Source organism: Anabrus simplex, chromosome 3 (genome assembly GCF_040414725.1).
Source record: "Anabrus simplex isolate iqAnaSimp1 chromosome 3, ASM4041472v1, whole genome shotgun sequence".
Taxonomy (NCBI): domain Eukaryota; kingdom Metazoa; phylum Arthropoda; class Insecta; order Orthoptera; family Tettigoniidae; genus Anabrus; species Anabrus simplex.
In genome coordinates, this window is record NC_090267.1 from 322,258,204 (window position 1) to 322,402,382 (window position 144,179).

Genomic DNA, 144,179 nt, shown 5'->3' on the forward strand with positions numbered 1-144,179 from the left:
TCCATATCGGTAGGTATTCTTGTGCTGTCTGCTTTAAGTGTTCACTTCGTATTCCATCTACTCCTGGTACTCTGTTATTCCTCATTTTCCGTGGTGAAGATCTCATCAGCTTGTGGAGTCATAGGAATCATGGGTCTTGCTTCTTTTGAGCAAATTACTATTCTTATATGATCTATCCATGTTTCCATAGGTATGTTGGGCTGTATTTTCTGCCCTTTTGGCCTCAGAACTCGGTGGGGGTCTTCTTCTGCCTCCTCTACCATTTTCTTATGTTCTTCTTCCAGGTGTTGTTTTTTCTTTTTTATTAGGTCCTTGTATTTTTTTCGTTCTCGTTGCTATTCTTCGGTGGTTGGGTTTGCCATTTGTGTTCTAGTTTTATGTAGTGTTTTCAGTGTCAGTTTTCTTTGTTCATAACATTCTCTGTCGAACCACGGCCTCGCCTTCCTATTTGAATCTTGTGTGGTGGCCCCACTTATTATAGTTGATTTCAGCCATGTAGCGGCCTCATCAATATTTCCTGCTCTTATTGCTCTTTCAACCTTATCTTTTTCTTTCATTTTCTCTTTAATTTTTTCCATGTCCAGGATCTTGCCAAATGTTATATTTCGTCTTTCATCTAATTTGCTACTTCTACCGTTTTCTATATTTAATTGTACTGGAATGTGTTGACGGATGACTGCTGCCTCTTTTTTCACTGTGGTGGCAAGGTGTTTTGATCTAAAGCCCTTTGTGATTATTAGGTCTATTGTGCTAGCTCCGTTATGCCCTATGTATGTCCAGTCCTCCTGTCTGTATGGCATGTTCTACGATAAACTTGGTTTTAGGGTAATAACGTCATCTGCATAGTGTATGGTGTTTATTTGCTTCCCGTCGATCTTGATTCCTTTATCGACTTCGTCGAGGACAATTCGAAAACTGGCTTCAGAGTATCTATGAAAATAAAATCGTAACGACCGTGTGTCTGTACATTGACTATTCGTGTGTCTCTACATTGACTATTCGTGTGTCTGTACATTGACTATTTTGGCGAAATTTCCCTACAGTTATCTGTTTCAGGTGTAATAATGACCATGTGCATATTTTTAGCTTGGGTGTCTGTTTGTCGGTTTGTCTGAGTTCTTATAACTTGAAAACTACTTGCATATATTTCTACCAAACTTGATATTTAGAATCCACCTGTCGTTGGATAGGTTTTAGGGGCCAATACTATTTCTGAATACCTAAATTTACTGGGGGTTATCCGAAAACTAAACCATGATTTTGCAGTCCCGCAAAATATGCGCATCCAAAATTAATGGAAATCTATCATCCTTAATGGAAATAAATTTCTAAAACCTTTTTCTGAAATGCATCATTTCCATAGTTTCGATAGGAAGATTAATAAGGGAGATATCATGAACGGTTGGTTTTGCAGGCTACGTCCAGCGAACATAGCCCAAAAGGTGTTGTACGTGGAGCAGTTTCCTTATCTATCTATACAAATAAAATCGTAACGACCGTGTGTCTGTACATTGACTATTTTGGCAAATTTTTCGTACAGCTATCCTTTTAAGGGGTAATAATGACCATCTGCATATTTTTTAGCTTTAGTTTCCTGAAAGTCGTAATTTTAACCTCCCTCTCTCATAATCAAGATTGTGGCACAATCTGCCAGACGAGCTAGAAAATTGAAATTAGGAAAAATGATACGTTTTAGCCTGTAACTGACGGAAAACTTTCAAGATCTTTAAATTTTTCACATTTTATCCCCGAAGAATATCTAAACATGGAGGCAATTTTAATCACGCTGAAGACCTTCGTTTCGAGGTATTTCGTGGCTAATCGGTAAGTCTATCAGAAAACGGGTGGCACAATTTCAGTTCAAATTGGAGTGATGTAATCTTTGGTCCTATGGCATTTTGTCGTATCTCTATCCCTTGTATGTTCAAGGGGAGTGTGTATGCGAGGTTCTTCAAAAGGCAGAAGTATTCAGTCAGCAGTATGTAAAGATTGTTGGTTACAAGATAAGACCAGATAGAAGAGGTGACTGATGCTAAAGAAGTATTAAAATTTGCGTATGACAACAATGACATTTACAGTAAGCTACACAAGTTGAAAACTAGAAAAGCAGCTGGAACTGTTAAGGTTTCGGGGGATATACTAAAGACAATGGGTTGGGATATAGTACCATATCTGAAGTACTTTTTTGATTATTATTTGGTTGAAGGAGCTATACCAAATGAATGGAGAGCAGCTATAGTTAGCCCCTGTGTATAAAAGCAAAGGGTGATAGACATAAAGCTGAAAATTAGAGGCCAGTCAGATTGACATGCATTACATGTAAGCTTTGAGAAAGCATTCTCTCTGGTTGTATTAGACATGTTTGCTAAATTAATAACTGGTTTGATAGAAGGCAGTTTGTGTTTAGGAAAGGTCGTTCCACTGAAGCTCAACTTGTAGGATTCCAGCAAGATATCGCAGATATCCTGGATTCAGGAGGTCAAATGGACGGTATCGCGATTGACCTATCTAAGGCATTTGTTAGGGTAGATCGTGGGAGACAGGTGGTGGTGATTATTGTTTTAAGAGGAAGTACAACTGGGCAACCATCCTCTATATAACACTAATCAGAGAGAAAAAATGGAAGGGGTCCGACACTTTGAAAAATGAAGGTATCAGCCAGAGGAAGATAAGGGCCACGAAGGGCATAAAAATGAAAGACTCTCTAGCCCTCGCAAACCTAATAGCGTCGGGGTCGGAAAAGAACAAGAGTTGACCAAGAGAGGTCGGATAGGATAGATGAAAGTGAGGAGCCTGGCACAAGTAAGTGAAAGCAATGGCAGGACTCTAGGGTCCCGTGGTCGCCAACCCACGCTCCAAAATTCAGAGCCCTGGGGCCCCTTTTAGTCACCTCTTACGACAGGCAGGGGATGCCGTGGGTGCGTGGGAGACTATTGGAAAAAATGAATGCAATTGGACTTGACAAAAGAGTGACTGATTGGGTGGCTAAGTTTCTAGAAAATATAACTCTGGGAATTAGAGTAGGCGAAGCTTTATCTGTCCGTGTAATAATTAAGAGGGGAATTCCTCAAGGCAGTATTATTGGACCTTTATGTTTTCATATATATATATATCAATGCTCTGTGTAAAGAAGTGGAATCATTGATGAGGCTTTTTTTCAGATGATGTTATTCTGTACAGAGTAATAAATAAGTTACAAGATTGTGACAAACTGCAAAATGACCTCGATAATATTGTAAGATGGACAGTAGGCAATGGTATGATGATAAACGGGGTTAAAAGTCAGGTTGTGAGTTTCACAAATAGGAAAAGTCCTCTCAGTTTTAATTACTGCGTTGATGGGGTGAAAGTTCCATTTAGGGACCATTGTAAGTACATAGGTCTTAATATAAGGAAAGATCTTCATTGGGGTAATCACATAAATATGATTGTAAATAAAGGGTACAGATCTTTGCACATGTTATGAGGGTATTTAGGGGTTGTAGTAAGCATGTAAAGGAGAGGGCATATACGTCTCTGGTAAGAGCCCACTAGAGTATGGTACCAGTGTATGGGACCTTCACTAGTATTACTTGATTCAGTAACTGGAAAAAATCCAAAGAAAAGCAGTTCGATTTGTTCTGGGTGATTTCCGACAAAAGAGTAGCGTTACAAAAATGTTGCAAAGTTTGGGCTGGGAAGACTTGGGGGAAAAGAGACGAGCTGCTCGAGTAAGTGGTATGTTCCGAGCTGTCAGTGGAGAGATGTCGTGGAATGACATCAGTAGACGAATAATTTTGAGTGGTGTCTTTAAAAGTAGGAAAGAACACAATATGAAGATAAAGTTGGAATTCAAGAGGACAAATTGGGGCAAATATTCGTTTATAGGAAGGGGAGCTAGGGATTGGAATAACTTACCAAGGGAGTTGTTCAATAAATTTCCAATTTCTTTGCAATAATTTAAGAAAAGTCTAGGAAAACAATAGATAGGGAATCTGCCACCTGGGCGACTGCCCTAAATGCAGATCAGTAGTGATTGATTGATTGATTGATTGATTGATTGATTGATTGATTGATTGATTGATTGATTGATTGATTGATTGATTGATTGATTGATTGATTGATTGATTATCAATCTGTTTAACGATGTGACGTACCGTTTAGCAGCAGTTAATGTGTAAATGAAGGTCTGCAATATTTTAAACATGCATATACTTTTGTATGTCGATCTATATATTCATTGATATCGATTTGTAGGGGTGTGTCTGCCATTGTAATCAGTACTCCCCATATCGACTCCAACTCCTGTGTAAGAGACATTATTAAGGAGACCCCACCATTGTAATGAATAATTCCTTTCTCGATTTCACTTGCAGAAGGCAAGGGAGCATGCAGTTTTGTTCAAAACCCCATTGTGTTTGGCTGTAGGCAAGGGTGCCCGCCGTTACGAACAAATGTATCCATCTAAAATGTGACTGGCATTTGGCATAGTGGCCTGCTATTTTAATGGAAACTCATCAACTCGGCGTGACTGGCAGTAAGCTGGCTTGCATTAGGAAAAGGGACCTGTAAGTAAAATGGTGACAGCACAACTCAATTTTTACTGGCAGTGAGGAAGTTGCCTGCCATTATAATAATAACTCATCCACTGCAATCTGTCTGGGTGTAGGAAAGGGGGCCTGTGATTTTAACGAAAACTTCCCAAATCGATTGTGACTCCACATTAGGCAATGGGCCCTGCCATTATAATGTAAACTTCCCAACTCGATTGTGAATGACAGTAGACAAGTGAGCCTGCCGTTATCATCATCACACTCCGAAACTCACACTTTACATTGTAAATAGCGTATGGGGACCTCTCTATGCTGTTTCTCGGATAACGCTAAGAGACACGCAGTTTTAAAAAATCTTATGCACTGCATGTGCAGTACAGTCATTTACTTCGATATCCATATAGAATGTAATAATGACTGGAGAAAGAATACAACCTTAACTCACACATTTTAGTACCTTGGAATTCTGAATGAATATTTTTTATTCTGAGAAATTCTTGAATTGATTAAAGGGAACATTCATTTCTCTACCCAGAATTAAGCGAAGAAAGAAGAAAACGAGAGAAATAAATAAAGTACAATTAAGAATACTGTCAACAACAGCGCAGTAATCTTTAACATTCTCGTTCCGATATGCCAGAATACACTAGTTTTTTCTCTCGGGAAAGAACCCAGCTGAATGTTTTGTGACGATCCGAGCTCATTCCACAGCAGTGTTATTCATAGGATCACGACAAAATATTTATTCCCTCGGAGGAAATGAAGTCACGCAACAGGGATTCTCCTCTGACTTTGTATTCATTCAAAGGAAATGTCTATGCGCTGAAGCCATAAAGCGAGGTTTTGTATCGCATATTGCACAATATTAATATTGTGTTCTTTCTCGCGAGACATTTACAGTCGAAATTCTCATTTGAAACATGAAAATGTTTTCTGTACAATAGAAAGAACCACAATTGTTTGTGTACAATACACATTTTTTACTCATACGCCGTTTTTATATCAGATGAGTTATATACAAATTTCGTAAATAGGTTCCGTTCAAATTGTGTCTGAGTGTGTGTGTCTATCTGTTTGTTACATCACGGGAAAATATGTTAACAGAATTTCTGGAAACTCGGTATTTAAGTTCACAGAAAGGCAGGTTGTGCACTAGTTGGCTTTTTAATTAATAGAATACACTGAATTTGGGAGACATACCGGTGGCAAAGCCTTCTTGTAATAGCACAGTAAGGAAATTACTCGCAAATTTAACATTTATGGCTAAGTTTTAATTAATTTTGTCGGATAAACACCGACATGTAACTAGAGGTATTTTTAATGCCAACATCATTCGACATGTCGAATGGACGTTCTTTTAACCTTCAAAAATCCGTCTACGTCCGCCGAGTTTGAACCAGCGATCTCCAGATTCGGAGGCCGACACACTACTACTGATATTCTTCCTTAGTGTAGTGGTTAGCACTATTAGCTGCCGTTCTCGAAGGCCCGACTTAGATTCCTGGTACTGCAATAAATTTCAGATCGACAGGAGAGCTGGTATGTGGTTAAAAAAACGCATACAACTCACATTCCTCGTAGTTGTGCCTGAAAAGAGCTGCACCACCTCTGTATAATAACACAAGTATACCTAAGACGAAACGCTGGTTAATAGAGCAAATATCTGAAAAGACTTACATCTGATATGCTTTTGACATTTTGGACATGCTTTATTGGTGAAAAATATCTAATTCCCTCCATGCGAATTTAGATTTTTCCATTCGGAATTGCTAGGCGGGAAATAATTCCATTGTGGAGATTTGTCTCCCGTATGCAGTTATCAGACTGAGCCTCTTATAAGGGCTTCTGATAAGTTCACCCGCATACACCCCAGCGTCAGTGGGTAGGGTCTGACACATCCCACTCTGATGAGTCTAGTGTTAGACCCAAGACGAAACGCTGGTTAATAGAGCAAATGCCTGAAAAGACTTACACCTGATATGCTTTTGACATTAATAATAATAATGAAAACAATAATAATACCAATCTATACTCGTATATAAAGAGAGACTGTGCGTTTGTGTCTATGTAACAGGTAATCGCACAAAACCTTTTTACCGATTTTGATTTTTTTCACCATCTGAAAGGTAATACCCTTCCAGGTAACATAGGCTATGTGTCATCATGGAATATAAAAGGGTTCCATGATTTAAGGAAAAATGGCAGCAATAATAAAACTCAAAATTTGTATATTTGCTCTCTGTGTTTTTTCACGAAAAATCTGCTTCACTGATGGAGCTCAAATTTGGCAGACTTGTAGCTGATACCTTTGGTTAACACATAGGCTACTTAATATCAAACTGTCTTTTAAGTGGGCTATGTGGTGAAACAAAATGAGGAGCAACCAATCAAAACATATAATGTCCACCTCTGGACAAAACTGAGTTTGATGCAGTTTCACGCAGTATTTTTGGTGCTCTATATGTTCCCGCATTCAGATTTCATCTGTCTGTATACTGTAACATTAAAATGATATCTTGAAACTGAGGGGTTGAAACAAATCGTATATTGTCCACGTGGGTGATAGAATCAGAACGTATAATATCCACCAATGCCATATTTTCATTTTACTGTCCTTTCATAAATTGCATAACATGTAATAAATGTAGCCTATTCTAGACATTAATATTCTGCCTATTAAAAATATTGTACTGAACCAGTTTTTACAAAGTAATTTTAGTCTTTGTAGAATTCCTTCAGGCAGATATTCCTTTTATGCTTTTCTAAGTAGATTCTGTAAATTTGAAGTGAAAGTATAATTTTGTAAGTTATAATTTTAAGGTATGAAAATTAATGTGAACTAATGATGATACAACTAGAGTAAACTCATCAAACATATAATTTGGCAACATGACATCTAATGCAGTATCCTAATAAGAAACTACCCGGTTTAAAAAGCCAAGAATAACGCGGCCGAGAGGATTCGTCGTGCTGACTACACGACACCTCGTAATCTGCAGACCTTCGGGCTGAGCAGCGGTCGCTTGGTAGGTGTTACGATTTGTGGGTGTACATGGAATCAAACATGTTTCAATATGCTGCAATTCGTAGAAGGTACCAATCCACATGACGTAATCTATATAAATAAAATTGTTTCTGTTTGTCTGTTTGTTTGTCTGTTCCACCATCACGTCGAAACGGCTGGATAGATCTCAACCAAACTTCATATTTAGAGTATACTGACCCCGGGGAAGGTTTCGATATGCATATCATTTTAAAATCTTTGAAAAGACGGGGGTTTTATAGGAAAAACGGTTTTCCTCCATTTTCTCTTATACTATTATAGGCAAAATATCGAATTTGTCGTATAAGGACGAGACAAAGCTCAATTTAATCCTCTTGACGCAAAGAACAAAACTCGGTAAGCCCTACGGGCCCGAAAACCATGTTTTAAGGCCCTAAAACCAACCGTTACGGAGATATTGGCACCACACTACCCCTGCTCTAGGAATCGGATAAAGAAATGAACTGCCGTAACCATGGCAACGTCAGCTCCAGGATTCTAGAGCAGTGAGATTATGCATGTACGTTTGGGCATAGCTGTCAACCAAAATAGGTACAAATAAGACTTAATATCTGGGAAAAAAATATACTGTTGTGTAAGGCACTCATAGGACTCCTTTGGGCGGGGATGGAAAGGGGGTGAAGAACGAGTGTAAAAATCTATATAAATAAAATTGTTTCTGTTTGTCTGTCTGTTTGTCTGTTCCACCATCACGTCGAAACGGCTGGATAGATCTCAACCAAACTTCATATTTAGGGTATACTCATCCCGGAGAAGGTTTTGATATGCATATCATTTTAAAATCCTTGAATAGACAGGGGGTTTATAGGAAAACCAGAATGGTTTTTCCACCATCACGTCGAAACGGCTGGATAGATCTCAACCAAACTTCATATTTAGAGGATACTCATCGCGGGGAAGTTTTCCATATGCATATCATTTTAAAATATTTGAATATATGGGGGTTTATAGGAAAATCAGAATGGTTTTTCCACCATCACGTCGAAACGGCTGGATGGATCTCAACCAAACATTGTATTTAGAGTATACTAATCCCGGGGAAGGTTTAGATATGCATATCATTTTAAAATCCTTGAATAGACGGGGGGTTTATAGGAAAACCAGAGTGGTTTTCCCACCATCACGTCGAAACGGCTGGATAGATCTCAGCCAAACTTCATATTTAGAGTATACTCATCCCAGGAAAGGTTCCGATATGCATATAATTTTAAAATCTTTGAATAGACGGGGTGTTTATAGGAAAACCACAGTGGTTTTCCTCTATTTTCTCTTATACTATTGATTTTCTGTAAACTTCGTTTACCGTACGTGAAACGTCTCTTCATTATAAACAACTTTCGTTATGTTCATAATTTACCTTACTCTTCACATGAAGGAGAAATTTACAATTTTCTGCTGGTATCATGCTCTGCATTTAGTGACCGACAGACCGACAACGAACCTACAGGTTACCATGGCAACGTCTCTGACTGCATGCCAGTAGGGAAGTAACGTATTGCCATTTTCCTCATCATGCTTTTAAATTCGTGGTTGTTCCTTGGGTAGATGGCAAGAGAGGCATCAATCGGCTCATCTGCGGGATATTGGCGGAATATCGTTTGAGGTTATAACCGCCCTCGAATAGATTAAGTAATAACACCATTAGTCATCTTCATATTTGTTTACCTAAGAATCACTGAACCTAAATTTCTCCTCTGTTAGCGCTTTATTATATCCATAACTCACGGCATTTATTTATTTGTCGTTATCCGGCTGTCCTCAGTTATAATCCATTTTCTATTAGTTTCAACATTCTTAACTGTATTATTTTCTTCCTTAATTACGCCGTATGTACGTGAATGCTAGAAACTACTGGATGCATTTCCACCAAGATTCGTATTTAGAATACACCTGTCCTTGATAGGTTTCAGGGCAAATATTGTTTCTAAATCCCTGAACTAACTGGGGGTTTATACGAAACCGAAACAGTGATTTTGCACTTCCAAAAAATATACACAACAAAAGTTTATGGAAGTCTACCTACCTTGGTAGAAATTAATGTCTAAACCTTTTTTTCTCATGTGCATCATTTCGATACGAGGATCAATAAGGGAGATATCATTAAAGGACCGTTTTTCTGTACAAGTCCCATCGGACTTAACTCACGAGCGGGTGCGTGTAAAGCGTATTCCTTACAACTTGAAAACTACTGAAGACATTCGAAACAAAATTTATATTTAGCATCCACCTGTCCAAAGGTAGGTTTTAAACGTAAATAACATTTCATGTTCCGGAATGGACTGGCGGTTTATAAGGAACCGAAATGGTGATTTTACTCTTCCACAATATATACAGAACAAGACCAACCTGACTGGAAATCGACCAAACCTGATGGAATTCCACCTCTAAACCTTTTTTTTCATGTGCATTTTTTCGTCAGGAGGATTAATAAGGGAGATATCATGAATGGTCACTTTTGCAGGTTAAGTCCAGCGGGCATAGCCCAAAAGGTGTTTTACATGGAGCAGATTCCTTATCTATATAAATCAAATCGTAACGACTGTGTACCTCTACACTGACTATTTTGGCGAAATTTTCGTACAGCTTTCCGTTTAAGGGGTAATAATAACAATCTCCATAATTTTTGATTTCCTGAAAGTCCTAATTTTTACCCGCCTCGCCCAAAATCCACATTGTGGCATAATCTGCCAGAAGAATAAGAAGATAATTGAAATTTGACAAAATTATACGTTTTAGCCTGTAACGAATGAAAAATCCTATATCATTAAATTTTTCACTTTTTATCCCCGAAGAATATCGAAATATGCAGGCAATTTTAATGATGGTGCAGACCTTCGGAAATTCCTATCACGTAACGGATTGCACAATCTCCGTTCAATATGGAATGATCTACAACCTTGGTCTTATGACTTTATGCCGTATCTGTATCCCTTTTACGTTTGATTTTTCTCTATTAATCGATGTTAAGTCAATTTGGAATTTTCACATGCATTATTCATACTTTCAATTACTTATATGAAATACAGAATCATCAAACTCTTCACGAAAATTGGCCCACTCAGTAGCCATATGTGAGCCAAATGCTACGTATGTAGCTGTCACATTATTATCCGAAAAGTAATGTAATGTGAGATGATCTTACAAAACCTTTACCCTGTTCCACGTTTCTAAATCTGACCCAAGAATAGATGACATATCATTGGACCAGCCATTTAGGCCACTAAATCCGGCGTGTCTTATGGTATAATCCTTTGTCGATATGACGTACGTTTAGTAGCAGTTAATCTGTAAATGAAGGTCTTCAATATTGTAAACACGCATATACTTTCGTATGTCGATCTATATATATACTGATGTCGATTTAGCGATCGAGAAAGGGTCGGTCTGCTATTGTAATCAGTACTCCCCACACCGACTTTGACTGGCAGTAGGAAAGGGTTCCTTCTCCAACTCCTGTGTAACTGTCATTAGTAAGGAAGGCCTACAATTGTAATGAATAGTTCCCTTCTCGATTTGACTTGCAGAAGGTAAGTGAGCATGCAGTTTTGTTTAAAACTCCCCTACCCGATTGTGTTTGGCAGTAGGCAAGGGTGCCCGCCATTATAAAGAAATGTACTCATCTAAAATGTGACTGGCATTAGGCATAGTGGCCTGCTATTTTGATGGAAACTCACCAACTTGGTGTGACTGGCAGTACGCTGGCTGGCAGTAGGAAAAGGGGCCTGTCATTATAATGATAACTGCACAACTCAATTTCGAGTGATAGTAGGGTAATTGCCTGCCATTATAATAAAAACTGTAATCTGTCTGGAGGTAGGAAAGGGGGGCTGCCATTTTAACGAAAACTCCCCAAATCGATTCTGTCCGCATAGTAGGCAATGGGGCCTGCAATTATAATGTAAACTTCCCAACCTGATTGTGAATGCCAGTAGGCAAGTGAGCCTGCCGTTATATCACAAATCCGTAACAAACACTTTACATTGGAAACGTACGGGGACCTCCCCATGCTCTTTCTCGGATAACGCTAAGAGACATGCAATCTTATTTACTGCATGTACACTATTTACTTCGATATTCGAATACAATGTAGAATACCGTAGCGAAGCACGGGTACATTCGCTAGTAATTATTTAAAGATGTATTGGCAACCTATCCGATAACAAACAGGCTGGGACCAATGAGAGGCCAGTGGAAGGAATAAGAATAATAATAATAGAGTTTGACCAAGACTATATAATCTTTCTACTTGAAAGATAACCAGAACAAAACTCAACATTCCCTTATATGGTACAGTACAAGAACAATATTTTGAATAGAAATAATATATTTACAAGAAACCCCTAGACCATTTAAAAAATGTTATATTAGTTGAGGCAATTCAAAAGGACGTAGCAAACTGCAAGCCTCAGCGGAACGAGATAAATGAACACAGTTTCAGAATAAACAAGAAGAAAAGGAGGGCAACGGGGAAGGTCGAGGACAGGATCGCAACAGTGGGAGACGCCCAAGCACGTAAAGATGCAGAGTACAAAGTCAGTTCAGAGTAAGGTTGCTGAGTTCAGGCCTCGTATTCAGTCATTCAAACCTCTTGAGTCTATTCATTATTTCGATGCCATTATTTTGTTAAAAAGAAACACTCATGTAAACTGAAACTAGCCATGGAGACGAAGGTAAATTTAGGCCCTGATCGGAAAAATCCACTAGGCAAAGAATAATAATAATAATAATAATAATAATAATAATAATAATAATAATAATAATAATAATAATAATAATAATAAAGCACTCTGTTGCTCACCCAATGTAGCAGAAAATAAAACAGAGTTTCCCAGCGGAATACTGGTAACCCATTGGGCGACCCTCCAATCTCATTCGGTATCGGCGCTGGACTGAAGACCGAGGGATCGGGGGACGGATTTATAGCACCACAGAAAGTTCGCGAAGGAAGCGCACATGGCTTCGAGAAACAGCAGATAGTGACGCTGCGAGTGACGTAACCCAGCGATAGTTCAGTATACAGTGAGATGTCCAACATGTCGGGCGCTAAGCGAAGCCGCAGCGAATGTACAAGGCCGATTACATAAGTGTTGGTGGCGGCGAGTAGAGCGAGACAAGTGGAATTGATGATAACAGCAGCCGTAATTAGGTGAATGGCTGTTACATAGGCCATGGCCCTTCGGGGCTGTTGCGCCATGGGGGTTTGGTTATAATGAGAAACTAACTATGAACAATGTATTGCATTTTATTGAATACTTTAGGAGCTATCAGTTTTACGCTTTTCCTAAAAAAAAAAAAAAAAAAAAAATCTGGGTTAATGGACTTTAAACCTTTTTATTGGTTGCTTCTCAAATGTGAAGCTATTCTTAGGGAAACTTACTGCCATTGAGACTCTCACCAATCAGCCTTGAGACCCCAGACACAGTGGATTCAACACTAATCTCGGTCATTTTATACTATTCACTACAAAATCCCTTTCAGTGTACCGTCCCAATGGAGGCTGAACGTCGACTTAAACGATATTCAGGGAGTCACAACAATGAATTCGACATTAATATCGGTTATTTTCTATTATTTTTAAATTTTTGACGGTTATTTTTACATTCATTTTCACCCCTTCTCAACCTCCATACCAACTGCGGTGAAGTGTGACTTATCCACCCAGAGTGTCACAGTTCAACAGTTAAATTAAATGCACTGCACAAACGGTTGGTCCTATTGAACAATGGAGTGCACAAAGTGTACACGAAATTTGATTTCTCAAAAAAAAAAAAAAAAATCTTATATGAATTTTATTCGTATCTCTGAAAATTTTTGAGAAAAGATGTTTTGCTGCATTTTGGCGCATAACTGATCTCTTTGTCTTGATTTACGTTATGTAAAATCTACTTGACGGAGCGTGCTCAAATTTAGTAGGCATACAGCTGATACAGCTGGAACCTTTGGTTAACATATCGGCTACTTACTATTACAGTGCATCTAAAGGGAGCTCTACAGACAAGTAAGATGTGAAGCAAGTCATAGGAAAGCCGGGCTGAGTGGCTCAGACGGTTAAGGCGCTGGCCTTCTAACCCCAACTTGGCAGGTTCGATCCTGGCTCAGTCCGGTGGTATTTGAAGGTGCTCAAATACGGCAGCCCCGTGTCGGTAGATTTACTGGCACGTAAAAGAACTCCTGCGGGACTAAATTCCGGCACCTCGGCGTCTCCGAAGACCGTAAAATAGTAGTTAGTGGGACGTAAAGCAAATAACATTATTATTATTATTATTATTATTAGTCATAGGAAAATATACACCTGTGACCCTTAAAAGTGAATTCTCTGTCTAAGCGATTAGTCCTATTAAATAATGGAGTCAACAAGTGCACTTAGAGTTCCATTTCCCAGATAGAAGTTTGTAAGCATTTCCTTCGTAATTCTAACAGTGTTCCAGAAAGAAAAATGGTTTTCTTCGTTTTACCATCATACTATCTGTTAAGTGGGCCTTGTAGCGAAAGAAAATGTGAAGCAAGTCAGAGTAAAACGTACACCTGGGAGCCTTAAGCGTTGCTTGAACAGTTAGTCCTGTTAAACATTGGATCAGAGCAGGTGCATTTATGATTCAATTTGTCAGAGAGAAGTTTATATGAATTTTCTTCGTAACTCTAATAATTTCCAATGAAATAATATTTCTGTTTTGGCGTATACTTTCGAGGCTTGGAGTGCGATGGCCTTACTTTGAACGAATAAAATATGCCACAAAATGGTGAAAGCTGTGCCATTTAACTCGAGAACTGCTACACATATTCGTGCATGATTCACGGCGCCCACTCACCTTTTCTTTGCTTTCCACAGTAACCAAGGACAAACTACAGGTATATACAACTGACTACTAGCACCACATGTTAGTCTTATTTTGAATCCTCTTGATTGGCAAGGAACTTGAATAGATTAAACAAATTACGAAAAAAGAAGAAAAAACAGAAACACCCTCGGTCAGACATTACGGCATGGAGGTTCACTGCAAGATACTGCACTAATATAACGTAGATCGTCTTAACTCTCACTCAGTTAAAAGTTTCCTGATTCTTAACTTTCTCCAAGTTGTTATGACAAATTCTAGCGATATGTCTTGAAGCATACTGTTCTTTAGGGAACCGTTTTACACTGTATCAATACGCAGGCCAATTATACCATTATATTTTAATAATAAAACAATAATATTAATCATTATGTATTTTTCCTTTAAATTCATACTTACGGAGGCACGTATTTAAAACCACTTTATTGCGTTAATATTGCTGTCACGGCGGTTTTATGTCCATTGGCCGATCCTTTAAAACAGGGCCTCTGAAACGCCCAAAATCTCACGCGTGCAAACTGAGGCGCAGAGTTCCCGTGCACAGTGCATCGATCCCACTCGGCTCGGCTCGGGCCAACGCTTCGTTTCTGGACTACTCGGCTAAGCTCGGCTCAACTCGGCTCGGATTTGGAGCGATACGGAGCAAGTGTGGAAAAGGGAGACAGGCGTGGGAAAAGAGAGACACAGCGTTAGTGCTCCAAATCGAGGAGTGGGGATCTGCACTCTGGTGAACCAAGCGAAGTCGTCTTTTGCACCGTGCACAGTGCGATGTATTGGTGCATGCACTCTGAGAGGCCCTGCTTTAGAACTTCGGGAAAACCACAGAGACAGTCTTTCTGAGGATATAAAAATGCAGGTTGAGAGTGAGTGTTAGCCTTTAATATAAAAACTGCTCAACTCGATTGTGACTAGGACTGCTTAAGGCTTAGTCTCTAATCCGACGGAGGAATCACCATGAAGAGCCTAATATGCCTTCACTACATATGAACACCATGGAGAGGTTTTGTAATTGAACCTAGGCTTCTGACATACAATGTAGTGATTAGAAATTGTTTACCACCAGCTCTTCTACCCTTCCGACCAACATTCTGATGATTTTTTTTTCCAGCAACGGGACTAGAACGAGCTCACCACGGTGTCAGATCACAAAGATTTGATACCTTAACGATCATAGTAATGATGAACAAAGACATCTGCACACACTAATTTGTTTCGGTAAGTGGATATCAATATTGTGAAAGTAACTCCGGAACTTCGAATGTGTACTGATAAGTGGACGGTTATAATATCCAAGAATATGTGAAGCCTGTAATATGTATTGAATAGTGGATAGTAGTGACTATTCTTCAGCCGTCTAGGCACACGTAATTGGCAACATTAATACACTCGGAAGTCAATTTTGTACTCGCTAGCGGGTAGATAATGTTGATGATGATTATGAATAGTAATGATGTTTAGAGGTATCTCAATCCTAATAAGTGTGCAGTAACTGTGTCCACCGAGATGAGTGACTGAAAGGGTAGAGCGCTGACTTCCTGATCCCAAGTAGACAGGTTCTTTCCGGCTCAGTCCGGTGGTATACCAAGGTGCTGAAATATCCAAACCTCCGTGTCGATAGATTTACTAGAAAGTAAGAGAACTCCGGCAAGAAACATTCCGGCACCTTGCCGTCTCCACAAATCGTAAAAGTAGTCTGTGGGACGTAAACACCGAAATTAATTAGAACGGTTGTCCAAAAATATTTTAAGCTTCTAATGTGCACATGTACAGTACAAGTGGACAGTAGCGATAGATTCTTCAACCGAGAATCCATCATGGACAACACCGCCTGCATTTGTTTTCCTATTATGATGAAAATGATGATACCGGGCGAGTTGGCCGTGCGCGTAGAGGCGCGCGGCTGTGAGCTTGCATCCGGGAGATAGTAGGTTCGAATCCCACTATCGGCAGCCCTGAAGATGGTTTTCCGTAGTTTCCCATTTTCACACCAGACAAATGCTGGGGCTGTACCTTAATTAAGGCCACGGCCGCTTCCTTCCAACTCCTAGGCCTTTCCTATCCCATCGTCGCCATAAGACCTATCTGTGTCGGTGCGACGTAAAGCCCGTAGCAAGAAGAAGAGAAAATGATGATGGTGATGACTATGACGACGATACCCCTGTGGGTGATAGAATACATCCAAAGTATCCCCTACTTGTCGCGAAAAGTGACTTGAGGGGGAGCAGGGGCTCTAAGCTTGCGGGCGTGGCCTGGTGACTACGGTTCCCCTAGCTGAGTCTTGCAATGCTTCCACTTACGGGTGTCAGGCTCATCACTGGGTCAACTAGGACCTCGAGAGCTTTAGGTTTGTGAGGCCCAGGGAGTCTTTCATTTCCTCGGCTTTCCCTCTCTTTTGTCGATACTTTTGTTTTCAAACGTAGATCCATCTCCACTTTCATTTGTGATTAGTGTCAAGAGAGGATGGCTGCGCAGTTGTACTTTCTATTAAATCCACCGCCGCCGCCACCACCACCGCAACCGCCACTACTATTGGGGGCGTGATAGTCGAGTAGCATTTTGACCGGCTTCTCACCAGCGTCGACGTGGTTCGAATTTCTGACAATGCATATGCGAAATTTGAAATTAAAATTAAAATCTTTATGGCTCAGATCCCATGTAAATCTGGAGCTTCCATGGCTATCACAATATCAACTGTCACTAAAACTGCGAGCTTGCTGCAAGAATGGACATAAATGAAGTCTAAAGGTATCTGAAGCCCCTATTCGGTTCTGATAAGTAGACAGTAGTCATGTTTAAAGATATCTCTATTTCCAATAACTTATGTGCTACCGGAAGGACCGAGCTCGATAGATCCAGTCGCTGCCTGCGGCCTGTATCCAGTATTCGGGAGATAGTGGGTTCGAACCCCACTGTCGGCATCCCTGAAGATTGTTTTCTGTGGTTTCCTACTTTTACACCAAGAAAATGCTGGGGCTGTACCTTAATTAAGGCCACGGCCGATTCCTTCCCACTTCTAACCCTTTCCTATCCCATCGTCGCCATAAGACCTATCTGTGTCAGTGCGACGTAAAGTTAATTGTAAAAAGAAAAAGCTACCGGAAGGACGCATAACGTAAGTTGTTTAGTGCTTTACGTTTAAGATGGCAATAAACACTTAGTATGAAGTGTTCTGTAAAGCGAAGTATGAGTAAAGAGTGCTCTCGGAGAGCGGGCTTTTAGGCTAAAGGGTAAATGAACCTTCGGTTTCCCGAGAAGTATCATGTAATATTTATACCAAAAGTGCTTTTGCTGTTCGGGAGGAAGCTAGTCACAAGGTATTAAATAAACCAACAGATAGAAATATAAAAATGATCTAAGATAGGAGCAGACAGGGAGCTGTCTGGCTGTCTAACCTGACATCCAGCCATGATATTTCTTCTGCCATAAACGTGGGTAATACATTCGAGTTGGAGTAATGAGAAACATTTGTGACTTTCACCCACGGTGTACTTAGTGGAATTGCACAGATCCGTCACACCGCACCACACATTACTTGTCCATATTATTCACATACCGCACCTCAACAGAAAAAGTGCCCTGAATTGTCTTGGAGGGTGAGCTATCCATTATTATCTTTCTCTAATGCTTGGAAATTCTTAGATCATAAGTTCATATGTAACTATAGGCTCAGTTTGCTTTGTCTGGCTCCTTGGCTAAATGGTCAGCGTAGTGGGCTTTGGTTCAGAGAGCCCCGGCTTCGATCCCCACCCTTTTATGGTTAACTCCTCTGGCTTGCGGGCTGGTGGTTTGTGTTCGACTCAATACATATCTTCATCTACACACACCACACCACACCACACCACACTACGAACTACCACATAAACGCGCAGTAGTGAAAACATCCCTACACATACGGTTGGCACAGGGAAGGGCATCCGACCGCGAAACGGAGTCAGACCTCCACAAATTGTCGACACCAAGAAACTGGGAGACCGAGCTCGATAGCTGTAGTCGCTTAAGTGCGGCCAGTATCCAGTATTCGGGAGATAGTAGGTTCGAACCCCACTGTCGGCAGCCCTGAAAATGGTTTTCCGTGATTTCCCATTTTCACACCAGGCAAATGCTGGGGCTGTACCTTAATTAAGGCCACGGCCGCTTCCTTCCCACTCCTAGCCCCTCCCTGTCCCATCGTCGCCAAAAAACCACTGGGAGAAGACCAGACGAAGAAGACAGGCTCAGTTTATTTCGTGGAGACATAGACGGAATACGTACCATGCACGGTTTTACTATCTGGTACGGGAAGAACTGGAGAGCAAATGAGTCAAAACGATACATTTGGCGCCATATCAATACGAACTATCAAAATTCATACTGATGGACTTTGCATCGACGGCAGCCTTGAAGAAGCTTACAGCAAATTGTAGCTTCCACCGGCTGTGACGATATCGAAGCTGGTGGGATATGGGTGAAGAGTCCATTCTCCTTTCACGTCTACGTTTCCGGAGCACGAGCAGTGCGTCTGGACGTTAAGGCGCTAATGATTGGGCCATTCGTGCTGCAATGAAAATGACCGGGTCAAGGTTGGGATGATTGAAGCCCCCTACTTGCGGCGAGGATAGGAATTGTGCTGGGTGCCGAGGCCTGTCGCACTCCTCTGGGGCAAAGGTTAATGACTGACAGATGAAATTAAATGACAGTGGAGAGTGTTGCTGGAATGAAAGGTGACAAGTAAAACCGGAGTACCCGGAGAAAAACCTGTCCCGCCTCCGCTTTGTCCACAAATCTCACATGGCGTGACCGGGATTTGAACCACGGTATCCAGCGGTGAGAGGCCGGCGCGCTGCCGTCTGAGCCACGGGGGCTTTCGTGCTGCAATATCACTTTCTAATACATTGAAGAAAGCAATGGTAAACTACCTCACTCTTCATCTTGCCTAGTACACCTCATTTGGCGCCACCATAGGCTTTTGCGATTTCCCTCTAACCGCATTGCCTACTTGAGGTACTAGTTGGGGATTCAACCAGCCTCTGTTTCGATCACCTAACAGACAGAATGATGAAGTAATGACGACAGTGCTGTTCTGTCCAATGCTATTGCACCATACGAGTGTATTTTGGCTGATTTCATCACATCACTGGCAAGTTTTTCGTCTCCTAGTGCACTCTGCCCACAGAAAGTGTAATTATTTCTGATTTGCTCTTTCAAAATCGGTGTTGCTGTATTTTGAGTGTCGAAACATTCGACGTAGGTTCCGCACCTAGGATAATCTTCTCCTCCCACGTCCACGCTTCACTTCTATCTTGTCTGGATGTTGTTTTCTTTCGAATGGGCCTACTTGGAACCACACTTGTTCAGGTACGTGTTTTGATCTTTGCTTAGTATTGCAGCACTTTCTTCCAGTATAGCTTCTTTTTTTTTTTCATTTGACCAAGTGGTACCCTCCTTTTTCAGAGGCTATGGAAGTTCTTCCTTCAGGATCTATCTCACAGTCTGCATGTTTTGTAAGCCTGTCATCCCCAGTTCTATTATGCCCTTCTCAGTCTATATCGTCAAGGTGAAACTGACTTTTTTTGTTTCGCCAGAAAGTGAGTTGGGCCCGAGGTCTGGCAGACTTGATTAAAGTGAGCTACGGATAGTCAATGAAACATAGCAGCAAGAAATCTTATACTGTTGTTATACCACCTACACTGGTGTGTAGAAAGGACAAAACAATTTTTCTCCTATAATGCCTTATAGTAAGCGTGAATTTCTGAGAGATTAACACCGAATATATTTTATAGGTTGCATAATGAATGTACAATAAATATAAACGTTTACAATAGTCTTATATTCATAAATAGATAGTACTGACCGACAGAATGCAGATGTATCTAAGCCACAAATGTAAAGAAAGGAACTTGTGGTCACCAGTTGGGGATATGGCCACTTTTAACGGCTAAGCATGCATTGCATTGCATCTTATATCCATATTTGGACGAGGTTGTTCGTATGTTGTTCTGAGAGAATAGCCAATTCCTCTTTCAACGTTACCGAGCTCGATAGCTGCAGTCGCCTAAGTGCGGCCAGTATCCAGTATTCGGGAGATAGTAGGTTCGAACCCCACTATCGGCAGCCCTGAAGATGGTTTTCCGTGGTTTCCCATGTTCACACCAGGCGAATGCTGGGGCTGTACCGTAATTAAGGCCACGGCCGCTTCCTTCCCACTCCTAGCCCTTTCCTGTCCCATCGTCGCCATAAGACCTATCTGTGTCGGTGCGACGTAAAGCAACTAGCAAAAAAAAAAAAACTTCCAACGTTATCTTCGGCTATTGTAAATTTTCCAGTAGATTTTCACGCGCTGCTGAGCGTCTTCCCACAACCGACCACGAACTAAAACTTGGGACCAATAGCATTTTCGGAAAGACAAAAATGGAGAAGAATGCTTTTATTGGAGTAGTTTTCGCCAGTTACGGTACTGCGTTGCAGTATCTGAAACTCTGTAAGTCCCAACATAATGCCTTCCCAGACAAGAACACCTGCGCTACCATATCTATCCTTTTCAGTATTGTTTGCTGGCAATACCATGTTCCAACTCCTCGGCAGATTAACTTGTATCCAGAGTCACTGCTTAGGATACATCTGCTCCCGTCGTAAAGAGAGTTTTACCACCACTATTCCGCTGTTCAGTCCTTGTGTTCCCTGCACTACTGTAAACAGCGTCTCCGAAGGCAGGTGGTTAATGTGACACGTCATTTGGGCAAACAGTCCATATCTGATTAGTCTTCTGGCTACGGTAGACGTCGATCCTCCGAGTTTCTTTCCAATTATTGCACAGTTTTACTCACTGTCTGACGTGTAATCCTCTTCCCTGCTTGGTCTATATAACAGTCCTTATTCAGTGTGGTTTTCCATGGACTACCTCCACCGGTCCACGCTGCATCTGTCGTTATGAAGGCTTTCCATATTTGCGATACGATACCAAACTTCTGAGTCATACATGTCGCACTCCACCTTTCCTCGAGCTTCCAAATCATTCTGCCTTGAGTCAAATCATCCAGGTGTTCTCTGTGGAGCAATTATGGACCAATTAGTCATTTTTAGTGCACGATGAAATGAGGTGAAATACTTTTAAAGACAATGAACTCCCTCCGAATACTTCCATGCATTTGAATTGTATCCAGACATGTAGCTCTTACCAATTCTCTCATTGACATCACGAAGTCACTGCTAATCCTTTAACTGGCAATGGTCCATATGATCTTTAGTTCGGTTGTAACATTCACCCACGACGTTAGTTTACAGTTCGTCCTTAAATTTTGCACGCCGGTGTATAGAGCTCAGTAGGAAATGGTACAGCATTACTACTGCACTGAATAAATTTCCAGTTTATGCTTGTACTGCTGTTCCTTGTCTTAAACTGGTGGAAGTAGAGGATATACGGATAGAGAATTATAGAATACGTATCTAAACGAGGTCAAAACCAGCCACGTCAGCAGTTAATTAAACTTGACGAGCCAATAGCCTTGAGTATCGATCTGTTCTCCAAAATATTGTAATGTGAAGACGGGTAGGTAAATAAGCACACGACTGGTAGTGTTTAATATAGGATTGATTGACCAACTAATAATGGCTCACCGGGCTAGTTGGGCATGCGGTTAGGAGCGCGCAGCTGTGAGCTCGCATCCGGGAGATAGTGGGTTCGAACCCCACTGTTGGCAGCCAGAAGATGGTTTTCCGTAGTTTCCCCCAGTTTCAAACCAGGCAAATGCTGGGACTGTACCTTAATTAAAGCCACGGCCACTTCCTTCCCATTCCTCGGCCTTTCCTGTCCCATCGTCGCCATAAGACCTATCTGTGTCGGTGCGACGTAAAGCAACTAGCAAAAAAATGGCTCGCACAACTACACAGGCATACAATTACATCAACTCGCCCTCCTCTCTCTCTCACTCTCTCTTCTCGCCGCTCAGTCACACTAGCTATTCACTCCATTACTTACACACTAAACAATCACAATACACACTCTTACAGAATTAATTGTCACTTAGATCCTAGGGCAGGTCATTATGCTCGTTGTACACTATCACGATCACGCAATCCATAGCTTGCACTCGCGAAACCTAGTCTTATAGTGCTGTACATGATACGCAGTCCATACACTCAGACGCGTTCACTTTTTACCGCTCGGTTGCATTGTCCCGCATTCGCCCAAAGGTCACACACACAGCACTAACACCATTCAGACGTCACTGTTCACTGGCACATCTAGTGCTGCACAGCTGTACTCAGCTGAACCATTGACAGAAGTGAACCGTCTAAATCGCTAGTGGAACTGCGTCGCTGAAGCTCGTCCCATCTCCCTTAAATAGGGTGGCTGGCCCTTTGAGATAGTTTTCGAAGGAAGAAGCCTCCAGAGTTCTCCGGAATCAGAAAGCTCTAGGTTAAACGTCTAACCGTTTATCACGCCTCGGTTCGTTCCTGACTAGTTGCTGCTGCGGCGAGTGGGCGGGCCCTAAATCGGTGATGTCACACGCGGCTGGAGCGAGGCAAACTTGCTCTTCCCGAGGCCTCACAATAAAATGGCGAACACCATCCAGTATGTTAATTTTTCCTCTTAGGATACAAACTGGTGATAATTTTCTTTTAAAAATATAAACAATTCGACACTGATTACTACGACAGATATCACGATTATAGCCTAAGTTACCACTGTCCACAGAAACTTTCTTGAACGTAAAATCAGGCCAGTTGGTTAACTATGAAAAATGAGCTACTAGCTATTACGAAGTCTTATCATTACTTACCTACTAAATTCGTATCTAATTTTACATTTTAATCGCCGGGGTGAGTGGTTCAGATGGTGTAGGCGCTGGCCTTCTAATCCCAACTTGGCAGGTTCGATCCTGGCTTAGTCCGGTGGCATTTGAAGGTGCTCAAATACGCCAGCCTCGTGCCGATAGATTTAATGGCACATAAATGAACTCCTGCGGGACTGAATTCCGGCACATCGGCGTCTCCTAAAACCCTAAAAGTAGTTACTGGGACGTAAAATCAATAATATTATTAAATTTTAATTGATAACTTGGATAGTTATTTTGGGTGCTTACACCCGCAGGTTGAAATCCTTGACACCCTTCTTATAATGTGCGTAAATCTTCTATATATTACAGTACATGTTTCGCGGATTTAAAAATTTCACGTTGGATAACACACTAAAAAAATGGGATGTGTTTACAAACGCCCCAACTACTACAGTCAGATCGTGTTCCTTTGAGTGAGTGGGAGGGATTGTTTCTCGGTTAGTCACTGGTAGTTTCCTTTGTTTACCTTCGAGTCGTTAAACTAACAGGAATATTCACTCAATTACTGATCATTGTTTACGTTTATTTACCTTTACTGGATCCAATGTTTCAATAATGATAAATCCTTAGTCATACCTCGTCCAATATTGGTTATGCGCGATATTATTTTAAATTATTGCAACTAAAAGGACAATCTTACATTCTGCAATGCATGGGTCGGAAACACTACGTATTCAAAATCTTCATTCTGCATAAATTCCGGTTCTACTTATTTATATTGGCATATATAATTACAACAATAAATGTAATGTATTGCTCGCCCGACCCGTTTGCTTAACAGTTAGCGTAGTCGCCTTCGATTTAAAGGGTCTCGGGTTCGATTTCCGGTCGTACTGGGATTATAGCCGCGTCTGATTAATTCCTCTGACTCGGCACAGAGACACGAAACAGTGAATACATACATCCGCAGAGAACTGGAGTCAAGTCAGGAGAGGCATTCAACTGTAAAACTAGACCAAATCCACGTGTAAATGCCGACATCGAGTAATTGAGAAAAGCCAGGAAGAGAAAGGAAAAGAATAAGTTGCATGCTGTATTGTTCACTATATCCTTAAAGAAACAAACTGCGATAAAGGACACACAATCAGTGAAATGAACTTTGTTTGCTCCACGTAGAAAGGTAAACGAAACAGTACACTGAAAAGTACATAGGCTATCACATTTAAGTTATAGTGTAAAGGGCCAAACCAATCACATCATTGAGTCAATTGAAATGTCCACAGCTATTCACAGCGAAATTACTGTCTAAAGGGCCAAACCAATCACATTAGTGACACAGCCAATGATACCGAGGAAGTACTTAACCGGCGTTTGAACGGCCAGCGTTCTATTCAGTTGATCTGTTCTCGGAAGCGAAATTTATATGCAGCTTGCATTCCACGTGGTATAAAAATGGTATATACAGAAGGAATGCCCCTCTTGTGAAGTACAAGGTAATTGTGTGCGAGCAACGGAAATCGAAAATATCGGGCTTTGAGTAACTACACCAGTACAAGAAGATTCCTCGCCGTCTACGCTATTCAATTCGTCGTAAGAGTCCTAAAATTTTACTTACAAAGTGCTTGTTGCTACACAACGAAACTTATATACATTTCCTGACACGGAAATCGAGCAGTCTCTTCTACGGAAGAATCAGCGTCAAACTCAGTATACCTCACCCCTCATAAAATATTTCTTACCTTACTCGTTGATGAAATTGTGTCCAATACACACTTCGTCAGGAAACTTGCGTACTTCCATCATATCAGGAAATGACAAGCAGCGTTTTGGGAAATTTGTCGTGCATATCATCATTTAAACTTTTTCTAAGGACATAGGAATACATCCTTTAACTGGAAAAATGTAAAATAACTGAAATCTAACTAGAAGATCTGTCTCGTTAAAAACTTTGTATTCACTATCATCTCACTTGGCAATGAGAGTTGGGCCGTAAAGGTTTATGACAGAAACACATCGCTGTGTTTGAAATATGGTGCTGAAATAGAATGCTACGTGTGCCTTAGACTGTAAGAAGAATCAATGCAACATTTATTCAGGAGATGCAGATTTTAAAGCATCTTCCTTCTCGCATCAGTGAAAGAGTACTCCTGTTCTCTGGACACATTGCGAGCCGACCTGGAAGAAAACCTAGAAAAGTTCATAATGGAGGAGAATGTTGATGGCAGTAGATCATAGGAAAGGACTGCAAGCAGATGCATGGGACAAGTGAATGACAACTATTCACCGGCTTTTCTTTCCAGTGAGCACTGAAGAAAGCCATGGACTATCCAGGATGGCTACGTAACGGCAGAGATGTGACAAGCAGAGACAAAACCAATGTCGTCACAGCGTTCCAACATGACTAAGTAGATTAGTGATGATGACGATATTATTATTATTAAGTCATTCATATCATTTTTGCCCTTATGGGCAGTGTTTGAACTTGAATATCTCATGATGACACAATTTTCACTTCTTTCCCTTCTTCCTCTTCTCTTTCCAAAATCTCTTCATCCTTTGGCTGTGCTCCTGTTTCCTTTGTTCTATTCACAATGTTCCTGTCTTCTTCTTCTTCTTCTTCTTCTTCTTCTTCTTCTTCTTCTTCTCATTTACCAAATGTTGTATTCCTAATATTGTTTCTGAATTCTTTTCTGTCCCCTATCATTTGCCTGTTGATCCCCACCTGCATTAAGTCTTCCTCTATTTCATGATACCAATTTGTTTCCTTGCTTGAACTATTTACTACATCAAAGATTTTCTTTGTAAGTCTGTTGCTGTCCATTCTCTGTATGTGCCCATAGAAAGTTAGTCTGTGTTTCCTGATCATGTCCGTGAGTCTGTCAGTGTGCTGGTACAGCTCTTCGGTAGGTCGTTTCATCCATATGCCATCTCTGTGTATTGGCGCAAATATTTTTCTGAGAATTTTACGTTCTATTTTTTTTTTTGGGGGGGGGGGCTCTATGATGCCTGATCCTCCAATTGTGGTCGTTACTAACGCATACAATGCTTCTCGTAATACGACTGTTTTGTAGTGTCTAAGTTCGGTCTGTCCTGATATGCTTGTCTTATTATAATGTGACCATGTGAGTTTGCATGCTTTCTGGAGTTTTTCCGTCGTTCTATGTTAAATGCCTTGTTTGATCCTCCTATTTGTATGTATTCCCCTAAATATTTAAATTTTTCAACTCTTTTTACGGATCCATATATAGTACTAGCGAATGTACCCGTGCTTCGCTACGGTATTCTACATTGTATTCGAATATCGAAGTAAATAGTGTACATGCAGTAAATAAGATAGTTTTAAAATTGCATGTCTCTTAGCGTTATCCGAGAAAGAGCATGGGGAGGTCCCCGTACGTTTCCAATGTAAAGTGTTTGTTACGGATTTGTGATATAACGGCAGGCTCACTTGCCTACTGGCATTCACAATCAGGTTGGGAAGTTTACATTATAATTGCAGGCCCCATTGCCTACTATGCGGACAGAATCGATTTGGGGAGTTTCCGTTAAAATGGCAGCCCCCCTTTCCTACCTCCAGACAGATTACAGTTTTTATTATAATGGCAGGCAATTACCCTACTATCACTCGAAATTGAGTTGTGCAGTTATCATTATAATGACAGGCCCCTTTTCCTACTGCCAGCCAGCGTACTGCCAGTCACACCAAGTTGGTGAGTTTCCATCAAAATAGCAGGCCACTATGCCTAATGCCAGTCACATTTTAGATGAGTACATTTCTTTATAATGGCGGGCACCCTTGCCTACTGCCAAACACAATCGGGTAGGGGAGTTTTAAACAAAACTGCATGCTCACTTACCTTCTGCAAGTCAAATCGAGAAGGGAACTATTCATTACAATTGTAGGCCTTCCTTACTAATGACAGTTACACAGGAGTTGGAGAAGGAACCCTTTCCTACTGCCAGTCAAAGTCGGTGTGGGGAGTACTGATTACAATAGCAGACCGACCCTTTCTCGATCGCTAAATCGACATCAGTGAATATATATAGATCGACATACGAAAGTATATGCGTGTTTACAATATTGAAGACCTTCATTTACAGATTAACTGCTACTAAACGTACGTCATATCGACAAAGGATTATACCATAAGACACGCCGGATTTAGTGGCCTAAATGGCTGGTCCAATGATATGTCATCTATTCTTGGGTCAGGTTTAGAAACGTGGAACAGGGTAAAGGTTTTGTAAGATCATCTCACATTACATTACTTTTCGGATAATAATGTGACAGCTACATACGTAGCATTTGGCTCACATATGGCTACTGAGTGGGCCAATTTTCGTGAAGAGTTTGATGATTCTGTATTTCATATAAGTAATTGAAAGTATGAATAATGCATGTGAAAATTCCAAATTGACTTAACATCGATTAATAGAGAAAAATCAAACGTAAAAGGGATACAGATACGGCATAAAGTCATAAGACCAAGGTTGTAGATCATTCCAAATTGAACGGAGATTGTGCAATCCGTTACGTGATAGGAATTTCCGAAGGTCTGCACCATCATTAAAATTGCCTGCATATTTCGATATTCTTCGGGGATAAAAAATGAAAAATTTAATGATATAGGATTTTTCATTCGTTACAGACTAAAACGTATAATTTTGTCAAATTTCAATTATCTTCTTATTCTTCTGGCAGATTATGCCACAATGTGGATTTTGGGCGAGGCGGGTAAAAATTAGGACTTTCAGGAAATCAAAAATTATGGAGATTGTTATTATTACCCCTTAAACGGAAAGCTGTACGAAAATTTCGCCAAAATAGTCAGTGTAGAGGTACACAGTCGTTACGATTTGATTTATATAGATAAGGAATCTGCTCCATGTAAAACACCTTTTGGGCTATGTCCGCTGGACTTAACCTGCAAAAGTGACCATTCATGATATCTCCCTTATTAATCCTCCTGACGAAAAAATGCACATGAAAAAAAAGGTTTAGAGGTGGAATTCCATCAGGTTTGGTCGATTTCCAGTCAGGTTGGTCTTGTTCTGTATATATTGTGGAAGAGTAAAATCACCATTTCGGTTCCTTATAAACCGCCAGTCCATTCCGGAACATGAAATGTTATTTACGTTTAAAACCTACCTTTGGACAGGTGGATGCTAAATATAAATTTTGTTTCGAATGTCTTCAGTAGTTTTCAAGTTGTAAGGAATACGCTTTACACGCACCCGCTCGTGAGTTAAGTCCGATGGGACTTGTACAGAAAAACGGTCCTTTAATGATATCTCCCTTATTGATCCTCGTATCGAAATGATGCACATGAGAAAAAAAGGTTTAGACATTAATTTCTACCAAGGTAGGTAGACTTCCATAAACTTTTGTTGTGTATATTTTTTGGAAGTGCAAAATCACTGTTTCGGTTTCGTATAAACCCCCAGTTAGTTCAGGGATTTAGAAACAATATTTGCCCTGAAACCTATCAAGGACAGGTGTATTCTAAATACGAATCTTGGTGGAAATGCATCCAGTAGTTTCTAGCATTCACGTACATACGGCGTAATTAAGGAAGAAAATAATACAGTTAAGAATGTTGAAACTAATAGAAAATGGATTATAACTGAGGACAGCCGGATAACGACAAATAAATAAATGCCGTGAGTTATGGATATAATAAAGCGCTAACAGAGGAGAAATTTAGGTTCAGTGATTCTTAGGTAAACAAATATGAAGATGACTAATGGTGTTATTACTTAATCTATTCGAGGGCGGTTATAACCTCCAACGATATTCCGCCAATATCCCGCAGATGAGCCGATTGATGCCTCTCTTGCCATCTACCCAAGGAACAACCACGAATTTAAAAGCATGATGAGGAAAATGGCAATACGTTACTTCCCTACTGGCATGCAGTCAGAGACGTTGCCATGGTAACCTGTAGGTTCGTTGTCGGTCTGTCGGTCACTAAATGCAGAGCATGATACCAGCAGAAAATTGTAAATTTCTCCGTCATGTGAAGAGTAAGGTAAATTATGAACATATCGAAAGTTGTTTATAATGAAGAGACGTTTCACGTACGGTAAACGAAGTTTACAGAAAATCAATAGTATAAGAGAAAATAGAGGAAAACCACTGTGGTTTTCCTATAAACACCCCGTCTATTCAAAGATTTTAAAATTATATGCATATCGGAACCTTTCCTGGGATGAGTATACTCTAAATATGAAGTTTGGCTGAGATCTATCCAGCCGTTTCGACGTGATGGTGGGAAAACCACTCTGGTTTTCCTATAAACCCCCCGTCTATTCAAGGATTTTAAAATGATATGCATATCTAAACCTTCCCCGGGATTAGTATACTCTAAATACAATGTTTGGTTGAGATCCATCCAGCCGTTTCGACGTGATGGTGGAAAAACCATTCTGATTTTCCTATAAACCCCCCATATATTCAAATATTTTAAAATGATATGCATATGGAAAACTTCCCCGCGATGAGTATCCTCTAAATATGAAGTTTGGTTGAGATCTATCCAGCCGTTTCGACGTGATGGTGGGAAAACCACTCTGGTTTTCCTATAAACCCCCCGTCTATTCAAGGATTTTAAAATGATATGCATATCTAAACCTTCCCCGGGATTAGTATACTCTAAATACAATGTTTGGTTGAGATCCATCCAGCCGTTTCAACGTGATGGTGGAAAAACCATTCTGATTTTCCTATAAACCCCCCATATATTCAAATATTTTAAAATGATATGCATATGGAAAACTTCCCCGCGATGAGCATCCTCTAAATATGAAGTTTGGTTGAGATCTATCCAGCCGTTTCGACGTGATGGTGGAAAAACCATTCTGGTTTTCCTATAAACCCCCTGTTTATTCAAGGATTTTAAAATGATATGCATATCAAAACCTTCTCCGGGATGAGTATACCCTAAATATGAAGTTTGGTTGAGATCTATCCAGCCGTTTCGACGTGATGGTGGAACAGACAAACAGACAGACAAACAGAAACAATTTTATTTATATAGATTTTTACACTCGTTCTTCACCCCCTTTCCATCCCCGCCCAAAGGAGTCCTATGAGTGCCTTACACAACAGTATAATTTTTTTCCCAGATATTAAGTCTTATTTGTACCTATTTTGGTTGACAGCTATGCCCAAACGTACATGCATAATCTCACTGCTCTAGAATCCTGGAGCTGACGTTGCCATGGTTACGGCAGTTCATTTCTTTATCCGATTCCTAGAGCAGGGGTAGTGTGGTGCCAATATCTCCGTAACGGTTGGTTTTAGGACCTTAAAACATGGTTTTCGGGCCCGTAGGTCTTACCGAGTTTTGTTCTTTGCGTCAAGAGGATTAAATTGAGCTTTGTCTCGTCCTTATACGACAAATTCGATATTTTGCCTATAATAGTATAAGAGAAAATGGAGGAAAACCGTTTTTCCTATAAAACCCCCGTATTTTCAAAGATTTTAAAATGATATGCATATCGAAACCTTCCCCGGGGTCAGTATACTCTAAATATGAAGTTTGGTTGAGATCTATCCAGCCGTTTCGACGTGATGGTGGAACAGACAAACAGACAGACAAACAGACAAACAGACAAACAGAAACAATTTTATTTATATAGATGACGGATAAGCATGAGCACGTTGAAAAGTGCAGACTTCCACTTCGAGATTCATATCTCCTAAACGGTTTATGATATTAAGAAACGGTTTGCGCCATCAGACGTCTCATTTATCGCTCTACATATTTGTTTCTAAACCATTTCCTCGTATCTCCCATATTAAGGGGGTAAATTGAGATCAAATTTTGAATACGGTGAAATTTGGGTGCATTTTTTAACATTTTACATTACGTTTTGCCTACTAATGTATAAGCTAGAATCATGAATTTTGGTACACACATGTCCCTTAATCGTGCCAACGTGCGCACACAACGTGATGATCCTATCATTCTTATAAGTGTGTCAAACAATGAAATATACTTGTAAAAATCACCAAATTTACGAACAATCCAGAAATACGGCCAAATTTAACGTATAAGGGAGAGAGATACGACAAAATGTCACAGGACCAAAGTTGTAGATCACTCCAAATTGAAGGGACATTGTGCCATCCGTTTTGTGATACGACTTACCGTTTAGCCAAAAAATAGCTCAAAAGGAATGTCTGCACAGTCATTAAAAATGCCTCCATATTTCGATATCTTTGGGGGGTAAAAAGTGAAAAATTTGAACATCTTGGAATTTTCCCGTCGGTTAGGGACCAAAAGCTATAATTTCACCAAATTTCAATTGTCTACTTCGTCTGGCAGGTTGTGCCGCCATTTTGATTTGGGGGGATAGGGGATAAAAATGAGGAAATTCTCGAAAATTTTTAAGCCCACGAAACCTATAGGTTATCGTTTTGGATATACTATACGACTGTGTTCTTATGCTGAGCCCAAAATTTGAGCCCCCCCCGCGTGCCCCCTTCAGGGAATTTTGAGAATTTCCGATTTTTCTAGGGATCCTGGGGTCATCAGTTTCCTCCGTACAAAGTTTCAAATTTCTGAGATTTCTGGAAGTGCCTCATTAATTCACGTCTTTTTTCATTTTTAAATATTTATATATACATCGCTCCAGCCCGACTTGCTTTTATATATATAGATGACGGATAAGCATGAGCACGTTGAAAAGTGCAGACTTCCACTTCGAGATTCATATCTCCTAAACGGTTTATGATATTAAGAAACGGTTTGCGCCATCAGACGTCTCATTTATCGCTCTACATATTTGTTTCTAAACCATTTCCTCGTATCTCCCATATTAAGGGGGTAAATTGAGATCAAATTTTGAATACGGTGAAATTTGGGTGCATTTTTTAACATTTTACATTACGTTTTGCCTACTAATGTATAAGCTAGAATCATGAATTTTGGTACACACATGTCCCTTAATCGTGCCAACGTGCGCACACAACGTGATGATCCTATCATTCTTATAAGTGTGTCAAACAATGAAATATACTTGTAAAAATCACCAAATTTACGAACAATCCAGAAATACGGCCAAATTTAACGTATAAGGGAGAGAGATACGACAAAATGTCACAGGACCAAAGTTGTAGATCACTCCAAATTGAAGGGACATTGTGCCATCCGTTTTGTGATACGACTTACCGTTTAGCCAAAAAATAGCTCAAAAGGAATGTCTGCACAGTCATTAAAAATGCCTCCATATTTCGATATCTTTGGGGGGTAAAAAGTGAAAAATTTGAACATCTTGGAATTTTCCCGTCGGTTAGGGACCAAAAGCTATAATTTCACCAAATTTCAATTGTCTACTTCGTCTGGCAGGTTGTGCCGCCATTTTGATTTGGGGGGATAGGGGATAAAAATGAGGAAATTCTCGAAAATTTTTAAGCCCACGAAACCTATAGGTTATCGTTTTGGATATACTATACGACTGTGTTCTTATGCTGAGCCCAAAATTTGAGCCCCCCCCGCGTGCCCCCTTCAGGGAATTTTGAGAATTTCCGATTTTTCTAGGGATCCTGGGGTCATCAGTTTCCTCCGTACAAAGTTTCAAATTTCTGAGATTTCTGGAAGTGCCTCATTAATTCACGTCTTTTTTCATTTTTAAATATTTATATATACATCGCTCCAGCCCGACTTGCTTTTATATATATAGATGACGGATAAGCATGAGCACGTTGAAAAGTGCAGACTTCCACTTCGAGATTCATATCTCCTAAACGGTTTATGATATTAAGAAACGGTTTGCGCCATCAGACGCCTCATTTATCGCTCTACATATTTGTTTCTAAACCATTTCCTCGTATCTCCCATATTAAGGGGGTAAATTGAGATCAAATTTTGAATACGGTGAAATTTGGGTGCATTTTTAACATTTTACATTACGTTTTGCCTACTTATGTATAAGCTAGAATCATGGAATTTGGTACACACATGTCCCTTAATCGTGCCAACGTGCGCACACAACGTGATGATCCTATCATTCTTATAAGTGTGTCAAACAATGAAATATACTTGTAAAAATCACCAAATTTACGAACAATCCAGAAATACGGCCAAATTTAACGTATAAGGGAGAGAGATACGACAAAATGTCACAGGACCAAAGTTGTAGATCACTCCGAATTGAAGGGACATTGTGCCATCCGTTTTGTGATACGACTTACCGTTTAGCCAAAAAATAGCTCAAAAGGAATGTCTGCACAGTCATTAAAATTGCCTCCATATTTCGATATCTTTGGGGGGTAAAAAGTGAAAAATTTGAACATCTTGGAATTTTCCCGTCGGTTAGGGACCAAAAGCTATAATTTCACCAAATTTCAATTGTCTACTTCGTCTGGCAGGTTGTGCCGCCATTTTGATTTGGGGGGATAGGGGATAAAAATGAGGAAATTCTCGAAAATTTTTAAGAACACGAAACCTATAGGTTATCGTTTTGGATATACTATACGACTGTGTTCTTATGCTGAGCCCAAAATTTAGCCCCCCCAGCGTGCCCCCTTCAGGGAATTTTGAGAATTTCCGATTTTTCTAGGGATCCTGGGGTCATCAGTTTCCTCCGTACAAAGTTTCAAATTTCTGAGATTTCTGGAAGTGCCTCATTAATTCACGTCTTTTTTCATTTTTAAATATTTATATATACATCGCTCCAGCCCGACTTGCTTTTATATATATAGATGACGGATAAGCATGAGCACGTTGAAAAGTGCAGACTTCCACTTCGAGATTCATATCTCCTAAACGGTTTATGATATTAAGAAACGGTTTGCGCCATCAGATGTCTCATTTATCGCTCTACATATTTGTTTCTAAACCATTTCCTCGTATCTCCCATATTAAGGGGGTAAATTGAGATCAAATTTTGAATACGGTGAAATTTGGGTGCATTTTTAACATTTTACATTACGTTTTGCCTACTTATGTATAAGCTAGAATCATGAAATTTGGTACACACATGTCCCTTAATCGTGCCAACGTACGCACACAACGTGATGATCCTATCATTCTTATAAGTGTGTCAAACAATGAAATATACTTGTAAAAATCACCAAATTTACGAACAATCCAGAAATACGGCCAAATTTAACGTATAAGGGAGAGAGATACGACAAAATGTCACAGGACCAAAGTTGTAGATCACTCCGAATTGAAGGGACATTGTGCCATCCGTTTTGTGATACGACTTACCGTTTAGCCAAAAAATAGCTCAAAAGGAATGTCTGCACAGTCATTAAAATTGCCTCCATATTTCGATATAATTGGGGGGTAAAAAGTGAAAAATTTGAACATCTTGGAATTTTACCGTCGGTTAGGGACCAAAAGCTATAATTTCACCAAATTTCAATTGTCTACTTCGTCTGGCAGGTTGTGCCGCCATTTTGATTTGGGGGGATAGGGGATAAAAATGAGGAAATTCTCGAAAATTTTTAAGAACACGAAACCTATAGGTTATCGTTTTGGATATACTATACGACTGTGTTCTTATGCTGAGCCCAAAATTTGAGCCCCCCCCCCGCGTGCCCCCTTCAGGGAATTTTGAGAATTTCCGATTTTTCTAGGGATCCTGGGGTCATCAGTTTCCTCCGTACAAAGTTTCAAATTTCTGAGATTTCTGGAAGTGCCTCATTAATTCACGTCTTTTTTCATTTTTAAATATTTATATATACATCGCTCCAGCCCGACTTGCTTTTATATATATAGATGACGGATAAGCATGAGCACGTTGAAAAGTGCAGACTTCCACTTCGAGATTCATATCTCCTAAACGGTTTATGATATTAAGAAACGGTTTGCGCCATCAGACGTCTCATTTATCGCTCTACATATTTGTTTCTAAACCATTTCCTCGTATCCCCATATTAAGGGGGTAAATTGAGATCAAATTTTGAATACGGTGAAATTTGGGTGCATTTTTAACATTTTACATTACGTTTTGCCTACTTATGTATAAGCTAGAATCATGAAATTTGGTACACACATGTCCCTTAATCGTGCCAACGTGCGCACACAACGTGATGATCCTATCATTCTTATAAGTGTGTCAAACAATGAAATATACTTGTAAAAATCACCAAATTTACGAACAATCCAGAAATACGGCCAAATTTAACGTATAAGGGAGAGAGATACGACAAAATGTCACAGGACCAAAGTTGTAGATCACTCCGAATTGAAGGGACATTGTGCCATCCGTTTTGTGATACGACTTACCGTTTAGCCAAAAAATAGCTCAAAAGGAATGTCTGCACAGTCATTAAAATTACCTCCATATTTCGATATCTTTGGGGGGTAAAAAGTGAAAAATTTGAACATCTTGGAATTTTACCGTCGGTTAGGGACCAAAAGCTATAATTTCACCAAATTTCAATTGTCTACTTCGTCTGGCAGGTTGTGCCGCCATTTTGATTTGGGGGGATAGGGGATAAAAATGAGGAAATTCTCGAAAATTTTTAAGAACACGAAACCTATAGGTTATCGTTTTGGATATACTATACGACTGTGTTCTTATGCTGAGCCCAAAATTTGAGCCCCCCCCCCGCGTGCCCCCTTCAGGGAATTTTGAGAATTTCCGATTTTTCTAGGGATCCTGGGGTCATCAGTTTCCTCCGTACAAAGTTTCAAATTTCTGAGATTTCTGGAAGTGCCTCATTAATTCACGTCTTTTTTCATTTTTAAATATTTATATATACATCGCTCCAGCCCGACTTGCTTTTATATATATAGATGACGGATAAGCATGAGCACGTTGAAAAGTGCAGACTTCCACTTCGAGATTCATATCTCCTAAACGGTTTATGATATTAAGAAACGGTTTGCGCCATCAGACGTCTCATTTATCGCTCTACATATTTGTTTCTAAACCATTTCCTCGTATCTCCCATATTAAGGGGGTAAATTGAGATCAAATTTTATACGGTGAAATTTGGGTGCATTTTTAACATTTTACATTACGTTTTGCCTACTTATGTATAAGCTAGAATCATGGAATTTGGTACACACATGTCCCTTAATCGTGCCAACGTGCGCACACAACGTGATGATCCTATCATTCTTATAAGTGTGTCAAACAATGAAATATACTTGTAAAAATCACCAAATTTACGAACAATCCAGAAATACGGCCAAATTTAACGTATAAGGGAGAGAGATACGACAAAATGTCACAGGACCAAAGTTGTAGATCACTCCGAATTGAAGGGACATTGTGCCATCCGTTTTGTGATACGACTTACCGTTTAGCCAAAAAATAGCTCAAAAGGAATGTCTGCACAGTCATTAAAAATGCCTCCATATTTCGATATCTTTGGGGGGTAAAAAGTGAAAAATTTGAACATCTTGGAATTTTCCCGTCGGTTAGGGACCAAAAGCTATAATTTCACCAAATTTCAATTGTCTACTTCGTCTGGCAGGTTGTGCCGCCATTTTGATTTGGGGGGATAGGGGATAAAAATGAGGAAATTCTCGAAAATTTTTAAGCCCACGAAACCTATAGGTTATCGTTTTGGATATACTATACGACTGTGTTCTTATGCTGAGCCCAAAATTTGAGCCCCCCCCGCGTGCCCCCTTCAGGGAATTTTGAGAATTTCCGATTTTTCTAGGGATCCTGGGGTCATCAGTTTCCTCCGTACAAAGTTTCAAATTTCTGAGATTTCTGGAAGTGCCTCATTAATTCACGTCTTTTTTCATTTTTAAATATTTATATATACATCGCTCCAGCCCGACTTGCTTTTATATATATAGATGACGGATAAGCATGAGCACGTTGAAAAGTGCAGACTTCCACTTCGAGATTCATATCTCCTAAACGGTTTATGATATTAAGAAACGGTGTGCGCCATCAGACGCCTCATTTATCGCTCTACATATTTGTTTCTAAACCATTTCCTCGTATCTCCCATATTAAGGGGGTAAATTGAGATCAAATTTTGAATACGGTGAAATTTGGGTGCATTTTTAACATTTTACATTACGTTTTGCCTACTTATGTATAAGCTAGAATCATGGAATTTGGTACACACATGTCCCTTAATCGTGCCAACGTGCGCACACAACGTGATGATCCTATCATTCTTATAAGTGTGTCAAACAATGAAATATACTTGTAAAAATCACCAAATTTACGAACAATCCAGAAATACGGCCAAATTTAACGTATAAGGGAGAGAGATACGACAAAATGTCACAGGACCAAAGTTGTAGATCACTCCGAATTGAAGGGACATTGTGCCATCCGTTTTGTGATACGACTTACCGTTTAGCCAAAAAATAGCTCAAAAGGAATGTCTGCACAGTCATTAAAATTGCCTCCATATTTCGATATCTTTGGGGGGTAAAAAGTGAAAAATTTGAACATCTTGGAATTTTCCCGTCGGTTAGGGACCAAAAGCTATAATTTCACCAAATTTCAATTGTCTACTTCGTCTGGCAGGTTGTGCCGCCATTTTGATTTGGGGGGATAGGGGATAAAAATGAGGAAATTCTCGAAAATTTTTAAGAACACGAAACCTATAGGTTATCGTTTTGGATATACTATACGACTGTGTTCTTATGCTGAGCCCAAAATTTAGCCCCCCCAGCGTGCCCCCTTCAGGGAATTTTGAGAATTTCCGATTTTTCTAGGGATCCTGGGGTCATCAGTTTCCTCCGTACAAAGTTTCAAATTTCTGAGATTTCTGGAAGTGCCTCATTAATTCACGTCTTTTTTCATTTTTAAATATTTATATATACATCGCTCCAGCCCGACTTGCTTTTATATATATAGATGACGGATAAGCATGAGCACGTTGAAAAGTGCAGACTTCCACTTCGAGATTCATATCTCCTAAACGGTTTATGATATTAAGAAACGGTTTGCGCCATCAGATGTCTCATTTATCGCTCTACATATTTGTTTCTAAACCATTTCCTCGTATCTCCCATATTAAGGGGGTAAATTGAGATCAAATTTTGAATACGGTGAAATTTGGGTGCATTTTTAACATTTTACATTACGTTTTGCCTACTTATGTATAAGCTAGAATCATGAAATTTGGTACACACATGTCCCTTAATCGTGCCAACGTACGCACACAACGTGATGATCCTATCATTCTTATAAGTGTGTCAAACAATGAAATATACTTGTAAAAATCACCAAATTTACGAACAATCCAGAAATACGGCCAAATTTAACGTATAAGGGAGAGAGATACGACAAAATGTCACAGGACCAAAGTTGTAGATCACTCCGAATTGAAGGGACATTGTGCCATCCGTTTTGTGATACGACTTACCGTTTAGCCAAAAAATAGCTCAAAAGGAATGTCTGCACAGTCATTAAAATTGCCTCCATATTTCGATATAATTGGGGGGTAAAAAGTGAAAAATTTGAACATCTTGGAATTTTACCGTCGGTTAGGGACCAAAAGCTATAATTTCACCAAATTTCAATTGTCTACTTCGTCTGGCAGGTTGTGCCGCCATTTTGATTTGGGGGGATAGGGGATAAAAATGAGGAAATTCTCGAAAATTTTTAAGAACACGAAACCTATAGGTTATCGTTTTGGATATACTATACGACTGTGTTCTTATGCTGAGCCCAAAATTTAGCCCCCCCAGCGTGCCCCCTTCAGGGAATTTTGAGAATTTCCGATTTTTCTAGGGATCCTGGGGTCATCAGTTTCCTCCGTACAAAGTTTCAAATTTCTGAGATTTCTGGAAGTGCCTCATTAATTCACGTCTTTTTTCATTTTTAAATATTTATATATACATCGCTCCAGCCCGACTTGCTTTTATATATATAGATGACGGATAAGCATGAGCACGTTGAAAAGTGCAGACTTCCACTTCGAGATTCATATCTCCTAAACGGTTTATGATATTAAGAAACGGTTTGCGCCATCAGACGTCTCATTTATCGCTCTACATATTTGTTTCTAAACCATTTCCTCGTATCCCCATATTAAGGGGGTAAATTGAGATCAAATTTTGAATACGGTGAAATTTGGGTGCATTTTTAACATTTTACATTACGTTTTGCCTACTTATGTATAAGCTAGAATCATGAAATTTGGTACACACATGTCCCTTAATCGTGCCAACGTGCGCACACAACGTGATGATCCTATCATTCTTATAAGTGTGTCAAACAATGAAATATACTTGTAAAAATCACCAAATTTACGAACAATCCAGAAATACGGCCAAATTTAACGTATAAGGGAGAGAGATACGACAAAATGTCACAGGACCAAAGTTGTAGATCACTCCGAATTGAAGCGACATTGTGCCATCCGTTTTGTGATACGACTTACCGTTTAGCCAAAAAATAGCTCAAAAGGAATGTCTGCACAGTCATTAAAATTACCTCCATATTTCGATATCTTTGGGGGGTAAAAAGTGAAAAATTTGAACATCTTGGAATTTTCCCGTCGGTTAGGGACCAAAAGCTATAATTTCACCAAATTTCAATTGTCTACTTCGTCTGGCAGGTTGTGCCGCCATTTTGATTTGGGGGGATAGGGGATAAAAATGAGGAAATTCTCGAAAATTTTTAAGAACACGAAACCTATAGGTTATCGTTTTGGATATACTATACGACTGTGTTCTTATGCTGAGCCCAAAATTTGAGCCCCCCCCCGCGTGCCCCCTTCAGGGAATTTTGAGAATTTCCGATTTTTCTAGGGATCCTGGGGTCATCAGTTTCCTCCGTACAAAGTTTCAAATTTCTGAGATTTCTGGAAGTGCCTCATTAATTCACGTCTTTTTTCATTTTTAAATATTTATATATACATCGCTCCAGCCCGACTTGCTTTTATATATATAGATGACGGATAAGCATGAGCACGTTGAAAAGTGCAGACTTCCACTTCGAGATTCATATCTCCTAAACGGTTTATGATATTAAGAAACGGTTTGCGCCATCAGACGTCTCATTTATCGCTCTACATATTTGTTTCTAAACCATTTCCTCGTATCTCCCATATTAAGGGGGTAAATTGAGATCAAATTTTGAATACGGTGAAATTTGGGTGCATTTTTAACATTTTACATTACGTTTTGCCTACTTATGTATAAGCTAGAATCATGGAATTTGGTACACACATGTCCCTTAATCGTGCCAACGTGCGCACACAACGTGATGATCCTATCATTCTTATAAGTGTGTCAAACAATGAAATATACTTGTAAAAATCACCAAATTTACGAACAATCCAGAAATACGGCCAAATTTAACGTATAAGGGAGAGAGATACGACAAAATGTCACAGGACCAAAGTTGTAGATCACTCCAAATTGAAGGGACATTGTGCCATCCGTTTTGTGATACGACTTACCGTTTAGCCAAAAAATAGCTCAAAAGGAATGTCTGCACAGTCATTAAAAATGCCTCCATATTTCGATATCTTTGGGGGGTAAAAAGTGAAAAATTTGAACATCTTGGAATTTTCCCGTCGGTTAGGGACCAAAAGCTATAATTTCACCAAATTTCAATTGTCTACTTCGTCTGGCAGCTTGTGCCGCCATTTTGATTTGGGGGGATAGGGGATAAAAATGAGGAAATTCTCGAAAATTTTTAAGCCCACGAAACCTATAGGTTATCGTTTTGGATATACTATACGACTGTGTTCTTATGCTGAGCCCAAAATTTGAGCCCCCTCCGCGTGCCCCCTTCAGGGAATTTTGAGAATTTCCGATTTTTCTAGGGATCCTGGGGTCATCAGTTTCCTCCGTACAAAGTTTCAAATTTCTGAGATTTCTGGAAGTGCCTCATTAATTCACGTCTTTTTTCATTTTTAAATATTTATATATACATCGCTCCAGCCCGACTTGCTTTTATATATATAGATGACGGATAAGCATGAGCACGTTGAAAAGTGCAGACTTCCACTTCGAGATTCATATCTCCTAAACGGTTTATGATATTAAGAAACGGTTTGCGCCATCAGACGCCTCATTTATCGCTCTACATATTTGTTTCTAAACCATTTCCTCGTATCTCCCATATTAAGGGGGTAAATTGAGATCAAATTTTGAATACGGTGAAATTTGGGTGCATTTTTAACATTTTACATTACGTTTTGCCTACTTATGTATAAGCTAGAATCATGGAATTTGGTACACACATGTCCCTTAATCGTGCCAACGTGCGCACACAACGTGATGATCCTATCATTCTTATAAGTGTGTCAAACAATGAAATATACTTGTAAAAATCACCAAATTTACGAACAATCCAGAAATACGGCCAAATTTAACGTATAAGGGAGAGAGATACGACAAAATGTCACAGGACCAAAGTTGTAGATCACTCCGAATTGAAGGGACATTGTGCCATCCGTTTTGTGATACGACTTACCGTTTAGCCAAAAAATAGCTCAAAAGGAATGTCTGCACAGTCATTAAAATTGCCTCCATATTTCGATATCTTTGGGGGGTAAAAAGTGAAAAATTTGAACATCTTGGAATTTTCCCGTCGGTTAGGGACCAAAAGCTATAATTTCACCAAATTTCAATTGTCTACTTCGTCTGGCAGGTTGTGCCGCCATTTTGATTTGGGGGGATAGGGGATAAAAATGAGGAAATTCTCGAAAATTTTTAAGAACACGAAACCTATAGGTTATCGTTTTGGATATACTATACGACTGTGTTCTTATGCTGAGCCCAAAATTTGAGCCCCCCCCCCCGCGTGCCCCCTTCAGGGAATTTTGAGAATTTCCGATTTTTCTAGGGATCCTGGGGTCATCAGTTTCCTCCGTACAAAGTTTCAAATTTCTGAGATTTCTGGAAGTGCCTCATTAATTCACGTCTTTTTTCATTTTTAAATATTTATATATACATCGCTCCAGCCCGACTTGCTTTTATATATATAGATGACGGATAAGCATGAGCACGTTGAAAAGTGCAGACTTCCACTTCGAGATTCATATCTCCTAAACGGTTTATGATATTAAGAAACGGTTTGCGCCATCAGACGTCTCATTTATCGCTCTACATATTTGTTTCTAAACCATTTCCTCGTATCTCCCATATTAAGGGGGTAAATTGAGATCAAATTTTGAATACGGTGAAATTTGGGTGCATTTTTAACATTTTACATTACGTTTTGCCTACTTATGTATAAGCTAGAATCATGGAATTTGGTACACACATGTCCCTTAATCGTGCCAACGTGCGCACACAACGTGATGATCCTATCATTCTTATAAGTGTGTCAAACAATGAAATATACTTGTAAAAATCACCAAATTTACGAACAATCCAGAAATACGGCCAAATTTAACGTATAAGGGAGAGAGATACGACAAAATGTCACAGGACCAAAGTTGTAGATCACTCCAAATTGAAGGGACATTGTGCCATCCGTTTTGTGATACGACTTACCGTTTAGCCAAAAAATAGCTCAAAAGGAATGTCTGCACAGTCATTAAAAATGCCTCCATATTTCGATATCTTTGGGGGGTAAAAAGTGAAAAATTTGAACATCTTGGAATTTTCCCGTCGGTTAGGGACCAAAAGCTATAATTTCACCAAATTTCAATTGTCTACTTCGTCTGGCAGCTTGTGCCGCCATTTTGATTTGGGGGGATAGGGGATAAAAATGAGGAAATTCTCGAAAATTTTTAAGCCCACGAAACCTATAGGTTATCGTTTTGGATATACTATACGACTGTGTTCTTATGCTGAGCCCAAAATTTGAGCCCCCCCCGCGTGCCCCCTTCAGGGAATTTTGAGAATTTCCGATTTTTCTAGGGATCCTGGGGTCATCAGTTTCCTCCGTACAAAGTTTCAAATTTCTGAGATTTCTGGAAGTGCCTCATTAATTCACGTCTTTTTTCATTTTTAAATATTTATATATACATCGCTCCAGCCCGACTTGCTTTTATATATATAGATGACGGATAAGCATGAGCACGTTGAAAAGTGCAGACTTCCACTTCGAGATTCATATCTCCTAAACGGTTTATGATATTAAGAAACGGTTTGCGCCATCAGACGCCTCATTTATCGCTCTACATATTTGTTTCTAAACCATTTCCTCGTATCTCCCATATTAAGGGGGTAAATTGAGATCAAATTTTGAATACGGTGAAATTTGGGTGCATTTTTAACATTTTACATTACGTTTTGCCTACTTATGTATAAGCTAGAATCATGGAATTTGGTACACACATGTCCCTTAATCGTGCCAACGTGCGCACACAACGTGATGATCCTATCATTCTTATAAGTGTGTCAAACAATGAAATATACTTGTAAAAATCACCAAATTTACGAACAATCCAGAAATACGGCCAAATTTAACGTATAAGGGAGAGAGATACGACAAAATGTCACAGGACCAAAGTTGTAGATCACTCCGAATTGAAGGGACATTGTGCCATCCGTTTTGTGATACGACTTACCGTTTAGCCAAAAAATAGCTCAAAAGGAATGTCTGCACAGTCATTAAAATTGCCTCCATATTTCGATATCTTTGGGGGGTAAAAAGTGAAAAATTTGAACATCTTGGAATTTTCCCGTCGGTTAGGGACCAAAAGCTATAATTTCACCAAATTTCAATTGTCTACTTCGTCTGGCAGGTTGTGCCGCCATTTTGATTTGGGGGGATAGGGGATAAAAATGAGGAAATTCTCGAAAATTTTTAAGAACACGAAACCTATAGGTTATCGTTTTGGATATACTATACGACTGTGTTCTTATGCTGAGCCCAAAATTTGAGCCCCCCCCCCGCGTGCCCCCTTCAGGGAATTTTGAGAATTTCCGATTTTTCTAGGGATCCTGGGGTCATCAGTTTCCTCCGTACAAAGTTTCAAATTTCTGAGATTTCTGGAAGTGCCTCATTAATTCACGTCTTTTTTCATTTTTAAATATTTATATATACATCGCTCCAGCCCGACTTGCTTTTATATATATAGATGACGGATAAGCATGAGCACGTTGAAAAGTGCAGACTTCCACTTCGAGATTCATATCTCCTAAACGGTTTATGATATTAAGAAACGGTTTGCGCCATCAGACGTCTCATTTATCGCTCTACATATTTGTTTCTAAACCATTTCCTCGTATCTCCCATATTAAGGGGGTAAATTGAGATCAAATTTTGAATACGGTGAAATTTGGGTGCATTTTTAACATTTTACATTACGTTTTGCCTACTTATGTATAAGCTAGAATCATGGAATTTGGTACACACATGTCCCTTAATCGTGCCAACGTGCGCACACAACGTGATGATCCTATCATTCTTATAAGTGTGTCAAACAATGAAATATACTTGTAAAAATCACCAAATTTACGAACAATCCAGAAATACGGCCAAATTTAACGTATAAGGGAGAGAGATACGACAAAATGTCACAGGACCAAAGTTGTAGATCACTCCAAATTGAAGGGACATTGTGCCATCCGTTTTGTGATACGACTTACCGTTTAGCCAAAAAATAGCTCAAAAGGAATGTCTGCACAGTCATTAAAAATGCCTCCATATTTCGATATCTTTGGGGGGTAAAAAGTGAAAAATTTGAACATCTTGGAATTTTCCCGTCGGTTAGGGACCAAAAGCTATAATTTCACCAAATTTCAATTGTCTACTTCGTCTGGCAGGTTGTGCCGCCATTTTGATTTGGGGGGATAGGGGATAAAAATGAGGAAATTCTCGAAAATTTTTAAGCCCACGAAACCTATAGGTTATCGTTTTGGATATACTATACGACTGTGTTCTTATGCTGAGCCCAAAATTTGAGCCCCCCCCGCGTGCCCCCTTCAGGGAATTTTGAGAATTTCCGATTTTTCTAGGGATCCTGGGGTCATCAGTTTCCTCCGTACAAAGTTTCAAATTTCTGAGATTTCTGGAAGTGCCTCATTAATTCACGTCTTTTTTCATTTTTAAATATTTATATATACATCGCTCCAGCCCGACTTGCTTTTATATATATAGATGACGGATAAGCATGAGCACGTTGAAAAGTGCAGACTTCCACTTCGAGATTCATATCTCCTAAACGGTTTATGATATTAAGAAACGGTTTGCGCCATCAGACGCCTCATTTATCGCTCTACATATTTGTTTCTAAACCATTTCCTCGTATCTCCCATATTAAGGGGGTAAATTGAGATCAAATTTTGAATACGGTGAAATTTGGGTGCATTTTTAACATTTTACATTACGTTTTGCCTACTTATGTATAAGCTAGAATCATGGAATTTGGTACACACATGTCCCTTAATCGTGCCAACGTGCGCACACAACGTGATGATCCTATCATTCTTATAAGTGTGTCAAACAATGAAATATACTTGTAAAAATCACCAAATTTACGAACAATCCAGAAATACGGCCAAATTTAACGTATAAGGGAGAGAGATACGACAAAATGTCACAGGACCAAAGTTGTAGATCACTCCGAATTGAAGGGACATTGTGCCATCCGTTTTGTGATACGACTTACCGTTTAGCCAAAAAATAGCTCAAAAGGAATGTCTGCACAGTCATTAAAATTGCCTCCATATTTCGATATCTTTGGGGGGTAAAAAGTGAAAAATTTGAACATCTTGGAATTTTCCCGTCGGTTAGGGACCAAAAGCTATAATTTCACCAAATTTCAATTGTCTACTTCGTCTGGCAGGTTGTGCCGCCATTTTGATTTGGGGGGATAGGGGATAAAAATGAGGAAATTCTCGAAAATTTTTAAGAACACGAAACCTATAGGTTATCGTTTTGGATATACTATACGACTGTGTTCTTATGCTGAGCCCAAAATTTGAGCCCCCCCCCCCGCGTGCCCCCTTCAGGGAATTTTGAGAATTTCCGATTTTTCTAGGGATCCTGGGGTCATCAGTTTCCTCCGTACAAAGTTTCAAATTTCTGAGATTTCTGGAAGTGCCTCATTAATTCACGTCTTTTTTCATTTTTAAATATTTATATATACATCGCTCCAGCCCGACTTGCTTTTATATATATAGATGACGGATAAGCATGAGCACGTTGAAAAGTGCAGACTTCCACTTCGAGATTCATATCTCCTAAACGGTTTATGATATTAAGAAACGGTTTGCGCCATCAGACGTCTCATTTATCGCTCTACATATTTGTTTCTAAACCATTTCCTCGTATCTCCCATATTAAGGGGGTAAATTGAGATCAAATTTTGAATACGGTGAAATTTGGGTGCATTTTTAACATTTTACATTACGTTTTGCCTACTTATGTATAAGCTAGAATCATGGAATTTGGTACACACATGTCCCTTAATCGTGCCAACGTGCGCACACAACGTGATGATCCTATCATTCTTATAAGTGTGTCAAACAATGAAATATACTTGTAAAAATCACCAAATTTACGAACAATCCAGAAATACGGCCAAATTTAACGTATAAGGGAGAGAGATACGACAAAATGTCACAGGACCAAAGTTGTAGATCACTCCAAATTGAAGGGACATTGTGCCATCCGTTTTGTGATACGACTTACCGTTTAGCCAAAAAATAGCTCAAAGGGAATGTCTGCACAGTCATTAAAAATGCCTCCATATTTCGATATCTTTGGGGGGTAAAAAGTGAAAAATTTGAACATCTTGGAATTTTCCCGTCGGTTAGGGACCAAAAGCTATAATTTCACCAAATTTCAATTGTCTACTTCGTCTGGCAGGTTGTGCCGCCATTTTGATTTGGGGGGATAGGGGATAAAAATGAGGAAATTCTCGAAAATTTTTAAGCCCACGAAACCTATAGGTTATCGTTTTGGATATACTATACGACTGTGTTCTTATGCTGAGCCCAAAATTTGAGCCCCCCCCGCGTGCCCCCTTCAGGGAATTTTGAGAATTTCCGATTTTTCTAGGGATCCTGGGGTCATCAGTTTCCTCCGTACAAAGTTTCAAATTTCTGAGATTTCTGGAAGTGCCTCATTAATTCACGTCTTTTTTCATTTTTAAATATTTATATATACATCGCTCCAGCCCGACTTGCTTTTATATATATAGATGACGGATAAGCATGAGCACGTTGAAAAGTGCAGACTTCCACTTCGAGATTCATATCTCCTAAACGGTTTATGATATTAAGAAACGGTTTGCGCCATCAGATGTCTCATTTATCGCTCTACATATTTGTTTCTAAACCATTTCCTCGTATCTCCCATATTAAGGGGGTAAATTGAGATCAAATTTTGAATACGGTGAAATTTGGGTGCATTTTTAACATTTTACATTACGTTTTGCCTACTTATGTATAAGCTAGAATCATGAAATTTGGTACACACATGTCCCTTAATCGTGCCAACGTACGCACACAACGTGATGATCCTATCATTCTTATAAGTGTGTCAAACAATGAAATATACTTGTAAAAATCACCAAATTTACGAACAATCCAGAAATACGGCCAAATTTAACGTATAAGGGAGAGAGATACGACAAAATGTCACAGGACCAAAGTTGTAGATCACTCCGAATTGAAGGGACATTGTGCCATCCGTTTTGTGATACGACTTACCGTTTAGCCAAAAAATAGCTCAAAAGGAATGTCTGCACAGTCATTAAAATTGCCTCCATATTTCGATATAATTGGGGGGTAAAAAGTGAAAAATTTGAACATCTTGGAATTTTCCCGTCGGTTAGGGACCAAAAGCTATAATTTCACCAAATTTCAATTGTCTACTTCGTCTGGCAGGTTGTGCCGCCATTTTGATTTGGGGGGATAGGGGATAAAAATGAGGAAATTCTCGAAAATTTTTAAGAACACGAAACCTATAGGTTATCGTTTTGGATATACTATACGACTGTGTTCTTATGCTGAGCCCAAAATTTGAGCCCCCCCCCGCGTGCCCCCTTCAGGGAATTTTGAGAATTTCCGATTTTTCTAGGGATCCTGGGGTCATCAGTTTCCTCCGTACAAAGTTTCAAATTTCTGAGATTTCTGGAAGTGCCTCATTAATTCACGTCTTTTTTCATTTTTAAATATTTATATATACATCGCTCCAGCCCGACTTGCTTTTATATATATAGATGACGGATAAGCATGAGCACGTTGAAAAGTGCAGACTTCCACTTCGAGATTCATATCTCCTAAACGGTTTATGATATTAAGAAACGGTTTGCGCCATCAGACGTCTCATTTATCGCTCTACATATTTGTTTCTAAACCATTTCCTCGTATCCCCATATTAAGGGGGTAAATTGAGATCAAATTTTGAATACGGTGAAATTTGGGTGCATTTTTAACATTTTACATTACGTTTTGCCTACTTATGTATAAGCTAGAATCATGAAATTTGGTACACACATGTCCCTTAATCGTGCCAACGTGCGCACACAACGTGATGATCCTATCATTCTTATAAGTGTGTCAAACAATGAAATATACTTGTAAAAATCACCAAATTTACGAACAATCCAGAAATACGGCCAAATTTAACGTATAAGGGAGAGAGATACGACAAAATGTCACAGGACCAAAGTTGTAGATCACTCCGAATTGAAGGGACATTGTGCCATCCGTTTTGTGATACGACTTACCGTTTAGCCAAAAAATAGCTCAAAAGGAATGTCTGCACAGTCATTAAAATTACCTCCATATTTCGATATCTTTGGGGGGTAAAAAGTGAAAAATTTGAACATCTTGGAATTTTACCGTCGGTTAGGGACCAAAAGCTATAATTTCACCAAATTTCAATTGTCTACTTCGTCTGGCAGGTTGTGCCGCCATTTTGATTTGGGGGGATAGGGGATAAAAATGAGGAAATTCTCGAAAATTTTTAAGAACACGAAACCTATAGGTTATCGTTTTGGATATACTATACGACTGTGTTCTTATGCTGAGCCCAAAATTTGAGCCCCCCCCCCGCGTGCCCCCTTCAGGGAATTTTGAGAATTTCCGATTTTTCTAGGGATCCTGGGGTCATCAGTTTCCTCCGTACAAAGTTTCAAATTTCTGAGATTTCTGGAAGTGCCTCATTAATTCACGTCTTTTTTCATTTTTAAATATTTATATATACATCGCTCCAGCCCGACTTGCTTTTATATATATAGATGCATGGTGTGCACATTTTTGTTCTGTCGTTCCATGTATTGGGTCTTCTCGTAAGATATCTGTAGAGCTGTTTTGGCAGCTATTTCATGCAAGCATTCCAGTGCTTCCTTTGCCTCCTCTGTATTATTGCTGGGTATGGCTGTGTCGTCCGCAAATGCCAGATATTTTATGATGGTTTTTATTTCGCGTGTTCTTCCCAACTGTATTCCTTTAACTTGTTCCTCCCACTACTTGATAATTTTGTCTAACACCATATTAAACAAGAATGGTGAGAGCCCGTCTCCTTGTCGGACACCTGTGTGTATCTGGAAAGGTTACGAAATCTCTCCCATGAACTTGATCTTGTAGGTAGCGTCTATAAGCGTCTGTTGTATAAGTGCTCCAGTTTTTCGGTCAATGCCAAATTCTTAATAATAATAATAATAATAATGTTATTTGCTTTACGTCCCACTAACTACTTTTACGGTCTTCGGAGACACCGAGGTGCCGGAATTTTGTTCTGCAGGAGTTCTTTTACGTGCCAGTAAATCTACCGACACGAGGCTGTCGTATTTGAGCACCTTCAAATACCACCGGACTGAGCCAGGATCGAACCTGCCAAGTTGGGGTTAGAAGGCCAGCGCCTTAACCGTCTGAGCCACTCAGCCCGGCGCCAAATTCTTCCAGTACGTCAAAGAGCGTCTGTCTGTCTATGGAGTCGTACGCTTTTTTAAAGTCCACAGAGGAAACTACAGTGTTTCTTGTATGTCTGACCTTCAAAAGTGTTCTCAAGTTACAGATCCGTTCGATACATTATTATTATTATTATTATTATTATTATTATTATTATTATTATTATTATTATTATTATTATTATCATCGTTTACGGCCATTTGAGACCACGTTAAGCCTGGAAGCCTTCTTTGCAGCCCAACATCTTTGCATTCTTTCTCTGGCAACCTGTCTTCTTTCATCTGTCCATCTCCTATTCACTTCCTGTTAGTCATGGAACCCGCTGAAGTTGTCGATCACGGACATAGACTTTGTTTGGTTTAGGATATCCTCCCGATTTAATCCAGACTGCTCAATATCCTTTCTTACCTCCCTGAACCATTTGTCGGAAATTTTAGGTCTACTGTTAAGGGTTTTAAAAACCTGGTTTGTCAGTCTCTTCTCGACCATTCTAAACAGATGCCCATACAATTGGAGTCTTCTTCATTCACTCAATCAATCACTTTCTTGGTATACTTTTCGCCTTACTCGTAATCTATTATTATTATTATTATTATTATTATTATTATTATTATTATTATACATACATACATTATCATTATAGACTGTTATGCCTTCCAGCGTTCAGTCTGCAAGCCTCTGAGAATTTACTAAACGTGGCCACAATCCTCGATTTGCATCTAGTGTCTTTAGTCTTTAAATCGTTAGAAACCGAGTCTAACCATCGTCGTCTTGGTCTCCCTCTACTTCTCTTACACTCCACAACAGAGTCCATTATTCTCATAGATAACTTATCCTCCTCCATTCGCCTCACATGACCCCAACACCGAAGCCGGTTTATATGTACAGCTTCATCCATCGAGTTCATTCCTAAATTAGCCTTTATCTCCTCATTCCGAGTACCCTCCTGCCATTGTTCCACAATCATTCTTGCTACTTTCATGTCTGTTACTTCTAACTTATGAATAAGATATCCTGAGTCCACCCAACTTTCGCTCCCATAAAGCAAAGTTGGCCTGAAAACAGACCGATGTAAAGATAGTTTCGTCTGGGACCTGACTTCCTTCTTACAGAATACTGCTGATCGCAACTGCGAGCTCACTGCATTAGCTTTACTACACCTTGATTCAATCTCACTTACTATATTACCATTCTGGGAGAACACACAACCTACAGTAAATACTGAAATTATCGACCTGTTCTAGCTTTGTATCACCAATCTGACATTCAATTCTGTTGAATTTCTTACCTACTGACATCAATTTAGTCTTCGAGAGGCTAATTTTCATACCATACTCATTGCACCTATTTTCAAGTTCCAAGATATTACACTGCAGGGTTTCGGCACAATCTGCCATTAAGACCAAGTCGTCAGCATAGGCCAAACTGCTTACTACATTTCCACCTAACTGAATCCCTCCCTGCCATTTTATACCTTTCAGCAGACGATCCATGTAAACTGCGAACAGCAAAGGTGAAAGATTACAGCCTTGTCTAACTCCTGCAAGTACCCTGAACCAAGAACTCATTCTACCATCGATTCTCACTGAAGCCCAGTTGTCACATAAATGCCTTTGATTGATTTTAATAATCTACCTTTAATTCCATAGTCCCCCTGTATAGTACCCTGTCATATGATTTCTCTAGATGTACGAAACATAAACACAACTGCCTATTCCTCTCGTAGCATTTTTCAATTACCTGGCGCATACTGAAAATCTGATCCTGACAGCCTCTCTGTGGTCTGAAACCACACTGGTTTTCATCCAACTTCCTCTCAACGACTTATCGCACCCTCCCTTCCAAGATGCCAGTGAATACTTTGCCTGGTATACTAATCAATGAGATACCTCGATAGTTGTTGCAATCCTTCCTGTTCCCTTGCTTATAGATAGGTGCAATTACTGCTTTTGTCCAATCTGAAGGTACCTTACCAACACTCCACGCTAATTTTACTACTCTATGAAGCCATTTCATCCCTGCCTTCCCACTAAACTTCACCATTTCAGGTCTAATTTCATCTATTCTTGCTGCCTTATGACAATGGAGTTTATTTACCAACCTTTCCACTTCCTCAAGCGTAATTTCACCAACATCATTTTCCTCCTCCCCATGAGATTGGCTGTTTGCAACACCACCAGGATAATTTCCTTTAACATTGAGAAGATGTTCAAAATATTCCCTCCACCTCTCCAGTGATTCCCTGGGATCTATTATGAGTTCACCTGAATTACTCAAAACACTGTTCATTTCCTTTTTCCCTCCCTTCCTAAGATTCTTTATTACTGTCCAGAAAGGTTTCCCTGCTGCTTGACGTAGCCTTTCCAGGTTATTACCAAAATCTTCCCGTGACTTCTTCTTGGATTCAACAACTATTTGTTTCGCTCTGTTTCTTTCATCTACGTACAAATCCCTGTCTGCCTCGGCTCTTGTTTGGAGCCATTTCTGATAAGCCTTCTTTTTACGTTTACAGGCTGCTCTCACTTCATCATTCCACCAAGATGTTCGCCTTTTCCCGTCTTTACACACAGTTGTTCCTAGGCATTCCCTTGCTGTTTCTACTACAGCATCCCTGTATGCCGCCCATTCACTTTCTATATCCTGAACGTGCTTACTGTCTACTGTTCGAAACTTCTCACTAATCATATCCATGTACTTCTGACTAATTTCCTCGTCCTGGAGATGTTCTACCCTTATTCGTTTGCAGACAGATTTCACTTTCTCTACCCTAGGTCTAGAGATACTTAGTTCACTGCAGATCAGATAGTGGTCTGTATCATCGAAAAATCCGCGAAAAACTCGTACATTCCTAACAGATTTCCTGAATTCAAAGTCTGTTAAGATATAATCGATTATGGATCTGGTACCCCTAGCCTCCTATGTGTAGCGGTGAATAGCCTTATGCTTGAAGAATGTATTCGTAAGAGCTAAACCCATACTAGCACAGAAGTCCAGCAAACGCTTCCCATTCCCATTAGCTTCCATATCTTCCCCACATGTACCAATCACCCTTTCGTATCCTTCAGTTCTATTCCCAACTCTCGCATTGAAATCGCCCATTAGCACTATTCTATCCTTGCTGTTGACCCTGACCACGATGTCACTCAATGCTTCATAAAACTTGTCAACTTCATCCTCATCTGCACCCTCACATGGTGAATACAGGGACACAATTCTTGTCCTGATTCCTCCAACTGACAAATCTACCCACATCATTTGCTCATTTACGTGCCTAACAGAAACTATGTTGCGTGAAATGGTATTCCTGATAAAGAGCCCTACCCCAGACTCTGCCCTTCCCTTTCTAACACCCGTCAAGTACACTTTATAATATCCTATCTCTTCCTCGTTATCTCCCCTTGCTCGAATATCACTTACTCCTAGCACATCCAGATGCATCCTCTTTGCTGACTCATCCAGTTCTACCTTCTTTCTTCCATAAGCCCCATTAATATTGATAGCTCCCCATCGAATTCCATTTCGTTCGCCAAGTTGTTTCCAAGGAGTCCCTCACCTGTCAAATAGGAGTGGGACTCCATTACTCCCATAGGTCCGAGGCTTGCTTAAAATGTTCTGAGATCAGTAAATTCATGAAGCAGGATGCTACCCTACTTGCACATAGTCCAAGTGGGGATCTCTCCTCTAACGGGTTATGGACCACCGGTGAATTGTATAGTCCTAGCCGCCTGAGCACAAGGAGGGCCATGACTCAGAATATGTCCGAGATGCCCACTCCCATTCCATAGCAACTGGTATCCCGACTCTCAGGACTACTTACTAGGCCACTCAGCCGTTGCCCATGGTTCACGAACTAGGACGTGACTACAGTAACCCACAAACATGAACCGTTATTATTATTATTATTATTATTATTATTATTATTATTATTATTATTATTATTATTATTATTATTATTATTATTATTATTAACTAGCCGGTAAATCTCTCTAGTATTCCTTTCGGTGGTGCTTGTACTCGGGGATTTAATACTTTAAACCTGATCACTCTTTGCTTTCTGCTTGTCCAAGGCGACAGTTCGCAGTTTTATCAATCAATCAATCAATCAATCAATCAATCAATCAATCAATCAATCAATCAATCAATCAATACTGATCTGCATTTAGGGCGGTCGCCCAGGTGGCAGATTTCCTATCTGTTGTTTTCCTAGCCTTTTCTTAAATCATTGCAAATTGGAAATTTACTGAACATCTCCCTTGGTACGTGATTCCAATCCCTAACTCCCCTTCCTACAAATAAATATTTGCCCCAATTAGTCCTCTTGAATTCCAACTTTATCTTCATATGGTGATCTACCGAGCTTGATAGCTGCAGTCGCTTAAGTGCGGCCAGTATCCAGTATTCGGGAGATAGTAGTTTCGAACCCCACTGTCGGCAGCCCTGAAAATGGTTTTCCGTGGTTTCCCATTTTCACACCAGGCAAATGCTGGGGCTGTACCTTAATTAAGGCCACGGCCGCTTCCTTCCCACTCCTAGGCCTTTCCTGTCCCTTCGTCGCCATAAGACCTATCTGTGTCGGTGCGACGTACAGGAAGTAGCATATTGTGATCTTTCCTATTTTAAAGCTTATTCGTCTACTAATGTCATTCCACGCCATCTCTCCACTGACAGCTCGGAATATACCGCTTAGTCGAACAGCTCGCCTCCTTTCTCCCAAGTCTTCCGAGCCCAAACTTGGCCACATTTTTGTAACGCTACTCTTTTGTCGGAAATCACCCTGAACAAATCGAACTGCTTTTTTTTAGTGCTTAAATTAAGTAATCCTGGTGAGGGTCCCATACACTGGAACCATACTCTAGTTGGGTGTCTTACCAGAGACATATGTACCCTCTCCTTTACATCCTTACTGCAACCCCTCAACACCCTCAAAACCATGTGCAGAGAAATGTACCCTTTATTTAAAATCCCATTTATGTGACTACCCCTATAAAGATCTTTCCTTATATTAACACCTAGGTACTTACAGTGATCCACACAAGGAACTTTCACCCCATCAACGCAGTAATTAAAACTGAGAGGACTTTCCCTATTTGTAAAACTCACAGCGTGGCTTTTAATCCCGTTCATCATCATACCATGACCTGCTGTTCATTTCACAACATTATCCAGGTCATTTTACAGTTTCTCACAATCTTGTACCTTATTTATTACCTTATACAGAATAACATCATCCGCAAAATGCCTTACTCCCGATTCCTCTTATTTACTCATACTATTTATATATATAAGAAAACATAAAGTTGGGCCGATGACCTACATGTTAGGGCCCTTTAAACAACAAGCATCAAAACATAAACTTCCAGTAATACTGCCTTGAGGAATTCTCCTCTTAATTATTACAGGGTCAGATAATGCTTCGCCTGCTCCAATTCTCTGAGATCTGTTTTCTAGAAATATAGCCACCCATTCAGTTACACTCATTTTTGCCAGTAGTCTCCCATGATCTACCCTATCAAATGCCTCCGATAGGTCAATCACGATACAGTCCGTTTGACCCCATGAATCAAATATATCTGTTATATCTTGCTGGAATCCTGCAAGTTGATCTTCAGTCTCACATACTCTATACTCAAATAACCTCTTATCTAGCAATTTCTTTCTCTTTCCCTGCTTGAAAGCAAAGGTACAGTATGTGGCTGTCCATTTCAGTCAGCAAAGAAGATCGACAAAGCTGCAGAGGAAGCCATATTGAAACTTCTTGCCAATATCTCTCAGCAGTGTTTTCCAGCAACTGTATCAACCTAGTTTAGAGCTGCATATCGGTGAATGACGACAGTTTTGGTTCTGAGGTAGGACAGTGATATCTAAAAATCTAGGAGAATATTAGCAACGACAGATCACAATCTAGGAATTTATTTACTGTAATATACGGGTATACAACATATCAGTTGAATTTAATTTGGGGGTCGGGGTCCTTTAGTTTCACACTTCACGGCTGACTGCTATTCTATATAAAGCTTAAAATAAGGTGTCATTCTACCTTTCGGCAATGCATAAATACATTGTCCATACTAGCATTTGTATTTTAATGTATTTTAATTTTAAATGAAATGAAATGGCTTATGACTTTTGGTTCTGGGAGTGTCCGAGGGCATGTTCGGCTCGCCAGATGCAGGTCTTTTGATTTGACTCCTGTAGGCGACCTGCGCGTCGTGATGAGGATAAGATGATGATGAAGACGACATATACACCCAGCCCTCGTGCCAGCTAAATTAACCAATGATGGTTAAAGTCCCGACCCTGTCGAGAATCGAACCCGGTATCCCTGTGACAAAGGCCAGCACGCTAACCATTTAGCCATGGAGCCGAACTTTTAATTATAAAAATATGTTTATTCCGAAGTGGAGATAGGAAAATTCGACAGCCTTTTAACCTTAGAGAACTGCATCCAGCGAGGACCTAAATGGCAACACGGAGATGTAGATGTCATTAGTGATACTACCAATATTATGCATTCTGCGTTCATTAATTCAACTAACATTGAGATTACACAATATCTTTCTTTTTATTTCACCAGTCACTACAGAAATTTTCATCTTCTTTCCCAAGTATGCAATTGACTTACTGGAGGTGTGTTAGCCGAGTGAGCCGATGGCCTCATATCAAGGAAGCCATGGTCCAAATGTCATTCAGTGCATGTAAGATTTCTGAAATACACTTATTTTTAAAAAAAAGCACGATATGACGGAGCCATCGCAAGCGTACGTAAACAAGTACAGGCACAGGATATGATAATATAAAGGAAACGTCAAAATATTGTAGCACAACAAGCACTTATTGTATGATAGCAAGCACTTGTAGAATACACTTAATACGATGTTGGACTAACCGTAGCACGGACACAGGTGGCGATAGGGTCGAGCATGGTGGCGACAGATGTTGGATGTTCTCCTGAAGAAAATCGTACCACAGCAGGCGCAGCTGAGCCTCCAAACCGGCCGCAGTTGCCATTGGCCAATGTTGCTGTCCAATCTGGTCCTGAATGTTCTCAACTGGCGAGAGGTCTGGATAACTTGCTGTCCAAAGAAGCATATTCATATCGCGATGGCAGGCCATATATACCCTGGTATGTAAGGCCTGGCATTATTCTGCTGGAAAAATTGAGTTGTTGAGATGCACTGTGAGGGGAAGCACACTCGGTAGCAGATTTTCCTGAAGCATCGCTGCTTCGTCAGGGTTCCTTCAGTCACAATCAGTGGAGAGCGGTCACTGTAAGGAATGGCACCCTACACCCTAATACCTGGGGAAGAAGTGTGGTGAGCCCCCTACAATGAAGTATGGGATATTGCGCTGGTGATGACATCTCCTGAGTCAAAGTCGGTGGTCCTCTGTGCAGATAGACCGTGATTCGTTTCTGAACATCTCTCATCGCTAGTCTGCAAGCTGACATGCTGCCCCTTCCTGGCAGGAGTTCAAACGTGCTCGGCGATGCTCTCAGGTCATAAATGTAGACGACTTATGGGACGCCATGACGGCAGATCTTGCTCTGTTGGTGGCCTGGATATGGTATTGGTGGACACAAGCGTTTACCCAGCTGCCGTGTTAAGTCTCCGGATGGTGCACAGCGACGCCCATGAATTGCTTATAGCTTGTCGCACGATGAAACGATCGATCCTGCTGGTAGTCCGCCGGGGTTGACTCGAGCTTTCTTGATGCATGTGTATACCCTCATGTTCCCACTGCGTCCAACACGGATGGAATGTGTAGTTAGTACGGTTCAAGTGGAGAACAACGTGCCTTAACTTCCAACCTGCCACGACGCTCCTCTCTCAGACTCATATCGCTGGTCAAAGGCTTGTCGAATGTGCAGTCGGGACACTCACGTTCGCTCTGTGGTCCACACTACTCACACTGCTGCTAATGCCCTCATTCGGTGTCTTGCATGTAAGAATAAAGTAGGGATATGTACGCGACCTAATGGTACTTCCGCGCAAGCAATAGGCATCAGACGCAAATAGTACACACACAGTCTATGACGATACTGTGTGGCAACCTTCGTTGTACTCGCGCGGTATACTCGTGGTGCGGCAAGGGTAGGACACACACAGTGTGTAAAGTCACGTTCCTGTAGTTCAAATTCCACGTAAAAATGAAGATCCGATGGCTATGATGGCTGTATCAATTATCACTTACTTCCCCAACGGACGTTTTATTAATTAATTGGTGTATTTGATATTTTATTATCTTCACTGGCATTCCCTTCTGTGTGGAGAGTAGATTAAATTCATAGTATCTCCTACTTGGCATTCGAAGTGAATAAAAGGGGCTGACAGACTGAGAGGGTGGGGTGCCAGCCACAGGTTCCCTAACTGAGTTTAGCGTTGCTGCCACTTGTATGTACCAGCTACTTGGTTTCATCACTCCTATACGACATGCCTTGGTCAAATCCTGTTCTTTTCGGATACTGAGGGTGTTAGTTTCACGAGGCCTAGGGAGTCTTTTATTTTCAAGGCATTTTGTTGCCATTCCCCTTCTTTTTCCGATACCTTAATTATTTGAGGGGGTGGAACTCTTTCAATTTGCCCTCCCATTAGTAATAAGAAGGAATTCCTGTAATAATAATAATAATAATAATAATAATAATAATAATAATAATAATAATAATAATAATAATAATAATGAAATGGCGTATGGCTTTTAGTACCGGGAGTGTCCGAGGACAAGTTCGGCTCGCCAAATGCAGGTCTTTCTGAATTGACTCCCGTAGGCAACCTGCACGTCGTGATGAGGATGAAATGAAGATGAAGTCACATGCACCCAGCCCCCGTGCCAGCGAAATTAACCAATTATGGTTAACATTCCCGACCCTGCCGGGAAGCTGCAAGTTACTCTGGGAGAGGATAGTGTTATATGATGGTATGCAAGTTGCAGGAATGTTGGGGTAGCCATAACATCTAGTATCCGAGCTGAGAAAATGAACCATTTACGATTTAAATATCACGGACCGGCTGGGAATCGAACCCGGAGCCTTGAACATCGAAATCCAAGACATTGATCACTTAAGGTATTGCGCCAGACTTATGATCGGATGGTTGCCTAGTTGAAAAACAATAATCACCACCATCGTCTCATCACTTAATTATCGTCATGCTTTCAGTGCATATAACCGAGTTTTCAGAGCCAAACTCTCAAACTCCTGGAGTTCATGAACTCTCCCGTAAGTGAGTATGCTCTTTTGGAAGCCTTCCACTCCCTCCCGAATGTCATATTTAATTCCCCCCAGATGAAATGTCTCGGCTAGAGGCAATATTGTTTCAAAGTGGCACTAGAAGTAAATGTCTCATTTCCCCGCCGCTCTATTGATCCTGCCCCTCTTTATGTCTTAATTACGCTGAGCTCTTCACCTCCCTCATCTCATTTCTCTGCTCTGGATTGACATCTCCGAGCTGTATCTCTGGGGGCAATTCATAACGATGTAATTATTCTAATATTGGAAGTTAATCCAGAAAATTCGAAATTACCAGTTATTACATTGCTGGGAGGGTTGTCTAGCCGAAGCGGTGAAGAGGTGCTCGGTTCAGTACGTGGGTTCAGTTCCCCGTCAGGAAGTCGAACGAAGTTATTTAGAGACGAGCCTTCTTCATCTGACCTTCGAGGGCAATCATTCTACACCAGAGATGGACACCAGGTTAATTCTATGAGCCGAAAGCGGTCGAGCCAATCACGCGTGTTAAAATCATTTTTTCGGTTATCTTTGTAGTTCTTCTCCGTGGCTGCCCCAATTAAGTTGTGGTGGTGGTAGTGGTGGTGGTGATTGTTGTTTCATTGAAAAAAATGTCAGGATTATCAGTGTAACTTAACTGTAATAAAGAAAAAGACTTCAGTTTGTTCGTGCGGGATGGGTTGTATAACTGCAGGCTTGAATATGGTATTCCGGGGTTTTTACTGCTACACCAGGAGAACATTGAGACTGTATCACAATAATGGCTCATACCTTCTTCGTACTGATACCACTCCTTTCAAAATGTCTCCGAAAAACCTAAGAAGTTTGTGTAACATTAAACAACTAGCAAAGAAATAAGTTATTTGCTTTTTCTGTGACTGGAAATATATATAGGTAAGGTAAGGGTTATTCTGCCAGAAGGCAGGTCCGAACTTCCGCAGAGGAGTTTACGTGCGTTAGGGTGGCCAGTTCCTTTCCGCTCCTCCATTCCCTTACCCCCCACCAACAGCGCGTGGCAACCCATCCAACTCCTGACCACGCCCAATGTTGCTTAACTTCGGAGATCTCACGGGATCCGGTGTTTCAACACGGCTACGGCCGTTGGCAAATATATATAAAGGTTAATTATTCGTATTAACTGTCTGACTTCTTGGTTGAATGATAAGCGTAGAGCCCTTCGGCTCCGAGAATCCTGGGTTCGATTCTAGGCTGAGACTGGGATTTTAACAGCATTTGGTTAATTTCTATGGCTGTGGGATTGGATATCTATGCTTGTCTCTGTACACAACCAGAATACATCGCACTACCAACCAACACAGAAAACGCATTAGTGAATACATCTGTTCGCATAAGTCTGGCGTCAGGAAGTACATCCGACCGTAGAACAGAGACAAGTCCACTCGTTCGACAACTTTCACACCCACGATTCCACCAGGGGTGTGGGAAATATGGCCTAATAATAATAATAATAATAATAATAATAATAATAATAATAATAATAATAATAACAACATCATTTGATAAAACGAAGTTCATGACAAACTTCAGTGATCCCCCGTAAAATATTACAATTCATGACAACACAATATGTAAAACAAATTGCTTTTAAATACTTAGGAGAGTGGATAATGTATGACACAAAAGAACCCTGGAACACAAAGTTGAGATACTACCAAACAGTAGTCAGACCTGAAAATTTATATGCGGCAGAAACTAAACTAACAAGAACTGGAGATTTCTAAAAACTAGAGAAGGTTGAAAGAAGAATTTTGAGAAAAATACTGGGAGCTAAACGAATTAATAATGCAAAATAGAGGTTAAGACCCAACAGAGAGATATATTTAAAAATGAAAAACTAACTGACGTAATGAGGAAAAGAAGACTGCAATTTTTTGGACACGTTTACAGAATGGATGACAACAATTTTGTTCCCGTTAGACAAGAGATTAACCAAGCGCATCTTCAACCTTCTGAATAGTTACAAATCTAAACGCACATGGTTCAATGAAATTGAGAAGACATGAAAAATGCTGGAATTAAAACAGGTACAATAAAAAACGGAACACTTTTTAGAGAAGAAGTTCAAAAGGCAGCGTTTCAGGAGCGGAAGAAACCAACAACTAGAAGAAAGCGGACTCAAGAAGAGAAGGAACGACACTCTCGAAAGACGAAGGAAATTTGGAAGCAAAGGAAATCGAACACAATGAAAAGTAACCAATGTTGACTCATCGTACACTCTAAATGGATTATTCGAAAGAAGAAGAAGAAGAAGATAATTAAGTGACTAAAGTATTGATACTTGCATTCACATTTAAAAGATGTCAACACTTCTTTTGCTTTCATCATGGCATATTTTGGAAGACATTAAAGGAAGCTAATTATTTTCAACGCTTCATACATATTTGGTAGCATATACTGTATGTAGACCTATCGAAATATTTCCAGCAAATATCGACGAGTGATTCCTGGTATCAAAATAAGAAAAATTATCCCTAGGAACGTATGTCCTACAATGTTTTGTTACTGGGTTACATGTGACGGAGTTACGGGATGTAACTGGCCACATCACAGGAGATGCTCAAATGTTCCGCCATGGGCAGCCTCAACATGGACTAGCAAAGCCGCCCGTAGATACCTGGATGCTGTCACACAGCTGCACAGACGGTATTGACACTACACACATTTTTCATGAGTCTCTACAGTTACAAGTACAGTGGATTAAGGTCAGGAGATTGGCCAGGCAAGTGCTCTAGACCTCGCACCCGATCCATAGTCGTGGTAAGATGTTATCCAAAATCCGGCATACATGAATACTGAAGTACGCTGCAGCCCCATAATTCATAAACCACATGGCGAGCTCTTAGGGCACATGTTTGATTAGCACAGATAGCGTATCCCTCAAGAAGGTCACATACACTGGTCCATTCGGTCGTCGGGGTAGCATATATGGGGCGGTCAATTGATCATGGATAATACTAACATCACACTTTGCAAGCAAAGCGCTGTTGATGATTAGTAACAACCGTACCTTGGGGATTTTCAACTGTGTGTGTGTTATGAAATTTATAATGTCATCTCTTCCAAATGTGACCTCGTCGATGAACTAAACGGACGACGGACGACAAAGACTTCAGTATGGTAGTGGCCAAGTGCAACGGCTGTACATCAACACCAGCGCATGGTAGGACATACGTTAATAGGGACATTTTTCTTATTTTGAACCAAACAACCACGTTTGTTATATCCCGTATAAATTATAACCTTTCAACGAGAAGAGTATCATATAAGGAAGGGAATGGCTATGGAAGTAGAAAAATGAAAAATTGATAAAACAAGAACAAGTGCTGACTAAGAAAAGTCGCTGAGGGTCTCCAATTCAGCTCCAGACAAATGACGGAACGGTATTTAACACAATGGCAAGCACTGAATACTTCCCTTCCGTCTAAGTGTAAATAAATACAGCAGTACAACAGAGCAGTTTCACATTCGTCCAGATCAGTACTCTATAGCACTAAAAAATAAGTACACGTGGCTCCCCATCAGGATGTAATAACTGAAGCAGAAGACATCAACAACAATAATACCGAATAGGATCGAGCCCTCCATCAAGGTAGTGTAAATATAATACGGTAATAATAATAATAATAATAATAATAATAATAATAATAATAATAATAATAATAATAATAATAATAATAATAATAATAATTGTTACGGACTTTTCCGTGGTAGGTAGAGGTGAAAGAAGGTGCGGGTGTGAATGGGTTTCAAGCTACGAAATTATAGAGCAATGTAAAATTAATTTAAAATTTAACAAGGTTATATTTTCTTTTCGAAAACAAAGAAATAACAATCATGGCAGGTACAAAGTAGCAATTCAAAAGGGGTTAGTTACAATATTTACAGAATTTGGGCTTCGCGCCCTGATTTCACAATGCTTGGGCAATCCGCTCAGTTTTACCTCAAACACAAGTTTTAACAGAGGGGGAGAAAACCCCATTTATACCTAGGAGCCCTTGCTCCAAATTACACTGAAAAACCTCCATGAGGCATACAACCCAGAATTTTCAAAAGAGCCACTCGCTCTCAAAATTTAAGCCTCTCCCAGGCCACACCAAACTCCACCTTCAAGTTGTCCTCAACGGACATAAACACAGGGGTAAAATACCCAATCTACTGAGGTCTATTAAAAGAAAAGCAGGTTAATTAAATGACCTCTAAAATAACAATTTGAGAGGAGGCGAATTTGCACTCCTAATACACTTTGATTAAGACCTACTTGGCACTAGGCCGTTAATACAAGGGCTAATCCCATGCTAAAGAGGTGACTTAAGAAAAGAACAATTTGTTTTACATTAACGAAGAATGGGTTGAGAAAATAAGTTCACCTCAAGACAATGTGAGTGGGAGCTCGAGAGGGTTAGCACTCTCTATCCCAATATGTCGTTTTACAAGAGAATAGATGAAAAGAGAAGTTACATTTTAGGAAAAGGTTACATGGTTGAACGCTTAGAACCCGCCCCGAAAGTTAAACTGCTGAGCTAGCAAAGAAAGAAGTTATTAATCGGCCATTACCTTGTGTTGAACGGCTGGAGAAGAAAGAGGCGCTTCCCGCCCCCTGCTATGTACTTAACACACTGAAAGATGGAACAGAAGTGGCCTAGAGACCCAAAAATCAGCAGTTTAAATACTCTCGCGGAAGTTTCTAGGCGTTAGGGGAAAGAAAACACCCTCCCACAAACTCTTTATTGGATAGGACCCCGCAACAGATTCAAGTTGGGGGAAGATACATCTGATTGGATAGAAATTAATTGAAGAAATTCGGGATTGGATACATTCATAACAAGGGGAAGAAAGGGGTAAATATTGCCAACTTAAACAATGATAGAAAGAAATTTAACAAAGAACAAACTCTTGAAATTAAATTTTCTCCAAAAAAAATAGTTCTTTGACTCCGCACTAGGTTGCACTATTGTAGATCTTCAGTAGTGTCCTCTAGAAGAGAAAGTTCACACTTCTTACTTCAAGCGAAACAAAAACACATCAAAAATGACACAGTTCAAAAACTCAAAATTTTCCACGTGGTGACATCTTCTGAGACGGTAGAAAATTAATACTGTCAATAAAGTTCAGACTTCCTCCAGCAGAGGAGTTTCAACAGGCGCACATTTTAAATTAGCGGAGTGGAGGTGTACCGCCCGGTACAGACCTCCCCCCCCAAAAGTTCCTCCAGGGATGACACATGAAATCAGTTTGAAACAAGGTCCAAGTTATGCTGTGGGTATGAAGATTGATTGCAGAAGCATTTATAAGATTTTTTAATTTGGTTTGATAGAGTTTCAAAATTTTGTTGTTGCAGATGAAGTAAAGTCTTTATATTTGTAGAAGTTGAATTTCTGAAGATAACTTTTTATACTTGAAAGTGAAGAAAAAATTTTTTTCAAAGTCCGCCAAATATTGCAGTTGAATTCCCAAGTGTAGTCATTACTTATAGTATCTGTTCATGTAGTAGATGGTGATGAAGTGGGATGGCCAGACCGGCCGTTGCGGCTTGCGTCCAAAGGAGGCCGCTCGGACCCCTCAAGTACCCTGAGATACCGCTCTCCCGCACTATGAGGGGAGCAGAGGTGTTGAAGCACGCCGCGCCCGCGGTGAACATAAACAGGCTGCGGGCAAGTAGCAGGTTGTGCGCCGCACATCAGCCTTGGCCGGGAGGAGAGCTCCGGCTCGCCGTGCACACGTCGTCCTCGCTGGGGCCGAGGGGGCCCGTCCTCTGCTCCAGTAGCTGCACGGCGCCGCGCGGCTGCGGGGGCACTGAAACATTAAAGCTTGGCGGCAGAATTGTGTTGGACCATCATCTTTTTTGAGGGTACAGGGTGTGGAGAGGTTGAGGGGCCAGCGGCGTGCAAATATCCATGGCCTAAGTTAAGCCACAGTGTGTGTTGGAGCAGGAGACGGGAGCGTGGTAATGGCCGTGGCAAGGACAGGATGGCAGTTTAACAATCGGGGAGGTTTACAAGAAATGCTTACATATAAAATAAAATAGAAGGGGCAGAATGCCTTAAAAGTTGAACTCAAAAAAAAAAATATAACCTTCATCTTCCTATCAAATTATATGAAGCAAGTTGACACAAAATTTACACCGGTTTCACCTGGGACAGGTGAACCCTAAATATCCTCTCGGTGGCTGGATTGCTTACTAACAAGGTAACCGGCGTAAGAAAATCGAGAATGATGCATGGCCCATGAAATCTGGGGGCAAGCTTGCCCGCGGGAACAAAATTTTTGACCATAACCTGGTCACCTACCTTCAAAGTGGTGGGTCTCCGTCCACGATCATACCTTTCCCTAACCTTTTCATGAGACACTTTAAGATTGGCTTTAGCCTTCTTCCAAAGATCTTTAATGTTATCCGGATCTATTGTCTCGGGTAGAATGTCATTCAGAGACCAGAGGTTAGAGAGCGGCGAGTTGGGAACAAACTTGAACATCAAAGAAGCTGGAGTAAACTTGTGAGATTCATGAACCGCCGAATTCAAAGCAAAAGCTATCCAATGCAGGGACGTGTCCCACCTGGAATGATCTTCATGATGATAGGCAATAAGTGCTGACCTGAGATTACGGTTAACCCGTTCAGCCAGAGATGGTTGAGGGTAATAAGCAGAAGTAGTTACATGAGAGATTGATAAGTCAAAACAGAATTTACGAAATAAATTAGATGTAAAAGCCTTAGCATTATCAGATACAATATATTGACATGGACCAAAAGAAGCAAAAATAGAATTTAAGCAGGTAATGGTAGACTGAGCGGTAGCCAGCTTAGTCGGAAATAACCAAGAAAATCTGGTAAAACCATCTACGCACACAAAGATGAACTTGTTAGCATTACCCTTTGACTGGGGGAAGGGTCCTACATAATCGATATACAGACGTTCCATGGGGCGCGACGCTTGATGCGAAGACAAAAGGCCTACCTTGGTGGACATGGTGGGTTTACTGAGCAAACAAGATTTACAAGCTTTTACAAGTTCCCGGATTTCACCGTCCATACCTTTCCAGATGAACATTTCACGAATCTTCTCACGAGTTTTAAAGATTCCAAGATGCCCTCCTAGTGGGGTCTCATGATAATACTTGAAGATCATAGGTACCAGAACAGCTGGAACGACAACTTTCATCATCTTATCATGCCTCGATGGGCAACATAGAACACCATTCCTCAGAACATAAGGGACAACATGTTCCCCAGAAGAAAGGGTTTCCATTATCGGAGCCAGCGTCGGATCTTCACGTTGGTATTTCTCAATATCCCTAAAAAGCATGGGAGCATCTGTTAAGATGGCATTAACACCAGATAGTATGGACTCGGGAGGTGATGAACTGTCGACCGGTTCGTGGGTCTCGACGTCGTTATGAAACATACGGCTGAGTCCATCAGCAACAACATTTTCGGTACCTCTGATATGTCTAACCTCAAACTGGAAGGCGGAAATACGAATAGCCCAGCGGGCTATACGACCAGTACGACGTGGCCTACCTAAGACCCAGCTTAATGCTTGATTATCTGTCTCCAGGTCGAATTTGACGTGTTCCAAATAGAGACGGAACTTTTCTAAGGCGAATAAGACTGCCAAACCTTCGAGCTCATAGATGGAATACTTGGCTTCTTGAGCCAACAAGGTCCTAGAGGCATAGGCGATAGGTCGCCTCCCTAGTTCAGTCTCTTGAAGAAGGACTGCAGCTACTGCTGACGACGACGCGTCGGTTTGGACGATGAATTTCTTCGAGAAATCAGGCATAGCAAGTACAGGGGCATTACAAAGTGCTAATTTAAGATCTTCAAAAGCGGCTTGTTGAGAAGGTCCCCACTCGAATTTGATACCTTTCCTACGAAGGAGGTTTAAGGGCGCCGCTCTATTAGCAAAGTTAGGAATGAACATCCTGAAGAAATTCACCATACCAATGAACCTGGCGATACCTTTAATGTCCTTGGGAGGTTTAAAATCACGGATGGCCTGTGTTCTAGAATGATCGACTGCTACCCCATCGGGTGACACAATATGCCCTAGGAAAGACATAGAGGGCTTAGCAAAGGCAACCTTGGACAACTTAACAGTTAACCCAGCCTTACGAAGGCGATCGAGAACTTCTCGCAAATGATCTAGATGTTCTTCAAAAGTCTCTGAAAATACGACGACATCATCCAAGTAGTGATATAAGTACTCAAATTTGATGTCGGAGAAGACCCTATCTAGTAGCCTAGTGAGTACAGCTGCTCCCGTGGGGAGCCCGAAAGGCACGCGGTTGTATTCATATAAATTCCAGTCCGTGGCAAACGCTGTAAGGTGTTTAGACTCTTCGGCAAGGGGAATTTGATTATAGGCCTGATTCAAGTCCAAGATAGTGAAGAACTTGGCCTTACGAAACCATGAAAAACAAGAATGAAGGTCAGGAAGGGGCACAGATTGCAACACCACCTTCCGATTGAGAGCCCTGTAATCAATGACAGGCCTGAAGCCTCCTTGGGGTTTCGGGACTAGAAAAATAGGCGATGAATACGCCGACTTAGAGGGCCTAATAATACCATCCTTCAACATCTGATCGATAATTTCTTTCAGAGCCTTCATTTTAGGTGGAGATAGCCTATAAGGTGGAAAACGGACAGGAATCGAATCCGTGACCTCAATTTTGTATTCAATAAGGTCAGTAACACCAAGAGTATCAGAGAACACCTCTGGAAATGACTGACATAATTTACGAATACTATCAGCCTGCTCCTCAGGTAGATGTCTAAGGTCTAACAACATCTCATCTTGGGTAGGCGAAATAGAAGAACATGACACAGAATTACACTTTAATAGTGGTATTTTACAACTAGAAGCAAATTTGAATGTGCACGACCTAGACTGGAGATCGAGCACAAGACCAGTGTGAGAAATAAAGTCAGCTCCCAATATAATGGGGCAAGACAGGTGCTTAGCCACAAACAATTTAATTTTCCAAGTAAACTTAAAAATACGAATTTTGACCAGTACGGAACCTAGAATTTCTAATGGAGATGAATTAGCCGAAACATATTGAATAGAAGATGAGACATAGTCAGGAAGTTTACAAACCGATTTCAATTTAGAATACCATTCAGCCGAAATAATCGAACAAACACTGCCTGAATCTAAGAGAGCTGTTATAGGCTCGTTATTTAACTCAATCTTAAGAAAAGGAACAGGTGCGGGGGTATCCGCCGCAATCCTAAGACACTCTTTGGGGCATTCAAAAGATGTATTCGAAGACTTATCGTTCCCTGAATTCTCGACCTTTTTGCCAGGGGCTGAGCCTTGGGAAGCAGAATTGGTTGACTCAGCCGCAGCCACTAGTCACTTTTGATTGTTGTTGGAAGTTACACCATAAGTTGAGCAGGAGGGGGTGCTATTCGAATTGGGACAATTCTTTGCGATATGTGAGAAAGCCCCACATTTAAAACAGCCTTGTGATGAACCAGCTCCATTATTTGCCCTACTAGTTTTGATCAGAGGACACTTATTGCGCAGATGGTCAGGCGACCCGCAAGCATAACATTTACGGGGGGTGACTGATCGGCGAGGTGGAGGCCGAGTATTACTAATGGAAGGCGGGGGTTCTTTCGCGACACGCAAAGAATCGGCGTATCTAACTCCTTCCACTGAGACGGCCAATGCTTCAAGTTCCGAGAAAGTTTGCGGGCACGCCGCGAAACACAAATATGACCTATAGGGAGGTGAAATTCCCTCTACAATAGCCTGTACAATCTGATCTTCAGGAAAATGAAGGGCAAACACCCTAGTATAAAACTTAATGTCCTGTATGAAATCAGCCAAGTTTTCATCCAAGCGCTGTACACGATAATAGTACTTCTGAATAAGGGAGGACCTGGCCCTAGCAGGGATGAAGTTAGCTAGCAAATGGGCATGGAAATCCTCAATAGATGATTGCTCGGCAATGGCTCTTACGATTTTATCAGAGAGAATACCAATAGCATACGGTTAGATAATTTGCAAGATTTGACATGGAGAAAGAGAAAAAACGAGGGCATGATCCTGAAATTCCACTAGAAATCTTAAAAATGAAATTACGTCACTGGTGGTATTAACGGAAAACTTAGATATACCTCTGAGCAACATTGCCAATGGATGAGGCAAGCTACTAAACCCGGGTGACATAGTAGGTAAAGGTTTCAATGGCAAGGAAGTTAATTCAGAACGGATGTTACTCAGCGATGCACGGCGTTCAGACTCGTTGTCCAATGGGGCAGGGATAGTTTGAGCAGCAACGGTTATTCTATTAACTTCTCCCTTGGGAGGCGCTTCCTCACTACCTGCATTTACTATGGTGGGTTGATCAGATTTGGGAGGAACTTCCCCAGTTAACAATTGAGTGACCTTACTAGATAATTCGGAAATATTTTCCAGGAGCGTACTAGCTTCCTTCCTCTGAACATCATTCAGTTTTAGAGACAACAGATCGTTAACCCTATTCGAAAAATGATATAGCCTGCCTTGCACACGCTTAATTTGATTAGGAGACGGATCATTTTCATCAAAAAAACTAACTACAGAAGCTAGCCCAGTAATATTCTCCGTGATCGTGGAAAGAGAGTCGTCAATTTCTTTCTCTCCCAAATTGGGGATGGAAATGGGCAAATCAAGGGACTCTCTCAGTTTGTTAGTGTCTATTGCAACCGTGCCTCCAGATTGCACATTTCTGATAGTTAATTCATAGATCAACTCCTCCTTACGCAAATAGTTAAGAAGGAGAACATCGCGAGGGCCGGGCATGATGACAGACCAATTTTGAAAAACTCAAAAAATTCCAGCAACTGGGAAAATAGTTAGAGTTCGGAACAAACAATATTTAGCCGTCAAAAGGGGCTAAATTGAGACCCATTCAACCACGCTCTGCTACCACTTGTTACGGACTTTTCCGTGGTAGGTAGAGGTGAAAGAAGGTGCGGGTGTGAATGGGTTTCAAGCTACGAAATTATAGAGCAATGTAAAATTAATTTAAAATTTAACAAGGTTATATTTTCTTTTCGAAAACAAAGAAATAACAATCATGACAGGTACAAAGTAGCAATTCAAAAGGGGTTAGTTACAATATTTACAGAATTTGGGCTTCGCGCCCTGATTTCACAATGCTTGGGCAATCCGCTCAGTTTTACCTCAAACACAAGTTTTAACAGAGGGGGAGAAAACCCCATTTATACCTAGGAGCCCTTGCTCCAAATTACACTGAAAAACCTCCATGAGGCATACAACCCAGAATTTTCAAAAGAGCCACTCGCTCTCAAAATTTAAGCCTCTCCCAGGCCACACCAAACTCCACCTTCAAGTTGTCCTCAACGGACATAAACACAGGGGTAAAATACCCAATCTACTGAGGTCTATTAAAAGAAAAGCAGGTTAATTAAATGACCTCTAAAATAACAATTTGAGAGGAGGCGAACTTGCACTCCTAATACACTTTGATTAAGACCTACTTGGCACTAGGCCGTTAATACAAGGGCTAATCCCATGCTAAAGAGGTGACTTAAGAAAAGAACAATTTGTTTTACATTAACGAAGAATGGGTTGAGAAAATAAGTTCACCTCAAGACAATGTGAGTGGGAGCTCGAGAGGGTTAGCACTCTCTATCCCAATATGTCGTTTTACAAGAGAATAGATGAAAAGAGAAGTTACATTTTAGGAAAAGGTTACATGGTTGAACGCTTAGAACCCGCCCCGAAAGTTAAACTGCTGAGCTAGCAAAGAAAGAAGTTATTAATCGGCCATTACCTTGTGTTGAACGGCTGGAGAAGAAAGAGGCGCCTCCCGCCCCCTGCTATGTACTTAACACACTGAAAGATGGAACAGAAGTGGCCTAGAGACCCAAAAATCAGCAGTTTAAATACTCTCGCGGAAGTTTCTAGGCGTTAGGGGAAAGAAAACACCCTCCCACAAACTCTTTATTGGATAGGACCCCGCAACAGATTCAAGTTGGGGGAAGATACATCTGATTGGATAGAAATTAATTGAAGAAATTCGGGATTGGATACATTCATAACAAGGGGAAGAAAGGGGTAAATATTGCCAACTTAAACAATGATAGAAAGAAATTTAACAAAGAACAAACTCTTGAAATTAAATTTTCTCCAAAAAAAATAGTTCTTTGACTCCGCACTAGGTTGCACTATTGTAGATCTTCAGTAGTGTCCTCTAGAAGAGAAAGTTCACACTTCTTACTTCAAGCGAAACAAAAACACATCAAAAATGACACAGTTCAAAAACTCAAAATTTTCCACGTGGTGACATCTTCTGAGACGGTAGAAAATTAATACTGTCAATAAAGTTCAGACTTCCTCCAGCAGAGGAGTTTCAACAGGCGCACATTTTAAATTAGCGGAGTGGAGGTGTACCGCCCGGTACAATAATAATAATAATAATTGTTCCGGGGTATCTGTGGAACGCAGAGGTGAAAGAAGGTGCCCGGGTGAATGGGTCTAACTACAAAATCAAAGTTAATTTAAAACTGTAACAAAGGTTATTTTTTTCTCTTTTAAAACAAAACCAACAAGTAACAATGTCACAGGTACCGGTAGCAAAAACAAGTCTAGTAAAGACAAGATTGGTGGTATAAACAGAACTTGGGCTTCAAGTCCTCACTTAACAATTCCTGAGCTACACACTTTGCTTTACAAAGATCACCATTTTATGCAAGGGCAGAACATCCCTCAATACATGGAGCACTTGCTCCCAATTTTAAACATCAAGCCTCGCAGAGGCACTTTTACAACACTAGAAAAGAGCTGACACGCTCTCAGTTCTTCAAGCCTATTCAAGGCAATATCAGAACCTTACAATTACTTGCCATCAAGGCACAACTTACAACTTACAACCTACAGGGCCTTCGTGTAAAAGAAATAACAGTTCAATAAATGGCCCGAACACAAAAGAAAAGAGGCAAATGCTTGCACTCCTCGATGTGACTTCTTAAAACCTAAAAGGCACTACGCTGGTGAAACAGGGGCTATTCCCGAACTATGGAGGTGACTCGTATAATAATAATTTAAGGCATTACAGAAAGGAAGAAAACCAGTTACAAAACGTAGTCACCTCAAACCAATACGAAGGGGAGCTCGAGAGGGTAAATCACTCTCTTTCCCCGAATTACAGTTGCAGATTTTATGAAATTTTCACAATAGCCGCCAGAATTTACATTTTAGAGAAGAAGGTTACATATTAAAGTTTAGGACCTATCCCTTGGGTTGAACTGCTGAGCTAGCAAGAAATAAGGATGTTAAACGGCCATTACCTTACTGAAGAACTGCTGCCTGATGAAAGAGGCATCTCCCGCCCCCTGCTTCACATACACACACTCAGATGTTGATCAAATGGCCAAGAGCCGTGAAAATCCGCAGTTTATAAACCCTCGGGGAAAGTTCGAGATCTTTCATGAATAATCAAGCCATACCCTCTTACTTTTAATGGCTAGCGTAAAGTTACACACCAAATCGAAGAAAAAGCCTGTGATAGGCCGAAAATTAATTAAAGAAATTAGGGATTGGCTGAATTCAAAACTGGCAGAAAGGAAAGATCAATATTGCCAACCCAAAAATGAATGAACATAATTTAGTAAAGAACATACTTATGAATACAATATTTCTTCAAATAAAGTTCCTTCACTTCGCACCAGGGTGCATGATCATAGTTTTTGTAGTGACATCTGTTGCAGAAAGTCTAAACTTCTTGATAAATGGTAAACAAAACGCGTAGAATTTTATACAGTACTGGAAACTTCACAATCGCAAAATTAAGGTGGTGACATCTTCTGAGTAAAAGTTTAAGTAGGTCTAGTTTCGAGTTCAATGCTTCTCCTGTAGAGGTGGTTTTATTGGCGCAAGATTTAAATGTGCGGCGTAGAGGTGTACCGCCCGGTACAATAATAATAATAATAATAATAATAATAATAATAATAATAATAATAATAATAATAATAAACAAGAGAATTAATCAAACAAACATTAACTGGCACAACTTCAAAAGTTAAATTCCTAGGCGAAATATCTGAGCCTTTTCCTGTTAACACCGGGGTCCGTCAAGGGGATGGTTTTTCGCCGTTACTGTTTAACTTGGTACTTGAGAAAGTAATAAGGACCTGGGAAAAGGAAACTAAAGGAATAACCCTTGGAAGACTACGTAAAGACAGAATTCACGTGCAATGTCTGGCCTTTGCTGATGACATAGCAATCCTTTCCAATAATAGGCATGAAGCAATTCATTCCATTGAAAAACTGCATGAAATTGCCATCAAAACGGGACTTCAAATTTCATATGAGAAAACTCAGTACATGGAAGGAGCCTCACGATACTTAGATGGACAACCTATGATAACTAAATTTGGAAAAATTGTTCAAGTGAACCAATTTAAATATTTGGGAGAAATTATTCAGCCCTCTGGTTTAAACCGCGAAGCAAATAAAGAAAGAATTTCCAAATTACAGAAAGCATACAGGATCACTTGGAACAGGTATAATAAAAATCAATATCTCGGAATGCAAAACTTAGACACTATAATTCAGTGATCAAATCTGAAGCGTTATATGCCTCAGAAACCTTAATCATTGGTGGTGGATCTTTAACCAAAGACATTGAGAAACAAGAAAGGAAAATTTTACGAAAATTTTTTGGCCCAGTTTGTATAGATGGAATATGGAGAAAAACATCATCCCAGGAGATATATTGTCATTCTGAAAAAAATTCTCACACTTTTCGGAAAAGACGATTGAAATTTTATGGACACATTATCAGAATGAACATCAACAGGTTAACTAACAGAATTTTCAACCTGGCCCTTTCGTCTAAAACCAAGAACAGCTGGCTTCGTGAAAATGAAACAGATCTCCAGGAAATCAACATCTCAGAAGACATTGTACAGGACAGATGTAAATTCAGAACCAAAATCGACAATCACCACTTTGAAGACAAACCCAACACCAGAGAACTTCGACAGAAGAACGAAGGAAGAAGCTCAGCGAGAGGATGAAGAGATTTTGGGAGGAAAAGAAGGCCAACACATCAGCTAAGCAAGTTCAACCGTGCTCCTGAGTAGGGCATAACGATGTAAATAATAATAATAATAATAATAATAATAATAATAATAATAATAATAATAATAATAATAATAATAATAATACATACATACATACATACATACATACATACATACATACTTACATACCTGGCGAGTTGGCCATGCGGTTAGGGTCACGCAGCCGTGAGCTTGCATCCGTAAATGTACAAATGATGCTGGACCACGAATGGTAATTAGAAGCAACCATAAATAAAAGCATTCAGCGTTCGGATGAACAGTGTATTTTCTTCCTAAAGCACTTGACGAAAATACTCCAGGTTGTCCAACTACTGCATTGCCTCTCTTTCTTCTTTCAAAATTCCTTCGTGTTGCGTTCCAAGTGTAAAAAATCGGAATGTCTGCATACATCAAAGTTTTTGTGGTCAAACGGGTTATCGGATGCGTTACTGGCGTCACTGCTGGTTTAGGGTAAGCAACATAATAAAATCATTGGCTTGCTTGGGAAGATATTAAAACACTTTAAATTATTTTATTAAATCAGATCGAATATAGAATGAGGCGCGAGGTAACCATTAACACGGATGGAAATTGAATTAACATAAACGTAGAACAAAGGGTATTGTTAATATAGATCAATTGCTTGCGGTTACAGTCGATAATGGATGAGTTCGTAAATGTTATAACAATGATGTCTGCACATGTATGAATTCCACAGCCCGTTAACATCAATGAATATTCTGAAAAACAAAACAAACGTTATCGAACCAGACAAAACAATCCTACAAATGAGTTTGAACCATAACAAAGTTAAGTTAGAAAATAAATGCTGTCGTGCAATTCAATTTTCGTAGTCCGATATTCATTAGCGGTAATCCTACTTCTTTACTTTCCTCTGGAAAAAAAGATTCCACTGCTCAAGAAGATGTATTTAACATCATTATTTCAAGTAATGAATATTAGTGCCGAAACAAACTAGCTAAACTTGAGAGGAGGATGTCCAAATATATAACAACACTGTCAGATAACCTGAAAAAGTAAACAATAATACGGGAACAAAAATAAATATTCAACGCTGGCTCTTCGTGCACGGTGATGAAGAAATAATAACGGTTAATATCAGGCACTCACAAAATAAGTTAAAAATGCATATGCAACAAACATAAAAGTCATATGAAGACAGTGCCTGAAAAATAAAACACACAATGTGGTCCACGAGATGTATTAGAGCTTTAATTTACTTCGTCTGATGTTACGTCCTTGATTATTATTTTAATATTAGGGGCCGATGACCTAAATGTTAGGCCCCTTAAAACAACAAGCATCATCATCATTATTTTAATATTATTATCATGCTACACATAAAATATTGGAAATCCCAACAACTGCAGATTACTTACACATATCGCGATTAGAATTTAATATTAAAAAAATACATCGCAATTGGGAAGTACCCCGCTGGCAATGGTCACTTACAGTAGTCTATAATTATAAAAGGAAGTGTTTGTCTGTCTATGCGCGGTGACCAGCAAAATCTACAGCACTCAGATATCTGAAATTTTGAACACAGGTAGATGGAAAGGGGTCCGAATGCACCTCGGAGCCGAAATTTTCATTTTCGCTTTCGTTGGTGAGTTATGAACGAAAAACAATCGGAAAACGTTCATTGGGATATGACAATCCAACGTGCTGTCACCAAGATTAAATGCATCGAGACGCTGTCGCTAGGCAACGTACATAAGATAGGTAGAGAACACAATATTCAAGGAGCCATTTTACGTCCAGGGCGTAGGAAACCGTTTTTGGTCTTATATGGTGTGAGGGCATATGACGCTGTTGATGCTCTGCAATGAACACGGCTCTGAACTGATGACGAATATTATTGAAGCCACCATCAAGACTGAGCATGCCGCGGGCGAAGTAGTATTCCTCGGTCTGTAAGTCCATTGAGTAGGAAGCCATTTTCGGTCCGCGACACGAGGAGCCATCAGCCCGCGTAATATTCGGAAGTGTTTGGGTGTATGTGTGCGAAGCCCAGTCAAATCTACGGCACACAGAGATCTGAAATTTTGACATAGGACAATCGCTTAAAGTTGTAGGACTCCATCTTCGAAAACGGTGCTTTTGCCATTGTCAACTGTACGTGGACTGTTCAAGAGTTCGAAAGGCAAACCTCCAAATAGAAGGATATTAATATAGTTTATTCCGAGGCTCTATAAGGAAACAGTATATTTTGTATCATATGACATGGTCTTTTACATGGTTTTAATATTATTTGTACCATCCATCAACCCGGTATCTTAAGCATTGAAAGTAACAATAGGTAATAAAAATAAAACAACGTATTTCATGCAATTTAAGTCAAAACGATGTGAGTTAAAAATGTAATGTTTTAATTTCCTTTTAAATAAATACTTTAGAAACATCTAACGGTTCAATTAATAAACGCGGGCAAAGCTACGGGCACGTGCTTGTGTGATAATAAAGTAAAAACATAGTTACCTAGCAACAACAACAATTACAAAAACAAGAGTACAAAAAAGCAATTCCATGGAAAGAAATTATTACAAGAAATACTAATAGTTTAATATTCTAAATCCAGCATAATCATATACAAATTCACACGAACTTAATTATGTACAGTGCTTAACACTACGCGTTACAAAACTACAGATTGAGCTTACTACTAGGTTAACATTACAACACGTCATATACAAATTCACACGTACCTTAAGGGGGGAGACCCAGCTTAACAAAGGAAAAAAGAAGGTTAATATTCATTCGATTGTTAAATATGCTACAATTGTTGTTGACAATTGCTGCACATATCCCAGTATTGGCATGCTTCCTGGCAACCAGAAGCAAATTCAATTATGTCATAATTTTCATAATTTTAATATTTTAAAATAAAATGTTCGAAATTTCCCGCCTTTTTAACAATATATCACTGTTTTCCTTATAAATTCCAAGTTTATAAGAATGTTTGTACTTTTCCTTTTTTAAAGTGTGTATCAAACCTCCAGCTGAAAAATGATCCTCAGTCATTAACATAGACTGTGATTTGGATTTTTTGTCGGGTTTTTATTCCGAGCACCAGAAAATATTAATAGTTTTGTAAATAAATGTGTCTGTCTGTCAGGTCATCAGCCCAGAGGCTGGTTGGATCCTCAAATAGCACCACCAAATGCTATGCAGTTATAGGGAAACTGCAAAAACCAATGGCAGAGCCTAAATGAGGCGTACTAGGCAAGATGAGAAGTGAGGTAGTTTGCCATTGCTTTCCTCACTGGGCCAGAATGTGCCACTGCAGCACAACTGACCCTATGAGCAACACCTTTCATAACACTCAGACACTATTTGTGCTCCCAGTGTCATTACTCAGCACCACCCATACCCCAGCAGCTTCCATATTGTCACAGCCATGGATGAGACTGGGACGTCAGTGGAAGCTACACTTTGCTCTGGCCTGTGCCAAGAGATGGATATGTTGTATAAAATCTAATTTAAATATTATTGATCTGAATGAGGTACAGACTGTAGTACAACACTATGGGGGGAAACTCAGAAAAAATCATAATTATCCGTGAAACAGTAAGAGAGATATGAAGGAAACCGTGATATGTTGTTAAAAAGGCGGGGAATTTTGAACATGTTATTTTAAAATGTTATAATTAGAATTGTGACATTAACCCTAGAACACTAACCCTTCGTAAATTTTACGACGGTAGGTAGCAGAACGGTATAGTTTATTGCCTTCCGCGCATGCGTGCCTGCCGCCATTTTGTGTAGCTGATTTTTTCGAGCAGTTATTGACTGTGGCAAGTGCGATTGTTGATATCTTTGCTCATTCTTGTAATAATTTGGTGGGTGTCGTCATATTGACGAACGGTTAGTGATAGTGTGAACTGATAAGTATGTGTCTTCATGCCTTTTTTTACATTGATACTTATTTATTTTCTTGGTGGTTTTGGTTTCTTTGCGATGTAAATAACCCACATTCTTAATTTTAAGGGTTTATTTGAATATGTTGTGTTATAAAATTCATTTCTTATAAAACGTGTTCATTTAATATTGTGTGTGTCATGTTTTCTATATTTAATAAATAATCGCATAAAATTATTTAATATCCGCCTATTTTGATTCATGTTAAGTTTACGACACTATAGGAACTCTAAATAACCAAAATTTTGCCAAATATAAGCTGTTACGTAGAAAATATAGCAATTAAAAAATTGGAGTAGTCAAATTTACGAAGGGTTAGTAATAATGTGTGGCAAAATAGGGTTAGTGTTCTAGGGTTAATGAAGTTGCTTCTGATTGCTCTGAATTATGCCAATACTGGGATATGTGCAGCATCTGTCAACAACTTTTGTAGCATATATAACAATCAAATGAATATTGGCCTATTTTCCCCGTGTTAAGCTAGGTCTCCCCGCTTAAGTATTTCAAAATTTTACACAATGAATTACAGTAGATCGAGTGGTCCACTTAGTAAGTACAGTACGTTCATATACAAATGCATACATACCTTAAATAATTCAGGTGACTTAATACTACAATTTACAGTGGGTTGAGCGTTCCATTAAATTATGACACTATCACAAAGAACATTACACACCGTTTATAGAATGTTTGAGTCTATTTTTGAAGGATCTTACAGTTTTGGGAAAAGGCTCCACGACAGCTGCAGATAATGTATTCCTATCATCAATTCCCCGATTTACACAATATTCTTCTGCGATCTACCTTTTACTTTACACGGATTGATATGTCCTGGTTATGTAACAGGGATTTCCTAGTCGACTGTTCAACCTCTCCCCAAGCTGGCTTATTCGTGTAGGCATTATACATGGCACATAACCGTTAAACATACTAACCGGATTTTCAATACACTACTTCATGTAAATTCGTTGAAATCGGAAAAATGGACGAATTTTTTACGCACTGCACAGCAATGCAATTTACGGGAGTAACCCCGGGAATGTGCTGCGCGGGCGGAAAAGTAAAGCTACCTGAACTTGAGCAGCCAAAAGAACCACTGAAAAGTTTGTTGACCTCGTAGAATTTTAGCGTAAGTTTCTCTTGAATTAAAAATAATTTTGACCAGATCGTATCGTAAGTGTTGCTGAAGGAATAAGATAATCGTTTTATTAATGCTTTTTCTCTACAATCAGTTTTCTCACTGTTATGAAGGTATGGACAATTAGCTATCTTTTTGGCCTCTTCCTCGACTTCTGAATGTAACGACTTATGATGTATCGCATGAAGGACCATATTTGTAGGCTTAGGACAATTAGGAAGGCCCAGGGTTCGATTCCCGGCCAGGTCAGGGTTTTTTACCTGGACCTGAGGGCTGGTTTGAGGTCCACTCAGCCTACGTGATTAGAATTGAGGAGCTATTGACGGTGAGGTAGCGGCCCCGGTCTAGGAAGCCAAGAATAACGGCCGAGAGGACTCGTCGTGCTGACCACACGACATCTCGTAATCTGCAGGCCTTCGGGCTGAGTAGCGGTCGCTTGTAGGCCAAGGTCCTTCAAGGGCTGTAGTGCCATGGGGTTTGGTTTTTGTTAGGACAATTAGAACAGAAGTTATATGGTGCGCGAAACGTTGTAAATTACCAAATGTATTGATACATGATTATTTAATCGGCCTATATAATTAGCCATCCATGTTGTCACCGGCAAGCTGCCAGATAAGTTACTTCAGAATAAAGAAAGTAAGAGTGGTGAAGATAAAAATCAGTTAATTTGTTTTTATTTAATTGACATGACAATTTTCCACTACGTATCATTCATCCCTTACCGTAGTTATCACTGGCCCCTAATCAAATATTATTGAACTGACTGTCTAACAAAACCCGAGGTGAAACTTGCGCCGCGCGACGTTCTAAAAGGAAAGAGCCCAGCGCGATACCCACTCCCCCCCCCCCACACACACACACATTTTTGTGTGTTCAACTTGCCCGAACGGAAACTCAGTAAATTGCTTTTGGACAAAATCAGGTGTAAGAGAACAATTCTGTTTTAATAAGTAGCTTTACGTCGTTTACGTCGCACCGACACAGATATCATTTATGGCGACGATGGGATAGGAAAGGGCTAGGAGTGAGGAGGAAGCTGTCGTGGCTTCATGTGAAAATGGGAAACCACGGAAAACCATATTCAGGGCTACTGAGAGTGGGGTTCTAATCCACTGTATCTAGAATGCAAGCTCACAGCTGCGCGCCCCTAATGGCCCGGGCAAGTCGCTCGGTCAGAAATAACTGGTAATACGCTGAGGAAACATACCCAGTATGAGTTTAACCATGACGAATAGAATAACAAGTGTGTTGACTGAACCGTTATAGCATGGTAGTTTGTTGACCCGCCACTGTAAGCACTGCAAGCGACGGTGTCCAACACGTGCTCCAGTAGTACCGGCAAGCCATGTGTAGGAAAGTGCGGGAGACGTTATTGGGTGAGATATTTCAAGTCAATAAAATGAATTTTCTTTGCTTTCAGTTCCTAAACTCAGTTCATTGTGTGTTGTACACTTAAAGCATGTGTGTTATGTGGTTTGATTAAATTAATAGTTCAACATGCTGCATTGTTTTGTGCCTGGCTGTAAGTCAGGCTATGGTAGAGTAGTTAATGGTATTAAGATTCTCTTCACCCCCGAAGGATATAAATAAATTTGAAAAATGGGCCAGAACTATTCCACGAAAGGATACCGTGTTAACGCGTAATGGTAGAATTCGTCAAGTTCATTTCTCTGATAATTTGATAGTGAACGGTGAAAAAATGATTATGTCTCGTGTGTGATGGAAATTACATCCAGGAGCAGTGTCTCACATTTTCCCTAATTTGCCGAAATACCTTTCAAGTCCCGTGAAACTCCCAACAGGAAAAAAGAATCTAGACACCTAGGAAAAGAAGAAAGGAGATTGAAGACGGGAGTGCATCAGCGAATGGAGAATTAAAAGGTCAAAATTTGGGTTATTATTATAGTGTGCTTTCTGATGCCGGAAAGACCTTCTCATCACCATTCGTTTTAGATTCTAGTCAATACATTTTGAAGTTTTAATTTTAACTTGCATTTCGTTGCAATCTGTACCATTAGGGGCCGATGACCTAGCTGATAGGCCCCTTTAAACAGTAATCTTTTTCTAATACCTATATCAGTGTTCGAAGTGAGTAATATTCTTTTCGTAACACAGCTCTTCCTTCCTCGTGCTAGTCTGCATGTTATTTCGTCCTTACTTCTGCATTCGTTAGTTATTATTTTACGACCAGTAACAATATTCATCTACTTCCTTTAAGGCTTCATTTCCTAATCAAATATTACTTACATCACCTGACTAGGTACGATTGCACTCCATTACTTTTGTTTTGGACTTTTTTTTAAACCTTGTACCCCTTACCCAAAACTCCGTCCATACCATTCAGCAATTTCTGCAGACCTTGGCTGGGTACGTTGTTAATCACTCTTCTATATTAAGTGTACGGCCTGTGCCCATTCTCTACGTGACAATAATCGAAGTACATTTTCATTTCTCTCCGAAATAACAGACTACGGTTCAAGCAATAATGAAGTGTTTTTAACACGCCCTTCGAAAACTACACTGACTGAGCAAATATCACGGGATAGCGGATTACTGATGCGCAGGTGTGTTGTCTGCGCATCACACGCCCGCTGTGCCAGCGGCAGTTGTATAGGAGACCTTGTGAGCAATGGCTGTGCATGTGGCAGGTGTAACATGGAACGTCGTCGTGAGCTGACACCATTTGAACGGCGTATGGTGGTCGGTGCCCGACGGATGGGAAGTGCGATTTCGGGAATTCGGCTTCACACAATCAACCGTGTCCAGGGTATATCGTGAATGGTTGAATGCGGGTGTCACGGTCCACAACAGACGAACGACCGGCCGTCCAGCCACCCTCGATGACCGTGACCGGCGACATCTGAGACGGATTGTCAATAGTGACAGACGGGCAACCGTGCAACAAATCACGGCTCAATTCAACACAGGCCGTGCTAGACACGTCTCCCAGTGGACAATCCGTAGGAAAATGGGTTCTATGGGGTATGGGAGCTGGCGCCGCACACGGGTGCCACTGTTAACCCAACGTCATCGGGCACAACGACGCGCATTTGTCGCCAGTCACCAGGAATGGACACTGGAACAATGGCGTAACCTGATATGGTCGGACGAATCACGATTTCAACTGCACCATGCCGATGGGAGGCACCGTGTATGGCGCAGACCACATGAAGCGATGGATCCGCCTGCCTCGAAGGTGTGGTCCAGGGCGCTGGTGTCTCTGTTATGGTCTGGGGTGCATTTTCCTACTTGTTCTGGAAGATACTTTGAATGGTACGTGGTATGTTGAGCTGCTCGGAGACCATCTCCACCCATTTTTGGCCTTCCAGCGCCCAGACGGTTCTGCGGTATTTCAAGATGATATCGCGCCGCCACATCGCTCCCACGTCGCCCGGGAAGGGTTCCAGGAACATGCAGCGGAGGTCCAACGACTGCCATGGCCACCTAGGAGCCCCGATATGAACCCTATCGAGCATATCTGGGATGTCCTGGAACGCAGGCTCCGTGCCATGGATCCTGCAACCACGAACAGACCAGCATTGGTGGCCGCTCTGCAACGATTTGATGTCAGCTGCGTCCAGAGGACTACCAGGGACTTGTCGACTCACTTCCATGGCGTTTCACTGCAGTTGGCAGGACCAGAGGAGGCCCCACACGCTATTAGGTGACTATCCCATGACATTTGCTAAGTCAGTGTATATGTGACATTCTTTTCCAGGCCGAGAAAGTAATTCGTGAAAAACTGAACTCAAAATCGATGTGGGGCGAAATATTTTTTGACTGTATCGACTCTTCAACATGTTATGGATATAATTCCCAGACTTGTTTATCATTATCTGAAGTGCCGATTTTTCTTCAGAATGAAAGAAATCCGGCGAGATTTATAATCTCGAACATCCGCCAAATCTTTACGCAAGCTTTCGAAAGTCCAGTAACCGACAAACTGAGTTGGTAAGTAGAGTATTACCTTTAAATAGTTCATGGGAGTTTGTTTTGTATCTGTACACTCGAGTAACTTGTGCTTTTCGGAACATGCGATGAAGGTCGTAGCTCTTATTTCCGTGTATGATATTTTTCCATTGTTCTCTGCCGTGGTATTTTAATTGTGATCTCTTATTTTTTAAAACAAGGCAGTGACGGAGTAATACGTTTCTTGTGTCACCATTCCTAAGATCAGCTGATCGGTACTGTGGACCTACCACACTCTAGCGCTGCCTGGTGGGGCGCGCTTGAACTCGATGAGTCATCACATTTGGTTCTTCTATTCGTCATGGTTTAACTGTACGGCAAAATAACTTTTCGTCTTTTTACGGTAGGCCATCTGGAGATCTCGACTCTACAGGGAAGTTCATCATGGTAACACTGTAGTCGGAGCCGCGCGTTACATATGTATTACAACACGTTTTTCCTCTTAACATTATTGGATTCACTTGTTAGGTGGAATTCGCTTTCATTTGAAATGGTAAAGTGCCGTGTGCTGTTCAGCAGCGACACCGATACAATTATATAGACTAAATCGTACCAGGAACAGATAATTACAACAAAGAAAATATTTATGCTGGTATGAAATACAGACTACTCACAAAATCTACTGGCACGATAGGAGGATAACGTTTAGGAATTACTAATAATAATAATAATAATAATAATAATAATAATAATAATAATAATAATAATAATAATAATAATAATAATAATAATCTATATAAATAAAATTTAGGGGGTCCGCTGTCTGTAATTTCTTCTGTTTTGCCAATTTTTCAGATATTTATCCGTTTTAGGTCAACTCAAGACCGAATCGGTGGTTTTTACGTTTCGTGTCTGTTTGTTTGTCTGTTTGTCTATTTGTCTGTTTGTCTGTCTGTTTGTCTGTTTGTCTGTTCCACCATCACGTCGAAACGGCTGGATAGATCTCAACCAAACTTTATATTTAGAGTATACTCATCCCGGGGAAGGTTTCGATATGCATATCATTTTAAAATCTTTGAATACACGGGGGGTTTATAAGAAAACCAGAATGGTTTTTCCACCATCACGTCGAAACGGCTGGATAGATCACAACCAAACTTCATATTTGGAGTACACTCATCCCGGGAAAGGTTTCGATATGCATATCATTTTAAAATCTTTGAACAGACGGGGGGTTTACAGGAAAACCTGAATGGTTTTTCCACCATCACTTCGAAACGGCTGGATAGATCTCAACCAAACTTCATATTTAGAGTATACTCATCCCGGGGAAGGTTTTGATATGCATATTATTTTAAAATCCTTGAATAGACGGGGGGTTTATAGGAAAACCCGAATGGTTTTCCTCCATTTTCTCTTATACTATTGATTTTCTGTAAACTTCGTTTACCGTACGTGAAACGTCTCTTCATTATAAACAACTTTCGTTATGTTCATAATTTACCTTACTCTTCACATGACGGAGAAATTTACAATTTTCCGCTGGTATCATGCTCTGCATTGAGTGACCGACAGACCGACAACGAACCTACAAGTTACCATGGCAACGTCTCTGACTGCATGCCAGCAGGGAAGTAACGTATTGCCATTTTCCTCATCATGCTTTTAAATTCGTGTTTGTTCCTTGGGTAGAAGGCAAGAGAGGCGTCAATCGGCCTATCTGCGGGATATTGGCGGAATATCGTTGGATGTTATAACCGCCCTCGAATAGATTAAGTAATAACACCATTAGTCATCTTCTTATTATTTGTTTACCTAAGAATCACTGGACCTAAATTTCTCCTCTGTTACCGCTTTATTATATCCATAACTCACACTAGCATAATTTATTGAGGGGCATTTGATTTTCCAATACATTCACTTGGCATTTACATATTTGTCGTTATCCGGCTGTCCTCAGTTATAATCCATTTTCTATTACTTTCAACTTTCTTAACTGTATTATTTTCTTCCTTAATTACGCCGTATGTACTCGAGTGCTACAAACTACTGGATGTATTTCCACCAAGACTCACATTTAGAATACACCTGTCCTTGATAGGTTTTGGGCAAATATTGTTTCTAAATCCCTGAACTGACTGGGGGTTTATACGAAACCGAAACAGTGATTTTGCACTTCCACAAAATATACACAACCAAACTTAATGGAAATCTACCTACCTTGGTAGAAATTAATTTCTAATTTTTTTCCTCATGTGCATCATTTCGATACGAGGATTAATAAGGGAGATATCATTAACGGACCGTTTTTCTGTACAAGTCCCATCGGACTTAACTCAGGAGCGGGTGCGTGTAAAGCGTATTCCTTACAACTTGAAAACTACTGAAGACATTCGAACCAAACTTTGTATTTAGCATCCACCTGTCCAAAGGTAGGTTTTAAACTTAAATAACATTTCATGTTCCGGCATGGACTGGTGGTTTATAGGGAACCGAAATGGTTATTTTACTCTTCCACAATATATACAGAACAAGACCAACCTGACGAAATCGACCAAACGTGATAGAATTCCACCTCTAAACCCTTTTTTTCATGTGCATTTTTTCGTCAGGAGGATTAATAAGGGAGATATCATGAATGGTCACTTTTGCATGTTAAGTCCAGCGGACATAGCCCAAAGGGTGTTTTACATGGAGCAGATTCCTTATCTAGGCCTATATAAATCAAATCGTAACGACTGTGTGCCTCTACACTGACTATTTTGGCGAAATTTTCGTACAGCTTTCCGTTTAAGGGGTAATAATGACCATCTCCATAATTTTTGGTTTAGTTACCTGGAAGTCCTAATTTTTACCCGCCTCGCCCAAAATCCAGATTGCGGCATAATCTGCCAGAAGAAAAAGAAGATAATTGAAATTTGACAAAATTATACGTTTTAGCCTGTAACGAACGGAAAACATCCTAGATCATTAAATTTTTCACTTTTTATCCCCGAAGAATATCGAAATATGCAGGCAATTTTAATGATGGTTCAGACCTTCGGAAATTCCTATCACATAACGGATTGCACAATCTCCGTTCAATTTGGAATGATCTACAACCTTGGTCTTATGACTTTTTGCCGTATCTCTATCCCTTTTACGTTTGATTTTTCTCTATTAATCGATGTTATGTCAATTTGGAATTTTCACATGCATAATTCATTCTTTCATTTACTTATATCAAATACAGAATCATCAAACTCTTGGCCCACTCAGTAGCCATATGTGAGCCAAATGCTATGTATGTAGCTGTCACATAATTATCCGAAAAGTAATGTAATGTGAGATAATCTTACAAAATCTTTACCCTGTTCCACGTTTCTAACTCAATCTGACCCAAGAATAGATGACATATCATAGGACCAGCCATTTAGGCCACTACATGCGGCGTGTCTTATGGTATAATCCTTTGTCGATATGACGTACGTTTAGTAGCAGTTAATCTGTAAATGAAGGTCTTCAATATTGTAAACACGCATATACTTTCGTATGTCGATCTATATATATTCACTGATGTCGATTTTTAGCGATCGAGAAAGGGTGGGTCTGCTATTGTAATCAGTACTCCCCACACCGACTTTGACTGGCAGTAGGAAAGGGTTCCTTCTCCAACTCCTGTGTAAGGAAGGCCTACAATTGTAATGAATAGTTCCCTTCTCGATTTGACTTGCAGAAGGCAAGTGAGCATGCAGTTTTATTTAAAACTCCCCTACCCGATTGTGTTTGGCAGTAGGCAAGGGTGCCCGCCATTATAAACAAATGTCCTCATCTAATATGTGACTGGCATTAGGCATAGTGGCCTGTTATTTTGATGGAACCTCACCAGCTTGGTGTGACTGGCAGTAAGCTGGCTGGCAGTAGGAAAATGGGCCTGGCATTATAATGATAACTGCACAACTCAATTTCGAGTGATAGTAGGGTAATTGCCTGCCATTATAATAGACACTCCTCAACTGTAATCTGTCTGGAAGTAGGAAAGGGGGGCTGCCATTTTAACGGAAACTTCCCAAATCGATTCTGTCCGCGTAGTAGGCAATGGGGCCTGCAATTATAATGTAAACTTTCCAACTCGATTGTGAATGGCAGTAGGCAAGTGAGCCTGCCGTTATATCACAAATCCGTAACAAACACTTTACATTGGAAACAACGTACGGGGACCTCCCCATGCTCTTTGTCGGATAACGCTAAGAGACATGCAATTTTAAAACAATCTTATTTACTGCATGTACACTATTTACTTCGATATTCGAATACAATGTAGAATACCGTAGCGAAGCACGGGTACATTCGCTAGTAATAATAATAATAATAATAATAATAATAATAATAATAATAATAATAATAATAATAATAATAATAATAATTTGTTACAGCAGAGGGTAGTGTTAAGGAAACATCAAGGCCTTAGGGCTGTACAAGGGAGCTGTGAAAAGAACTTTTCATTTCTGTTAATATGTATTTATCAGTGTGTTGTCCGGCTCAATGGCTAAATGGTTAACGTGCTAACCTTTGGACACAGGGGTCGCGAGTTCGATTTCCGGCAGGTCGGGAATTTTAACCATAATTGGTTAATTTCCCTGGCACGGGGGCTGGGTGTATGTGTCGTCTTCATCATCATTCATCCTCATCACGACGCGCAGATCGCCTACGGGCGTCAAATAGAAAGATCTGCACCTGGCGAGCCGAACATGTCCTCGGACACTCCCGGCACTAAAAGCCATACGCCAATTCATTTCATCAGTATGTTCACTCTCTCATTGTTCTCAAATTAATTAATCAGTTAATGAAATATAAAATAATAACAAACAATTAAGAATGTAAATAGAATAAAAATAAATAAAGTGAGCTTCACAATAACAACAATAGAATATTAAGCCAATAACAATTAAGGAACTTGCTTTGAAACTAATCAAATGAATATGTTAAACTGAAGTTCACAGAGCAATAAAAGGTCTGGCAAGGGTAAAGCTTGAGCACGGACTGGGCTCAGGAGCCCCATTTTTCACGGTAGAACTTTCTATCCAGATACATACGCGTACGGTGAAGTAGTTTCAATTAGTAAACTCTCAGTTTCGTAACAGGGAACAACAAGATGAGTTCCAACAAATAAATCCTAACTGGGACTTCCTCCCTAGAATACAAGAGTTAATCTCAAATTACGTTACTGGCCAACGGGAAAATTAAAGTAAAACAATAAGAAAGAATAGTTTTTAGAAAAGACCGAAAATAGCAAAAGGTTAGGGACTCAACATTAAAAAAAAGAATGGCATTTGAGAAAACCTATTGGAGAATGGGTGACCAATTTAATCAGTGAAGAAGCCCAAACTACGCAGCAACTAGGAGAAAATGAGAATCCGAAACGGTTAATGAGGCATAAATTTTGAAAATACTTCTGTATCGTCGTGAACAGATGAGATTTTCTTCTGTAGATTCAGAGCAAAGTTCTCTGCAAAACGTAAATAATTTCACATTGTTTTTTGTTAACACGACAAAAGCCCAAAAGCTAATTATCGTGTCATTAATGGTGATATTAACGGAATGTTTTATAATCTAAGTCCTAGCGGACATTGCCCAGCAGTGGGTGCGCGTGGTGCTGATTTGTTACAACCGATAAACTACCGAGTATTTTCCCTAACTTCTTTTGTTAACGACTGTATTCAACGTACTGTTCGGAGGCCTACTGTTGAAGTCTGGACGCCTACATCAGTTCACCCTGTATTCCAGGGAAATTCTTTGGTAGTACCTCATTTCGAGTAGCAAAGCACCTACCGTAGCCTTACACCAAGTAATTACAGCAGCACACACTTACACACATATGCCAATAACACAAGATGCTCACCAGTTTACTTTTGCAGTTCCTCGTCAGCCCATGCTTCGCGATGATTGTCAACAAGTCACAGGGTCAGACTCAGAAAGTTACACGACGTGACCTCATGTCGAGCTGCTTCTCATCCCGCTATCTGTACGTCGCATACTTCGTGTTAGTAGCAGTAAATCATTCTTCCTTGTGCTCACGGTAGCAGTACGATAAATGTGATGTGCGACTTAGGTCACATAGCTATCAGCATGCATGCGGGAGATAGTGGGTCGGACCACACTGTCGGTGGTCCTGAAGATGTTTTACCGTGGTTCCATTTTTGCATCAGGTTGTACCTTAATTAAAACCACGGTCGCTTCCTTCTTACTCATAGACCTTCCCTAACCCATCGTCGCCATTAGACCTATTTGTGCGGCTGAGACCTAAAGCATGGTTTTCCGTGGTTTCCCATTTTCACACCAGGCAAATGCTGGGGCTGTACCTTAATTAAGGCCACGGCCGCTTCCTTCCCACTCCTAGCCCTTCCTTGTCCCATCGTCGCCATAAGACCTATCTGTGTCGGTGCGACGTAAAGCAACTAGCAAAAAACAAAAAAAAACAAAAAAACAAAAAGAGACCTAAAGCAAATAGCAAAAGTAAAGAAAAAGAGTATGTCAGCAGCGAAGAAGATACGTATCCTTTGTGTGTACCATTACCTTACGTTACAATGTTTAGGGCAGTGAAGTGCAAAGAATGGCGAGTGATAACCATGTTGCCTTTAGCCTCTACAGTTTGCAATTCAAAACTAACATTTTCTTTTGGAATATTCACCTTAGTGTAACTGTGCCTTCATTCTGATGGAAACGTCAAGACGATCGGGCGGGTACAGTTCATATTATAATATACTGACGCGGTTTGGGTTGCGAAACTTCAGCTTACATTCGAGAGATAGGAATGAAATGGCGTATGGCTTTTAGTGTCGGGAGTGTCCAAGGACACGTTCGGCTCGCCAGGTGAAGGTCTTTTGATTTGACACCCGTAGGCGACCTGCGCGTCATGATGAGGATGAAATGATGATGAAGACGACACATACACCCAGCCCCCATGCGAGCAAAATTAACCAATCATGGTTAAAATTCCCGACCCCACCTGGAATCGAACCTGGGACTCCTGTGGTCAAAGGCCAGCACGCTAACCATTTAGCCATGGAGCCGGACGAGAGATAGTATATTTGCTCCAATGACAGCAGACCTGAAGATGGTTTTCCATGGTGTGCCATTTTCACACCAGAAAAATGCTGGGGCTATATCTTAATTAAGGCCACGGTCGCTTCCTTCAGTCCTACCTCTTTCCCATCCATCGACGCCATGAGACCTGTCTGTGTCAGCGCATCGTAAAACGAATAGAAATGGCAAACAAATATAATAATAATAATAATAATAATAATAATAATAATAATAAATTATTCATTATTTCATTATTATTATTATAATTAATAATTTATTATTAAAGAGGTGGAGCAAGCCCCTAGCACTCCGTCGATTTCCAAAAATAAGTTTAATATTCTGGTCGACGTAAGATATCACGGTACTATTATTACATTCTCCCATGCAATAAGTTATTCTTTATCAGCCATACCTACATAATACAAATAAGCATATTATTAAAAACAACAGATGCTCTTTAGCAGATTGAAAACTGAACTTGTAACATTCCCCTTCTTATGGAAATTGTTTTCTTACCTGCGATCACAATTCTAATTGGTAATAATCGATGCAGAGGGTTGAAGAAATTCAACTAAACGTGAGTAAGTTACGCAAACAGTGTGGAATTGAAGATAGAGCGAAAGACTTCATGTAACAAGATTGTAGTAGCGTTCGCTATGTCCCGATTCTGCACTGAGAGACATCATCTCACGCGGGAATTGAATACGCAGCTCGAGTTAACAGCTGAAGCGTAGCCAATCCAGTTAAGTGTTTCCTTGATCATTTTAAGCATGTCTGAGTTTATAACTTGAACGTGTTTCACATTTCCATCCTCTAGGTGAATCATAAATAATTTTATGCTGCAGGTGCATGGACTCATTATTATGTGAAGCTGTCCAAAGCAAAGCCAAGCCATTTCCGTACAGGCCATGTGAGGACAGATGTGGTATTTTATTTTAGGTGGAAATTACTGGACGTTCATGCTTCGAAAAGTGGATTGATTTACATCGTTGCAGTGGTTACATCCGTAGCCCGAATCCTTGGCTGAATGGTCAGCGTAGTGGCCCTCAGTTCAGAGGGTTTTTGGTTCAGTTCTCGTCCTGGCCGGGATTTTAACTGTCTTCATTTTCCTGTTAAGGCCATCATTAGATTTGACACTCACGATCTTCATGTCTTCCTCCAGATGATCAAGCCACCGTTTCTTGAGACGGCGGCGTGGTTGGTTTGCTCCTCGGTTATAGTGGGCAATTGGTCTGTTCCTATGACATGTCCATACCATCTGAGTCGAGCTTCTCGCTTCTTGTCGGGAATCGGTGCGACTCCCATCCTTTGTTTATGGTCATTTCTGAGCTGGTCAAGTTTCACATGTCCTAACGACGAACGGAGTATGTCCATTACATGGAGGGCGTGCTCAAGTATTATTGAGGCTGGCAGTCCGACTCGTTGGCTGAATGATCAGGGTACGGTTCAGAGGGTTCCGGGTTCGATTCCCGGCCGAGTTGGGTATTTTAACCTTAATTGATTAATTCCAATGGCCCGGGGGCTGGGTGTTTGTGCTGTCCCCAACATCCCTGCAACTCACACACCACTCATAACACTATCCTCCACAACAGTAACAAGCAGTTACCTACAAATGACAGATACCGCCCACCCTCATCCGAGGGTCTGCCTTACAAGGGCTGCACTCGGCTAGAAATAGCCACACGAAAATATATTGAAGCTAGCCAGCATTCTGAACCACAGAGTGCAACAGGTCTAACCATGGATTTATACACTTTCCCCTTGAGATAATCGGCTTTTCTTTTGTCGCAAATAACTCTACTCCACAAATCGTGAGCCGTTGGTCGAGATACATTGTGTGTGTTTATTCTTTCCTTGGTGTCAAAGAAGGCAGTCAATAAGAGCGCATCCATGAGACGCGCTACTTACATTATTAACTACAGGTTATCCTTTCCACTGAGATCGTTACTGGCCTCTCCATCTCTGCCAGACAGGGAGCGGGTGCCGCAGAGCCGCTTTATAAATGAGAGATAACGCCAAGGATCGATAGTACCGTGTTCTTTTTTACAGCTTAGAACGCAATTAGTCGGTGCCTCTGCACATTGGACTGTGTTTCGGGATTGACATTTTTCTAGCTGATAAAAGAAAATACGGAATGTAATTACAAAAAAGTTAAAAATGGGTGTAGACGCGATCTGCCGGCCCCATGGTCTAGGGTTAACGGCCTTGTCTCTTACCTAGAGGCCCCGAGTTATATTCCCGGCTAGATCAAGGAATCTTACTTGGATATGAGGGCTGGTTCGAGTTCCATTCAACCTAAGTGATTACAATTGAGGAGCTAGCTGACAATGAGATAACGGCCTCGGCCTAGAAAGCCAAGAATAATGGTCGAGGAGATTCGTCGCGCTGACCACGCCTCATCTCAAAAACTGCAGGCCTTCGTGATGAGCAGCAGAACTTGGTAGGCCAAGCCTCATTAGGGCTGTTGTGCTATGGGGTTTGTTTGTTTTGTAGAACCGATCTGTCTGAAAAAGCCGGGGATAAAGACTATGGTAGGTGTCAATATAGCCTATAACATGCGTACAGTATGCTTCTGAACAAAATTGCTTAAATGACTATTTACTTATGGTGGCACCTCTGCCACTTCCCCTCAGCTGTCAGCTAATATTATTGTACATTTTCGAAAGGAGATCCAGGGAACACGCCACAATTTATTTGTTACATTTACTGCACAATGTGTACAGAATTATAATTCGTAACAATTAAGTTTCGTCACACAATTACAATTCGTAGATCGCCTGGTGGCCATGATCGTTAAGATGTTTGAGTCTAAACGGTGTGACACCGTGGTTAGCCGGTTCGAGTCCCGTTGGTCGAAAACAGTTTCACCATCAGAATGCTGGCCGGCAGGGTAGGGGAGGTGGTGGTATACAATTACTAATCACCAGATTGCCTGCCAAAGGCCTGGATTTAAATTTCAATCCTCTCCGCTGTGCTCGTATTGAGTGAAAAATGAAATGGCGTATGGCTTTTGGTGCTGGGAGTGTCCAAGGGTAAGTTCGGCTCGCCAGATGCAGGTCTTGATGTCACATACAGCCAGCTCCCGTGCTAGCGAAATTAAACAATTATCGTTAAAATTTCTGACCCTGTCGGGAATCGAACTCGGGACCTCTGCGACCAAAGGCCAGCACGCTAACCATTTAGCCATAGAGCTGGACCTCGTATGGAGAGATGGCATATGGCGCTGTTGATGGTGATTCTTCCGTTGGATAGGGACGTTAAGCCTTGAGCAGACCCCTTGAGCAGAGCCATTCGACAGGAGTTGGCTAAGTGCCGGCACATAGTTTCACTCTCTCCCTTCTCACTATCATATATCATATCATTCCATTTCATCAAGTCCTCTGATGAGATTGACGTCAGGAAGGGCACCCGGTCATGAAAACCCGCCACGCCAGATTCATTTCACCTCATACCCGACCCCGTAGAGAACGGGACAAGGGTTCGACAAACAAACAAACAAACAAACAAACAAACAAACAAACAAACAAACAAACAAACAAACAAACAAACAAACAAACAAACACACACACACACTATTACAATTCGTTACAGCAGGGATTACATATCTGGATACGTCGAAATTTCGGTATTTACCATTGAGTATCAGCGTATTTATGCTTCAATAATTCTGTGACTTTGTTCTAAAGGGACCCCTGTCATAGTTTTTACTGTCGAAATTGGCATATTGATAGATATAAAGGCGATTTATCCTGGCTTTCAACATATAAGGGGCAGTCGAATTAAAAAGGACCAGCCAGCATAATACAAATTCGGCACGAAATGTGGCTACACTGGTGTTGCGTATCGATGCTGCCATCACTATGGTAGCGAACTGCATAGTGACAACTCACAGGTGTACGCATTTGTTGGGTTACCTCTTTGTTGGTGTGCGGACTGTTCTAGTGTGTTCTTCGAGCTGTAGAAATGGAGTCAAGCAAAGAAGAGCAGAGAAGTGTGGTTTGTTTTCTGGAGGCAAAGGGTGCTGGAGTACGTGAAACTCATCATGGCATATCTGCTGTGAATGGCGAACACTGCATGTCTATGACGAGAGTGCGGAGTGGCATAGGGGATTCTGAGGAGGGCGCACGTCACTGCAAGATGATGTGCACCCAGGACAGGCCCATATAGCCATTACGCCTGATGTGATAGGGCGGATTGATGACCTTATCCGAGAAAACCGTCGAATCACGGAGGAAAATATTCGTGTTGAGGTAGGCATTCGCCATGGCCCCGTTCATACCATTATCAAATATCACTTGCATTTCCGCAAAATTTGCGTGCAGTGGGTTCCGCATCAAGTGATGGAGATACAAAAGACTGACAGAATGGCGTCATGTCTGAGTCATCTGCAGCGGTACCACGAAGAAGAGTGTGCGTTTCTGTCCCGTAATGTAACAGAGGATGAAACATGGTGCCACCATTTCGAGCCCGAGAGCAAACGGCAAAGCCAACAATATAAACATCTCAATTCTCCCCCGCTGAAGAAATACAAAGCTGTTCCGCAAGTTCCGGTAAAGTCTTGATGGCCTTCTTTGACTGCAGGGGCCCTCTGCTTGTCGATTTCCTCGAGCGTAGAACCACAATCAATGCGCAGCGCTATGAAGATACTTGGCAGAAACTGCAATGCGCCAAAAAGTCTAAATGCCCTGGAATGCTGTCGGACGGAGTCATCCTGTTGCATGATAATGCTCGCTCTATACTTCCAATCTGGCGAAGGCTACGCTACAGCGATTTGGTTGGCAAACACTTCAACATTCCCTGTACGGCCCTGATCTTAAACCTTGTGATTTTCACATTTTTGGCAACCTGAAGAAAGACATTTTAGGACCGCAATAAAATACAAATAACAATAACACACACCTATATCTAACCTATATAACCAAATATTTACAACACACAGCTCGGGGACTAGGCATGCAAGCAGCCCTGAACGTATTTAAATTTACTGAAATGAGCAATACAAATTCCACTCTGGCTTGCATTTATAGAGTAATTTACTTATTTAAAATAGCCTATACTAGTGAATCTAGCTATCACTTCACACGCTTAAAGAACAGAAGGACATAACTTGGGGACAACCTCTCCATCAGCGGCGAATCACACCCCGCTATGTCATGCGGGCTCAGCACGTCACACAGCACAGCGATCAAGGTCCTCTTGTCGACTCCTGGATAGTTCATGGCTGCTGTCTCCTTGATGTGGGGCTGTATCTGAAACTGTTGAATTAAATTAAAACCATCTACTTCTCAGCTTAGTGTGCGCGGATGCACGATCGCAATCTTAGTATTGGCTAATAATTAACTATAGCCGCCGCTTAGATTTGAGTCCGATCTACGCGCCACTAAATTAAGGGAACTGAGCCCGGTTGCTATCTGTCCTTATCAGCGGTTATATATTAATGAATCACACACGTTAATTTGACACTTCGCGTACGCGCCGGATATTACTTATAAGTGCAGACCGTCACTGGCTCTTATGAGGTAAATCACAACGATTTTTGTTCAAGTCTAACAGAAACTTCACAAAGTCATTGAATTATCGGCTCGCGGTCACGACACCTCACTGCCGTCGTTCAAAATGCAATAGGAAAGCGCTTACCTTGTCTACTATGCCTTTAGAGTCTCACCAGGTCTCGGGCTCCAAGGCAAAGTACGGACAAACAAACCCTCTTCCTTTGTGAGAGCTCGCCATATGCTAACGGCTGCTCACGTTAATGCACATATATCTCTGCTTAGCACAAGTAAATAGTTTTATCAGCTCATGTTACTCTATAATTATCATCTTAACTACTTGTGATATCAGATCTATAGAATTTAGCTTAGTGGCGGATTAATTGATTAAAATTCAGTTGACTCCAGCCCTGGAAAAGAGAAGTTTGTCAACCTGTGACAAATGTTCGGTGCATCTTCTCATTCAAATCACATCCCCCCCACCAAAGTTTGCCGTTCGTGTGGGTTCCCAGCTAAGGGGTCTTCATGATCGAAATCACGGCGTGCGGCTCAGATCCAACTAGAAGAATTCGTTCCTACCGGAGCGCTACGGTGTTCTCACAGCCTATGGCACGTCCTTCGAGCGCTCCTTACTTCATTCCCCGCGACTATATTGGATCCATTTAGTGCTCAGTCACTAAAGAAACCGTGTTGTACGCTAACGTAGGCTCATGTAACTTCAGTTAACCGTTTGTCGGGATGATATACCTGTGCACTAAAAGACTGAACATGAATGTTTGAGCGTTACACATGCAATCCTATTGTTCGAGTAACAAGATATGCTGCAACCATCTGAAAAATGAAATCACTCACTAAACCTTGGTTGAGATTCGTACAGCATTATTCAGCAAAACTTACATTGCGAAGCTATTGTTTTGAGTGAAAGAGAAGAATCTCTAAACTGATGCCTAAATATTTTTAAGTGTGAAGAATGTGTTGGAGTTAGTGAAATATCAAGGAAAATCAAGTTCTGCTCTGTTTCTGGTGAGATCCTTAAGGTATTCCATAGTATAATCTAATGTGACTTCAGATCTGTATAACATCAACATTCTACTGTTGGCTTTGCGTTCTATTTTCAAATGAAAAGGGTGTGTGCAATAGTGTAGGCTTCGATGACATGAATAACTTGATTAAAGCATCCCAGCGTCATCAGCAATCACAAACACATATACGACTTGAAATTCTGTTAACAACTTTCCGAACGACCAGAATAGATTTGCAACTCGATCATCAGCGTAAAATGGAGACAATAAAACATAACGCGTTGGTAAAACAGAATAGAAAGGTGATCCAACAACTGATTGACGTTGTAATGTATCTTGCAAGACTAGAACTTCCTTTCAGAGTGCATGCAGAAGATGAAAATTCCTTAAATCGTGGAAATTACGCAGAACTCATAACGCTGCTGAGCAAGTACGGCGGCACACTGGCAAATCATTTGCAGAAAGTAACAGTGTTCAAGGACTGGTCTTTCCCATAAAATACAAAATGATTTAAGTGACGGAGTAGCCAATGTGTTATTGACCAAAGTAAAGAAAGAAATATCATAGTCACAATTCGTGGCGATTATTATTGATGAAACTACTGATATTTCTGCCCATCCCCAACTTTCAACTGTTGTTGGGTACACGTCTGCTGATGGAGAAGTACAGGAGCGATTTCTTGGATTTACCGACGTAAGCGCCGATCGCAGAGATCCTGCTCTTGCAGATCACGTGTTCCACATAATGGACGAGTTCAACCGTGGCTCTAAACTAGTCGCTCAATGATGCAATGGAGCCGCAGTGATGACAGGAGACCTCAGTTGTTTACAGAAAAGAGTGAAAGACAAATATTCCGACGCTATATTCATACATTGTTTTGCTCACAGACTGAACCTTGTCCTTACACAGACAACTTCTAATATAAAGAAATGTAAAATATTCTTTAGGCCTCTGAGTAGCTTGGCCTCTTTATTTTCTAATTCGTCGAAGAGAACTGTTGTATTAAAGAATTCAAGAGACGATTTCCTAAAATGTGTCCAACACGACGGAATTACAACGGAAGATTTGTTGAAACAGTTCGTGAACAAAAAGAAGAGTTAGTTCTGTTGTTGTTCGAGAATATCCTTGATAATCCAGAGCAATGGGATAGTCAAACGTATTACAAAGCTCGAGGTTTTAACAATTCTCTCAGAATTCCGTTCAATTTTATTTTATTAGTTTCCAGCGAGATGTTTTGCTTAACCGATTCTCTCTTTGAAATTCTTTAAACGAAAGCACTGGATGTAAATTTCTGTATTGCCAAAGTAGAGGAAACAAAAAGTATGATTCAAGGAAAAAGAAATGAATTTGAAAGAGTATGGAACAAATGTCAAGAGAGCTATGAGCTGCGAAAGAAGAGGCAACGTCAAAATGAAACCTGCGACATGAATTCACACTATCTTCGCATATATTGCGAGATATGACAATATATATACCCAGCTAGAAGTTCAGTTGTAAGCACTCAAGAAATTAACATGTTTTACAGTTAGTTAATAAAAAGAACACGAAGAAAAGTTTTCCTGAAGCAGCATTCTGTTCTTTGAAACAAAGTTACGGTCAGCATTTCGACTTCGCCCGTCTCAGAAGCGAGCTCAGCGTAGCTCATTCCTCCGATGAGTATCTTACGACGGGAGTTCTAAAACTTTAGTTTTATTCAAAAAGTAGTGGACTGTCATCTTCTGTATTTTCTGAACTGTTTAAGTTATGTGCTTTGATTTCAACTATCCCAGTGTCCAGTGCTAGTGCCGAACGTTCGTTTTCGGCACTTCGGAAAATCCACACCTACTGCAGAAACACACAGGGACAACAAAGACTCTCGATCTTGTCTTTGCTGTCGATTGAGAAGACGTTACTAAAACTGAAGTTACCAAAGAATGAAGAAGAATTCTACAGCCTTGTCATAGAAGAATTCGTCAAGAAGGAGAGGTGGATGGAATTAACATTCAAATAGCACAAGACAATATGAGTTATATTTTACTGTATATATCTTCTTAGCTTACGATGTGTGCTTCCCTACTGTAAAAGTCACGCGCCACCACTGGTGAGTCTACGCTACTCTTGATTAGTACCGCAACTTGAGAAATACCATGGTTCTATTTTACCAGCGATAAGTACTATTATGAGGGGTCGTTGACCTGGATTTTGGACCCCTTTGGACAACAAGAATCATCGATCCAGAATTGTGCTTTGTAAGCAGTGCCTTGGTCAGTTATGCCGGTACTAATTTTTCAATATAGTTTCTGGGAATGTGCGGGTCGGATCCACTGATTGTTTTAAGTTCATAATCATTGATCATCACCATCCTCTATTCTTTTTAACTTTCAGTATTATGAATTGGCTCCGCTGATTATTTTAAATTCATATTTATCCTTTCATTCTTCATCGTCACGTTTTAAATTCTAGTCAGTGGATGCATTTTTGACTTTTAAATTGTCATTACATTTCGTACCATTAGGGGCCGATGACCTAGATGTAAGGCTCCTTTAAACAACAAGCATCATCATCATCAGATCATTTTTAGGATGACACTTAGTGACCAATACTGATGCCAAACATTTCCCATTGATCTGCGTACACTGTGAATAATTAGGTGAAAGATAAGCCTTTTGATGAACATTTTCGCTACCTGTCTTGATGTCTTATATGAAATTAAATCAAGGAGTCTATATGCGAGCATTATGCAACGATTAACAAAAGCCGAGAGGGGATTTACGGTAGAGTAGACCCTTCCTTCTTCCATGTGCTTCCATTACTGCGCCAACAAGGCGGACTAAATCTGCGCGCAGACCTTTTCATGTTACATTGATGGTTTAGAACGGCTAAAATTCGCGTATTAAATATTAGAAGAGGACAGCACAAGGGATCACTTTCCATGTGTCCTTATTGGTAGCCTCTCTACGTAATCATATGCGACTTATATTATCCTTTATCGTTTCCTTCGTCATTGAAAATGAAAATGAAAACCTACAACCTGTTTTCCAGTCATTGACTGGGTCAAGGATATAATGAATGAAGCAGATATAGGCTATTAGTACGATGGGGTCGCCACTCCCAAAGTGATTTATTAATGCCTGATAGATGCTATGAAATGATAATGAAGAGTGTTGCTGGAATGAAAGATGACAGGGAAAACCGGAGTACCCGGAGAAAAACCTGTCCCGCCTCCGCTTTGTCCAGCACAAATCTCACATGGAGTGACCGTGATTTGAACCACGGTATCCCCAGCGGTGAGAGGCCAATGCGCTGCCGTCTGTGCCACGTAGGCTTACTTTCGTCATTATTACCGCAAAATAATAGGCAGACGAACTTTGTAAGTTTGAAAACGAGTAATGCTAAAAAATCCTCTCGGAAGGCTATTGAGGGGGAGACCCAGCTTAACAAAGGAAAAAAATAGGTTAATATTCATTCGATTGTTAAATATGCAATATTGACAATTGCTGCACATATACCAGTATTGGTATGCTTCCTGGCAACCAGAAGCAACTTCAGTAATGTCAGAATTTTAATAATTTTAATATTTTAAAATAAAATATTCAAAATTTCCCGCCTTTTTAACATTATATCGCTGTTTCCCTTATAAATTCCAAGTTTATAAGAATTTTCGTACTTTTCCTTTGTTAAAGTGTGTATCAAAACTCCAGCTACAAAATGAACCTCAGTCATTAACATAGACTGTGATTTGGATTTTTTGTCGCGTTTTTATTCCGAGCACCAGAAAATATTAATAGCTTTTTAAGTAAAAATGTTATATAAAATCGAATTTAAATCCTATTGATCTGAATGAGGTACAGACTGTAGTACAACATTATGGGAGCAAACTCTGAAAACATCATAATTATCCGTGAATCAGTAAGAGAGTTATGAAGGAAATCGTGATATATTGTTAAAAAGGCGGGAAATTTTGAACATTTTATTTTAAAATGTTATAATTAGAATTTCGACATTATTGAAGTCGCTTCTGATTGCTCTTAAGCATTCCAATACTGGGATATGTGCAGCATTTGTCAACAACGTTTGTAGCATATATAACAATCGAATGCATATTGGCCTATTTTCGCCGTGTTAAGCTGGGTTTCCCCCCTTAAGACCTGAATGTCTCTACGAACATGGATCTACGGCCTGAAGTTCCATAACTTTGTTTGAAATGACAAAGAAGTGTATTTAAAATGGCATCTTTACGGATGGCGTATCATTTCATGTGTAAGAATATTATTTTGGGGCTTGCAAGTCTCAGTTATTGTTATTCATCTTCTGAATGCGTGGTTACCGTAATGTGAGCTGGGCTCCAGAGGTGAGTAATTTCCCGTACAGAGGTTGTCAGAAGACAAGTTATACCTACTCAAATACTTTAGTACACCAATACCGGACAGCTCTATCTCAACAGCATTGAGTGGAGCGCGAACAGCGACGGTGCTGACACCTAGCTTGTAGGTGAGACATACCCAGGAAGTGCATACTTGTCTATGCTCCAGTTGAGAAGAACGCGTCTCCACTCATCGGAATTATTTTTGTTAACATAATTGAACAATCATAATAATTAAGAATGACATTTTAAAATATGAAATGCCTCCCTCATAAACCTCCAAACGAGCATTATGCTAGCCGTGTCTTTCACTATGTCTTAAAAATTAAAAGCAGAAGTTGTTTGAGTATCCACCCAGCATCTGGGTGGAATATTTGACAACTACTCTCTCCTCTTCTTTCTGGCCTTTTCCCAGTTACCTGGGGCAGCACTTTCTTATGGATTTAACCTAGTTTTGTGACCGGATGCCTTTCCTAACACCAACCCTGTGTGGAGGGATATATTCACTATTGCGTGTTTCTGTTGTTGTTTATTGTGTAATGTGTTGTATGTATTTGGAGATGCATATGAATACGAACACAAACCCACAGCCCCCTATCTACTGGAATGAACAGGCGCCATTAAAATCTCCGATTCAGCCGGGGATCGTACCAGGGTCCTCTGAACAGAAGGCCAGTACGCTGACCATGCGGTGGTCGTGATTATTGTTTTAAGAGGAAGTACAACTGGCTAACCATCCTCTATTATCATTAATCAGAAGGAAAATGGAAGAGATCTGGACACTTCGAAGAATGAAGGTATCATCAAAAGAAAGAGAAGGACGACGAAGCGCTAACAATTCAGCCAAAGCGCCGGAGGGGGCAGATAACATAACAACATGTACGATTAAAATCACAGGAATAGAACCAGCTTTTGGGTGGTTAGGCCGTGTGCATTATGCAGAGTTTCGTCCAGACGTGCCATTTGGACTCATCAGCTGGAATGGCACGCCCCTCCAGGACTCTGCTTAGCAGTGGCAGACCAAACTGTGTGGTCCCGCCGTGTTAGCAAATCAAGTTTGCTAACCTGGTAAAGGAGAAATGACTTCTCCGTTTAAAAAATGCTCCCCCATTGGAGATACAATATCAAAAAAGGCTTTCACAGCCGCAGATCTTAAAATCACAGGAATAGAACCAGCTTTTGGATGGTTAGGCCGTGTGCATTATGCAGAGTTTCGTCCAGACGTGCCATTTGGACTCATCAGCTGGAATGGCACGCCCCTCCAGGACTCTGCTTAGCAGTGGCAGACCAAACTGTGTGGTCCCGCCGTGTTAGCAAATCAAGTTTGCTAACCTGGTAAAGGAGAAATGACTTCTCCGTTTAAAAAATGCTCCCCCATTGGAGATACAATATCAAAAAAGGCTTTCACAGCCGCAGATCTTAAAATCACAGGAATAGAACCAGCTTTTGGGTGGTTAGACCGTGTGCATTATGCAGAGTTTCGTCCAGACGTGCCATTTGGACTCATCAGCTGGAATGGCACGCCCCTCCAGGACTCTGCTTAGCAGTGGCAGACCAAACTGTGTGGTCCCGCCGTGTTAGCAAATCAAGTTTGCTAACCTGGTAAAGGAGAAATGACTTCTCCGTTTAAAAAATGCTCCCCCATTGGAGATACAATATCAAAAAGGGCTTTCACAGCCGCAGATCTTAAAATCACAGGAATAGAACCAGCTTTTGGGTGGTTAGGCCGTGTGCATTATGCAGAGTTTCGTCCAGACGTGCCATTTGGACTCATCAGCTGGAATGGCACGCCCCTCCAAGACTCTGCTTAGCAGTGGCAGACCAAACTGTGTGGTCCCGCCGTGTTAGCAAATCAAGTTTGCTAACCTGGTAAAGGAGAAATGACTTCTCCGTTTAAAAAATGCTCCCCCATTGGAGATACAACGGAGAAGTCATTTCTCCTTTACCAGGTTAGCAAACTTGATTTGCTAACACGGCGGGACCACACAGTTTGGTCTGCCACTGCTAAGCAGAGTCCTGGAGGGGCGTGCCATTCCAGCTGATGAGTCCAAATGGCACGTCTGGACGAAACTCTGCATAATGAACACGGCCTAACCACCCAAAAGCTGGTTCTATTCCTGTGATTTTAAGATCTGCGGCTGTGAAAGCCTTTTTTGATATTGTATCTCCAATGGGGGAGCATTTTTTAAACGGAGAAGTCATTTCTCCTTTACCAGGTTAGCAAACTTGATTTGCTAACACGGCGGGACCACACAGTTTGGTCTGCCACTGCTAAGCAGAGTCCTGGAGGGGCGTGCCATTCCAGCTGATGAGTCCAAATGGCACGTCTGGACGAAACTCTGCATAATGCACACGGCCTAACCACCCAAAAGCTGGTTCTATTCCTGTGATTTTAAGATCTGCGGCTGTGAAAGCCTTTTTTGAACATGTATGATTGATTAAGATTTCGCGAAATAGATTATTATGAATTACATAGTGCCTCTAAAGAAGCAGTGGGCAGGCTGAATAGTTTGGACATTAAGTTTTGAATGCTGACTTGTAAATTACATACTTATTTAAGAAATATGTATTTATAATGTATCCTTGTTTTGCCATACGGAATAATTGTTATTATTATTCGCTACGGCCGATCTTCCCGGACTCTACAGAGGAACTCACCTCTCGCTGCTATCTCGCTTTTGCTGTACTTAGAATTTTCTGTTTCACCTCTGAATACAGAAATACATAATCTATATATACATAATACATATTGGCGTTACGTGAGTGAACTACGATGTACCTGTCAAGGAAGAAGTATTCAGAATTTCCTAAAGTCTCTTTCAGAAATGTATGCCTGAAGAATGATCATACATACGTATTAAATTAGTTGGACTGGTGCTCAGACCTATGCCAATAGTACACCAAAATAATTTTATTACGGCGGGCTGAGTGGCTCAGACGGTTGAGGCGTTGGCCTTCTGATCCCAATTTGGCAGATTCGATCCTGGCTCAGTCCGGTGATACATGAAGGTGCTCAAATACGTCAGGCTCGTGTAGGTAGATTTACTGGCACGTAAAAGGATTCCTGCGGGACTAAATTCCGGCACCTCGGTGTTTCCGAAAACGGTAAAAGTAGTTAGTGAGACGTAAAGAAATGTAAAATTATTATTATTATTATTATTATTATTATTATTATTATTATTATTATTATTATTATTATTGTTACCGTGTTTTAGCGGTAGTTATGCGTAAAAGAAGGTGCGGGTGTGAATGGGTTTCAAGCTACGAAATTATAGTGCATGTAAAATTAATTTAAAATTTAACAAAGTTATATTTTCTTTTCAAAAACAAAGCAATAACAGACATGGCAGGTACAATGTAGCAAAACAAGGGGAGTTACAATATTTACAGGTTTTGGGCTTCACGCCCTGACTTCAGCGATCAGCTCAGTTTTACCACAAACACAAGTTTTAACAGAGGGGCAGAAAACCCCATTCATCCCTAGGAGCCCCTGGCTCCGAATTACACAGAAAAGCCTCCATGAGGCATATGACACTCCATTTTCAAAAGAGCGATCCGCTCTCAAAATTTAAGCCTCTCAAAGGCCACACCAAACTCTACCTTCAAGCTGTCCACTAAGGACGTATTCACAGGGGTAAAATACCCAACCTACTGAGGTCTATTACATGAAAAGAAGGTTGATTACCTGACCTCTAAAATAACAATTTGAGAGGAGGCTAACCGCACTCCTGATACACTTTGTTTAAGACCTACTTGGCACTAGGCCGTTAATACAAGGGCTAATCCCATACTACAGAGGTGACTTAAGAAAATAACAATTTACATTACATCACGGAAGAATGGGTTTGAGAAAATAAGTTCACCTCAAAACAATATGAGTGGGAACTCGAGAGGGTTAGCACTCTCTATCCCAGTATGTAGTTTAGAAGATAGGATAGGTACCAGTAGTCTTTACATTTTAAAGGAAGGTTACATGGTGGAAGGCCTAGAACCCGCCCCGAAAGTTAAACTGCTGAGCAAGCAAAGAAAGAAGTTATTACTTGGCCATTACCTTGTTGTAGACGCCGCCGAAGAAAGAGGCGCTTCCCGCCTCCTGCTATGTACTTAATACACTGAAAGATGGAACAGAAGTGGCCCCGAGACCCTAAAATCAGCAGTTTATATCCTCTCGCGGAAGATTCTAGGCGTTAGGGGAAAGAAAACACCCTCCCACAAAATTTTTATTGGCTAGGGAAAAGAAACCCCCTACATAGAGGAAGAAGAAACACATTATTGGTGGAAAAATTAATTAAAGAAATTCGGGATTGGCTAGATCCAAAATAAGGGGAAAAAGAGGGGTATACAGCCAACTTAAACAATGACAGAAAGAAATTTAACAAAGAACAAACTCTTGAAATAAAAATTTCTCCAACAAAATAGTTCTTTGACTCCGCACTAGGTCGCACTATTGTTGATCTTCAGTAGTGTCCTCTAGAAGAGAAAGTTCACACTTCTTACTTCAAGCGAAACAAAAACACATCAAAAATGACACAGTTCACAAACTCAAAAATTCCCAGGTAGTGACATCTTCTGAGAAATTAGTAGATTAATAGTGTAGATAAAGTTCAGACTTCCTCCAGAAGAGGAGTTTCAACTGGAGCATCTTTTAAATAAACAGAGTAGAGGTGTACCGCCCGGTACAGACCTCCCCCCCCAAAAGTTCCTCCAGGGGTGACACATGAAATCATGAAACAAGTTCCAAGTTATAAGGTGAATATGAAAATAGATTACAAGATTTTCAGAATGTTGTGTGATTCAGTTTCACAATTTGTTGTTGCAGGTGAAGCAAAGTCCTTCAGTTTGTAGAAGTTGAATTTTTGAAGATAAACTTTTAATACTTGAAAGTGATGAAAAATTTGGCAATGTCCACCAAATATTGTTGTTGAATTCCCAAGTGTAATCATTACTTATAGTAACTGTTCATGTAGTTGATGTTGATGAAGTGAGGTGGCCAGACCGGCCGTTGCAGCTTGCGTCCAAAGGAGGCCGCTCGGACCCCTCAAGTACCCTGAGATACCGCTCGCCCGCACTATGAGGGGAGCAGAGGAGTTGAAACACGCCGCGCCCGCGGTGAACATATACAGGCTGCGGGCAAGTAGCAGGTCGTGCGCCGCACATCAGCCTTGGCCGGGAGGAGAGCTCCGGCTCGCCGGGCACATGTCGTCTTCGCTGGAGAGGAGGGGGCCCATCCCCCTCCCCAGTTGCTACACAGCGCTGCGTGGCTGCGGGGGCACTGAAACATTAAAGCTAGGCGGCAGAATTGTGTTGGACCATCATGTTTCTTTGAGGGCACAGGCTTGTAGAGAGATTGAGGGGCCAGCGGCGTGCAGATATTCATGGTATTCATAAAGCCACTGTGTAGAGTGGAGCAGGAGACGGGAGCGTGGTAATGGCCGTGGCAAAGACAGGATGGCAGTTTAATGGGTCGGGGCAGGTTTCACAAACATGCTTACATAAGAAACAAAATCCTATAGAAGGGGCAGAATGCCTAGAAATTGAAAAATCAAAAAAAAAATATAACCTTCATATTCCTTTCAAAATAATATGAAGCAAGTTAACACGTAAATTACACCGGTTTCACCTGTGACAGGTGAACCCTAAATATCCTCTCGGTGGCTGGATTGCTAACTAACAACGTAACTGGCGTAAGAAAATCGAGAATGATACAAGGCCCATGAAATCTGGGGGCAAGCTTGCCCGCGGGAACAAAATTCTTGACCATTACTTGGTCGCCTACCTTCAAAGGGGTGGGTCTCCGTCCACGATCATACCTTTCCCTAACCTTTTCATGAGACACTTTAAGATTGGCTTTAGCCTTCTTCCAAAGATTTTTAATGCTGTCCGGATCTATTGTCTCGGGTAGAATGTCATTCAGAGACCAGAGGTTAGAGAGCGGCGAGTTGGGAACAAACTTAAACATCAAAGAAGCTGGAGTAAACTTGTGAGATTCATGAACCGCCGAATTCAAAGCAAAAGCTATCCAGTGCAGGGACGTGTCCCACCTGGACGGATCTTCATGATGATAGGCAATGAGTGCGGACCTGAGATTACGGTTAACCCGTTCAGCCAGAGATGGTTGAGGGTAATAAGCAGAAGTAGTTACATGAGAGATGGACAAGTCAAAACAGAATTTACGAAATAAATTTGATGTGAACGCCTTAGCATTATCAGATACAATATATTGACACGGACCAAAAGAAGCAAAAATAGAATTTAAGCAGGTAATGGTAGACTGAGCGGTAGCCAGTTTAGTCGGAAATAACCAAGAAAATCTTGTAAAACCATCTACACATACAAAGATGAACTTATTAGCATTACCCTTTGACTGGGGGAAGGGTCCTACATAATCGATATACAGGCGTTCCATGGGGCGCGACGCTTGATGCGAAGACAAAAGGCCTACCTTGGTGGACATGGTGGGTTTACTAAGCAAACAAGATTTACAAGCTTTTACAAGTTCACGGATTTCACCGTCCATACCTTTCCAGATGAACATTTCACGAATCTTTTCACGAGTTTTAAAGATACCCAGGTGCCCCCCCAATGGGGTCTCATGATAGTATTTGAAGATCATAGGCACAAGAACCGCTGGAACGATAACCTTCATCATCTTATCATGCCTCGAAGGGCAACATAAAACACCATTCCTCAGAACATAAGGGATAACATGTTCCCCAGCAGAAAGGGTTTCCATTATCGGAGCCAGCGTCGGATCTTCACGTTGGTATTTCTCGATATCCCTAAAAAGCATGGGAGCATCTGTTAAGATGGCATTAACCTCAGATAGTATGGACTCGGGAGGTGATGAACTGTCGGCCGGTTCCTGGGTCTCGACGTCGTTAGAAAACATACGGCTGAGTCCATCAGCCACAACATTTTCAGTACCTCTGATATGCCGTACATCGAATTGGAAGGCAGAAATACGGATGGCCCAACGGGCTATACGACCTGTACGACGCGGCCTACCTAAGACCCAGCTTAAGGCTTGATTATCTGTCTCCAGATCGAATTTGACGTGTTCCAGATAGAGACGGAACTTTTCTAAGGCGAATAAGACTGCCAAACCTTCAAGCTCATATATGGAGTACTTTGCTTCTTGAGCTGACAATGTCCTAGACGCATAGGCGATGGGTCGCCTCCCTCGTTCAGTCTCTTGAAGAAGGACTGCAGCTACCGCCGACGACGACGCGTCGGTTTGGACGATGAATTTCTTCGAGAAATCAGGCATAGCAAGTACAGGGGCATTACAGAGAACTAATTTAAGGTCTTCAAAAGCGGCTTGTTGAGAAGGTCCCCACTCAAATTTGATGCCTTTCCTACGTAGAAGGTTTAGGGGCGCCGCTCTATTAGCAAAATTAGGAATGAACTTCCTGAAGAAATTCACCATACCGATGAACCTGGCGATACCTTTAATGTCCTTGGGAGGTTTAAAATCACGGATGGCCTGTGTTCTAGAATGATCGACTGCTACTCCATCGGGTGACACAATATGCCCTAGGAATGACATAGAGGGCTTAGCAAAGGCAACCTTGGACAACTTAACAGTTAACCCAGCCTTACGAAGGCGATCGAGAACTTCTCGCAGATGATCTAGATGTTCTTCAAAAGTCTCTGAAAATACGACGACATCATCTAAGTAGTGATATAAGTACTCGAATTTGATGTCGGAGAAGACCCTATCTAGCAGCCTAGTGAGTACAGCTGCTCCCGTAGGGAGCCCGAAAGGCACGCGGTTGTATTCATATAAATTCCAGTCCGTGGCAAACGCTGTAAGATGTTTAGACTCTTCGGCAAGGGGAATTTGATTATAGGCCTGATTTAAGTCCAAGATGGTGAAGAACTTGGCCTTACGAAACCATGAAAAACAAGAATGAAGGTCGGGAAGGGGCACAGATTGCAACACCACCTTCCGATTGAGAGCCCTGTAATCAATGACAGGCCTGAAGCCTCCTTGGGGTTTCGGGACTAGAAAAATAGGCGAGGAATACGCTGACTTAGAGGGCCTAATAATACCATCCTTCAACATCTGATCGATGATTTCTTTCAGAGCTTTCATTTTAGGAGGAGACAGCCTATAAGGTGGAAAGCGAACAGGAATCGAATCCGTGACCTCAATTTTGTATTCAATAAGGTCAGTAACACCAAGAGTATCAGAGAACACCTCGGGAAACGACTGACACAATTTGCGAATACTATCAGCCTGCTCCTCAGGTAGATGTCTAAGGTCTAACAACATCTCATCCTGGGTAGGCGAAATAGATGAACATGATGCAGAATTACACTTTAATAGAGGGATTTTACAATTAGAGGCAAATTTGAATGTGCACGACTTACTCTGAAGATCGAGCACAAGACCAGTGTGCGACATGAAGTCCGCTCCCAGTATGATGGGGCAAGACAAATGCTTGGCCACAAACAATTTGATTTTCCATGTAAATTTAAAAACACGAATTTTGACATGTAAGGAACCTAGAATTTCTAATGGAGATGAATTAGCCGAAACATATTTAACAGGAGATGAGTCATAGTCAGGGAGTTTACAAACAGATTTCAATTTAGAATACCAATCAGCCGAAATAATGGAACAAACACTGCCTGAATCTAAGAGAGCCGTTATAGGCTCGTTATTTAACTCAATCTTAAGAAAAGGAACAGGTGCGGGGGTATCCGCCGCAATCCTAAGACACTCTCTGGGGCATTCAAAAAAAGAATTTGAAGATTGCTCATTCCCTGAATTCTCGACCTTTTTGCCCGGGGCTGAGCCTTGGAAAGCAGAATTAGTCGACTCAGCCGAAGCCGCTAGTCACTTTTTTTTATTGGCATATGTGGAATTTGCACCAGAAGTTGAGCAGGAGGGGGTGCTATTTGAGTTTGGGCAATTCTTGGCGATATGTGAGAAAGCCCCACATTTAAAGCAGCCTTGTGATGAACCAGCTCCATTCCTAGTCCCACTTGGCTTGATCAGTGGACACTTGTTGCGCAGATGGTCAGGCGACCCGCAAGCATAACATTTACGGGGATTGACTGGTCGGCGAGGTGGAGGCCGAGTGTTACTAAAGGAAGGCGGGGGTTCTTTCGCGACACGCAAAGAATCGGCGTATCTAACTCCTTCCGCTGAGACGGCCAATGCTTCAAGTTCAGAGAAGGTTTGCGGACACGCCGCGAAACACAAATATGACCTGTAGGATGGCGAAATACCTTCTACAATAGCCTGCACAATCTGATCTTCAGGAAAGTGCAGAGCAAACACCCTAGTGTAGAATTTGATATCTTGTATGAAATCAGCCAAGTTTTCATCCAAGCGCTGTACACGGTAATAGTACTTCTGAATCAGGGAGGACCTGGCCCTAGCCGGGATGAAGTTAGCTAGCAAATGGGCATGGAAATCCTCAATAGATGATTGCTCGGCAATGGCTCTTACGATTTTATCAGAGAGAATACCAATAGCATACGGATAGATAATTTGCAAAATTTGACATGGCGAAAGAGAAAAAACAAGAGCATGATCCTGAAATTCCACTAGAAATCTTAAAAATGAAATTACATCACTGGTGGTGTTGACGGAAAACTTAGAGATACCTCTAAGCAACATTGCCAATGGATGAGGCAAGCTACTGAACCCAGGTGACATAGTCGTTAAAGGTTTCAATGGCAAAGAAGTTAATTCAGAGCGGATGTTACCCAATGACGCACGGCGTTCAGATTCGTTGTTCGATGGGGCAGAGATAGTTTGAGCAGCAACGGTTATCCTATTGACTTCCCCCTGAGGAGGCTCTTCATCACTACCTACGTTCACTGTGGCTGGTTGATCAGTTTTGGGAGGAACTTCGCCGGTTAGCAATTGAGTGACCTTATTAGACAATTCAGAAATAGTTTCAAGGAGCGTATTAGCGTCCTTCCTCTGAACGTCATTCACCTTTAGAGACAACAGATCATTAACTCTATTTGCAAAGTGATACAGCCTGCCTTGCACACGCTTAATTTGATTAGGAGACGGATCGTTTTCATCAAAAAAGCTGACTACAGATGCTAGCCCAGTAATATTCTCGACGATCGTGGAAAGAGAATCATCAATTTCTTTCTCTCCCAAATTGGGGATGGAAATGGGCAAATCAAGGGACTCTCTAAGCTTGTTGGTGTCGATTGCAACCGTGCCTCCAGATTGCACATTTCTGATAGTTAACTCGTAGATCAACTCCTCTTTGCGCAAATAGTTAAGGAGGAGAACATCGCGAGGGCCGGGCATGATGACAGAACAATTTTGAAAAACTCAAAAAATTCCAGCAACTGAGAAAATTGTTAGAGTTCGAATCAAAGCAATGTTTAGCCGTCAAAAGGGGCTAAATTGAGACCCATTCAACCACGCTCTGCTACCACTTGTTACCGTGTTTTAGCGGTAGTTATGCGTAAAAGAAGGTGCGGGTGTGAATGGGTTTCAAGCTACGAAATTATAGTGCATGTAAAATTAATTTAAAATTTAACAAAGTTATATTTTCTTTTCAAAAACAAAGCAATAACAGACATGGCAGGTACAATGTAGCAAAACAAGGGGAGTTACAATATTTACAGGTTTTGGGCTTCACGCCCTGACTTCAGCGATCAGCTCAGTTTTACCACAAACACAAGTTTTAACAGAGGGGCAGAAAACCCCATTCATCCCTAGGAGCCCCTGGCTCCGAATTACACAGAAAAGCCTCCATGAGGCATATGACACTCCATTTTCAAAAGAGCGATCCGCTCTCAAAATTTAAGCCTCTCAAAGGCCACACCAAACTCTACCTTCAAGCTGTCCACTAAGGACGTATTCACAGGGGTAAAATACCCAACCTACTGAGGTCTATTACATGAAAAGAAGGTTGATTACCTGACCTCTAAAATAACAATTTGAGAGGAGGCTAACCGCACTCCTGATACACTTTGTTTAAGACCTACTTGGCACTAGGCCGTTAATACAAGGGCTAATCCCATACTACAGAGGTGACTTAAGAAAATAACAATTTACATTACATCACGGAAGAATGGGTTTGAGAAAATAAGTTCACCTCAAAACAATATGAGTGGGAACTCGAGAGGGTTAGCACTCTCTATCCCAGTATGTAGTTTAGAAGATAGGATAGGTACCAGTAGTCTTTACATTTTAAAGGAAGGTTACATGGTGGAAGGCCTAGAACCCGCCCCGAAAGTTAAACTGCTGAGCAAGCAAAGAAAGAAGTTATTACTTGGCCATTACCTTGTTGTAGACGCCGCCGAAGAAAGAGGCGCTTCCCGCCTCCTGCTATGTACTTAATACACTGAAAGATGGAACAGAAGTGGCCCCGAGACCCTAAAATCAGCAGTTTATATCCTCTCGCGGAAGATTCTAGGCGTTAGGGGAAAGAAAACACCCTCCCACAAAATTTTTATTGGCTAGGGAAAAGAAACCCCCTACATAGAGGAAGAAGAAACACATTATTGGTGGAAAAATTAATTAAAGAAATTCGGGATTGGCTAGATCCAAAATAAGGGGAAAAAGAGGGGTATACAGCCAACTTAAACAATGACAGAAAGAAATTTAACAAAGAACAAACTCTTGAAATAAAAATTTCTCCAACAAAATAGTTCTTTGACTCCGCACTAGGTCGCACTATTGTTGATCTTCAGTAGTGTCCTCTAGAAGAGAAAGTTCACACTTCTTACTTCAAGCGAAACAAAAACACATCAAAAATGACACAGTTCACAAACTCAAAAATTTCCAGGTAGTGACATCTTCTGAGAAATTAGTAGATTAATAGTGTAGATAAAGTTCAGACTTCCTCCAGAAGAGGAGTTTCAACTGGCGCATCTTTTAAATAAACAGAGTAGAGGTGTACCGCCCGGTACAATTATTATTACGGGGATACCCGTGGAGCAGAAAGTGGAAGAAGGTGCGGGCTTGAATGGGTCTAACTACAGTCTCAAAATTAATTTAAAACTTTAACAAAGGTTATATTTCTTTAGAATTTCAAAAATCAAAAAATAACAATATAACAGTACAATTAGCAATTTTGGAACAAGTCAAGGAAAATACAATATTAGTGAATTCGACAAGTCCTGGGCTTCAAGCCCTTCGCTTTACAATTCTTGAGCTCCCAGCTCAAATTTACAATTAAAATAAGGACAACTTTAGTAAAGGGCAGAAATCCCCTAATTCAAAGAGCACTTGCTCTTAAATTTGCAATGTCTAGCCTCCCAGAGGCACACTTTACAATTACAAAATTTGAGAAAGAGCTAACCTGCTCTCCATTTCCTTTCAGCCTCCTCGAGGCAATATAAAAAATCGTACACTCTATGGCCTTCCATGGCCCAACTTACAATTTGAAACAGGGGTATCTTGTACCCAACCTACAGGGCCTTTGCGGAAAAGAACAGGTTAAGTAAATGGCCCGAAACACAAACTGAATGGAGGCGTATACTTGCACTCCTAGATATGAACACTAAAACAACCTAAGGGGCTCTAGGCCGATGAAACAGGGGCTATTCCCAAACTACGGAGGTGACTCGTATAGAAATAATTTTACCATATTACAGAATGAAAAACAATATAAAAACGTAGTCACCGCAAACCAAGGTGAAGGGGAGCACGAAAAGGTAATTCACTCTACTTACATTTTAGAAAAGCTTGTTACATAACTAAAGAGTCGGACCTTTCCCTCGGGTGGTTAAACTGCGGAAGTAGCAAGAAAGAAAGAAGTCATGTGGCCATTACCTGGTAGATGTTCTGTTGACCGATGAAAGAGGTCGCCCGCCTCCTGCTTTGACACACACACTCAGTAAGATGACGATCAATTGGCCAGGAAACGAGAAAAGCCACAGTTTATAAACCCTCACGGAAGGTTCGAGATCATTCAAGATTAAACTACCCTCTCAATTTTATTGGATAAATTCAAAAGTTACACTTAGAATCGAACAAGAAACCTGTGATAGGTGGAAAATTAATGACAGAAATTAGGGATTGGGTAGATTCAAAACTGGCGGAAATCAAAAGGAAATATTGCCAACCCAAAAATAAATGAACAACAATCGGTTACAAAAACCTAAAAATACAAAACTTCTTTAAATTATAACTTTTTAGAACTCGCACCAGGGTGCATGATCATAGTTTTTAGTGGTGTCCTCTGTGGGAAAAATATCCAGACTTCTTGATGAATGTCAAACAAAACAAGCAGAAATTCACTCAGGTTAGGAAACTGCACAATAACAAAATTACTCTATATTTTAGTGGTGACATCTTCTGATTAAAGTTCCAAGTTGGTGTAGTTTCAGATTCACTGTTTTACCAATAGGGAAGTTCATTTAGGCGGTAGTTTATAAATGCGCGGTGTTGAGGTGTACCTCCCGGTACAATTATTATTATTATTATTATTATTATTATTATTATTATTATTATTATTATTATTATTATTATTATTATTATTATTATTATTATTATTATTATTTTCTTACAGTCAAAAAGAAGCCGACTGTATTCGAAACTCATAGCCTATAATTTCAAGACTACCACGTAACCATTACGCTACAGGCCCACAAGTTTTCAATTGTGACATTTATGGTACCGTAGGCTACTATTAAATAATGCGGACGCTCAAGATTGAGTGTACTAGAGGTCCATATATGTTAATATTATAGACTTTACGTTCCACTAAGATTTCGGTGGAGTATTTGATTGATTTCTTAATATAAGGGGCATAGAAGGTAACCTCCACACAGGTGCGAGGTCATGACTTTTTAAATATTTGCGGGCCTTGTTAGTCCCCATGTCATTATCTTGCTGGGTAATTTGTTCTGCGCATAAGAATTTTCTTGTAATATAACTAACAACACTGATACATTATAAACAACACGCCAGGCGCCAATAATCATACAGGTGGCAATTTGAATAGTAGGTCACACCAAGTCATGTAGATAGCAGCACTATTGACTTCTCGTGAAAACCGCAAGCTGTATGGTATTGTCATATAAAGTACTGTATTTGACTTGGTGACTCAGAAATTAATTAGACAATACTAATATCAAGCTATGTTTGATCTTCTTGTCTGGTCCGATTTCAGCGATATTAAAGTGTCTTGAGTTCTGTATAACGACCTAAAGCTCCAAACCTTCTTTAAAATTCAACTCTCTCATTCCTCAACGTGTCATAACTCGTCCATTTCCCTCGGTGGCTGTGGTCGTTAAGGTACAGTGCAGTCTCAGTAATCAAGCCCTATCGCGAGCGGAAAGGAGTCGAATTACTGGATTATTGATATTTATAGGCTATAATTTTTTTTTTTTTTTTTGAAAGTTTGTACATATTTATGAAGAAACCGTGCATAGAATGCCTCGTCAACTTTTGGGTTATTCCCCGTCTTTAGTGTACTGTTCCACAAGCAGCAGTGCTTTAAAAAGTTTCGATTCTCACTTGGTTCTTTTTATTAACGTAAATAGTTTCACGTCCGACACCACAGTATAATATTGGTTCACTAAATCATTCCATTTCTCACTTCGATCTTGTTTCTTAAGGATACACTTTTCACCTAACGAAAATATTTTATGATGTGTTCTCTGAGTTCCCCGGTCTATAAAGCCAAGATTAACGATGATGATGATTATGGTGATTATGCTTGTTGTTTAAAGGGGCCTAACATCTAGGTCATCGGCCCACAATGTTAACGGCAGAGAGGATTCGTCACATCATAATCTGCAGGCCTTCGCGCTGCGCAGCGGTCACTTGGTAGGCCATGGCCCTCCGGGGCTGTTGCGCCATGGGGTTTGGTTTTTTGGTTCTATGAGTCCGGCAGTGTTCAAAGCAAAGGGGACCTGGACGTGAAAATTCATCAAGAAGTGTAATCTTGGACTTTTATTTCTTTGAATAGACTGATCTTTCCTGAAACCAAAAATATATAACATGTATAGGTTAACACTCCAAAAACGTATTTTAATTGTTTTTTAAATATGGCGGCACACATGCCACTTCCCTTCACCTGTCATTTAATAGTAAATAGCCTTGTCGAAATTTATCTACTTGGATAAGTTTTGGTTTTGCTCTGTTGGTTATTCTTAACAGTATGCTCTATTGTGCTATTCATGAGTCATTTGTCACATAACACAGCAAAAGTTTGTTGCAAGCCTTGTACTTCAAACCTAGTGTGTGTTTTGTATATTTTGGTGCTTAGGCTACATAGTGTTTACACGGCAAGACACAAAACCCCAACGAGAGTTTTAATAACTGTATATGGGAACGTGTTTCAAAAACTGTGTTTATTGGCTACCAGACTCTAAAAATTGGGGTGATAGATGCTGTCATTTGTTTCAATGATGGATCTTCCAGTAGGGTTAAGGTAATGGACCAGCCTGGGATCAGAAGTGGTTCAAATATAAAGACAGGATTACTCGCTATGGACAGACGGCAAACATTAGAAACCGAATTGATACCCAACAGGTGAGTAAGGAAGCCAGACTGAGGATTTTTTTTTTTTTGCTAGGGGCTTTACGTCGCACCGACACAGACAGGTCTTATGGCGACGATGGGATAGGAAAGGCCTAGGAGTTGGAAGGAAGCGGCCGTGGCCTTAATTAAGGTACAGCCCCAGCATTTGCCTGGTGTGAAAATGGGAAACCACGGAAAACCATCTTCAGGGCTGCCGATAGTGGGATTCGAACCTACTGTCTCCCGGATGCAAGCTCACAGCCGCGCGCCTCTACGCGCACGGCCAACTCGCCCGGTCCAGACTGAAGAGAAAGAGTGAAACGACAAGGAAAGACGACCAGGAAAGCAAGTACAAATATGGAGCTGGAAAATTTTAAAGCAGTGAAGGCTGAATTTAACAGCCTGAAAAGTTTCTTTTGTGTTTTACTACAAATTACATTTTCCAATGTTTAGGTATAGTTTTCTCTAAAACCGTAAGAGTTACAGCAATGAAACTCAGCACACTTCTTTAACTAACCGATAGCTAAAGAAAAGACTTACAAAAAGTATTAATTTCCCCAAAAACATTAATTGCATGGTACAACCAAACTCCAATTTTTATAGGAGAAAAATACTTTGTTTTGAGAAGCCATTTTTAAAAGGTAGAATAATTATTTGGGTATAATTTTAGGCCTTCACTGCAGGCATTAGAATTATTAATGTGAATAAAAAAGAATTGTGGCTGATAATGCAATATTTGCTTAGAAAATTGTACCCCAGTTTCACCCAAAAATCTGAATTTTCAATTTTAGTTCGTTACTTTTCATGTTATTGTTAATGAACTATGAGAGATACATTATTCATATCGCGCACAAATATTGTTAGGAATGGTATCAGTACATACCCAAAGTTTTGTTATTGTGGAAATAACAGTTTCATTGATATGGGCTATCAAATATTAGCCTTAAAACTTACAGATACACGTCCAGGTCCCTGGAAAAGAAAACACACACACACACACACACACACACACACACACACACACACACACACACACACACACACACACACGAAAATATGCAACTGCACAAGGAACACAGGACATGTCGTAACAATAATTCAAGTGAAGGGCGACAAAGGAGACATTGGACGGTTTTAATCACAATACAGATCTAAATGTTTCAACGGAGTAGGTACGCCATGCAAAAATGCTGGATTACCGGACGTGCCGGACTGCTGGAGATTGCACTGTACTGCCATATCCCTCTTTACTAAGAAAGGGAAGATGAAATGTAGGAATCTATGAGGAAAGGCATAAACAATTAAAGATACAAAATTTAAACACGCAATGTCAAACTCAATTTGGGGGGGGGGGGGGGGGGCAATGGTCACCTACGACAGGTGAGGTATACGGTACTGTCTGTTGCAATTAAGAAAACTGCATTTTGAGAAAAACGCAATTATAGCTCTCACTAATTTTCTTACTAATTATACAAAGTTCTCATGACGTTGAGTGGCGAAGACTCGAGCTGCTACATAACTTATTTTGTTAATAAAACCCGCAGGTAGCACAAGAAATCAAAACATAAAAATGCAATTTTTACACCCCATACACTTTTGTTCATCTCTGCTGCAAAAATTTCCATTGCCGACTCTTGGTCCCTTTCCGCGCAACGTGTCACTGCTCTTCTCAGGACGGGCTGAGTAGCTCAGACGGCTGAGGCGCTGGCCTTCTGACCCCAACTTGGCAGATTCGATCCTCGCTCAATCCAGTGTTTTTGGAGGCGCTCAAATACGCCCGTCCTGTGTCGGTAGATTTACTGGCACGTAGAAAAACTCCCGCGGAACTAAATTCCGGCACCTCGGCGTCTCAGAAAACCGTAAAAGTAGTTAGACGTAAAGCCAGTAACGTTGTTATCATGCTCTTCTCAGGTAGGCTAGGAAGAACTTTTGTCGAAGATGGCAGCGGATTGAATCCCGGCCAATATAATTATGTGGTATATTTTAAATAAACAATTCTCATCTCCCTGGCTCGAATACCGCGTAAAATTGAAGGTCTCGTTGCTATAATCATAATATCAACAGTCACGTGGAAATAAAAATCAACTTTCGGTTTTTACTTTTGAGCCGTTGATTTTGGATCGATAGTAGTGCTTTCCAATTTAGTGGAGAGTTTTGGCAGAAAACAAAGTTTTAGGCATGATGTATGAAGAGGCGGTTTCTACGTGCAGATTTTATCCGATTAGTAACACGAGTTAATCATTTTTAATCTTAATGAAGAATTATGAAATCTGGTACGGTCACATTTGCATACTTATCTCAATGTGCAAGTTGGGTAAGCTTAGGCGTAGTAGTTTGTGAGTTTTTGCTGTGAGAAGCGAAAAAAGAATGAGATGTTTTGATTGTGTAGGTGAGTTAGTTGCCAAGTTGTGACATTTGCAACTATTCAAGAGCGCTGAGATGTGCAGGTTCGTCTGTGGCATGGTTTGTTTGCTTATAATTGACCGAGAATAGCAAGATTAACAAACAGTTGATATGTCATTTAGTGTTAGAAGTTGTATGGCTTGTTAACACGACCTAGAGATACCACAATTTATTTCTCGAGTTGTAGTAATTGCTCCATGCTTAGAGCTTTGAATTTCGAGACAGCGAGTTGACTGCACGGTTCGCGTTATGTAGCAATGTATAAAAGATAAAACTGATGCGTGTTAAAGTAGGGGTTGTTCATTACGATAATGTATTTTATACATGACCGGATACGATTTCTCCCCGATAGCGAATATCTTTGAGGTCAGAAGAAACTTACCTTAGGTGAGTTTCTGTCCTTAATAAAAAAAATCAGATACATATATGTGAAGGGACCAGGTTTAGGTCCTGGGACATGCAGATCTATATGTGAGACTAAAAAAAAAATGTATTGAGCATCTAAGACAATGACATGAAAGGTACAGACTGCTAAACATATGTACACGTTACAGCGCCCCTGGTTGAAGCACAGCGAACTAACTGTTGCCTGTAACTGTCGTGGAGGCTGCCACTTTTTGGCCTTTATATTTAGCCGTATTATCAGTTCAATGAGTTGATGCGATTGTTTGTTATTGCTAAAAAATATGAACGATATTTTCAAAACACTCTTAATGTTACATTAATATTATAATGAAATAAGCGCGTTAAATATGGAAGGCATTTATCTGGTTATAAGAATAATTACGTATGTGAAAAGATGGATAATTCATACACTAGAGGAAGACCACCCACAGCAGTTAATTGAGGAATTCACACGTGCAGAAAAAAATACCACTGCCTTTTAATACTATACCTTCAGTTTCACTATGGTATAATTTGTGAATTTTGCTTCTTGCTCTAGCTTGTTACGGTTTATGCTTTTGCTATATATGGCTATCTTCTGAGAGCAGCTATGCAACAAACAGAACTCACGCCCGTTGGTTCTGGCGTAGAATATCTCCATGGCATACCCTACATGACGTATGGGCCACTAAAAGGGGTAACCCTAGGCTTTAAACTTAAGACAACCGGACCCCTGACTGAGCCTAGCATCCTTCCACATACGGTACTTCTACCAGCATCACCGCTTTCATCTTTCTATCGGACCTCACTTGGTCAGCCCTCGCCTCATTTCATTCTACTGAATACATTGTATACATTTGTTTTAGATTTATTTATTTTTTATTTATTTATTATTTATTTATGTATTTATTTATTTATTTATTTATTTATTTCGTTAGGGCCATCTATGGACCACGGTGCTTGTGTTTTAGCTGTTTCTTGATGTCATCGTCGTTGTTTGCCACAACTGGTGTTCTTAGCGGTTGGTTTGGCAGCTGTTTTCTTGTTGGTACCTCGAGCTTTCCTGATGGCCTAGTAGTCCTTCATTTTCCGGCTAAATTCAATCTTACGTTCCTCAGACCATTTCCTGGTCTCGTCTTTTGGTCTGTGAGTAACTTCTGTGAGGGATGGTACAAAGGATTTAGTTTTAAGAGTTGTATGATAGTTAACTCCGATCAGCTATGTCGTTTTGATTTATATGGAGTTCCGAAAGGTCCTTCTCCACTTGCTTCATCCACACGAATCCAGTAGCTTTGCCCTTGTTAGCAGCCTTGAAGATCCTATGGGATAACCTGTTTGAGTCCATTCTGGATAGGTGTCCTTAAAAAGCCAGTCGCCTTCTTCTGATGGCATCTATGAGATTTTCTTGGTGTTTATACAGCTCACGATTTGGTTGATACCATCGGATTCCATCTGGTAAAATTCTTGGTCCCACTATCCGTCTCAGGAACTTTCTTTCTTGTACCTCGTGGGCTCTTAGTCGGGTCTTCTTAGTTAAATATAGACACTCTGCTGCATAGAGGACTGAAGGTCTGATTACTGCATTGTAGTGTCTTAGTTTGACATTCATCGACAGATTTTTTGAAGCATATAGCTTTCTACAGGCATGGTAAGCCTTATCTAGTTTGAGTCTCCTGTGTTCAAGAGCCATTGTTTCGCTGAGGTCCTCTGAGAGCCATTCCCCAAGGTACTTTACACTTTTGACTCTTTTGATGTAGAGATTATCACTGACTCTCTTCTTTCCAGGGGCATCTTTGATGTTAGTAACAAACTCGGTCTTTCCTATGTTGATCAAAAGACCCGTTTTAGCCGCTATTGAGTGCAGTGTTTGGAGCTGAGTAGTAGCCTCCTGTATGTCATTTGCCAATAAAGTCAGATCATTTATTTATTATTATTTATTTTTTATTATTTATTTATTATTTATTTATACTTTGTGCGCTTTCTCAAAGGTCTTACTCCATCGCAACAACATCTCCAGATCCTGTCTATGGTAGATTCAGAGGAAATACGCGTTTGTTTTGCCTTCAAGTGTCATGGCTGCCAGTGGTTCAAGAAAATTCCAAGATGGCCATCAAGTTAGCAATCTATATATTTTCATGTCATTGATCTAAGACTACATTTGTTACTACCAATCTATTGGCCCCTATCAGGAACTGTTAAACGGAGCTTCAGTTAAAGAAAAAAATATGGAGAGAATTTTATGGGACACAGGCAATACTCTCATCTGACTGGAAGAGAGCTGATTTCAGTCTACGTCACACCGTGACGCGTTTTACAATCCATGGTTTTCATTATCGTGTATGCAGAAAGAAATAGTTTCATAACGGGCGAGTTGCACGTGCGGTTAGGTCCGTGAGCTTGCATCCGGGAGATAGGGGGTTCGAACCCCACTGTCAGCAGCCTTGAAGATGGTTTTCCGTGGTTTCCCAAATTCACACCAGGCAAATGCTGGGGCTGTACCTTAATTAAGGCCACAGCCGCTTCCTTCCAACTCCTATGCCTTTCCTATCCCATCGTCGCCATAAGACCTATCTGTGTTGGTGCGACGTAAAGAAAATTGTAAAAATACAAAAATAAAAATTTTCTTGTCGCTAATGAAGCATTATATGTGTGTGAATTGTGTGACAAGCTCTGTAGTCACTATCATGTATCTTATTGCAAGAAAAGACAGATATCTCTCACGCAGTTCTGCAGTGATTAAATATTTGTGTGACATTGTATATACATGTATTATTATTGTATGGCAATTAGCTGCAATAAATATTTATATCATCTTGACACTCAGGCGCCATGACCAAACTTCATAGAGATTACAGAGGTATCGGGCTAAACTGTTTGCTGGTGCATGGCGTATGGCAGTTATTCGTAACTACTTGGAATAGAAGAAAAGCATGTTTATGCGCATCATATTTTCGTAATTTATGTAATTTGTAAATGCAACCGATTGCAAACAGATCACCTTCAACATTGAATTCTGAACACATATAAGTAACTTTCAATGCAACCCTACGATTATTTTCTCTAGCCAATATCTTTACCACAGCCGTACATAGCACCAATTGGAAAGTCTGTTCTGAATCCTTCACCTCAAGTCCATCAATGCTTTCACAGTTAGAAAAGGTGTACGAAGTTAACGAATCGATATCGATAATTCGCAATTAGTTCAACAAGTTACCAAACTGCACAAAAACAAATGTAATTCGATTTATATTTGTGATGTATTTTCATGTGTTTGTTGATATCATATTACATTCTATTACCACAACAGTTCATGTGTGTTATTTCATTACCTCGAAACTTTACACGTACAACCGTGGAGATATTAATGAACAACATGATACGTTGTGGGTGGAGCCCATGAGAAACTGATAGTAATAATATAAATGAAGTGAATGAACATGTAATATCACCTTTTATAAGGTTTTATTAAACTTAAGACGACCAACTGGTAAATAAACAAATCAGTGGCAACAGTAACATCTGACTAGAAAGTGTCAGGGAAAATATACAGGCAACTTTAAAACTGGATTAATAAGTGTCAAAGAGATCACACAAATAAGTTAGGACAGCGATGGGTTCTTGTGCTCCGTCTTGGTAGCTGGTCAGGAGTGGGAGAGACGGTTGGACCCCTTTCATCTGACGATGATTCAGGAGATTCCGTCTCGCATGGAGCTGGAACTGAAGATCTGGGTATGAGGCAGGGATATGACAATGTTCTGGACTTCCTGCAGCTTCTTCCTCCCTTTCTTCAGAAATACCTATTGGAGTCGGCAATGGTGCCAGGTCTCTAGTCGAAACAGTAGTTTTCCTTCCATCTTGGTGTTGTATGTGAGCATACTCGGGATTTGCTTCGAGAAGAGTAACTTCTTCCACGAGTGGCCCATAATTCGATTGCCTGATATGCTTCCTTAGGAGTATTGGACCTGGAGTCAGAAGCCATGAGGGGATTGAGTGTCCAAAACTGGATTTTCTCTGGTGCTTTTTTACATATTGTATTAAATCTTATATCTCTTCATATATTCTTTCGATGTCCTCATCATCCGATGAACTAGTAGGCATATAGTCCTGCACTATTGTGGTGGGCTTTAGTTTGCTGTCTATCTTGACGACAATAATTCTTTCACAATGCTGGTCATAGTAGCTTACCCGCTGCATTATTTTCTTATTCATTATTAAACCAACTCCTGCATTTCCCCTGTTTGATTTCGTGTTGATAATTCGGTAGTCGCCTGACAAAAAATCCTATTCTTCCTGCCAACGTACTTCACTTATACCAACTACATCTATATTTAGTCTATCCATCTCTCTTTTCAGATTCTCTAACATACCATAACGATTCAAACTTCTAACATTCCACGCTCCGACTCGCAGAATGTCAGTATCCATCTTCCTGATGATCGCCCCCTCTCGAGTAGCCCCACCCGGAGATCCGAATGGGGGACTAGTTTACCCCCGGAATATTTTACCCGGGAGGAAGCCATCATCAGTACATCATTTATACAGAGAGAGCTGCATGTCCTCGGGAGTTAGTTACGGCTGTAGTTTCCCGTTGCTTTCAGCCGTGTAGATCAACACAGCTAAGCCATGTTGAGTATTATTCCAAGGCAATATCAGGCAATCATCTAGACTGCCGCCCTTGCAACATCCGAAAGGCTGCTACCCCCCTTTCAATGAACCATTCGTTAGTCTGGTCTCTCAACAGATACCCATCCGATATGGTTGGATGTCCTAAAATGAAGACAGAAAATGTTAAGTTCAACATCTTTGTAAATATGGTCTTCAATTTTTATCTCTACAGAGCAGGCTCCTTTCACTAAAGAGCTAATAAACTGAAGTGAATGCACATGTAGTATCACCTTTTATAAGGTTTTATTAAACTTAAGACGACCAGCTGGTACATAAACTAATTCAGTGGCAACAGTAACATCCGACTAGAAAGTGTCAGGGAAAATATACAAATAAGACAACTTTAAAACTGGATTAAGAAGTGTCAAAGAGAACACGCAAATAATTATATCAATAAATAATATTAATAATACTTCTCTCTTTTACAATATTGCTGTAACGAGTTATTCACATTTTGAAAAGGTGATCCTTGGTCATCATTCATACCTTTTTAAGTTTTACATTTACCAGGCGTGTTGGCCGTGCGGTTAGGGGTGCGCAGCTGTGAACTTGCATCCGGGAGATAGTGGGTTCGAACCCCACTGCCGGCAGCCTTGAAAATGGTTTTCCGTGGTTTCCAATTTTCGCACTTAATTAAGGCCACGGCCGCTTCCTTCCCACTGCTAGGCCTTTCCTATCCATAGTCGGTGCGACGTAAAAGCAAATAGTTAAAAATATAGTTTTGCAAATCCTTGTTAATTTCCTAACAACATTCAAATAATTGTCAAGTGTCATATGTTTATTATTGCCATATTCTGACATTCCTTATTACGGAAATTGTCGGCTAATTTTTCAACTTTATGTTTATAGACTATTAGAATAAATACACCGAACGAGTAGAGTACGTAATACGGGTCTTGTAGCTCTAAATGTACGGTCAAGACGTGGTAAGCAGCTCTGAAGATGGTTTTCCATGATTTCCCATTTTCACACATGGTAAATCCTGGAGCAGTACCTTAATTAAGTCCACGGTCGATCCCTTCCCAATCCTATCCCATTGTTGCTGAAAACCTACCTGAATTAGTGCGACGTTCAAACACTCGCACAGAAATAAAATAAATACAAATAGCACAGGGTTGGCGTCAGGAAGGACATCCGGTTGTAAAACCGAGTCAAATCATCATGAGTGACACAGATTGCACCCGTGTATTCGTCAGGATATGGGGAAAATAATGTTTTTTATAGAAAAATGTGGACAAACTCTGCATTACAAGAAGAAGAATGTAATGCCCACCTGTTCAATAGATACAGTCAGTGCTGTGCCAAGCACGAATAACATCCTATCATAAAAACGGCACATCAATGATCTACGAGATTCTTCTCGAATAAATAAACATCCACATCCAGTATTCAAGTCCCGTATTGAACCCATAATTCTGCATAGCTGAAAGCACCGCCACACGGATGTGTAATGCCAACTGCGAGATGGAGAAAAAACGCGCATCCATACTTTAATTGCAAGCTCACCTCCTGTTCCGTGGTTTGTAAACTCACAGCGGGAGGCGATCCCCGAAATATCAAACGAGGTCGGAACATTTCGTAAGACCTCGGATAATTAATAATGAAATTATGGCTAGTAACCTTCATTGCGAGAGTATTCGGCACTGTCATTAACGAGGAAATAAGTAATAAAACATTTTGGGAAACATTTGATGAAGCTAACTTCACATGGTGGAAATGTATTTAATTATGCTCGGAGAGAAAGCATCCATCCTGGCAGAGTGGATTTACATGTGTCAAGGACATACGGTCAAAATGCGAGGGAATCATCGTACATGGAATTAATTACGCCCGTTAAAGAAGCGGGAGAAATCAGCGAACAACACCATTGTGATTGGAAAAACAGGCGGAATCTCTGGGGCGAGCCTCAAATAAATCGGTCCAGTGGTCATCAAATGGAACGATTCCACAATAGTAGATAATGCAACGCACCGTGTCTCTAGAGAATGCATAAATACCCACTATACCCGCGAGACAGTCGGTCATTATTCAGTTGTCCGAAAGGGTGAACCCACGCCAAGCGATATCAAGAAGAGGACTTCTAAAATTAAATTGTGTGAGATAGACTGGGGAATCTCAAAAGCCAGTTGGATTGAGAAACGAAAATTTTACAAAGTGGTAATGGGAAGTGAATACAACTTAGATATTGAAACATAGTATTTACGACATTCATCCTGGTAGGCTGGGATATCATAGGAACTTATTCGTAGGATTCATGAGCTTCTCCGTAGGAAGGCAGCAAAATCACAGATAGCTTTATGGAATTCTTCGGACAATGTTATTTTGATTATCTGTAAGGGAAGACTGTTGGGGTCTGACAGAGATACATCGTTTGTCTCACGGTCATTCGCATCTGTGGAACACCTGATGAAGAGGAAGTGGGAGTTTTTCACAAACTGCGTCAGTTGAATGCTCGACACGAGGCTGTGTGGTTTAAATTTGTGTGTATATACTGTATATATAATAACATTTCTTATTAGGTTAATTACTGCAAGAAAATGAATGAGTGTTGCTTCAAGACGAGTGCAGAATCAGTGTATTGATAAGGTAGTATTTAAGCGAAGAATGCTTCCTATCATTATGAGGGGCTAAATTCAGACGTTGCTGGCTTGCGATATGAAGCCAAATAACGCCTCGTCAAGTGGAACAATTACAGGTCTGTCTAATTCAAGTAGTTAGAGATGTAAATGCTTGTACATTTAAATTAGTTAATAAAAATAACACCGCGTTGTATATGTGGCGTGTGTAGAATTAAGTGTGTTGCGATGACGATGATGTGTCTTGTCATATTTTTCAGGCGAATTGTCTGTTATTTATGTCAGCGCGTGAGACGTCAAACTGTGTTTAAATTTTTAATTATAATAAAAAAGTGAAATATTGTTCGGGCCGGTAAAAGTTAGAATAATGATAACGATAAAAATAACCATTATAAGTGTGATAAAGTCAAGTAACAACATAACAATAATAATAATCACGTCAGGTTTAAATTGAGATAATAATAATAACAATAATAATAATAATGCGTTCAGCAGTTACGTAACCGAGATTTGTAGTATATATCAAAATCCAGTGAAGTATGATGAAGTTTGGCATTTCAGAAAATTTAAATTTTGTGACACCGTGTATTTGTGATATAGAAATTTACGGCATGCTATTTTGCTCCTGAGGTCTGGAAAAATTTTGAGAAGCTGATTTTGAGATCATTATAAAGTTGTTCAGTTATGGGATCGCTTGTACTTAAAAGTTTCAAGCAAGAAGAAAATGGATTTTAATGGAAATGAAATATTTTGAGAATAATTTTGAAGAGTGTTAAAGGCAGAGTAAGCCTGTATTTTATGAGTGATGTAGTATAAGAAGGACGCCGAGGATAAGAGGCCCTGTAGTTCGATGGAGAGGATTTTTTGTAATATGGTATATAAGTTGATGTGTGTAATATTTGTGGTACAGGCTGTATAAGAGGACCGATATCCTGTAGCGAGCCAGAACGATTGAAAAGGGTTTTCAAATCCAAGTGAGTGCGTTGTAACGCCTATTTTAAGTACAAGTTTATGTTCTCTCATGATTATTATTTTATGTATGACCGTAGGTAACGGCAGTTAAGTCAAGGTGACGATTCTATTTCGTACCAGCGAAGTGCATTTTATGATAGCCGATCTCATGAACAAAATACATTCTAACACACGGTCAAGATAATACTTAATTATTGTAAATTGAATTTTATTCTGTATCTTTACGAGACGAAATCATCGCGGACTGGAAACATTGCGGGTGAGAGAATGAATTTTATTAGATTGAGAGTTTAGCCTGAGTATGTTGATGAGAAGTTACTTCACTGGACAGTTCACGATGATGCATGTTTGGAGTGTTGGCATTACAGGTCAGTTGGAGCCTCACACTCGAGTTATGCCGCGAATATCATGATGGTTGTGATTATTGTTTTCAGTGATATTACTTAATATCAAAAGAGATTTGAGTTTATTTTTATTTAGCGAACACCGCATGTGTTTAAATTGTAATGAGGAATATATTAAACTATTCGAACCTGTTGTTTAATTTTGATTTCACGCTTTATCATAGAAAATAGAGACACTAATAATTCCAGTTTCAAGTGCATTTCTGTAGCGAATTTCACTTATCTGTTATAGGTTCAACGAGGATCAGATTTAAATACCTGGGCATTGTGTTAAAGTTTCGATTTCGCCCGGCGGTATGAGTGATGTATAGGTACCATATCGTTGGTTCAACGATAGATTTAGGATGCCGCCTGTATTATAATTACAATTAGAGGTGAGTAGACACTGTAACGTTGGCTCAAAGACAGGATTAGGACGTCGTCTGTACATAGTCATGTCATAGGTTAGGCATTTTTGCGAATCGACATGAACGAATTTAGTGTTTGCAGTAGTGGATACGAGTGTGGAAGATATTAGCAGGTACTTAGGCCATGTTTCAGCATAATCCTTACTGAGCGGAAGGTGCTCCCATAAAAGCGTTGCATCAGTAGCGGCATGAATGTAATGGTTATCCCACGTGGAAACCTGGCTAATGGAGACTGATCCCTACTACTTAGCCACGTGTGTTCAAGTTCTATGAACTTTCGTTTCTACTTGTTTCTTTTTCTTTACTTTAAGATTTATTGTTCGGGTGTACGGTACGGTATATTATGCTAGTGCAGTGTGTTAACAGTTAATTTTTGTAGGATTTACACTACGAATGCGGTTTTTATTCGTCAGCTGTTATTATATTTTATTTTCATTTTTCGTTATTCACATTGTTTATGTGAGACGTTGATCTACCGAACAATTTTAGCTTGGTTTAAGGGGAGAGGTGTAGGTAGACAGATTTGTAATTGTAGTCGTAGTTATAGAGAATAAATTGGAAACATTTCAAGTTGTTTGTTTTTTATTGTGGACTTGTATTTTAACGAATTTAACAACGTAACGGTTTCATAACCTGAAAGTTGGTTTAGGAAACACATTTTCAAGTGATTTATCACTTTTCTTTAACCTCAGTGTTTGGCATTTCTTCTAAAGCCATAATGAATTCATGTTTTCCTGCATTTCGCAGCTTTGTTCCTTCAGAACGATGTAACGTAAGATCCCCTCGGATCAAGTGTTGTTGGTTATTTCTGAACATCTGTTTGGGGTGAGGCATGTTTCAGCATCGGGATTCCTCTGTAACTTACGGGTGTCACCAGATGACAATACAGGGTGGAATTTTAATTTTGATTGTTACAGTTGCTGTTAACTTGTAATAAACACCATGCTTTCAAGTAATATTTCCCTACCTATCCAAAGCAACTGATAGTCAACTTGGTTCGATTAAGGGTTCATTCTGGGGATGTTCCAATATCCGATAAGATAGTCAACGGATCGTGTGGGTTTATTCTCAGTTATCTTTTGGATCAATGTTGCCCAATTTTCAAGTTTTCTATTCATTTTCTGATTTTTGCTGTCCACGAATCTTACATTGCGTTGTCATTCGTTCGAAGACAATAATGTAAACAATTTCAAGATATTTTTTCCACTCACGTTATGCATTGTGACTTCGTTATAACATGTGAAAAATTTAACTGTTTTTTTCTTGCCTACAGTATTTAGTAAAATAAATTACCATGATTACATTGAATACAATTTTTAGTAAGCACATTTTTGGTCGTCATTTGAAGCAGTTATATCCTCCTCTGAACCCTATCGATTGGTCAATGAAGGGACAGAAAAAAACTCGTAACAACCCCAACATCCGAGAGACGACATTGCTCTACCGAAGTAGCCGAGGCAGATGACCAACGATGAAACGGTAAGTTCAAGGGTTCAGTATTTCGTCCAGCAAAAATAGGGAAAGCACACGTTATTATCACATAGTACAGCGCTGTTAATACATTCTTCAATGAAGACTCTACAGTTAGTGAACTTAAATGACTTGAATAAGAAATATTTGTAATATTTTCAACATCATTATGTAATATTATTTTAATTATATAGTCCTCAATTCATTCTCATGTTTTCATACAAGACATCTTACCCGAACCTAATAATTTCAATATGTATAATATAGGTTAAATAAGCTTTCTGTTTTATATGTTAACCTATTGTACAAACTATTTATGCCTGATGATGGCTCAAAGAGACGAAGCATGCACCAAAATTAAAGTAATCTAAGAGATCATTAATTGTATATGTATTGAATAGGTGGAAATTACATTCTTCTTTTTGCACGGTAATCATTGTAGTCAATACGGAACCTGAAAAATGAATTTCATCACTTGCAGTGAAACTATGTATGTCAACAACTAGCTCGTTTCATACTTAGCGCATCTCTAGGTTACCTGGTTTGTGATTTAATCGAACGCGTAGCAAATGAAGCACGTTTTAGTACATTTCATTTTCTAGGATAGTACTTGAATATTCAAAGAACCACAAGGCAAAATTTGTATGTCTGTAAATTTCAGGCTAGATGAAGAAAATAGCGTAGTTGAATTTAAAAAAAATACGGAAGGCAGTATCGTTATCTCAGCAGTTATTGACACCCTGCTAAAATACTGTTAGTTCGATTATGAGCCCTTGGTAAACATACCGAAACTGAAGTCAGAATGCCAATATCTTTAGTGGATCACGAATTACTATATGTGGACTTATCTGAAACCCGTACACGCACTACATGTTAAACTTCTTAAGCTACAAGCTGAGGTAAGGCTACAAGCTTCCACTGTACTTTATCCAGTCGGGGAAACGTTTTCCATGGAAAGGGTTGGAAGGGACCAAGAAGTTATCTCTAAATGACACTTATGAAACAAGTTCGTGTCTTTAATAATGATCGCTGATAAAATAAGCCGTCTTCTAGAACAAGCTCTAAGATAAACTTATCAGATGAGTTTCTAACACCGGTTAGCAGATTGCATAGACGTGCTGAAGCGCTCTATTGTCAGCTGCTACTAGTTCTTCCAATTCTGTTCTGAATATTATACCTTTGTATACCGTTTACATTTAGAACTACAGTTATATTCCAGACAACAATCCAGTCCTACTAAAACGTCTTATCCAGAGTCGCGCAACATTATAGAGAAGGGTAGCATTAGTGTACGACCACGAATAAGTTTTGTGTACATATTGACATGATATCTTATCATACCTCCATCAAGCCCATCTCTTCACCAGAAAGTGGGCAATTATTAAAGTTTAAAAACAGTCTATAACAGCATACATTAAAATGATTTAATTCATAACCGGTTTTCGTAATCTTGGTTCCATCATCAGTGAATCAATAACATTTAAATATTAAAACTGACATTTAGTGTTTCGTCTTGATTTTAAAATGTAGAGGATAGTTGTGCTTATAATGAAAGGAATGGCCTATGTACTATAATGTGTGCTAATGCAGACTTTTTTAAAAAATTTTAGTAATTGTATCAAGCCATCAGCACTGTTTACAAAGGCTTTTACTTTTTTATGATGATTATGACCCAGAAACTGGGCGCCACAAACTGCATGACTCGCCCCATAGTTTAGTGGGGGAGGAATGGAATAATTTAGACAGATCCATTAAAGCATTGTATGCATTATAAATCTTTATGTAGCATTTTCTTAATACATATTATGTCGTATTCTATATATTAAACAACAGGTTTTCGATTTTAGAAGTGAATGTATTGTTTGTATTCAGACGCAATACAATTACATATAGCTTGAAATAGAAATGGTATCAAACACTAATAAATAAAACATGCGGATGTAAACCTGTAGTCGATAAAAACAAAACAGAAAGGAAAAAAACCCTTAACCACTAGATCAACCCCTCTCACCACCAAGCTCGCAACGCCTTCTTACTCAAATTTTCCTTCCACCACTTTTTCTATCCCAGCTCATCTCCTCTCCACTCTTCAGCATATGAATACAGTCTTGTAAATAATATACTATAAATTGAAGTAGACTTAGTAACGGGAACTATTTTTACTACATTTTAGGAATTATTATTGAATATTAATCGGATGGTTGGTATGATCAGATTGTCAGGAATGTGATGCTGACTTTAGATTCAAAATCTCATCGGATAGTATGGCTATGCTTGATGAAACGTCGCATAGAGGTTCACATGAGGATTCAGAGAATTACAATTTCATTTGTAGCGTAATTTTATGCCTGTGAGCAAGCGACGAAACTAATGGCCGGTAAATTAATTAAAGTGAAGAGTGATTCACTTTGTTTGCAACCCATTCAAGCGCTCGATCTTCTGTATTATGGCACTAGGACTCGCACTTAAAATGACAATAGTAAAAGAGCTGCATGCGGAGCAATAATTTTGAATGGTCCTTGAAAAAAAGTCATGCCCGTTTATACATTTTATTAATTGGGATGTCGGGTGAAGTTAATGGTCCGTATCAGCGTCAACTGTGAGTTCATCTCCAGCGCGCGAGTCCTGGGCATTTCAGTAATTCCAGTGCGACCAACAACGCGTGGGTTGAAGTTCATGAAATGTCATTCATTCTTTACTGCTGTTTGATACCAGTTCTATTTGAAGCTTTATGTAATTGTGTTGTGTACTATGTTCATCCAGGTCTAAAGTCTAAAACTTTACGTTTATAAATTACGCTATCGTGTATGAATGGAAAAGGATACAGAAAAAAGCTCTCCGTTATTCTTATTTTATTGAATTCCTGTTTGGTGAGATAGACACATTTTAGCAAAATTATATCTCGTTTGTTGGACTTCGTTGTAAATATGACGTTACTCCCAAATTCATTCTTGTGGAGATTTCGATCCAGACGAAACGCGTACTGAAACTGAGGAAAATACTTGTGTGGTAAAAATAATAATGCGCGTTGAATCCTCAGCTCGAAGGCCAGTTGATCTGCAATAGCTCCATTGTTACAGTCCGCCTGGTGGCCATGCTCGTTAAGGCATCAAGTCTGTATAGTCTGACACCTTGGTTAGCCGGTTCGAGCCCCATTGATGGCAAACATTTTCAACACCAGAATTTTGGCTGGCAGGGTACGGGTGCTGGTATATACTTTTTAATTGCTAGAGTGTAGCGAAGGGGCTGCCTGTCGCCCCTCTGTGGTTGGAGGCGGTAGAATAACACTCACGGTATCCCCTGCCTGTCGTAAGAGGCGACTTAAAGGGGTCCCAGGGGCTCTAAACTTGGAGGTATAGGTTGGCGACCACGGGGCCCTTAGCTGAGTCCTGGCATTGCTTCCACTTACTTGTACCAGGATCCTCACCTTCATCTAACCTATCCGACCTTCCTTGGTCAACTCTTGTTCTTTTTCGATCCCGACAGTATTAGAGCACTCAAAGCCTAGGGAGTTTTTCATTTTCACGTCCTTCGTGGCCCTTCTTTCCTTTCGTCATTTTTCGAAGTTACGGATCCCTTCCGGTTTTCCTCTCTGATTAGTGTTTTATAGCGGATGTTTGCCTAGTTGTACTTCTGGGCGTAGACCTAACCACTCCACCCCGCCCAGTGCCGAGTTTACGGCTGGTGGAAGTCTTTACCTTCCACTCCTCCCAGGGCCTTCATGGTCTGTACGGAGATGAAGAAAAAGATTGTAGTGGAATCTTGAATGGAAGTTAGGAAAATCAAAAAGCCTGGTTTCAATTCCAAATCCCTCCGCAGCTTTCATGTGGAGTGAAGGCTGTTGGTGCGGTTGATGGTGATTCGTCTGTCGGATGGAAACGTTAAGATTTGAGCAGACCCCTTGGTGTTATTGGATAGGAGAAGGCTATGTGTCGACACCGGATTTCACCCTCTCCCTACCTCAGTATCATCATCATCTCACATCCGTGACGCACAGGTCGCCCATGGGCATCAAATAGAAAGACCAGGCGAGCCGAACATGTCCTCGGACACTCCGGACATTAAAAGCGATCATCAGCGATCGTTAATGGCCTGGGGGGGGGGGGGTCACTAAACAGATGTGCAGTAGGCGCGTTATATAACTCTGATTCTGAGCAGCCGTGGCCTTTCTAAGAATTTGAAGATTCGAGCGACTGGCATTCTTGCTATTCCAATTCGAATCACATTTCCTGCGCAGCTGGGGCTTGAGATTACATTACGGTCGACCTTACGTGTAGCGCAACAGAGTAATGTTTTGATGCCATCAGGTGGTTTTGAGAAACGTTTTTGTAGAGGCTAGTAGAATGTCGTGTTCTCTTCACTCTTTTCCGAGAACCAGTGACGTTCGACAGTTATAATGTAGGCACTGTACTATAAAAATGAAGAGTGCTCTCGCTGAGTCAAAGGTGCCATTAAGTTAGGGCACGCATCTTTCGAAAATGAATACGTGCATATGAAAAATGCATATTTCGAGTGTTATTAGCGCCATCGCATATTCTGAAAGTAACAGCATATTACTGGGCGAGTTGGCGAATTTTTATCCTCCGCAGTCCAAGGGTTAGCACAGTAATTTCTTATCATGTTGGCATGAGTTCAATTCCCAATTTTATTAAGATTGTTAAATCCTAGTATTAGAGTTGGAAATACCTGTATGTAACCTCTGAAAAAAAAGTTCGAATCGTACACTCGGTTCTCCTGGAGATGCTATGTCGTGTTTTCTCACTACAACTTCTATTGAATGCTGGGATTATATATTAAAATAAGCCGCGACCGCTTCTTTCTCATTTCCATCTCCTCTTGATTACAATTATACGCATCAGTACAGGTAGGATTGGTATTTCAGTTAGATGACGAACGTTTCTCCACACTATCTGTTTAAGTCAAATGTTGCATTATATGGGGTTTAAATTTTACGCAAGAGCGAAAGAAAATATTTTTGAGTTTAAGGAGTATGTTCTTCGAGAAAACCTTAAAAAAATATTTTATTGGCTAAAACGAGCTTCGCCAAGGTAGGAAGGATCCTTGTCGATTCCTCTTCTCGAAGATCTGTTTGATACCATTATCTTGGTCTCAGAGAGACCTTGTACAAGTTGCCGCATATTGTGGATCTAAACTTATGTTTAGAAAGTCAAATCGCCTACGTTTCAAAACAAACTCCAAATTTAAAATTCGAACCCCTACCATGTCGTGCTTTTCATATACAACATCAAATGCTCTATCGCGAGACATCTTAACCTCCTTCGTATATCTTTTAACTGTGTAATTATTAATCGCAAGCCAAAGCGTTTATCTCAAAATCTCAGTTTCTTTAAGCCACTCCCCATTCCCATATATTTAGCTGAGACCTGCCGAGTGTTTACAGTACCTCAATCATTGGGATCTGATCTTTAGTTCCAGAGTTATAAACCCAAATGTGAGCACACGATTTCGTCATTCTGAGATTCGAAACTATATAGCCTAATTCTATAGACATCACTTCAAAATCCCTGTGTGAAGAGCGCGTAATTCTGCTAGTCGCTGTTTATTTAAGAAAGATATAAGCCGGAATTTTATTCCATACATGTTTGTTTTCACTTGTCGGACACCCTTGACGCGGATTTATTAAATAACCTCAAATGCCACCGAAATCAGCAAGGATAGAAACTGCTATCTTGGGAATAGAAGGACAGATCCTTATGTTCGAATAGTAGGCAATTTGCCAAGCTATTCAATTTTGCAATGCTGTATTGATTTAAAGACAATCAACAAGAACAAACCAGCAACTATTTGATGTAAAATCATAATCATGATATTTGTTGCTGCAGCTACAGATATCGAGAAGTGATATTCTGATAGACTCGTATGTCTTAACCCTGCAGTGTACACGACTCCCGTGCCATTTGTTTCCAAATGAAATACGAGGAGATTAAAAAATGCTTCAAATGAATTCATGATATATCTTTCCCTTCATTCACTTCCTTCTCAAAAATCCAGTCTAACCATACTGGCAGAGATACATTTAAATCGTTTCCAGTAGATTTCTCTTAATACACTGGCGAAAAAAATCCAGACACAAAGAAGGGGTTGTGCTCGATTAACGAACGTTGGTAAGAGTGTTTAAACATCTGAAAGATGGCGTTGATTCAAATTTCCCGCAATTCGCATTAGCGTGGTGCTAGTAGCTGCCCCATGACGTGACTGAGAGAGAGCGTTAGTTACCAGTAAGATTGGACGGAGTTACTGTGAGTGGGTCAGGAATGCCCTTACGACGACGAAGAGGCCAGTCTCTACTGTGCATGCGTGCTGGCAGCAGTGGTCACGAGAAGGTACGCTCGCAAGAAGACAGGGCTCCGGACGTCCCCGTGGCACCACCGAGAGGGAGGACCGTCATATTCGGCGTATGGCTGTGGCGCAGCGGACCGCGTCTGCAGTAGAAATTCGAGCGGCAGTTCGTATCACAGTGACGCAACGAACTGTTCGAAATCGGTTACTTGAATGACAGGTCCGAGCCAGAAGCCCTGTGGCATACATTCCAATTACCCCAAACCACCGGCTTCTGCGACTTCAGGGGTATCAAGCGAGAACTCATTGGAGGATGGAGTGGAGGTCCGTTGTGTTTTCCGATGAGGGTTTTGCCTTGGTGCCATGTGTTTGTTAGAAAGAGGTCCGGTGAACGCCTGCATTCCACCTGTCTGCTGCGTCGACACACTGGACCTACACCAAGAGTTCTGGTCTAGAGAGCAATTTCCTATGACAGCAGGAGCACTCTCGTGGTTATCCCACGCATCCTTACTGCAGATGTGCACGTCCGTCTGATGATTAGACCTCTTGTGCTGCCATTCATCAACAGCATTCCTGGGAGTGTTTTCCAACAGGATAATGCACGCCCCCATGCCGCTGTTGTAACCCAACGTGCTCTACAGAGTGTCGACATGTTGCCTGGACCTGCTCTATCGCCCGATCTGTCCTCAGTCGAACACATATGGGACATCAATGGACGACAACTCCAGCGTCATCCACAACCGGCATTAACCGTCCCTGTATTGACCGACCACGTGAAACAGACATGGAACTCCATCCCACAAGCTGACATCCGGCACCTGTACGGCACAATGCCTGCATTCAACAGTCAGGAAATTACATTGGTTATTAATGGACCAGCACGGCACATTTGCGATGGCTTTTCTCACGCGGATGTTAAACTGTAGTCTTGTACCTGTAATGAATTAAATATGTTACCTCGACAAACATATTGCCAAAACTTCCGTATTCTACATTCCTTATTTCGTGGAGTTTGGATAATTTTTTCCGCCAGTGTATTAAGGAATCATAAATTTACACATGAGGAGCTATCTGATAGTGAAATGGTGACCCTTGTCTAGAAAATCAAGAATTACGGCCAGGAGGATTCGTCGTACTGAGCATTCGTCACCTCTTAAACTGCAGGCCTTCGGACTGAGCAGTGGTCCCTCGACAGGCCAAGACCATGAGGTTGTAGCGCCATGAGGTTTGTTTAATATATGTACATGGTCTACTGTAGCTTGCCTGGTCGTCATGATCGTTAAGGCGTCTAGTCTATGTGCTCTGACACCGTGGTTAGACGGTTCGAGTCCCGCGGGTCGAAAAGTTTTCACCATCAGAATGTTGGCCGGTAGGCTAGGAAAGGTGGTGGCATACAATTTCTAATTACGAGATTCAATGCCCAAAACCTGGATTCAATTCAAGTCTCTCCACAGTGTTCATATGGAGTGAAGACATATGACACTGTTGATGGTGATTCGTCCGTCGGATGGAGACATTAAGCCTTGAGCAGACCTCTTGGTGCTATTCGACAGGAGTTGGCTGTGTGTCGGCAGCCTCCCTCTTCCTACTATCATATATCACGTATTTCATTTCATCTCGTTAGCTTTTCTGATGAGGCTGACGACAGGAAGGACATCCGGTCGTAAAATATCGCAACGAGGATTCATCTTACTTCATATCCGCAGCAACGGGATAGGGTTGGACAGATTTACTCTATTGTATATCCGAAGAAGAATTGTATATTTCTACTTTTTCTACAGACCGAAGAATATAATAGGCTATGTAATATTTAATACATTGTCTTTGTGTCAGTAAACTAAGAATTTACTACTGATTCTTCGTATTTGCCTCGGATGAGGTATATAATGGTCATTTCGACCTTCAGTTGCATTTTTATCTGTTTGTGGAAGTATCACGCTAAACATACTGCAGTAATTAGCATAACTTAATATATAATGAAGTCCTACTTCTTAAAGGCCCAAATAACTAAACCAAGTTTTCGCCAACAGCAGAAAGCTGGAGACTATACAGAAGGATCACAAACTTTGTACTACTCATCCCAATAAAATATTTGTCTCACTATCTAACATACTCTACATATTTTGTCCAGTACACACTTTTGTTAGGAAACTGATAAGGGAAGTTTTAAAAAATGTACCGAATGTTGTCATTTATACTCGTTTTAAAAGCAAACTGCAGGAAATTATTCCCATGTATTAACTAGACAAGCAATCTGTATGATAATGTGTTCCTACCTTTCAGTCATTTTTCTCCACGCTCTTTGGCGAGTGAGTTGGCTGCAAGTTTCGGCCGCCTAGCTGTAATCTTGCTTTTGGGAGATGGTGGTTTCCAACCCTACCATCGGCAGCCCTGAATAGAGTTTTACATGGTTTCCCGTTTTCACTGTAGGTAAATAGCAGGGCTGTACCTTAATTAGGGTGGTAGATTAACAACCACGGTATCCCCTGCCTGTTGTAAGAGGTGACTAAACAGGGACCCTGGGGCTCTGTACTTGGGGGTGTGGGTTTGCGACTGTGGGTCCCTTAGCTGAGTCCTAGCATTGCTTCCACTTGTGCCAGGCTCCTCACTTCCATCTATCATATGAGGCCTCCGTTGGTAAACTCTTGTTCTTTTCCGACCCCGACCGTATTAGATCATTTGAGGCCTATGGAGTCTTTCATTTTCAAGCCCTTCGTCGCCCTTGCCTTTCGTTGGCTGACATTTACAATAAGATACAAAAGTTGAAAACTAGAAAATCGGCTGGAATTGATCAGATTTCTGGGGGTATACTGTGCCCTACTGGACTCTGAAGTTCCGGCCAGGCGAAAGCCGGTCTCGAACCTAGAGTACGGTAGTGAAAGAACTCTCACAAACGTGAGCTGGTGCACATAGTCTTACCTGAACACAATCCTCTTCACTCCGCCAAATAAGCAATCTTCTCAGGGATAACATGGGTATAACGGGGCAACAAAAGATAAACAAGAGGATATGTGACAAATCAGGTAAGATTCGGCTAAATTAATAATAAAATAAAATATCTAACAGAAAACATCGCTGCATTCAAAGTTTAACAAATAGGGATTTATTACATAAAATTGAATTATTTACAAAGGATAGAGCTTTTCATTATGATAGGGTAAAATAACGCTGGGCCGATGACAACCAGTTCACCGCCTTCACGAAAACAGTTGTGCTGCAACAAGCATGTTACAATAGTGTAAGTAACGAAGTTTAGAAAGATGGATATCTGCTTACACTCATAAACAGTTATTCCCATAAAATTTACAATGCCTCGCGCCGTCGAACCCCGGTGCTAACAAATATCACGACAAAATGTACAATGACCTGACACGGTCACGAACCCTAGTCCCATGACGAGTAAGGCGTCAAAGATACCTATGCAAACAAAATAAAAAAGACACAATCAACATATACACGCGTGTAAGTATCAAACGGGCCAGAGTTAAAATATTACGTAAAACAAATAGGACATAAAAAAGATCTCTCCCTGCTTTCAAAACATGAAGGTCGTTTCTTCCCCCCTGGCACACTTGACACACTGCAGACGACCATAACCAACTCACAAGCGTGTGACGTCAAGCTCAATGACCTCCACCCTCACCACTTCACTCGCGGCAGTCCCCTAATTTATGAGCTCAAATGGGCGGCAGGCTAAAGTCTTGCCTTTCAAAGAAACATCTCACGTAATCTGCTGCTAAAGCCCTGTTTCAAATACATCTGGGCTATCTGCCCTCGTCTTAATATCTGCCGCAGTATCGCAAATCTTACTTATGCCTCTCATGGGCTAAATCCTGGTGCTACAAAAACACTAATCATTAAGCGATAGTCACATAGCCATACTAGGCATCTCCACATATATTCAATAAACTCTCAATTGTGCTGGGCTGTCTCATATCAATCACAAATCTTAATTCTGCCTATCATGGGCTCATATCTCTTAAATATTCGGACTCGCTCGCTCTATTAGTGAATCTGGGTGAATTACTGGTCACGTCTTGGTCACAACTATACACATCTACGTCTGCAGAAACAAATGCCTCGATCTAATAAAAGTACCTATCTGTTAGACTAACCTCCTATGACCAAAGGAGTTCGATCAGACCCATGAAAAACACACGTACGTTGAAATAACACACTCAAAATGGAATATGAACACGCTAACAAGGACTCTACAAATAACATCTACCTTAATGTACGGGGTTCGAGTTTGAGGCCTAGCTCTATATTACAAGGAAAATTGTCTTACCATAACTAATATGTTGACTGACGGCCCCCATATTCCTATCTAAATTTAAATGACATGCTTGAAACAGAATTGGAAAGCTCTGACCTTATGTTATCGCTGACATTACGGAGCGGCCATCCCTGTGGACCACTGAATCTAACACCTCATGATAGACTGCGGGGCTGGCATCAGATACTGTTGACCACTTGGAGACATTCTTTCTTGTGTTGCGTCTTCGTACAGCTCCCTCTGACGTTGTGCTGATCAGGTGCTCCCAACGTTCCTGGATCGATGCCCGTTGTCGTGTTGGCTTCAGCTCCTGGTTGTGGCTTCCTTGCAATGGTGATGTCAAACACTCGTTCTGACTTGATGCTGGGGTAACTGAAAATAAATTCATATATTACAGACTGTCCAGACTCGATGCCGGTCTCCACTACTATCGTGTCTCACACGTCACATTAACCAAGTCTCGTTCAGAGTTTTAACCTGGTACACAATAGTTTCTTCACTCCTCTCAGTCACTGTTCTTTCACCCTATCACACGGACAACATATAGATTCAGAATTCCTAACCTGAGCCAATCTTAATTCTAGCAGTTCGTCCGTAATAACTTGACCTCATAGAAATATGAAGCTACTAGTTCATTAGTCTCTTATAAGCAGTACTTCCTCTCCCCATAGCATATTCTCACAGGTAAAATCTTAAATTCATCTGAATATTCAAGTTGATTACTTACTTCCTTGCAGAAATAGCAGTACGGGTAGTAGGTGTAGCTCGAAGACAAAGCGTTGTTCTCAGTACCAACACGCAGTATGACGACTCGTTCAAGCAGTCTTCTTGTCCAAGAATGAGCCTGATATGCCAGGCGGCCTTATTTTATAATCCCGTCTAGCGTCATCAAGCCGCTTGGTCGCGAGCAATCCGCGCGCGCCCGCGAAATTCTTCCCGCATTAAGTATATCATGAGCTCTAATTAACGAATGCATTAATGAATGCAGCCCTAATTTATATCAAAATAAAGCAGAAATTATACAGGTTGGAATTCTTGTCTCAAATCCAATGCAACTCCTCCGTAACCAAAGATATTAATTTAATTCTTTCTTCCCTCCTATAGTAAGTTTAGCCGGGATCTGGGAAGCGTCCCCAATCTTCATCAAGAGGCTTGGCTTGGGACATAACTCCTTTTAATGAGTTCTGGAGATTTCTCATAATGACGCTCGCGCTCACTTCACACAAGAACGCTTCTTCTGGACTCCTTTATGACATATACTGTAAGACACTGGCTTCGTGGGTGGCCTCGTGTGATTCCAATATCCAATACTCAAATTAATACAATTGTCCCAATGAACAGGATGGTTCAATACTAAAGACAATGGGTCTGGGATATAGTACCATATCTGAAGTACTTATTTGATTATTGTTTGGTCGGAGGAGCTGTACCAGATGAATGGAGAGTTGCTATAGTAGCCCCTGTGTATAAAGGAAAGGGTGATAGACATAAAGCTGAAAATTACAGGCCAGTAAGTTTGACATGCATTGTATGTAAGCTTTGGGAAGGCATTCTTTCTGATTATATTAGACATGTTTGTAAAATTAATAACTGGTTCGATAGAAGGCAATTCGGTTTTAGGAAAGGTTATTCCACTGAAGCTCAACTTGTAGAATTCCAGCAAGATATAGCAGATATCTTGGATTCTGGAGGTCAAATGGACTGTATCGCGATTGACCTGTCTAAAGCATTTGATAGGGTGGATCATGGGAGACTACTGGCAAAAATGAGTGCAATTGGACTAGACAAAAGAGTGACTGAATGGGTGGCTATATTTCTAGAAAATAGATCTCAGAGAATTAGAGTAGGTGAAGCTTTATCTGACCCTGTAATAATTAAGAGGGGAATTCCTCAAGGCAGTATTATCGGACCTTTATGTTTTCTTATATATATAAATGATATGAGTAAAGGAGTGGAATCGGAGGTAAGGCTTTTTGCGGATGATGTTATTCTCTATAGAGTGATAAATAATTTACAAGATTGTGAGCAACTGCAACGTGACCTCGAAAATGCTGTGAGATGGACAGCAGGCAATGGTATATTGATAAATGGGGTTAAAAGTCAGGTTGTGAGTTTCACAAATAGGAAAAGTCCTCTCAGTTTTAATTACTGCGTTGATGGGGTGAAAGTTCCTTTTGGGGATCATTGTAAGTATCTAGGTGTTAATATAAGGAAAGATCTTCATTGGGGTAATCACATAAATGGGATTGTAAATAAAGGGTACAGATCTCTGCACATGGTTATGAGGGTGTTTAGGGGTTGTAGTAAGGATGTAAAGGAGAGTGCATATAAGTCTCTGGTAAGACCCCAACTAGAGTATGGTTCCAGTGTATGGGACCCTCACCAGGATTACCTGATTCAAGAACTGGAAAAATCCAAAGAAAAGCAGCTCGATTTGTTCTGGGTGATTTCCGACAAAAGAGTAGCGTTACAAAAATGTTGCAATGTTTAGGTTGGGAAGAATTGAGAGAAAGAAGAAGAGCTGCTCGTCTAAGTGGTATGTTCCGAGCTGTCAGCGGAGAGATGGCGTGGAATGACATTAGTAGACGAATAAGTTTGAATGGCGTTTATAAAAGTAGGAAAGATCACAATATGAAGATAAAGTTGGAATTCAAGAGGACAAACTGGGGCAAATATTCATTTATAGGAAGGGGAGTTAGGGATTGGAATAACTTACCAAGGGAGATGTTCAATAAATTTCCAATTTCTTTGAAATCATTTAGGAAAAGGCTAGGAAAGCAACAGATAGGGAATCTGCCACCTGGGCGACTGCCCTAAATGCAGATCAGTATTGATTGATTGATTGATTGATTGATACTTTCATTTTTCGAAGTGTCGGATCCCTTCTATTTCTCTATGATTAGTGTTATGTAGAGAATGATTGCCTAGTTTTACTTCCTCTTAAAACATCAATCACCACCACCACCTTAATTAAGGCCACGACTGCTTCTTTCCCAGTCCTAGCCCTTTCATGCCCCATTGTTGCCGGAAATCTATGTGAGTTTGTGCTACTTCCAATCGCCGTCAGAGAAAAAATACTCGCAGACTATCGCATTTTTTGCTCTAGCAAGTGTACAGTATTTTACTCGTATAAAGATAAAAAAACCATGGAAAGATATCTTCAGTTCGGATAAAAACTTACAGGTACGCCATGGAACTTCGTTCACATTATTTAAACAATTCATCTATAGGCTAACCCATTATATTTTTAGTCTGTAAGCCTTTGTTCTACAGTCTGTAAAGTACTGTAGTGGGTAAGTTAACTATAATCAATAATTTGTATCCTTTATATCATCAAAAGGCAATGCCATGGCACAACATACTTAGTTGGTTCAAATCGTAGTCAGTATCTTGTAATTATTATAATGTCGCACTCTGTGACTCGAAATTTATTTATAAATGACTGTGTCTTATTGTTGGAGTCATACTTCACTTTATTGTTTTTTTCTTAAAATCTTGAGAAATTCTACACCTCGTTCATTCAGATGTACTGATCAATGTTTGTTGATTTTCTCTGCGATACCTTATTCACAGACTGGTAATAGAACTATTTGGTTAAAAAATTGTACCCATGTCGTGCTTTGAAAAATGATCTTAAGAAATAAGTAAATACAAACATGGTCTGCGATTTTCATTGTTTTTCCTTATTAAATGGAGAAAAGAATAACCATTTAGAGTAGTAAGGCAT